The sequence below is a fragment of the Lygodium microphyllum genome, chromosome 24, assembly GCF_053477565.2.
Source record: "Lygodium microphyllum isolate KBCC chromosome 24, Lygodium_microphyllum_v1.1.10, whole genome shotgun sequence".
Lineage (NCBI taxonomy): Eukaryota > Viridiplantae > Streptophyta > Polypodiopsida > Schizaeales > Lygodiaceae > Lygodium > Lygodium microphyllum.
Window position 1 is genome coordinate 21,750,338 of NC_141158.1, and position 144,179 is coordinate 21,894,516.

A 144,179-nucleotide genomic window follows, 5' to 3' on the forward strand; every position below is an offset into this window, starting at 1 on the left:
CTTTCTCAAATTGAATTTATTTTTATTTTTGATAGAGATAGATCAGAATGTTGTATATATGTGACCTGATTGAACAAACAAGCACAATTGTTTATGGAAGTAAATGTATAAAATTTTCAAAGTACACAATCATTTTACTTAGAAAGGATTAAGCGGAGTGACCAAGAAGGCATCAAACTACTATAATTATCCATTAATAATTGAAGGATTAAGAACCATTCACAATGGGCAAGAGTGGCGAGTGAACCCCAAGGCTGCCTTGAATGCGGCGTGGTAGGTCCATAAGGTTTATGGAAACCTTTGAGATGAAGGATTTGGGACATGCAAATCACATTCTTGGCATGCATAAAATTAGAGATAGAAAAAAGAGATTGCTCTACTTGTCCCAAAAAAATCATGTTAACAAAGTATTGCAAAATTTCAATATGGAGGGGAGAAGGAAATTAGTGCTCCACTAGCTCTATATGTGAAACTTAGTGCTAATGATTATCCAAATTTAATGAGGAGAGGGCTAAAATAGACAATAAGCACTGGGAATAAGTGAAAGCTTGAGATACTTGAGCGGTACAAGAGATATGTGCATACACTTTAGGAGGAGGAGTAGTGGTACACTTGGGTACACAAATGTCGACTATGCAAGGAATGCAAACAATAGAAAGTTAATAATAAGATGTGTTTTTAACTTGCATGGTGATGTAATCTCATAGATGTGACGTATGAATTGCATTCCTATGAGAAAAATATATAGGGAAGTTTAGACTTAGTTGACTTACTCTCCCTCTTTTCATTGCAATCTAGGTGAATTTTGGTAATCAAATACTTTCAAAAACTTAGCTTATAGTCATACTTGGTGATGAGGTAAATATTTATATAAATAATAGCCAAAATTTTAGGTTTTGGACCTCTTTTATAGCCAAATTTGCAAAATTTTGCCACAAAAGTACGAGAGAGAGAGAGAGAGAGAGAGAGAGAGAGAGAGAGAGAGAGAGAGAGAGAGAGAGAGAGAGAGAGAGAGAGAGAGAGAGAGAGAGAGAGAGAGAGAGAGAGAGAGAGAGAGAGAGAGAGAGAGAGAGAGAGAGAGAGAGAGAGAGAGAGAGAGAGAGAGAGAGAGAGAGAGAGAGAGAGCCTGCTATACAATACAAAGAGAGCCCACACACAACAAAATAAAGGTGACCTTCTAGTGGTATTACCTACGTGGTAGCAATGTCTACCACCATGATCTATCTTGACAGCTTTGAAAGTTGATGGTGATTTTATAATCTAGTGAAAACATTTCTCAAATACACACATACATGCACATAGCATTTTTGAGGCATAGTAATTTGCAATCTCTTGGAAATTTTTTACATCTAAGAGGACTTGCATCTCCCATCTTACATTGGGAAAAATGTGTAATTACATGCCTTCTTTTAAGAGAGATTCACTTGGAAAACCTCACTTAGAAATATGGAGGACTCAAAGATTATTCCCAATACAACATATTCACAAATAGGTAGCAAGGCTCTTCATCCTATCTAGACACTCCAACTCATTCATCGCCATGTTTTATGGTGCAAAGAGTTAGAAGGGGTACAATTAGCATCCACTTATTGCCATGGATGATCTTCTAGTTCATGATTTTCACAAATTGTCTCTAAGGTGCACGGAGTTGCATGCTTGTAATTGTCAACTACCATAAGTTAGGCAAGCATGATATCCACTAATAAAAGGCCAAAATACTCCCCAAAACTTACATACTCCATGTGTCTCTTGATTTGACATTAAACTTCCTTTGCTATCCAAATGTAGATGCATCCATTGTCTCAACACTTTAGTATGTAAAATCTTTTCCACCAATGGGCATTAGTACACATTCATATTTTTTGGTTTGTTATTTCCTTGAGAAATGGCATTTCTTCACATACAACCACGACATGATATTATAAATTGGTCAAGACCGTAGGCCATGTAGAACATTTGGTGTAGTGTAAGGTGAATAATTTTACAACATTTTTCACACTAGGCCAAATTGCAAGTGGCAAAGCTAATGGGAAAATTCAAGTCACTCAATTCCTCATGTCATTTATGCCATGACCCAAGTGAAGCAATGGGATTATATCTAAACACATGCTTGATCCTTGAAATGACCTGAAAATGCTCCAACACTTTGCACGGCAATTCATGCACTTGAGTGTCTTGAGAAGTGTCACATTTGTTACATGTGACTGTTGTAGGCTAGTAATTCACTTAGTACAAGATACACATTCCACACATTTCCAATTTAATAGATGCTAAATCTGTTGTGCACTTCTTCCTCATCAACCATGCATCCAAAAGTGTTAGAACATACATTAATGTTAGGTTTGAGGTCCACACATAGACCCTCCTCCCTTTCAAGCCCTTCCTCATCATCTAGAGATACACACATGTCTTAGAATGATAAGAGTTTACATGCAAATATGGAACATAATAAAGTTAGGAACCTCATGCATGAGATCAACTTGCCATTTATGTCGCCCCAACGATTGCATAAAAATGTACCTATAACATGCATTTTTGGAAACAAGCAAAGCCATGCATAAGAGCAGCTTGTGAATGTGCCTCATCCATTCGGACTCAATGTATGCATAGACACGTTGGGGACTCAGAACACACATTGGTGGTGCACGGAAACCATATCCATTCTTTTAGCCACTCATTGCACAAACATGTTGGGGACTCAGAACACACGCTGGTGGTTGCAGCACGGAAACCGGATCCATTCTTTTAGCCACTCATTGCACCCCGTATCAACTTTCCCTATTCATTGGGACATAGGAGCTTTTGTTGCTCTCATGAGTTGTCCAAAAACTCCATGATAGGGTGATTCCACCAATTTCACTAAAGAGAAAAGTGTCTCAAGCATGTCTCAACAATGTGATCATGACATATCAATGAGTCATTGCCTAGTGGGCTGAAGTAAGTGTGTGACATTTGAACGGTCTTCGAATCGATTCCTACCATAGCCCATAGCTCCACAAGATCTGCCATCTCTTAGGATGGTTTTTAGGGCCTTCGAATCGATTCCTACCATATTCCACAGCTCCACAAGATCTGTCATCTCTTAGGATGGTTTTGAGGGCGATGTCCCAAACAACAGCCAACATGGCTCGCAGTTGGGGAAAAAAAAAGGTGATTGTGATGTAACAAAATTGTTCATAACATTGCGTGTAAAGGGCAATTGATATATGTAGTGCCAACATTCGTGCTCATAGAAGTACTAGTAACCACACATTGTGGGCAAACGACACCTTTGGGCTGTGTCCTGCTGTTCTACGCGAACGGTAATGTACCTGTGGGTTAGTTGACTGACAGCTGGCTGTAAGCGAGGCGACGGAGCCCGTCTGACTTGACACTTAAGATTCTTACGTCTGACTGAGTCGCAGTAATCAAGACCATTATCATCGTCATCATCATGGTAATAGCAGTGTACAAGACAAGGGCCTCTGGCTCTGATTCTCCCTTCTGCCCTTTCCATAGTTTCCTTCTTCGTCGTCGTCGTCATGTGGTTGGATATCGTCGTTCTAATGGCCGTGTGGCGGGCTTTCCAGCTTCTCTTTCGGCGGCGAAGGAACAACGCAATCGGCTCGGATGGCGCCCTTAAGCTCAAAGTCGCACGAACGTAAGTTCCTGTTTCGATTTGAGCTTTCGACTTGTGTCCTGTCTCTCTTCCCTCTGTTTGCCTGCGCCGCGCTGCAGAGAAGCATCGAGATTATGGCAAGCGAATCGGTTAACAGAGAGATCACAAACATCGAGATTATCTCCAGCAATTTGGTTAGCGGAGATCCGAGAAGCATTGTGATTGTTGTACATATTTCACAAAGTGTTTCTCGGCATTGAGATTGTTCCACAAAGCGTGAATGACCAGCACCAACATGCCTCCTAGATGACCTTAGGGTTTGCGGCGATCTCCTGTACCAGGCACCGAGTGCCAATGCCGTGTTTTTGATGAGATTGCTTTTCAATGGTTGCATTTGTAGAGGTACTTAGTCTCACAATGAAGGCAAGCACACAATTGGAGAGGAGAATAGCATCGACTCGGAGATGGTGTATACACATGATGTAGTGATTGATGCCACCCAAGGTTGGCGAGTAGTGCAATTTGGCCAAATTGGAGTCGTCACTCCCTCAACCCTTCAACGTTGGCCCAAATATAGGGCTTTGATGAACAGACTTGAAAATATAGGCCATCTCATGGGCTGCATGTTGATACCCTTTGATCCAAGATTGGGGCTCCTAGGCATTTAAAATGTCATCAAATGCAGTTGTTGTCCCTAGTGTCCTGTACACTCAGTAACACTAGGGTTACGGTTTTATTTAGGGTTTCCTACGACGGTTAAGCCATTTACGGGTACATTTTACTACTATAAAAAGATACTTTGTGCCACATTAGCAAATGAGTGTGGCATTATTCATTTTGATCACCTAGAGCATTGTACCCCTCTCTTATTCATTAATAAATCACTTCTTAGTTGTAATTGAGTATCATTGTGCATCAATTAATTCATTTATTATCTTTTATTCTCTATTGATTAATCGCACAATTACTCCACACTTGGGCCAATTGTGCTATCAAAGCCACATATCTCGATTGCCAACACCATCGCTTGTGACCATTCGCCAGCAGCCACATTGCCATTGAGCTCCTCTCGCTCGGCTGGCTGCCCATGAGCCATTGTCCTTGCGCTGGCTCTATTTTCTTTATTGGTTATTGCACATCTAGTGCTGCCACCTCAGCCTGCTCGTTGCTAGGTGCTGCCAATGTCTTCGGTCCGTGTGTCTATCTCATGTCGTAAGAATTCTGCAATCTGCCTCGATTGGCATGCCACATGCAACTTGTGCATAGACACTCTATGCCTTCAGTGTTTCAGATCGTTGCTCTTGCATGGCATGTAGACCTGCACCACTTCTGCTACCACCAAGTAGTAGAAATCTGCTCATCACACCTGCCACATTGCTGCAGAACTTGCCTCGACTCGTTGGTGCCTAAATCAATAGCTCATTTATAATTGACTTGCAGCCTGCCTTGTCGAGTCTCCAATTGACATGTCGCCTACATCACCTCCTGCTTGAAGCGCCGCCTGTTCACACTTGGTGTGCTGATAATCCATGGCCTTGGTCACTGCCTTGTTGAATGCATCTTGCCATGTGTGATGATTGTCCCGTTTTTGTCCACTGATCTTTCAACTCACATGCCGATTGCTTGAGGCTGTGTTCATGACGTGCTTTTTGTCACTTCCAATCCAACATCAAAATAATATGTTGCTTTTATCTTTTGTTAAATTCTAAAAGCCCCATTAAGTCTGCAAAGCTCCCTATTCTTACATGAGCCCCTAATTACCGATCACAAATTTTCCCAAATTTGGGGCTTTTACAAATTTTCTCAATTCAGTCCTAATTCATGCAAAAAATTTGGGGGTTTCCATTAATTTTCCTAAATTAACTCTTGAATTGAAGAAATTTGTTGCCGATCATTCACAATTTTGGGGCTTTTCATCGGATGCCTTCAATTTTGCTTGAGTTTCATTAGCAAATTTGGGGCTTTTCTAAAATTTGGCATTCTTCATCGAAATTAGGTCCAATTCATCAAGAGGCACAATGTTTGGCATCTTTTGGCATCTACTGGGTAAAAAATTCACAAAAATTCTTCAAATTTCTCTTTAAAATTTGGGGATTTTTGACATTCAAGCTCAATTTCACCCAAATTTCATAAACAAATTTGAGGCTTTTCTAAAATTCGACAAATTTCATCAAAATCAAGGGCTTAACTTAACTTGAGGCTCGGCACTGGGCATCAATTGGGTAATAATTTCATCCAATTTCTTCAAATTTTCTTCGATCTTTGGGTAGAATTTAGGGCTATTCCCCAATTTCACCTCCAAGGCACTTATAATTTGGGGCTTATGCCTCAAATCACTTTCTGCAACCTTGAGGTGTGCAAATAACATATTGTTTGGCATCCTGGTCCTGTTTTTCCTCGACGTTGAGAAAAAATTCTATTACTTGAGAGTATTTATTGAATGAATCTTCTCAAATTCTTATGTTCCCATTCTGGAGTATTCTCAATCATTAATCCTTGATTTCAGTATATCGCCAATTATTGCCTTGTTTAAATAATATTTTCTTTCAATAAAGATATTATTTTTAGCATATTTTCCTCTCTCCTAAATAGGAAAACAACAAGAGAATTTTTTTTTTCATATGCTAGGTATGCTTGGCGTCAATGACAAGCTTGATGGCACCAATTATTCTATGTGGGCATGTATGATGTGACATGTTTTGGTTGCAAAGAATTTACGCCATATTGTAAATGGCATCGAGTGAAGGTGGGTTTCTCCAAACATTGGCACTACCTCTAGCCTCCTATTGAGAGGTGGCTCTTATGATGCTGAATCATATTCCTTTTCCACATCGCCTCCCACTTAAGAGCAAATTCGATGGGATGGCCTTGATGCCCAAGTGTATGCCTTAGTCACTCTATCCATGAAGAGGTAAAATTCCACACTTCAATCAGGCAAGATGGCCAAGGATGCATAATATCAACTTGCTTCCTTATATCAAGTGTGCAATGGAGCGTGAGTTGCTTACTTGCATAAGCAACTAGAAGACACTATTATGGAAGGAGGTAATGTGGATGCTAATCTCACTGGCATCAAAGATTTTCAAGAGCAATGTTGAATATTGATGAAGTAGTCATAGATAAACAACTTGTTTCAATTACTCTTAATGGTCTACTTGAATCTTATCAAGGTTTTGCTACCACTTTATGATTGGTAACTATGGGCAGTTAATTTATGTTGCGAATAATGAACAAAAACTCATAACTCAGGTGCCAAAAAAAGAAATGCACAATAATAATGCGACCAGCCCACAGTATAAGCGCAGACTCACTCATGAGCTGGATAATCTGCTAACACCGATATCTAATCCAACTGAAGAACTTGGAGTACTCTGCCAATCTGGAAGAACATCTGCCTAATAGCCAAAACTGTTCCCAAATCTGTAGGTAAGAAATCTAGCATTTAACTGACTCCGTATTCTGTCCAAAAGATCTACTGGCAGGGCAATTCCAAATTAGACATTGAATTGGCTCTGTTGGCTGTGAGTATCTTAGACAATGAGGTGAGGCAATCGGCACTTCTCATTTTAGAGCATGTTGATGTTGTTCTTTTAAGAGAAATAATTACAGTATTTTGTTTAATAGGTGTCTTCTGATACTCTAATGTAGGAGACAAGTTAGCTTAGTGTGACCCTGATAATCTTTGCTTGCAAGTGCAATCTTTGATAATCAGAGCTTTGTTAACAGAGTACTTTTCCAACCAGGTTTCGGGCTGTTTATGGGGGAAACATTTGTCAGGCCTTGCGCATTCCTGATACTGGTCGGCGGGGCCATCAAGTCATTGATGCACTTCTTATAACAGATAGGCATGGATTTTGGGATCCAATGCCTTCTTGGACTTCTGTGTTTGTTTGTTGGACATGTCAATTTTCTTGCTGAAGATATTATTTTCTTGTAGCAGAGAACTATTCATTTTCGGGATTCAGAATTCATCAGGTGTTATAAGAGTTGCTAGTGATGATTGTTGGGTAGAGACGGACTCTGCAGGGAATTCGTCAACTCTTCCAAATGCAGTGAGTAATCAAATTTTCCTTGATATGTTTTGTGCTTTTGATCATTACTACTAATGTTATAGAATGCTCCTGAAGGAACAACACATGATTATTCTTAGTCAAGAGTTTGCTCAAGCTTTTTTATGGCAGAGGGCTGCAAAAAATGGGAAAGTTAATCAGGGTGAGTGCTTAAACCATGCAAAAGAAAATCAATATGTGACAATAGGACAGTGATGGCGTAGTTCTTCCTTTCTGTCCCTTGTGTCAAGGATGAAAATGTACTTCGTCAGGTGCCAAAGTGATTACTCTCCTCTGATGTGGCATACTTCATTCCAAGAAACTGAAGCCAGTCCCTTGCTTGTTTTGTTCTCATTTTCAGCTGTTGCTTTGATGTTTGAATTTTGGTCTTTTTCCCAGCTATACTTTTGAAGATCACTTGAATAATGCTTTTTACTTTGAACTTTTCTGGACTTCTGAAACCGATCTCCCAAAAAAGAGTTTTGAAGTCATGGGTGGATATTGTACTTCTGCAAAGCCTAAATAGAAACGCAGCCTATGCATCATGTTCCTGCTAGACCCATGCATCATTTCCTGCGAAATAGATCAAAATCTTGGGAGGATATTGTACTTTTGCAAAACCCAAACAGAACATTTAATTGAGGCCTATGCATGAACATGCTAATCTTGCAGCAATATGTCCATGTATCTCAAAAACAGGAATGAAGAAAAATGGTCAAGCACATATATAAATTCCATTTTATCATTGAGAACTTCCCCTTTAATATCTTGTCCTTGTCCCCAGTCCTTCATGGCTGTGAGTTAGATAGGATTTCCCCATAGCATTGTACCCTTGACACATATAGCTGTCAGAGTGCAGCGGTGCGGAAGCGTAGGACCGAGAGAGAGAGAACGCAGAGAGAAGAGAGAGAAAGAGACAGTGGAAGATGAAGATCTGCTGTATAAAGTGTGCTGAATACAAAGATTTGCAGATATATACACGGGCGCAGTGTGCTGGACTGCATGTCTCCACCTTGACGATGCAACCTGCTGTTCACCTCGAAGTCCGCTGCAGTCTGCACTGTCTCCTGTTTGAAATCTGCGAACAGAGACGGAATCTGCGCGTGCCAACAGTTTGTAATCTGCGGGCAGAGAAGTGTAGGAGACTGCTGAAGTCCTTGGCTATTTATAGCTAGAAAACAGGTCGAAAAACAGGGCAGGTCGGCTGGACTGCAGGCAGTCGGACTGCCACGTGGCAGTCCGACTGGACTGTGCAGTCCCGGTGAGGCACTGATCTCTAACACCCCCTCTCAGAGCCTGGGCGGGGCAGAAGCCTGAGGGATCTGGAATGTCTCCGAAGTAGAGCCTGGGGAAGTGCCTTCGTAAACAAATCTGCAAGATTGTCCTCCGTCTTGCAGTACTCCACAGTGATGGTCTCATCCAGAAGCTTCTCTCTGATGAAGTGGTACTGGATCTCTATGTGCTTCGTCCGGGCATGAAAAACAGGATTCCGTGCCAAGGCAATGCAACTCTCATTGTCACATTGCAGCAAAGTAGGACGAGTCTGGGGGTACCCAAGCTCCTCCAACAATCTCTGAAGCCACACAGCCTCACATGTGGTGGAAGACGCGGCCCGATACTCCTCAGTAGACGAAAGGGCTACCGTGGGCTGCTTCTTGCTACTCCATGAGATAACACTGGCGCCCAAGGTAAAACAGTAATCTGTAGTAGACCGCCTGTGGTCCACATCACCGGCCCAATCCGAGTCGCTCCAACCTGCAAGTACAAGATCTGAACCATCTGTCCCTGCGGGATAATGAATCCCTAAATCAGATGTCCCCTTAAATACCGAAGTATCCTCTGAGCAGCCTGCCAATGCACCGTCTGAGGTTCACTCATGAACCCTGCCAAGAGCCCAACAGCAAAACAAAGATCAACAGGAGTGTTGAGGAGCCAAATCAATGATCCAATCAATTGACGATAGCGGGAAGCATCCGCCATAGGAGAAGCTGAATGGGAAGTGGCCTTCCAGTTCGGATCCATAGGAGTAGAAAGGGGCCGACAATCCTCCATCGCAAAAGAAACCAAGAGCTCTTGTACATATCTCTGCTGAGAGATAAAGATCCCCCTCTGAGATTGATAAATCTCATGGCCCAAAAAGAAATGGAGTAGACCCAAGTCCGTCATCTCGAACGTCCGATGTAAAGCTGACTTCGTCTCTTGGACCTACTGTGCATGATCACCTGTGACAATCAAATCATCAACATACAACACAAAAAACTCACAACCATCCTCGGAAGTGTGAACATAAAGCTGTGGATCGGCCTTAGAACACCGATATCCCAATTGTGGTGATTGAAGGAACGAATCAATCTTCTCGTTTCATGCACACGGAGCCTGCTTGAGGCCATACAAGGCCTTCTTCAACCTGTAGACTTTCCCATGTGAAGATTCAAAGCCAGGAGGTTGCTCAACATAGATTTCCTCCTTCAAATCACCATTGAGGAAGGCCGACTTCACATCCAACTGGTAAACAGGCCATCTCCTATGGCCAGCCAAGGCAAAAACAGCTCTAATGGTCGCCATACGAGCAGTGGGGGCAAAAGTATCATGACAATCAATCCCTGGGCACTGTGCAAAACCTTTAGCAACAAGGCGAGCCTTGTGCTTATCCAAAGAACCATTGCTAAGGTATTTGGTCTTGAAGACCCATTTGACGCCAATCACCTTCTTATTCGGGGGGCGGGGCATGAGTGACCAAGTGGCATTCCTCTCAATAGCCTCCAACTCGGCTTCCATAGCTTTCTTCCATGGTGCGGACTGTAAAGCCTCCTTCGCGGAGGTGGGCTCTCGATCCTGCATAACACGGGTCATTAAACAATAGTTAGAGCAAACAAGCTTCGTAGAATGTGCCTGGTGCCTCCGTGACCGCTGCGGACCATCCTGCGGTCCCCACTCCTCAAGAACCCCCTCGATCCCTGAATTACAGAGTGTGTCATAGGCCCATCGAGGAGGAGGCCGAACCTCCCCTCGTCTCTCTCTATCAGCTGAAAACTTTGGAATATCCACCGGTGGTAACTTCTTAGGGGTGACCGGTGGAACAGTAGACTCTGTGTCAGAAACAGAATCATAATCAAAAGGCACGGGCTCCAATGGAACTGTAGCAGGAGCCCAACTCTCCCCTGGATCTCCAAGAACGGGATGCTCCTCACCTGTTGATATGGCTGGAGCCTCCACAAACCGCACATCTCGACTAGTGTACACATCCCGCTTGATGGGATCATACAATCGATAGCCTTGGGATTGGGAGTTGTAGCCAACAAATACCTGTCTTCGGGAAGCTGCTTCAAATTTATCACAGTGAGCCTTGGGAATGTGAACATAGGCATCACACCCAAAGACCCAAAGTAAGAAACATCGGGCTTAGTCCCAAAGTAAGCCTCAAAAGGGGTCATCCCATCAACGGCCAAAGTGGGGGATTGATTAAGGATGTGGACTGCAGTAGCCACAGCCTCGGCCCACAGAACCTGAGGGGTCTGTTGGTGCTCCATCATGGTGCGCGCCATCTCGATCACACTGCGGTTTTTCCGTTTAAGAATGCCATTTTCTTGAGGAGTGTTGGTATTGGCAAACTCCTGGTGAATACCTTTATTTGCACAAAACCGAGCAAACTCATTAGAAACAAATTCACCACCCTTGTCGGATCGCAAGGTTTTCAATTTCCGGCCTGATCGGTTCTCCTCAAAGAGAAGCCAATCCTTGAAGTGGGAGAAAGCTTCTGACTTCAATGCTAAGAAATAGGCCCATGTCATCCTCTGTAGTCATCTACGATCAGCATGAAGTACGAGCTCCCACGCAAGGACTCATTCCTCATAGGGCCACAGAGATCCGTAGATACAAGCTCCATCGGTGAAGTAGACCGCCGCGAAGCTGTGTGGGGAATGGCATCCCGATGCTGCTTCCCACGAATGCAGGAGACACATGGCTGCTGGCTCACCACTATATTCGGCAACCCTCGAACAAGCTGTTCACGTGACACCCTCTGAAGATAATCATAGTTGAGGTGACCAAACCGAGCATGCCATAACTCTGACTGTGTCTGAGAGGTAAGAAGAAGAGTAGAGAGGGCGGTGGAAGACTTCAATTTATAGATGCCGTTCTCCTCATATCCGGATGATAGAATCTTCCTTGACCCACGATTAAGGACTTGCATCGAATTACTGTCAAACTCCACCAAAATTCCAAGGGAGCAAATCTTATGAACTGACAGGAGATGATACCCTAATCGTGGTACATGCAAGACCTCTGAGGTATGGGTATCACCACGTCCATCTGGAATAAGCTGCATCTTACCCCGTCTTGCAATAGACATTGAAGAGCTATCTCCAATGAGAATCTGCCCACGCGAGGGTCGCAATTGGGCAACACCATCTAATGAAGGAGTCATGTGTCGGGAGGCACCACTATCAACGATCCACTCTCGAGCCTGGGGAGCCGTCATCGCAGCATCAGAAGCATTTGGTGAAGAGTCCTCAATGACAGCTAGATGAAGAAATGCAGCTGATGAGGGTGCAGCCACCGCTCCAGAATCCTTTGTGTCCTTCTTGTCTTTGTCAGGGCAATCCTTCTTCCAATGGTCAGTCTTTCCACAAATATGACATGTGGATTCTTTGTCCTTGTCCTTGTCCTTGTCCTTCTTTGACTTGTTATCCCCCTTCTTCTTCTTTTGGTCCTTCCCCTTCTTCTGAGAGGCTTGACCTGTTAGCGCCTCCGACTTGGAAGCATTCTGTCCCTTGAGCTGTTCCTCTTGGTCCAAGACCATAGGAACTAACTCTTCCCAACGAAGAGTAGACTCTCGCCCCGAAGCAATAAGGGCAGAGTAGAATGTACCGAATCGTGGCGGCAACTCGGACAAGAGTGTGATCTCCATGTCTTCGGAGGAAATCGGCTTCCCCGCATTCTGAACCTGCATCTGAAGCTGTCTTAGCTTGTTGATGTGCTCCCGTAGCGAAGAAGACTTGTTTACGGCCAAGGTCCGCATCTGAACCTCCAAAGAAACCCGCTTCATAAGGGTCATCCAGTTGTACATCTGATCAAGCTCCAGCCATATCTCTCGAGCCACCGTCAAGTGCTCGATGTGAGCTATCACGGCTATAGTACAAGATAGAAAAAGAAAGGAACGAATCCTGGCATTCAGTTTGTCCCAGTGAGACTGAGCCAACTCCGCACGAGCCTCGGAAGAGAGTTTGGACTCATCTCTTTTCGAGGGCCGGTCGATCTCCTCCTGTATAAGCTTCGCCAAATCATAGGACTCAAGGATGGCCAACATCATGACGCGTCAAATGCGGTAGTTGTCGCCATCGAGCTTCTGATCTGTGGGAAGAGCCGGTAAGACAGGCACCTTCCTGTCCATAATCGTTTGGAACTCCAAGTCAATCTCTGTAGACATCTTCACCTGTGTGAGAGTGCGCTGCGGAAGAGGAAATACGAACACAGAGGGAGAGAGAGAGAGAAAGCAGAAAATAAGGAAGAGAAATCAGCACTGACTGAAATGAATGCTGAATACAAATGGGAAGGCGGAAGGAGACTGATCAGTCCTTGCACGTAGCCCATAGCGTCAGTGAGAGCACCAAATCAGGCTGATGATGACGGCAGCACCACCATGGGGAAGGAGTGTCGGAATCTGCAAGAAGACAAGTGATCAAGTGGGGAGGGGGGCTGCCTATAAATAGGCAAAGGACAAACCCTAACCCTAACCCTAAAATGGGCGCAAACCTTAAAATGCCCTAAAATGGGCGCTCCACAACAGTGACAAAAAAAGTGGCCGGGCAGCCAGTGGCTGCCCACTAAAAGAGGCCAAAAAGAAATACACATCCTAAGATAGCCAATCAAGAGTGACTAGCCTCCCCCATCATAACACATGACAGACATGTCAGGGCCCTAATGTCCTCGTCTGACTCAGACTGAGGCTCACAGGCAGGAGATGACAAGGCATGACAAACATGACTGCTAACACCCCCTCTCAGATCCTGGATGTGGTTGAAGGCCAAGGGAGAAACGGATCCTGGGGTGGCAAGAGGAATGCCAAGGTCGATGAAGTCCGTCGATGTAGATTGCCCCACTGAAGGAGCTCCTCACGATCCTGGGAATCCCCCTCTAAAACACTAGGGACTAGGGAATCCACAGCCGCATCACCGAGATCGTCCCTCTCTGAAAGGGATGGGGGGTACGAGGGAACCATCAGAGGAGAAGGTGGGGGATGGGAAGGAACCTGTGGAATAGAAGGTGCACAAGCGGGAACGGGTGTAGCAATAGACTGCCGCGGAGGACCCTGCATCAAAGAAGGGGAATGGAGCCTGTAAAGCCCGCTCTCCTGCCAACCTGTAGATAAGACAACTCCTGTAAAAGAATCCTCAATAACAACGGCATGTTCGGTGAAGATCACTCGTGTGCCAAGCCTCGTAAGACCATAAACTGAGAGGAGGGGAAGGCCCAAATCCGGAACATGTAGGGCCTGTGAAAAGGAGCTCGAAGGTTGGTCGGTAAACAAAGGCAATGTGCCAACACCACTAATAGGCACCGATAAAATGTCACCAACAGTGACTGAACCCTCTAATGGACGGAGATCCTGTAACAAATCACCTCGGGGAGTCATATGACTCAAAGCACCACTGTCCTTTAACCAAGGCTGCGCAGAAGACACTGCAGCCACGGAAGAAGGATCCTCCTCCAAAGCATGGAGATGAAGGAACACTGACTCATGGGTAACAGTTGGTGTAGAGGTAGAAGAAGGCTCCGATGTAGATCCACCCTTCGCTCCCGGACGAAGGTGAGGGTACTTCTTCCAGCATTTCTCCTCGGGATGTGTCCCTTTCCCACAGTGTGGGCACTTCGGTCTCTCTGAATCTGAGTCAGAGCTTGAAGAACTGTCCTTCTTCTTAGCCTTTGACTTCTTCTTCTTCTTCTGTCCTCCCGAACCTGCAATAAAGGCTCTAGTGGAGTCGGATCCACTAGCACTGACCTCTCTGAGTCGCTCGTCATGCTCCAAGACAAGCGGGGATAGCTCCTCCCATAGAAGCTTCTCACGGGTCCTTGATGTAAGAAGGCTGGTGTAGAAGACATCAAACCGAGGCGATGGCAGCTGAGTCAAAAGAATCATAGCCATGTCTTCAGAAGATATCGTCCGACCGAGGGATGCAAGCTCATCCCTCATATCCTGTAATCTATTGATGTGGTCCTTCATGGAAGGACTATCATCAATAGCGAGCATCCGCAACTTCTTTTCGAGAGATATCCGGTGGGCAAACGTCTTCTGATGGTAGAGAGACGCGAGCTTTCTCCATACGTCTGTTGCAGTCTTCAACCTGTGAATATGAACAAGGACAGAATCTTGCAAACTCAGAAATAGGAAAGATCTGGCTCTAGAATTGAGCCGATCCCATAATGCTGCACGATCCATAGATCTCCCATCTGCGGGATCCACCTTAGGCCGGGGAATAGGAACAGAAACAAGCTCCCAAAGATCAAAGGAGTCCAAGATACACTCCACCTTGCAGGATCATAGAGAAAAGTTGGAGCCATCCAACCGGTCCTCTTTGGGCAGTTGAGGAAGTACGGGTACCTGTACAAGGGGTACCAAAGGCTGCATCTTCGGCCCACTGGAAGAGGCTCACCGAGATACATGAATAGAAGGGGGACGGGAAAGAGGAATAAACTCCGGACGACGGTCCTCGTGATAGAAATCACGCCTCCGTTCAGATGGGTGTCGAGACAAAAGCTCGTCATCTGAGTCATCAAAGCCCGTAAACTGATGAGAAGACATCTTCGATATCTGCAAACGTTAAAACACAACAAGGGAAGGTTGCCGGTGCCGAAACACAAACACCAGAAGCTCTTGAGCTGGCCGCCTTGCACAGAACGCAAGGATGATGTCAAACGCAAGTGCTAACGATGCAATCACCACAGAAAAACAGCCTCCTGCCTCAAAACGCCAGTAAGGAAGATGTCGCCCGGCTGTTGGGGAGGCCGCCTGGCTGAAAACACAAGCAGGAAGAGGTTGTTGATGACGTGGCAGCCATTGGAGAAGGCACCAGCAACAAACGCAAATATTTGGGACCTCTTGGAAGGGCCGCCTTGGCTGTTGGGGATGATGCCAGCAGCAAACGCAAAGATGTGACACCAAAACAGGCCGCCTTGATCAAGAAGATGGTGCAGAAGGTGACGCCTCAGCGGTTGAAGGATATGTCTTGACCAGCAAACGCAAGGTTGTGGGTGTTCTCCCGCGTAAAACTCAGCTCCGTGTACTCTCCTTCGGCTCTGATACCATGTGAGAGTGCGCTGCGGAAGAGGAAATACGAACACGGAGGGAGAGAGAGAGAGAAAGCAGAAAATAAGGAAGAGAAATCTGCACTGACTGAAATGAATGCTGAATACAAACGGGAAGGTAGAAGGAGACTGATCAGTCCCTGCACGCAGCCCACAGCGTCAGTGAGGGCACCAGATCAGGCTGATGATGATGGCAGCACCACCACGGGGGAGGAGTGTCGGAATCTGCAAGAAGACAAGTGATCAAGTGGGGAGGGGGGCTGCCTATAAATAGGCAAAGGACAAACCCTAACCCTAACCCTAAAATGGGTGCAAACCCTAAAAATGCCCTAAAATGGGCGCCCCACAACAGTGACCCAAAAAGTGGCCGGGCAGCCAGTGGCTGCCCACTAAAAGAGGCCAAAAAGAAATACACATCCTAAGATAGCCAGTCAAGAGTGACTAGCCTCCCCCATCATAACACATGACAGACATGTCAGGGCTCCTAATGTCCTCGTCTGACTCAGACTGAGGCTCACAGGCAGGAGATGACAAGGCATGACAAACATGACTGCTAACAGTAATGCCTTCACAAACGCAAAAGCAGCCCCCTCTGACTGTGAAAACTCAGCCTGCTAAGGCGCTTCCGCGTCCTGAAAGTTCTTCACCCGCCGGAGGCGATGAAAAAGCAAAACCTGCACTTGAAAGCTGAAAACTCAAACGTTCTCCTCGTCAAACAGCAGTAAACAGTAGTAAATCCACCACCTAGACTCCTTTCCTGCGCGCCCACGCTCACTTCAGCCTTGTTCCGAGGCGCAACCCTCCTGCCTGCCCTCAAACGCTGAAAACGCAACCTTGTGTCGCGATAGAAACTCCTCTTTAGGTTGGTTCTGCGCTCAGTCAGCCCTTTAACATTGCTCTGATACCATGTCAGAGTGCAGCGGTGCGGAAGCGTAGGACTGAGAGAGAGAGAACGCAGAGAGAGAAGAGAGAGAGAGACAGTGGAAGATGAAGATCTGCTGTATAAAGTGTGCTGAATACAAAGATATGCAGATATATACATGGGCGTAGTGCGCTAGACTGCGTGTCTCCACCTCGACGATGCAACCTGCTGTTCACCTCGAAGTCCGCTGCAGTCTGCACTGTCTCCTGTCTGAAATCTGCGAACAGAGACGGAATCTGCGCGTGCCAACAGTCTGTAATCTGCGAGCAGAGAAGTGTAGGAGATTGCTGAAGTCCTCGGCTATTTATAGCCAGAAAACAGGGCGAAAAACAGGGCAGGTCGGCTGCATTGCAGCCGACTGGACTGCAGGCAGTCGGACTGCCACGTGGCAGTCTGACTGTACAGTCCGACTGGACTGTGCAGTCCCGGTCAGGCACTGATCTCTAACAATAGCAGCCCATCATCTAGTCACGTAGCCAGTCATTTAGTGCTCATTCCACCCACTCCTTCCATCCCTACATTGACATTGGATTGTATATCACTCTGCACTTTGCTTTAGATGGGGTTACATGGAAAAATAGGGAATGGTGACCTAAAAGTTATTTGCCTTTTGGAGACAATTGAAATACTCTGTAAAGAATTTAAAAACTAAACAAATATCATATGTTTAACTCAAAAACCTTCTCAAAATGTCACATAAAATAGTACATGAGCCATGAAAGTTGAAACACAACTGAATACTCAAATCAAAGAGTAGAAGTAAGAATGACAGATGGTAATTTGGAAATGTCATATGACATAAAGTCCAGTAAGTAAACATTGAATACTCAGACTGAAGACTGAGAAATAGTAGTAACTGAGAAATGTAGAAAAATGGGTGGACTCTGGATGAAGGACTTCAAAATGGCACTAAGAGCATACATTGTACACTCAGCAGCTGACTCCATGTGCCCTGAAGGTTGAATGGAAATTGCTCATGCTTAATGGATAATCGTATCCTTTGATTTTCAAACCTACAGGAGAATGCTCTATTTCATGTATACCATAACCGTTATCCTCAGGATCTCCTTGCTCAGCTCGTTGCTCCTTCTTCTCTTGTTACTTCTCTCATACCACAAATGGATCTATGGATGTAATTATGCTCTTTCCCAACACTCACAAATTGGCACTAACAAATACCAAGTCATTTACTTTCTGCACACCCTAAATAATTCCTCTCTTTTGAAGCTATGTGAGAATAAGAGCTCCGTAATTGCTCTAAACAAGAGGAGCTCACAACCGAACTCTGAATCCGGATAACCAATGATTGTAGCTCAAGCCCATTGGATCCAAAATCCTCCCACCATGAGGAGGCAGCTCCAACTTCACATCTCTCATCTTGTGCATTGTGACAATCATACATGCCATGACGAGTTCTATATGGTGGAAGATTGTCTCTAACTTTTTGTCTCATATTTGAGTTGAGGACTAGCTTGTTTAAGATCATATTCCAACTAGCTACAACCTTATTATCTCTCAGCCATTGACATTCATGAAACTCAGCATCCAACACATATGCAGTTGCATATACAGGAGAATAGTAACCATTCTACCTTGTTAGGCATTATGCGCAATCTCTTCATATCTCTCTGCGATCAAACCATCATCATCATCATCATCATCATCATCGTCATCGTCGTCGTTGTTGTTGTCATCGTCACGTGGAAAGGAAGTTGCTTAATCGTTCTATCAATAGCCTCATAGACTTTACCAATGCATGGTTGCATGCTATGAGTAAGTCTCAGCAAATGCATAACAGGCTGCACCATGGCATCAATTTGATACACATCATTCAAAAAACAAGCATCTTTACATTTCTTTCCAGTTGTAGTGGAGGACAATGCATTTGTGCGATACTCATTGCTAATGTATACTTATCTCAAAAGCACAACTATATATGCTCAATTGACCAAGCATAAAAAAATTGTATGTGAAGCATGCATGTGAGTACTTTAAGAGAATGTCCTTGGATTGCTTGCCAAATTCAGTGTGTTTAAATTGATGGCTCAAGACTAATGTAACCATAGCGTTTACATTTTCATTTATAAGCTCAATCCATTTCAACTTTCCAATGTCTTTCAATAAATTGTTTAATCAATGTGCTATGCAATAAGAAGTTGTAATGTGTAGATATGAGTGCTAATAATATTACCTGCTGCCCTATTTTTGGGCTCACCATCCATCACAAGTCTAGTCTAGTGACCAGATCAAAGCCAATTATCTCAATACTACTAATCCATTCATATGCAATTATATCAGTAGACTTACCAGTTTCGATGACATTATGAAAGTTAATAAAATACATCTCACCTTGTGAATATGCAACCACATCATGAATGGATTGCTTGCATCCATTAGCAATCAAGGTCATCCCATTTGATTTCTATAAAATCTTAGTATTTTTGGATGCAACCTTTATTGTATGTCTCTCCTTCTCTAGGAGTAGTGTGTAAAGTCTTGGAATACAGTGGAACATACAATGGTCCTGCTTTGGTAACTTTTTTGCACATAATCTTGAAGTATTCATATTTGACTGCATGAAAAGCAATGTGATCACAACTAACAAATCTTGCAATGGCTATGTTTACATCTTTCTTTTTCTTGGCATCAATATGTGCATGAAGAGTAGTTTTGTTTAACATGTGCAATAGATCTGCAAGGTATGTCAAACGAATCACCAATTGTATCACTATCGGTGGGAGCTATGGTGGATGATGTTCTAGATGAACTTAGCTTGTACATCCATTGTTTATGATTCCCTTCTCTTTGTTGAAATGGCATTTTGCTCTGCAATCTTTTGTTGAAGAGATTGCTTCTTCTCTTGGCTGAGATTCTTGTAGAAAAGAATGTGATGGCTTGGCTCTCTCAAAACATAGGCTCTTACTTTGTGTATCCCACTTGTGCTTTTATAGCCACAGAGGGTGCATCACAATCCCCCTTCCAATGTTGGCCTTGTTGTCAAGGGACTCAAGAAGATGATGCCATGGCAAACTTGAAATTTGTTGCTTGGGGGGGAGAGAAAGAAAGAAAGAAATATTAATGTCTATTGAGGCCAAAGTCAGCCTATGAGACAAAACCATGTGTAATGATGATCATTACAGAATATAAAAGTGTGACATACTGTAATGTAATTAGTGATGGTGGTATACAGTCCAAAGAGAGTTGAATCACAAGAGAGGATAATGTCCATCCGAGGATACAATACAGTGATGATGGATAGATGGATGGGGCAGTGCGTGTCTAGTTGTATAGTTGAACATGGTTGAGATAGAATCATCACTAGCTTCACCTAGTTGAAATCGATGGGTAGAGTATGTCCTTTTCAAATAATCAATCAAAAATTATTGACATGTTGTCAAGAAAAGTGATGGGATGGTATGTACTCATACCATATCAAAGAGAGAATATGGTTTGCAGAAAGAAATAGAGAGTGCATGGCAAACATTGAGAGGAGACAAACTCAAAAGAACAGTGAAGAATATTGAATACTGAATCATGCTGAAGAAATCGCGTTGATACAATGGAGCAAAAATCAATGACAAAACCTGTAGGGATTGTGCACAATGAAGGGAGCAAAATGATGTCCTCCGAGCAGTAGGGTATTGAAGGTAAATGCTGAATGGTGAAGGATAGTTGTAGAGGGGGCAGAACAGAATCCTCGGATGTCATCATAGAGGAGAGAAAAGATCACAAGCAACCAATGCACTTCGGACTCTAAGGGATAGTAGGGCAGCCTTGGCTGAATCATAGTATAAGAGAGCCTACCAGCAACAAAATGCAGCATATTGGGGCAGTAGACAACATGTAGGAGTCGATGTGGATGTTGGGAAGATGCTAGGCTGCAAAATGCAAATCTTGGAAGGTTTGTAAGAATCACTAAGGCTGACTTTCAATTGGTAAGTCTTGCACTCAAGATCCCTTTTGCCTTTGCACTTGAAGGCTGATTTTCGTCCAACTTGAGGGAACCTTTGTGCGCCTCCGTTACCCTTTGGGAGGCCTATGCCCCATAGAAATTGTCTACCCAGGATTGTCCCTTGACGTGTAACTGACACAAGGTTAGAATTCTAGCTCTTCCAGAGTGGTATCTCACTGATGCTTTGAGCCCCCCGGAAAGGAGCCTTCTTTACCTTCCACCTAATCCTGTGCCCACCATTGCAATGAATCGAAAACACATTCTTTATGAGATTGATTTACCACTCAAAATATGGACGAATGAAACGTTTCTTAATTGAATGATCAAGAGAGATTTCGAGGGATGGAATGGGCCACTTCTTAACCACTTGAAATTTTGATTCGAGTAGTGCTTCTCGTCCTAGCCCTCGCTTGGTTAGAAAAGGATTGGGAAGTAACATAGTTATTCTGGCAAGATTCTCTTGGGATGTCACGATGCTCGTTGCAATCTTGTGATTGCTAGTCAATCTAAAGGTGTAGACTAGCTAGGCGGCAACATCTAGCCAATAAATGCAGCCTACAAAGGGTGGAATAGACTGTCTGACGGGCATCAGACATCTATGAGGGATGGTCCACAAACCAAGATACTCTTGGTAGGGTTGGAAACAACAGTGCAAGGCCGAGGTAGAGTGGATATGTAGAAATATCCTAACGCAAAAACATAAATGGAAGCATATGACAAAGCATAAACTCAACAAAACATAGTTAGGGTTAGGGTGACTCAGAGACAATAAATACAATGAAGATTTGAATGAATGAATAAATATAATACGATGCTCATGTAGCAAACAAACCATGCAGGGGATGAAAATTGTAATGTAGCAAGGGAGTCTCCAGGTGTTGGACAATAGCAAACACAGCAAATAGTGATGCCAGATTAGTGTCAGACATGCAGAAGAGTGGAATTTGTTAAACACAGCCTTTAAGAGATGGGCGACAAGTAGAAGATCATCAGGATGAGCCAAATGCAAGGAAGAGTGTAGGTGATAGCAGATTAGATCAAAGCACAGTCTTTCTGATACAAATGCAGTTTGTAGAGACAATCACCACCAGCTGAAGATGATCTAGGAGCAGCAAACACAGTCAAAAAGTGGTCGGCAGCTGTAAACGCAGCCTTTGGAGGGTTGGCAACAGCAACAAACATCAATAGGATGTGTGGAGTGTGCGATAGAGGCTAGAAACATGTAACGGATGGATGGAGAGAGTATCAGGCAGCCTCAGATGTACGAATGGGTTGTGGGTAGCAAAGCTAGAGGGCTTGAAACTTGCAAAAATGAGATTGGGATAACTGGAGGGCAGCTAGCCTATTTATAGATCGTTTTGGGACCTCAAATGTCTCCTTCTTTTAAACTCTCTCGAATGGCTTCTCGTTTTAGGGTTTTTCATTAATGAAGTATTGTTGGGACTGTTTAAGAGGTCTATTGGGCATGTAATGTATATTTTGGCTCAACATTTCCTCTTAGGCCTAAAAATTGAGTTAGAAAGGAAGGCCAATCCAAAGTTTTATGTGTTTTTGTTTTTACCCCAAGGCGTCCCATCCCAAAGCAACTAGGGCATGAAACTAAGGAGACACGTCGGCTGCCAAGTGGCCTACCAAGACTATAGAAGCAATGATTATCTTACCAAGGGAGTCCAAGTGGTTGCCCTAGAGAGACTAGGGCATCAGACAAAGGGTGCACGTCGGCTGCCTAGTAGTCTACCACAATGAGCTTTGTTGTTGTTGTTTTGAGTGTGTGTAAAAGAGGGATAGTGATCGATTAAGTAATTGACGAGAGACTAATGGTTAGATCCAAGACCTTCACAAGTAAGCAAGCCATCCCTACCACTGGTGGGAGTCGATGATGAGGGAATAGGCTAAGGATGTGTGACTCAAATATGGTGGGTGTGTGGAGAGGTAGAAAAGATGCGCGGAAAGCAAGCTAGCGAAGCTAGGCGAGCAAGGGAGATTACCTTGGAGACTGCCATGTGCAATGCCATAAATATGGCAGATCCAGAGTCCACCACTCCAAAAGATTGAAAAGGGATAAATGCGCACATGTTTACTAGAATAGAATGCCAATGCATTGGAGTTATGTAAGAGGCAATGCAGATGCGATCATGTTGATGCAAAATGCTATGCAATGGTGTCACTTGGAAAGTGCTCTTGTAGGGGAATTGTTCACTTGCTCAAGCATCCTTAATCATTTAATATTGATGATGTAAATGAAGATACAAAGTACAATATACATAATGTTTGAAAAAAAAAACTGTAAACAACATCTTGTCACCACAAGAGAAGAAACTCACCCCCTCTCAAACTATAAGGGAAAGCTGGAGAAAATCACTCTCTCCCCATCAATCTGAAGTAGGGAAGGGTATACCCAAGCTGACCTTGGGTAGCAAATACTGAAGCACTGGCCTATTGATTGCCTTGGTCAATATGTTTGCAAAGTCATCTAATGAAGGTACAAACTCTAGGTGGATGGTATTTGGCTCAAGTTGCTTTCTGGTGAAGTAAAAGTGAACTCCCATATGTTGCGTCCGTGGTGTAATGATTGGATTGTCTGCAAGGGCAATGACACTTCGGTTGTCGTAGTAGATGACAGTAGGAGAGTCACATGGAAATTGAAGTGCCACATGCAAGCGCAATGACACATGCAAGGGCAATGACAATTTGGTTGTCGTAGTAGATGACAACAGGAGAGTCACATGGAAATTGAAGTGCCACTAATAAGCTCCTCAAGTAGATAGTCTCCATGGTGCCATCAAAGAGAGTCCTATACTCAATCTTGGCCGTGGAAGCTGCCATTGCCTCCTACTTACAGCTAGCCTAAGAGATGGGTGCCGTGCCCAAGGTAAAGAGGTAGCTGCCATGGGAATGTCGTGTGTCAGGATCTCCTAACTAGTCAGAGTCGGTGTACCCTTTCAAACATAAACCAAAACTATAAGTCAAGCCATAATAATAGATTCACCGCAAATATACACCGCAAATATATCAAAACATGAAGATATGCGATCCAATGTGACATTCTAGGTGTAGTGAAATACTGACTAAGCAAACTAATTGAGTAAGCTAAATCTGGTCTCATGTGAATCAACCAAAGGAGTTTTCCTACTATAGATCTATAGTTGCTCATCAAACTAACCTAGGGTGTCCTTAGAAAGATAGACATTGAATCAAGAGGCGTGGGGATAGGCCGCACCTGATTTGTGTAAAACTGGTTGACTAATTGAAGATCGTACTTTTGTTTTAACACAAAAGTATTTCACCTATACAAACTACCTCCATCCCCAAAAAGTAAGATAACAAATGAAGGTTTGTCATCTCAAAAGTAGCACAAAGCTGAGCTTGAATCTCTTCTATGGCAGTAGAGTTTGAGCTAATGATAAGTAAATTATCTACGTGTTGTAAGATATAGCCCACCCTCTCTGAAGTGATACGTACATATAAGTTTGGATCATAAGGGGTAGAATGGTATTCTTTGAGTTCTAAGGAACACTTCCATCTTTTGGAACCAAGACCATGGTGCTTGCTTCAGCTCCTAAAGAGCTTTCCATAAGCAAAATACCTCATCTTTCCGATTAGCAGAAGAAAATCCAAGTGGATACCACACATAAACTTCCTTCTCTAAATAACCGTTCAGAAAGACACTTTTGATGTCCATTTGATAGATTGGCCAACTATAGTGAGCGGCGAATGCAACCAACAGATGAAATGATGTTTGCCATGCAATAGAAGCAAAGGTCTCTTCATAGTCGATGTCTGTTTCTGTCGAAATTCTTACACCACAAGATGAGCCTTGTACTTGTCTAAAGTCCCATCAGCCTTTAGCTTAGTCTTGAAAATCCACTTCGTTCGATGATTTTCTTGCGGCTCCGACAATTCACGAAGGTTTAAGTCTCGTTTTGGTCAATATACTCTCTAGCTCTTTCTCAATGGCCTCTCACCATTGGGATGTTGAAGAGCCTCTTGCAAACTATCCGGCTCAAAATGTGCTATGAATTAGCTGGAAATAGCGACACAAATGATATATGAGCTGCAAGCCAGGCAAATCTTCTAGGGCCATTCAGAGTGGAATTTGGTGGAAGGATCCTTGAATCTAGCATGGTTTGTTGGTACCAACAAGGTAACAGGTCTCACGGGGGGGGAGGGAGGGAGGGGGACCTGGGAGCTGAAGAATCTATGGATAGGTTAGGTGTGAGTAGTAGACGCGGCTCAAAAGGCACTATCTTCAAGGGAATAATGTGAGGAAAGAGCACGAAATCCGGTGGAAAAAACTACACAATTTTCCTCTCATCAAACACTACATCTCTCTTAACGATTACATTGTTTGTCTGAGGATCAAACAAATGATAGACTTTTGGCTTCGGAGGAGTATCCTACAAAGATCATGAGATTAGTTTGGGGAGTGAGCTTTCCTATCTTATCATCAGGGATGTGTGTATAGGTATGACTCCCAAGGACTCTGAAGTGGGAAACTATAGGTTGAGAGCGGCCCATAGTTGTCAGGTACGAAAGGTACGATACGGTACAGTACGATAAAACACGGTACTAAATGGTACCTTAATATTTTATAAGGTACGGTACGATATTAGTACGAAAAAAAAAACTTGATTATTTTGGACTAAAGATAATATAATAGATATTTCAAGTCTAAATAGCAATGCTATTAGAGTATATAAGATGAGTACTTGAGGGTAACATGCCAAAACCTAATGCAGAATGCGCAACATGCGCTGTTGCTACCTACAACTTATAACTACATAGATGGGAGTGGATACATCATACATGCATGATCATACAAATAAGAGAAGTGTGGGCTTGAGAGAGAGAAGGCTGAGAGAAATTGTTTGAATCTCAAATAACCTAATCTCATGGGAGAATCATATTAGTATAAGGAGCATTTAGCTTGTCCCAAAGTGTAGTTCAAATGGGAAAAATGCATCCATTAGGTTGGTACCTTATGGTACTAATACGTAAGGTACGGTACCTAAAGTATGGTATAGTATCAAACCTTTCGTACGTGGTACTAGTGCAACTAGAGAGAGGAAGAGGCTAGAGAGAGAAAGAAAGAAAGAAATAAAGTTATATTAACGTCTTCTAAAGACCAAAACTGGCCTATGAGACAAACTGTGATACAACTGATGAGGTCCAGCTATCCAAAATAAAAGTGCTGAATGAAAAGCTAAAAACTGGAAACTGAAAATACGGTGTTGTGAGTGTGATAAGTGTCGTATATGTGTATGTGCGTATGTAGCTCTGGTACTCCAGATAATGGCTACAAAAGGGGAACAAATGTCGGGTGTGATAGGGGAACAATTGTCGGCTGTGATAAAGTGGTGCGATGTGTATATGTAACAGATGCAGGGAGATATACTATCCTGGGATGTAGTAGCAGTCGTCGAAGTCGCTAATAGCAGGTGATCCCTCCTGGATGCAGAATGTGGTACATCGGCGGTGGAGAAAGAGCAAACTGGAGATCTGAGATCCAATGTGTCGGGTGTCGTCGGATCTCAGTCTGCTGTCGATGTAGATCAAGAATCCTCCGGATCTCCTGTCGGTGTGGCTGTGGGGTTCGAAACCCCCGGATCCTCGTGCGGTGTCGGGTACGCTGGTCCTCAGCCTGCTGTAGTGTGAGCCCGGAGGTCTGGTTGGAGGCTGGTACAGTAGCTCTCACTCTGTCTGTCTGAAAGAACTGTGTAATAGTCGTCTGGGTGGGCCCCTCTCTGACTGGGACCCGCTATGTGCTCTGCTCTCTGATGTGCCATGCCTCTCCCAGAAAACGGCCAAATGATCTCTGATCCATATCAGTCATACATCCCTGAAGTGAGCTGCTCAATGTGTATCTAGATCTCAACTCTGAGTATGCCGGGCATCTGAGAACAAAATGCTCCTCACTCTCCACCTCTGATCTGCAAAGGGGGCATATCCTCTCCTCCCGTGGGATGCCACTGGCTCTGCCACTCTCAATCATAAGCTGATGTGATGATACCCTGAGCTGTCCAATAAGAACTCTCAATTGATGTGGCATATAGATCTGCATATATCTCGGAATCTCTATGAATCCCTGCTCTGATATGCTCAAGAACTGTGTATAATAATGTGCCATCTTCGATGGCAGTGGCTGTGCAGGGCTGACCCATGTCCTCTGTATATAAATATGCCATATCTCCTGTCTGATGACTCTGTTCCTCTCAGAGAGAGAGAGGGTGTAAGTGGGAGCCTGAGTATCATATAGAAGAGGTGGGAGTCTATCAATGTCCAGCCCATGTCTGTCAAACCAAGCTCTAGTTTGTGCATACCATGATGTGGTATCCCCCGCTCGAGCCATCTCTTGAGATGCCATATATGCTCTATATGCAATGCGATCTCTGTCCATATCCTGAAATCTGTGTAGGAAGCAGACTGTCTGAAATAATGCCTCGACTAGCATGGGCGGTGTGGCAAGCTCTGCTCGCACAATGTCATGTGGAACTGAGGCCTTGCTGCGAATCAATCTAGATATCATGATCACTTGAGGTCTCTCCATCAATGTCCATACATAATCAGCAAGGCCTGGCCCCCATATAGCTGCTCCATACATCAGTGCTGGAGTGACTAGAGTATCAAAGAGCCACCCCTTGGTGCGGGGCTCCTGGAAGTGTGCCTGATAACACTGTCGCTCCATAAGAGCCAATGCTGAGTATCCTCTAGTGAGGCGGTCACGAGCTGCCTGTGTCATCGAGAAAGTCCCTGAAGCTGCTGTAAAGGTGACTCCCAAATATACATATGATCCAGTGACCTCAATACTCCCTCCTGCTACCATGAAAATACTCTGTCTGTGTATCTGAGCTGATGTATGGAATATAAGAACCTTGGTTTTACCAAGGTTCACTGTCATGCCTCTCTGTATGCAAAAATCATCCAATGCTAATAAATGCTGTTGTAATCCCTGAGCTGAGTCTGAGACCAACACAATGTCATCTGCATATAGTAAGATATGAACTGTGGCTCCAGTGAGATCTATACCTCCACCGGCTCGCTGTTGAATAAACTCTGCTATCTCATCAATGTATAGCCCAAATAGAGTCGGTGAGAGTGGGTATCCTTGTTTCACACCAATGGTGCTCACAAGGGGATCTGATATACCTCCCGGACATCTGACTCTGCCAGTAACCCGCTCATATAGTGCATAAATACCCCACATCATGTCATCATCCACCCCCAGATCAAGTAGGCGTCTGAAAAGCCCCTCTCTCGGAACCATGTCAAAGGCTTTGTGGAAATCCACAAAGCAACAGTACGATCTCTGTTTCTTCACTTGTGTCTGGTCGATCAGACAACGGAGAGTGAAGATGTGGTCTATGGTAGAAAATGCCCGTCTGAACCCTGCTTGTCCGGGTTTGCGCATGCACTCTCTCTCTGCTAGCGTGCTGAGCTCCTCCTCCATCACCGTGCCATAAAGTTTGGACAAAACTGGCCCAATCATGATGGTCCTATATGTGTTAGGATCCATAGGATCCCCTGACTTGTGGATAGGTACAATGGTGTGCTCTGTCCACGAGTCAGGGAACCCCTCCGACAATGCACGGTTGAAGAGGTGAGCAATGAGTGGAGCCAATGTGTCTCTGCCATATAGAGAGAGAGCGGTTGAGAGAGAGAGAGAGAGTGTGTGTGTGTGTGTGTGAGAAGCTTGAGAGACTGAGAGAGAGAGAGTTTTGGGGAAGAAATAAGAAAGAAAGAATAAAAAAAAAGAAAGGAGAGAAAAAAGAAAGAAAGTTGTAGACTTAAAGGAGAGTGGCCAAAAAGTGCCCATTTTTTCGTACTAAAGCGTACGGATACGTACCGTACCGTACGGATCAGTCCGTACTATGTACGGAGACAAGCCTGCTTGATCCAAAGGGCAATTAGGAAGCTCTACTACGAACAACATAGAGCGTGCCGTATTCAGGATGGTCTAATTCCTACGCTCTATGACTCTATTCTATGAAGGGAGTTAATAGAGGTAGGCTGGTGTGAAATACCATGCTCTAGAAGCTCGAAAGACTCGTTGGAGGTGAACTCGCTCCCACTATCACTCCTCATGCATCCTACATGACGACTAGTTTGGTTATACACCAACAGTACCCAAGCAAAAAAATATGTAAAGGCATCGGACTTATGCTTGAGAAAGTACTCCCATATGTATCTAGAATAATCATCCACAAAAAAGAAAAAGTATAGTGTACCCTTTAAGGTGAGGATGGATATTGGCCCACAATGATCAACATGAATCAATCCAAGAGGTGTCTCAGCTCTATGTGAAGACTGTTGATGGAATAGGATATGGGTGTTGCTTGTCGAGTTGACAAACCTTACAAATATCCCACAATAGCTTCAAGTGTGGAAGGCCATCAACCATCTGGCAATGGGACAATTCATAAAGAGAGTTGCATTTGAGATGTCCTAAGTGAAAATGCCGAAGATGCTTAGTGGTTATAGGCTTTCGTGCAGTGCTAATACTTGGAAGTGGTGGAACTTAGAGCCCTCGGTTGTTGGCTTGGAAAGAAATTGTCATGTGGTATAAGCCACTAGGTTGTGCCTCACCACGCAAGCAAACACTAAACTAGTCAAAGAGTCAAGGACCTCGATTGTGGTCGATGTGAAGAAGATTGCTCGACCCAATTAGCAAAGCTGTTGAATGAATAACAAGTTCGAAGCTAGGGGACATAGTATACATAATCCATTGTAGCTCGATTCGAGCCTTGTGGCTGGTGGCAAAACTAGCACGGCCATGAGCCTGAATCTTGATCGAGCAGTTGTTCCCAACTCGAACTCTCTTCGTTGTAGGGGCTCGAGAAATAAAAGTGTCCTCAATGGGGGTCATATGATGAGTAGCTCCACTATCCATCATCCAAGGTGCCATGAGGACATGTATTTTTGAAACCTCACTTAATATGTGGATTAATTTTTAATCACATGGTTAAGTAAATGTTGCACATGTGAGGTGTAACTGGGGTTAGAGTAAACTTACAAGCCCGGGACCCAAGGAAATCATGGGATGTCAAAAGCAAAAGTTGCTATAAGTTATGCCGCACAGGTATTTGGTGCTAGTTGTTGGCCTAGGTCATTTATTTGGCCATAAGTGTCAGTTGGTGACACTAGGAAAGTGATGTTTAATGGTACCTAATGTCAATCTGATGGTCAAAGATGGCGCAGAGACACTCAGGAATGGAAGTTGCCTAGCCAATTTAATCATTGCCCAGCCATATTATTTTTCAGGGAACCGAAATGATTAAAATTAATTTTTAATTATGGATAATGCTGGAAAAACCATTTGGAAAGGCTGCCACTTGTAAAAAAATGCCCATGCAAGACTAAAAAACGTCTTTAGAGTCTGGAGAGAGACATTTTTAGTGTATTTAGCTTGCAAGAGAGAGGGAGGAGATGCTGTTGGTCTAATTTGCTGCCATTGGAGAACCTTTTGAGGCAAGCAAGTTCAGGAGAAGACCAATCAACAACAGGTGACAGCATTTGCAGGCTGTTGAGACAGGGTAACAATAATAAATGACTGATTTTCTTCAGTTCTTTGCATCTACAAGCTGCTAAGACGACAGAGCAATAGCTGTAAATGATAGATTTTCTTTAGTTCTTCGTGAAGAAAGTCTGAATTTTCTCTCTCCTCAGCATTCTCTCTCGTCTCCTAACCTTTCTACAGCCTTGCTTCAAAGATTGCAGCATTGAGATCACTAGAGGCTAAGAAATTTCAGACTTCTCTATTGTAAACCTTAATCTACAACGCAGAAATTAGGGTTTAGCAGCAACCTTGGAAAGCGTGCCAGAAATTGGAAGCTCCAAGACTTGGATTCAATAGGGCTGAATTTGGTTTTAGCCTATTCAAGTGGAGGGACCAGTAAATAATTGAATTTGGGGCATTTTCCATCTCCATCAAAGCGGATGAAGGCCAATTGATTGCTAGAATTAAGGGGCAAATCAGATTAAAGACTTGGTGGTCATTTTGAACAGCAAGGGGAGTTGGAATACTGAAAGGGATTGGGAGAATCCCATTGTACATCTACTTCTTCTTCAATTAAGTTAAATAAATACCGAAAGGGGCACAAGTTTTGGTTCCAACAGGTGTCCAATGTCTAAGATTATATGGTAAAGTGTCCTTTTCAGTTTTGTGAATTTGTTAATTGCTGTAAATAGTGCTTAAATAGGTTATTTACCACCCTATTCGAGGAGGAAGGTTGGTTACACAAGGGGTAGTTGAAGTACTTGGTTGTGACTGGTGGGCCTTTGCAGTCACCTCGTTAGGAGGCAACTCGAAGATGTGGATGAGACTCGCATCCTTAAATGTCTCTACAGAGACAACGTGGGCCCGTACAGACCAGCCAAACAAGGCCTCTTGCATTGAGAACGTTGTTGATTGTGATGGTTGACTAGTGGCAACATGGGCCTATCTCACAATTGCTTCTACTGAGGGTTGCCACCACCCTGCCTTCCTTGTTGGGGGTTGCCCAATGGAGGGGTCTGAGTCGTAGCTTTTGGTGTTGTGCCTCTTGCCTTCGATCAACACTTGTCATCATCAAAGTAGCCCGCCTTTTGACAATATTGACAATGCATATTTTTCTTTGGCACATTTTGCCACTCGGGTTTTAGAAATGAGTGGGAGTTTCCTTGGGTCTCACTAGTGTTATTTTGATTTTGGTTTAGTTTTTAATTTTGATTTTGTTTATCCTTTCCCTTGTTGCCCTTTTGAGGAGAAGCTATGAGAGCCCCCTCTATAGAGGTCAAACTATGAAATCGATTGAATAGCCGAGCGTAACGTAGTAGTTGACACTCAATTTAATAGAATGTGGCCATAGTAGGTCCTGTGCACAAAATGGAAGTATTTCCTTGGCAGCTTGTTTAGAGACAATGTGACTTGATCGTCTGAGGACTTAGGAATCCCTGTGGTAGAGAACTTGGTGAGAAGGCGCTGATACTCAACAAACTTGACTTTCAAGTCATCCCGGTCAGTGATTTCAAAGTTTTGGAGCTCATGATCCAAACTGATGCGATGGGTCCTGTCCTAAGCTGCGTAGCAGTCAGTCAAGTGTGCCCAACGTTTGGATGTTTAATCAAAATGCTGAAGTTGTGAATGAAATTCAAGTAATAAACCTTGCATCAGCTTGACAATAGCAAATGTATGTTGGGGAGCTCAGCTGAGAGTGATAGAAGTTCGAGGAGGAGTGAGCGTGAGTGTGTGACGGCTGGAGAGAGAGAGAGAGCAGAGTCAAGTACGATTCGATAAGAGTGTACCAACAATGTGTTGGTACACAAAGAATAAAATGTATTTATACTTAGGGTACGTAAGGGTGCATTCACATGTATAATGTGCGTGTACTATACACAGAGGTTAAACCGGGCCTTTATCCTAACAACCTCCCACTTAAAGGTCTGATGTGAACCTCTAACCAACTCCCACTAGTCGTATGCAATGCTCATGCTAAGCTTGCTCAGACTTTTAGTGAGAACATTTGCAGGGTTGTCTTGTGTTTTGATCTTGGTCAATGTGATTTGACCATCTCCCAGAATCTGTTTGATGAAGTGATATCGCACATCTATATGCTTTGTGTGTGAATGATACATGGCATTCTTAGCCAGATACACAGCACTTTGGCTATTACATCCCAAAACTGTAGTACCCATAGACATGCTGAGATCCTCTGCAAGTCTGCTCAACCATATAGCTTCCTTAGAAGCTTCAGTAGTTGATATGTATTTAGCTTCAGTGGTACTGAGTGCAACGATGTTCTGTAACGTGGAGCACCAAGATAGCCCCACCAGCAACTGTGAAGACATACCTGCTGGTGGACCTACAAGTGTCCAAGTCACTTGGCATGTTTGCATCACAATAACCCTGCAAACTAAGTGCACCCTACCCATAGCAAATACACTTTCTTTGTGTACCCTTTAGGTATCGAAGAATACACTTGACAGCCTCCCAATGTGTTTTGCCAGGATTTAACATAAACTTGCTAACAACTCCCACTGCATGAGCAATGTCTGGACGAGTAGCAACCATAGCATACATAAGAGAGCCACAAGCTGATGCATAAGGGACTCCTTTCATAGCATTTGCTTCCACGTTATCTTTTGGGCTGTTGGCTTTGCTAAGCTTAAGGTAAGGGTATCCCAAAAGGCTTAGCTTCAACCATGTTAAATCTGTCCAATACCTTTTCAATGTACTTTTCTTGAGATAAGAACAACAATTTCTGCATTCTATCTCTAGAAATCCTCATGCCCAAAATATGCGCTGCATTCCCCAAATCTTTCATGGAGAAGGCTGATTTCAGCTGATTTTTGAGAGCATCCAAACTAGTCTTTCTTTTCCCAGCTAGCAATATATCATCCACATACAAAACAAGTATGATGGGGCTGCCATCTGTATCCTTTTTCATGTACAAGCAATGATCTGCATGGCTGCGTGTAAACTCATGAGATAGCATAAATGTGTCAAACTTTTTGTACCACTGCCGTGGTGCTTGCTTCAGCCCATATAGGCTGTGTTTTAGTTTACACACCATCTGCTCTTTTCCAGGAATTGCAAAGCCCTCGGGTTGTTTCATGTAGATTTCCTCATCAATGTCACCATGCAAGAAAGCTGTTTTTACATCCATTTGATACAGCTCGTAAGTCCAAGACAGCAGTGAGAGCAAAAAGCACACGTAGGGTGGTCATCTTCACAACAGGTGAGAAGACCTCTTGAAAGTCAATCCCTTCCTTTTGTGCATACCCTTTGGCAACCAGTCTTGCCTTGTACTTGGGTTTCCCATCAACTATCTTTATTTTGTACACCCATTTGTTTGCAAGTGGCTTCCTTCCCTTGGGGAATGACACAAGATCCCATGTATCATTTGCATATAGAGATTTAATCTCTTCCTGCATAGCTAGCTCCCACTTACTACTGAATTCATATGACTTGGCCTCTTTGTATGTAAGAGGCTCACCCTCATTTGTAAGCATCACATAATGCAAGGAGGGGTCAAACCTTTGTGGTTGCCTTCTTACGCGTGTAGACTTGCGTACCCAATGATCAACATTTTCAGGAATTGGGTCTACATCTGGAGGTAGATTATTTTCAGCATTTATTGGCTGCGTAAGCCATTTTCAGCATGCTGTTCATGCTGTACAACACCTTCATTTTCATTTCCAGCACCTGCATTTTCATAATCAGCAAGCCTATCTTGCTGTCTGTGACCTCCTTGTGCTCCTATTTGTTGTCCATCATCATTTGGCTCAAAAATAGCCGGCTGATCATTAGTTTCAGCCTGTGGTACAGCACCATGAGGCTCATTTTCTGAAGTAATAGGTGGCTGCAAACTCTAGAACTTCACATTTTTCAGATCTTCATTAGCGGCTAAAGTGCCTTTCAACAAATTTGCCTCATTAAACACAACATTACGGCTGCGAATAATTCTCTTGGACTAAGGTAACCACACTCTGTAGCCAAATTCACCCTCATCACCATAGCCCATGAAAATGCATTCGGTGGATTTTGGGTCGAGTTTGTTCCTCAACTCATTCCTAACATGCACAAAAGCATCACAGCCAAATATTTACGTAAATGGTCATATGAGGCCGATTTGCCAGACCAAACCTCCTCAAGGATACCATTATTTAAGGACCTGTTTGGAGAGCAGTTGTAAATGTGAACCACAGTTTTGAGTGGCTCTTTTCATGAGGGAGATTAGCAATGGACATCATGTACCTCACTCTTTCACATAGTCCTGCTATATCTATCAGCCACCCCATTTGAAGAAGGGCTGTAAGGGGCTGTAAGCTCCCTCTTAATACCATGCAAGTCACAAAAGGACTTGAATTCAGTCGACACACTAGAGGCCACATTGGCCTTTTCTTTGCTTTTGGTTGCCTCAGATGCATCTGTCTTATCTTCCTTCTTCTTTTTCTCTCTTGCATTCTTCTTTCTCTCTTATTCCTTCTTGTAATACCTGCAATCAGGTTTCTTGTGGCCCTTTTGACCACAATGATAGGAAGTAATGTCACTCTTTTCCTTTCCTTTGCTCTTGCTCCTGTTTCTCTGCCTTGCATTTTTATTTTTCTTTTTAGCCCTACCTTTTACATTATAAGTTGAGTTGTTGCCTTCTCCACTAGAGACACGTCTAATTTCTTCATTCAAGATAGAACCCCTTACCCCATCATATGAGAGACTGGGGTTATTGCTGAGTGAAACCACCAAGGTCTCCCAAGAGTTAGGTAGTGTCATGATAAAAAAGATCACCCTTAACTTATCATCAAAGTCCAAATTTGCATCTTTGAGCTAATTTAGAATCCCTATAAATGCACTCAAGTGCTCAGCTGCAGGCTTTGACTCGTCCAGTCGCACATTCACCAACTTGCGCATTAAGTGCATTTGATTAACATGTGTGGTGATCTCATAGGTAGTTTTCAGTCATATTGCATAATCTGTATCTAAACCCTTAATGACTGTCAAAATGTTATCAGTGGCACCCATCTTTATATAAGCCACAACCTTTTTATTTATTCTGGCCCAATCTACATCAGACATTAATGCGGGTTTATCTTCCTGCAAAGCATCCTCCCAATCCTTTAGAAACAAAATGCCCTGCATACGGTCTTTCCAAAGGTCAAAGCCATGACCATCAAACTGTTTGATTTCCATCAAACTCTTGATGTCTGAACTGGAAGAAGTTGCAGTCATTTTATCACGAACACAAGAGTAAATGCACTAAACTGCAGAAGCACAAGCTGAACCGGCAAAATACACTGCTGTTCTTTCTCAACCAAGAATAAATCTCTACTATTTGTATATGAACCAGCCACCACACGGGCAAAAATGCAAAAGGTTATTAAATTTTGCGCAAATCCCCAAAATTTCAAGTCCAAAATTGCATAAATGTTAGCCAATCTGACCCAGCTGAGCAAAACTTTGCCAATGCATGAAAAGCCCCAAAATTTTGGGATCCAATGTCAAGAAATTTTGCTCAAAGGAGCAAAATTCTGACTAATTTGGGAAAATCCCCAAATTAATTGAGGTCATCACATGCAATGTTTGCAATTCTTGACTTCAAAATCACTGGCAGGCATAAGCAATGTCAAATTTGAGAGAAGCCCCAAAATTTTTGGGCCAGATTTGCATAGATTTGGAAACTGTGCTTCCATGCGTGAAACCCCGTCATAGAGGGAAGGTGATAAAAGGGATTTTTAAAAGAAAAACGTGATTTTTATTAAAAATAAGATGGAGAGGGGGGTCCGTTGACCCGCCAGTTTGGGTCACGACTGTGCAGCTGGCGTCTCCTCGCCACGCGCTAGACCGTCTCGTCATGTGTGCTGTAGACGTCGTCTGCCAGTCGTCACTAGTCGTCGCTTGCAGCCCGCCATCGCCTGCTCATCGCCATCCCGTGACCAACACGCCTGGTTGCTCCCTGCACGCGTAGTCTTCTGCTTGCTGTCAGTCCAACATGCCACCAGTCACCTAAACTATTTGCTTGCAACTGCCTGACACACAGGTTGCCAAGAACTCCACTAGCTGTCTGTTGGTCGTCAACACTGTCAGCTGATCGCGTCAGATCTGGGGAAGCGCACGGAACTTGATGCTTTAATACTAGTAATTGGGGAGCTCAGTTGAGAGTGATAGAAGTTCGAGGAGTGAGCATGAGAGTGTGATGGCTGGAGGGAGAGAGAGAGCAAAGTCAAGTACGATTCGATAAGAGTGTACCAACAATGTGTTGGTACACAAAGAATAAAATGTATTTATACTTAGGGTATGTAAGGATGCATTTACATGTACAATGTGTGTGTACTATACATGGAGGTTAAACCGGGCCTTTATCCCAACAAGGTATTCGTAGCCTTCCATGAGTGGACAACCTCGTATGGAACAAGTGCGGGATTAGGTTGGGGTTTCAACCCGTGCACAATATCCTATAGGTTTTGTGAGTCAAGAACATATCTCATTAGGTTCGACCAAGTAGTGGAGTTCGACCCGTTAAAATGAGTCTTGTCATTAAAGGCATGTTTGGCTGATGAGGAGGAAGATCCATGAGGTGTCGGATAAGGAGAATAAGATGGATAAGAAGGAAGTGGTGGAGGAGATGGGTAGGCAGAAAAAGACTGAAAATGTCCAATGGTGTGTAGTGAGATCTGGTATGGTCTGTGGACTCCATGGTAGTCCGAAGACTCTTCGGCCATGTCGGAAGTTGGAGGAGCAAGATGTGGGGCCCACTCCATCTCATGTCTTGATATGCTAGGCTCGGAGCATCATGATGATGTGGTGAAGATGTGTTCGAATAAAGAAGCAAGTTGTGAGGTCCACTCCATCTCGTGTCTTGATGTGCTAGACTCGAGGGCATCACGATAATGTGGTGAAGATGCTGTTCGAAGTCATCTTGCCCTCCTGTTGTTCTTGCTTCTTGCGAAGGGCTTTTAGATCAAAGGCCAAGGTTTTGTAGAAGAGAATCTTGCTCTGATACCATGTAAAGAAATACCCTAACGAAGAAACATTAAGTAAAAGCGTACAACAAAGCATAAACTTAATAGAATACTATTAGGGTTAGGGCAACTCAAAGACAATGAACATAGTGAAGATTGGAATGAATGAATAAATATAATATGATGCTCATGCAACAAACAAACGATGCAAGGAATGAAAATTGCACCCTGAACTCGTCTCTCGAGGACCCATGTAGAGGTAATGAGTGGGAGAGTGTGTTGTACTCCTGACAGATCCCGAAACGCAGCAAGGCAGCCTCCAGGTGTTGGACAACAACAAACACATCAAATAGTGATGTCGCATTAGTGTCGTCGGATAGGTAGAGGAGTGTGGAATATGGCAAATGCAGCCTCCAAGAGATGAGAAGATCACCAGGATGAGCCAGATGCAAGGAAAAGTATAGGTGACAGCAGATTAGATCAAAACACAGCTTGTAGAGGCAGTTGCCACCAGCTGGAGATGACCCAGGAGCAGCAAACACAGTCCAAAAGTAGTCGCCAGCTGTGAACACAGCCTTTGGAGGGCTGCGACAGCAGCAAACAGCCATAGGGTGTGTGAAGTGCGTGATAGAGGCTGGAAACAAGCATTGTATGGATGGTAACCTTGTCAGACATTCTCAGTTGAGATGTCCTTTGTGAATGGTTGTGGACAGTGAAGTTAGAGGGCGAGAAACCTACAAAAATGAGATTGGGATGACTGGAGGACTGAAACCTCTCCCCATTTTAAACTCTCTTGAACTGCTCTCCGTTTTAGGGTTTTCCATTAATTAAGCATTTTTAGGGCTTTTTAAGAGGCTAATTCAGCATGTAATGCATATTTTAGCCCAACAATGGAGATTTATAGAATGGAGTGATCTAATGGAAAGAGTGAATGGATGAATGAATGATAATGTTTAGAATGAAGGGAGTGAGTGTCCTATTTATAGGCATTGGCAATCTCGAGTGGTGCCGCAAAATGTTGGCGCCCAGCCATTTTTGGTGCTGTAAGAGCGAAACCTAATTGAATTAATGAAAAGAAATGCACTTAATAACGAATGGGTTTTTCAACACATACATCCCTAAGGAGATAGTATGCGGTAGTATCTGGTTAGATCTCCTAGCTCTGTCAGGTAGTACTGGTCATGGAATTGGTGGATCTCCCTTATCGTTGTCTAGTGTAGCTATGTGGCATGCACTTTGTGTATAAAAGTGGTAGTTCGTAACATAACCTCAATATCATGGGGGTTGCAACAAATTGTGCTCTAATGATCCTATGTGGTACTAATGGGATACTAAGAATCATTTGTGAGAGCATGATGGTTTGTGGTGTCTCTACCTATGTCCATAAGTACGTAGCTCATGTGACTCTGTTAGATAGCTATAGTTCTAGCTATCATCATCCATGTGTGTGGTAATAAATAAGTCAGTCAAACTCATCAATCGCTGTTAGGTAGTATGGTCAGTTAGTGACCTAGTTCCTTCAGTCATGTGTGACTTAGACTTTAGTGTGTATTACACAGTATTAGAATCAAAATAGAGTCTAAAGAGTGTAGGAGAGAGAGGGCATCTCTTGTTCACTCCTATGCAGGGTTGTCAGGTACGCAAGGTATGATACGGTACGGTACGATAAAATACGGTACTAATTGGTACCTTATGATTTTATAAGGTACGGTACGATATTAGTACGAAAAAAAAAAACTTGGTTATTTTGGATTATAGATAATAGAATACATGTTTAGAGCTAAAATAGCAATGTTACTTGAGTTAATAGGATGAATATATGAGGATAACAGGGAAAAACCTCATGCACAACATGCGCAATGCGATACTAGAAGATAGACGGGAGTGTATATGTAATACATCAAAGAACAAAGCAAAGTTTAGGGTGGATGGACAAACAGGTTACAGGCTTTTCATTCTTTTGTAGAGAGAGAGAGAGAGAGAGAGAGAGAGAGAGAGAGAGAGAGAGAGGAGGGGGGTGTTGAGCTAAAATATGCATTACTTTGCTGATTAGCCTCTTAAACAACCCTAAAACACACAAAAAATGCTCTTTTAGAGTAAAATCCTAAAACGGGGAGCAGTTCGAGAGAGTTCAGTGGAAATCCTAAAATGGGGAGCGGTTCGAGAGAGTTTAGTGGAAACCCTAAATTTTGGGGCGCCCTTCCACATCTATAAATAGACAGGCTGCCCCCATTCAACCATCATCCTTGTTTGCAGGTTACACCAGCCCACACACCCTCTATTGCTGTTGGTGCCCAGATTCCAGCCTGCAGACCGCCTCCATCTGCTGTCTAGCCATCATCGACTGCAGCCACATTATCTTCAGTCTGTCCATTGCTATAGGCGATAGCTCTCAATTGCTGGCGACTGCTCCAGACTGTCCCAGACTGCTGTTCAGCCTCCTGTCTATCATTTCCAGGGTCAGCTTTTGTGTTTTTAGCATTGCAGGCCCTGATACTCTCAGACACTGTTTCAGCCTGCTGTTTACAGCAGACTGTGTACAGTTTCCAGCCTTCGATCGGTGGTACACTGCTGCGTTTTCCAGTTTTGAGCTTCCAGACTTATGCGTTTTGGTGACCAGCCTGCTGCCATTCACTATTCAGCACTCCTACACTCCGACTGGTGGTCACAGACTTGGAATCCGTCTTCGGTGGACATCACACTCCGACATTGCTCTGCCCTTGAGCACACTGTATACTCTTACATTCATTTACAGCATTCATTCACTTTAGAGTTGTGTTCTCTCTCTCCCTTGTTCTGTTTGTATTTGAGTTTCTGTGTTCGAGTTTTGAGTTTTGCGTTTAGGGTTTGAGTTTTGCCCTCTGTGTTTGTGTCTGTCTCTTTGTGTTTCTGGCGTGGTTGTACACTCTGTGTGTCCTTAGTGCAAACCCTAACAGTTTCCTTCACAGGGGGGAGGGATGCTCTTGGAGTTGCATACTCATCTTGGAAGTTGGGAGAGAGAGAGAGAGTGTGTGTGTGACTTGGAATTATGATAATAAACATAAGGCTTAGGAGTTGGAAGATATTGTATGGTCTAGTCTTCAGAGGCCAAAAATAGCTTTTTTTTTGGTACGAAATGGCACGAATACATACCGTTCGGTATGGTATGAACCGTACGGAACGAACTAGTCCGTACGTAGTACAAATGCAACTATGCTCCTATGGTACTAGAGACCACGTTTGAGATTCTTGGGCATCTCACTCGACCAGTCACCCTCTTATATAGTGCATAAATACCCTAGGTCATATCAGATGGGATCTTCGATGTTTGTAGTCTTTGCAGTATACCTCGTGGAATTGTGTTGAAGGCCTACGGAAATCCACAAAGTAGCAGGTAGAGCTTCTTCTTCCTCATCTTTGTCTGCTCAACCATAGCTCGTAGGGTGAAAATATGATCGATTGCAAAAAATCCTCATTCGAATCCACCTTGCCCTATTGCTCTTAGATCCCCTCTTTCTGCATATGCACTGAATTTTGTCTGTAGCATTGCTCCGTATATTTTGGCCAATGTATGGCCTACCATGATGGCCTCCTCTTTGACCCACATTTATCATGCCTCAAGGTCTCATGCTATGATACTAACTCTATCTTGTAACTCTTGTGTAATCAATATGTCCTTTTGATCCTTGAGTAGTGCATTGGTGTCTCATGTAGCTCCAGTAGAATCCCAAATATATCCATATACTCTAGGCAGCCCTCTCTCAAGGCTTTGGTGTGTCTCTATAATCATAATCAGGTCGTAGTTTTTCATCACCTCCTCCATCCTCCTTGGATGTGTCGGAAGTGAGTCATTATAGTTCCACATTGTCATTCGTATCTTCAAGGCATCCATCTCATAGGTTGCATGTCCCTATTTGACTACCTTGCCATCAATGACTATATGATTGTCTCTATATATTGCCTTCTTCCCCTCTTTGGCTTGGATTATTTTTGGCATATTTGCATGACTATGCTCTGTATAGAAATACTCTAACACAGAAACACAAATAACAATCATACGACAAAGCACAGACTGATAAAAGAACTCAGTTAGGGTTAGGATAACTCAGAGACAATGAACATAGAAAATAACTGAAGTGATATAACTGCTGAATATACAATGCTCATGCAGCAAACACACTATGCAATGAATGAATACTGAACCTTGAACTCCTGTATCTCAAGGATCAGGGTAGGGGTAATAAGCTGGAGAGTGTGTAGTACTCTGAACGGATCCCGAATTGCAGCAAGGTAGCCTTCGGATATCGAACACCAGCAAACGTAGCAGCGAGAAGCTGGATTTGATGTGGACGACAGTGAAGAGAGAGAAAAACTAAACACGCAGAAGGCAAGAGAGAAAGACTAAAAACGAAAAGTGCATGAGAGAGAAAAAATAAAAACGCAGGCAGGATAGCCTGCAGGAGAGAGAAATACTAAAACACAGGCAGGATAGCTTGCAGGAGAGAAAATTGCCAAACGCAGGCAAGACAGCTTGGCGACAGCGTGTAGGAGCTGGGCGAAAGCTAGAGGAGCGAAAGCTAGAGGAGAGAGAAAACTGCCAAACGATAGCTGCAGCAACCGGGCGACAGCCTGCAGGAAGCCAACGCAGGGCTGTGATGATGTGGCAGGCTATATGGCAGCAGGTCTGTGCAGGAATGACAGTCACCTGGTTGGGATCAGCTCCAAACTGCGTGAAGAGGGATGGAAATCAAGCGCCAACTGATGTAGACAGCAATGGACAACTTTGGTTGAGATGTCCTCCGCGAATGGGGTGTGGGCAGCAAGTTGAAACACCGGAAACTTGCAAAAATGGGATTATTGACTGAATGGAGGGTGGCATACATATTTATAGAAAGTTTGGGCCCTCCCAAGTGGGTTTGTGCTTATGGGACACAGAAACTCTCTAGGATCACGTTTCTTTTAAATAAACTAGGTTTCTTCATTAATTAATCAAGTTTTGGGGCTGTTTAAGTAAAGCTAATGCACTTTTAGCTAAACACCCCCTCTCAGGCCCAACAATGGTGCCACGAGAAAGATCTTTTATCCCAAGGTGCCCCACCCCAAAACAACTAGAGCATCGGACAAAGGGTGCACGTCGGTTGCCCAGTGGCCTACTAAGACTACAAAGGCGATGGTTATCTTACCAAGGGAGCCCAAGTGATCACCCCAGAGGGGATAGGACATTGGACAAAGGGTGCACATTGGCTGCCTAGTGGCCTACCAAGCCCTACAAAGGCGAATGGAATCGGCTATGGACTATTTTTTGTTTTTTTAAATTTGATAAATTTAGCATTAAGTGGGGGTCTAAATCAGTTTTCGTCCTTTTGAGTATGCGTGCCCCAAACGGAAGAAGGATAAAGAATGGTCAGACCCAAGACCTTCATAAAACAAGCATACTATCCCTACCATTATTGGGTGTCGGTGAAGAAGAATAAGGCTAAGGTGTGGATATAGCAAATATGTGAAGTAAGCAAGACAAGCAAAGCAGGCAAGCAAGCTAAGGAAAAATTGCCTTGGAGACTGCCATGGGGAATGCCACGAATATGGTGGATCCAAAGTCGACCACTCCAAAAGACTGAAAAGGGATAAATGTGCATAGATGCATGTTTACGTGAACAAAATGCCAATGCATGGGGTAATGCAAAGGGTGATGCAAGATGTCATGCCCACGCAAGATGCAATGCAACAGTGTCACTTGGATAGTGTCCTCGCATCTGTTGTTGGCTTTACGGATGCAAACTATGCTGGTCATGCAGATTGCAGAAAGTCCACTTCTGGGTATGTGTTTACCTTTACAGGAGGAGCAATCTCTTGGATCTCCACGCTACAAAAGTGTGTTGCATTGTCTACTACAGAGGCAGAGTATGTGGCTGTCACTGAGGCATGCAAGGAGGCTTTATGGCTTTCATGTCTAGTGGGAGAGCTTGTCATTACAGAGTTACTTGTTCTCCATTGTGATAGTCAGAGTGCTATCATGCTAGCACGGAATTCCGTCTTTTATGCAAAGACGAAGCACATATAGGTGAAGTAACACTTCATTAGAGATGTACTTGACAGCAAGAGCATTGAGCTTGTCAAAGTGCATACAGATGATAATCCTGCAGACCTTCTCACGAAGGGTCTTCTAACAGAGCGGTTTGCTCATTGCCAACAGATGATGGGAGTTGGATAGATATATGTACTTCATCCTTGTATATACCTAGACTTCGCTGATTCTTTTCTCCTCTTAAGGCACATTGCCTTTAGGTGGGAGGTTGTTGGGAATAAAGGGCCATCATGCCTTTTACATGTACATGGGTGTGAACACACCCTTACCACATTTGTTTTTTCATATATATAAACCTAAAGCGGTACACTCTCGATTGTACCCACAAGTCATGCTCACTCTCCTCACTACTGTGCATTCTCTCTCTCTCTCTCTCACTCTCTATCTTTCTGCTACTAACAATCATTGCATGTCTCGATCTCCACGCCCTCGAAGCTCAACATCCCTTATGACCCGAACTTATATGTTCGATCTACTGCAAAGGGGGTTAACTATATCCTGCTATACATTGACGACTTACTCATCACAAACTCAAATTTTGCTGCCCTAGCAGACATCAAGGCAAAGCTTGCAATCTTTACATCCATCTGTATGAGCTCCATATCTTCAGCTGCAACCAAGCCCAAAATGGTTCTCAATGTAGTCATCTTGACTACAGGAGAGAAGATCTCATCGAAGTCAACTCCATGTTCCTGCTTGTATCCCTTCGCAACCAATCTTGCTTTGTACTTTGGTGAGGAACCAAAATTGACCTTATCTGTAAACCCATTTTCATTGAAGGGTTTTCTGCCCTTTAGGCAACTGCACCAAGTCCCAAGTGCCATTTTTCTCAAGAGATTCCATCTCTGACAGTATGGCTTTATACTATTTCTTGCTGTCATGTATGTCCATTGCTTCCTTGAAGCAAAATGGTTCACCACAGTCTGTCAACATGATATAATCAGCCACATTGTTTAGACCAGGAATGAATCTATCAGGTTGTCTAGTAGCCCTAGACGATCTCCTAACCCAATGATCATTGTTTGCTGGTTGTTGAGGATTTTCAGCTTGCTGTCCTGGCATTTCAGCCTGCAAATCAGTATTAACAGCTTGTTGTCCTGGCTGTTCCTGCACATATAGTGGCTCATTATCATGGGCAATAGCTGGATGTTCATTTCCAACATTATTTTCTGCATTTGCAGGTTCATTTACAGCAGGTATTTGCTTCTGTATAGCGGGCACATTTTGCTGTCCAAAAGGTATTTCTTCCCGGAATACAACCCTACGGACCTCCTCAGTCTTTCCGGGCTGTTTATGCATGAGATCTTCATGGAAGATAACATCATTGCTGCGTACTACTTTCCTTTTCTCAGGACCCCTTAATCTATACCCCATTTCACCCTCATCACCATATCCTAGGAAAATGCATTTACGGGACTTTGGCTCGAGTTTACTGCGTTTTTCTTTACGAATGTGCACAGAAGCCTCGCAGCCAAACACTTTCAAGTGAGCATATGAAAGTGGCTTGCCCGACCACGCTTCTTGAGGAACATCATCCCCCCCCCCAAAAGACCTGTTTGGTGACCAATTAATCAAGTGTATGGCTGTCATAACAGCCTCTGCCCAAAAACCAAGGGGTAATGCAGCATGAGACAGCATCGTACGGACCTTATCTTGTATGGTCCGATTCATACGCTTTGCAACTCCATTTTGGGGTGGATTATGAGGGGCAGTGAGCTCCCTCTTGATCCCTTTGCTGTCACAAAATGCCTGAAAGGCCTTGGACACATATTCCCCACCATTGTTAGAGAGAAGATACTTAAGTGTCTTATCAGTGTGATTTTCAACCAATGCTAAGAATTTTTTAAACTTGTTAAGCACTTAATCCTTGCTACGAATAGGATAAACCCATACCTTTTTCCATGTAGCATCATCGACAAAGGTGACAAAATATTTCTTTCCTCCTAAAGATAATTGTGGCATTTGACATACATCTGAATGTACTAACTCTAGAGGAGAAGATTTCAGTGAAAGAGACTTTTTATGAGACGTCTGTGCATGTTTACCATAAACACAATGATCACAATGCTCAAAATCAGCATAACGAAGACTAGGCAAGTAACCCAAACGAGAAAGCACTTTCATTCTAATTTGACTCGTGTCCCAACTTGCCATGCCACAAAGCAACACTTGGCTGCTCGGCCACGACAACAACATGATCACTCACACTAGATACATGGAGAGGATACAAGGTATCACTTTTATACCCTCTGGCAATTACTCTAGATCCCTTATAGATCTTCCATTTCCCATCACCAAAAGTGGTATGAAATCCATTGTCATCTAGATGCCCTGCGCTAATCAAGCTCTTCTTGAGCTGAGGTACATGCCGTACATGCTGAAGTGTGAAGACAGAGCCATGTTGAAACTACAACTACACACTGCCAGTATCTTGGGGTCGACATGGTGTTGTCCCCAAGATGGACAACACCATGTCGACCCCTTGTATAGTCAGAGAACCACTCATGATGAGGGGTGACATGAAAGGAAGCACCTGAATCTAAAATCCAAGTATGCATGTCATCATCTGTATCTGCAAGTAAAGCATGTGCACAAAAGTGCGATGAGACAAAGAGTACGTCATTCCCACTGTCACTGTCATGAGTGACTACATTCACTTCTTCAATTTTGACACTGCTCTTCTTAGGCTGACTCTCTTTCTTCTCTTCCTTGCTATCATCTGTCTTCTTGCCATTTCCTTTCTCTTTCTTCCATGTATAGCAGTCACGTTTAAAGTGACCCTTCTTGCCACAATGATGGCATTCAATATCTTTGCCATGTGATTTACTGTGTCCCTTGCTATCAGATTTGCCTTTTTTTCAATGATCTGCCTCTAGTATGCAAAGCACTGGAAGACTAACTAAATGCATTTTTCTGCCGATTCATTTCTTCCATGAGTAGAGCACTCTCTACATCAGCATACAAAAGGATCGCATTAGAATTGCTCATAGCAGTCCTGAATGTATCCCAACTCTCAGGTAGAGTGCAAAGCAAGAACGTAGCCTTAAATTCTTTATCAATCAAGAAATTTAAGGCAACCAACTGGCTGAAAATGGAGTTAAACTCACTCAATTGAGTAGACATTGCTGTACCCTCTTTCATACGCAAATCCATAAGCTTTTTCAGCCAATACACTTTGCTTGCAGCAGTCTACTGTGCATACAATTCTTCCAATCTAGTCCAAATAGCATATGCAGAATCCAAACCTTCAATGTTAAACAACAAGGCATCAGAAATCGATAGCCTGATGTTTGAGCGTGCAAGCTCATTTAACTCATCTCAATCTTCTTGTTCCATGTCTGTGGGTTTTGCCCCTTTGGTCTTAATCGGCTTTGCCTATTCCTTTTGCAACAGGATATTGTAGCACTGTTTTCGCCAGACTGCAAAGTTATGTGCTCCAAGCTTCTTAATATGCATGAGATTACTGCTGTCACTACTACCAGCCATGATTTTCAGCCCAAAAGTGACCAAAAAATTCAGCAAATGCAGGCCCAAATTGTCACACAAGGGACCAAGGTACAAACAAGTACCAATCAGCAATAAATGACCATGTAGAAGCAGATATTTCAGATCTGTAAGTAAATTTTCAGAAGCACCAACCATGTGCTACAACATTCCACAACTGATTACAGCTGTTCCAAGGGCAAATACATCACATTACATGGGAAGTCCCAAATTTTAGCTGCAATTTATTTTGTACATGTACCCATGGGCTTTAAATTTGACATGCACGGTCAAAGAAGCCCAAAATTTTGTGCTCAAAGCATCAACCATACATTTGCATTGTCTCTGACATGTATAGAACAAGCCAATTTTGCCAAAATAGAGCAATTTCGGCAAAACCCCCAAATTTTTTCAAGTGCTAGGTGTCCAAATTGCATGGGATTAAACCTGCATGTACATAAGATGACCAAATGGCGGACAAATTTTGCCCAAACAGCGAAAGCCCCAAATTGCACAGGGTCCAATGTGCATCAATGTCGACAAATTTGGTAAATTTCAGCCCAATTCTTGCATGTACATGAAAAATCCCAAATGTTGGAGGCAAAGTCACAAAACCTTGCAATTTCTGAGACAGATATCACTGTTTTGTCTTGCTCGCACCAAATCTGATCAAATCCCTAAATTTCTGGGGTCCGGTGTGCATAAGTTTTAGTAAAACTGAAAAAATTTCACTAAAATGTGAAAAGCCCCAAAATTCCTAGGTAAATGTCTACCGATTTTGCAATTTTTGAGTTAGATTGTCCAGTTCTGTATTAAGGTCCCCAAATCCGAGAAAAGCCCTAAACTTTTAGGCCAAGATTGCACAGATCTGGAAGCTGTCTCTCCATGAGTGAAACCCCGTCAGAGGGAAAAGGAGATAAATAAGATTTTCTTTTTCCTTTAAAAAATCTGATTTTTAAAAGTTGTGATGGGAAGAGGGGGGTCCGTTTACCCCGTGCAGATCGCAGACTGATTGTCCCCCGTCTGTGGCGGGCCATGGAGTCGCGTGACACAGACGCTCGTCGTGTGGCCCTTGCTCGTTTGTTAGTACAGCCGTGGCGTTGTTCAACTGGCATGATGTTGTCAGCTCGTTTGACTTACCTGCCATGTGCAGTTGCCACGCTGATTGCGTGTCGTCAGCTGCTGTCTTGTTGGCAGCTTTGAACCAGTCCACTGCCTCTTTTGCACTTGTCGCCTGCCTCTCCTACACACGAACCTGCCTGCGACTCTTCTGCACCTGCCAACTGCTACTCGTTGAGCCCACTTGGGACTCCTGCAACACTTGCCGTCTGCTTCATCTCGAGAAACGTGCACTCCTTGCCGCTCTGGTACCAGTTTGTTGAGCTTTGGAGGTGCAGGGATCGAGACACGCAGTGATTGTTAGGAGCAGAAAGACAGAGAGTGAGAGAGAGAGAGAATGCAGAGTAGCGAGGAGAGTGAGCACGACTTGTGGGTACAATCGAGAGTGTACCGCTTTAGGTTTTTAGATAGATATATATATGAAAGTACAAATGTGCTAAGGATGTGTTCACACCCGTGCACATGTAAAAGGCACGATGGCCATGTATTCCCAACAAGGAGTAGAATGGTATTCATGAGTCCGTAATAACTCATCCATCCTATGGAAGCAAGATCGCGTTGCTTGCTTCAACCCATAAAGAGCTTTCTGCAAAGTGGAATACCTTATCCCTCGGGTTCCTTGAAGGAAAGCCCGGTGGCTGCTTCACATAGACTTTCTCCTCCAAATAACCATTCAGGAAGGCACTCTTGACGTCCATATGATATATCGGCCAACTGTAATGAGCGGCTAGTACGAGAAGCAACCGGAAAGATGTTAACCGCAGTCAACCGCACAGTAGGAGCAAAGGTCTCTTCATATTCAATGCCATGCTTTTGTCGAAACCCTTGCACGGCAAGCCTTGTACTTATCTAAAGTCCATCAGCTTTTAGCTTGGTTCTAAAAATCCACTTTGTCCCGATGACTTTCTTGTGGCTTGGACGATCCACCAATGTCTAAGTCTCATTTCTGTCAATACTCTCTAGCTCCTTCTCCATGGCCTCTCACCATTGAGGACGAGGGGTCCACTACAGAGGATATCTACAAAGTAACTTTGAATGAGCCAATGGAGGCTTAAGAGAGGATAGATATAGATGTATTTGAGTTAGACCTTGGTATGTTGAATGATTCACATCCAATAAAATTAGGATCCATGCTCAGTTTGGAAGAATGAAAGGACTATGTGTCCTTGGTTAAGAATGTGCTATATAACCGGGTGTAAACAACGATGCAAATGAAGCTTGAGGAGCAAACTGGGCAGATCTTCTAGGTCCCTCTGGAGTGGAATCCGGTGGTAGGGCCTAGGAGATGAAGAATCTACAGTAATGTCAGGAGTGGGAAGTAGACCAGGCTTAGTAGGCACGATCTCCGATGATGTGGAAGGAGAAATAGGATTTGAATCCAGTGCAAAGGATTGCACAATATCCCTCTCGTAAACAACGACGTCCCTCCTAATGATCACCTTGTTTGTTCGAGGATCGAAAAAATGATAGGCTTTCACTTTAGAGGAATATCCGACAAAAATAAGGAGATCAGCTCGGAGAGTGAGCTTTCCTATCTTCTCATCAGGTGTGTATGTGTAGGCACGATACCCAAAGACTCTGAAGTGGGAAACGATAAGTCAAGAGCCAAAAAATGCCTCGTACGGGGTCTTCTGAAGAAGAGCCACAGTCAGGCATTGATTGAGGATGTACACCGAAGTGTTAATATCCTCGATCCAAAGGCGCTTAGGAAGCTCTGTTGCGAACACCATAGAGCGTGCCATTTCTATGACTGTCTGGTTCCTTCGCTCTACGAATCTATTCTGAGAGGGGAAGTTAGTAGAGGTGAGCTGGCGAGAGATGCCATGCTTTAGTAGAAACTTAGAAAACTCATGGGAGATACACTCACCACCGCTATCACTCCTCATGCAACCAACACGACGACCAGTCTGGTTATGAACCAGCAGCACCTAAGCATAAAAATATGTGAAAGCATCTGACTTATGCTTGGGGAAGTACACCCACATGTATCTAGAATGATAATCCACTATCAAAAAGAAGTACGGTGTGCCATTTAAGGCGGCATTGGATGTCGGCCCACAAAGATCAACATGAATTAATTTGAGAGGCTCCTCATCACGATGTGTGGATTGCTGAGGGAATGGGGTACGGTGATGCTTTCAGAGCTGACAAGCTTTACAGACATTGCGAGCTAGTTTTAGGCAGGGAAGACCCTCAACCAACTGACGGCGGGATAACTCATAAAGAGAGTCATAACCAAGATGCCCTAAGCGAAAGTGCAAAAAATGCTCATTGTTTGTAGGCTCTCGAGATGTTGCTAATGCTTGGAAGTTATGGAACACGGAGCCCTCGGCTGTCGGCTCGGTCAGAAAGTGTGTCATGTAGTAAAGGCCATTAGGTTGTGCCTCATTGTGAGCAATAACTAAACCAATTTGAGAGTCAAGGATCTCGACTGTGGTCGCTGTAAAGAAAACTGCTCGCCCCAACCGGCAAACCTGCTGAACAGATAACAAGTTCACCCCAAGCTGGGGGACATGGTATACATTGTCCAGCGAAGCAAGATTTGGACTCTTGTCAGTGGCAAAACTGATGCTACCTTGAGCCTGAATCTTGACCGAGGAGTTGTTTCCTACGCGGACCTGCTCGGTTGTAGGGGCTTGTGTATGGAAAATGTCCTCTATAGGAGCCATATGGTGTGTAGCTCTACTGTCCACAATCCAAACAGGAGTTAAAGTGCTTGGTTGTGATGAGTGGGCCTCTGCGGTAACCTCGTCTCGAGAGGCAACTCACGAATATGGACGAGACTCGCATCTGATATCTCTATGGAGACAATGTGAGCTTCTGTAGACCAGTCAGACAATCCCTCTGGAGTTGAGAATGTTGTCGACGGAGATGGTTGAGCGGTGGTAGTATGAGTTTGACCTTTAAACTGCCCCTTGCCATCACCTTGCCTCCCTTGTTGGGGGTTGCCCGACTGAGGGGCGGGGGTCTGAGACTTAGATTTGGGTGCTATGCCTTTGGCCTTTGAGCGACACTCGTTGTTAAAATGACCAGACTTTCGACAATGTTGACAATACCTATTCTTTTTAGGTACATTCTGCCACCCTTGTTTGAGTTGTGACTAGGAGTTTCCTTGTGATTCCTTGGACTGATTTTGTTTTTGATTTTGAGTGGAGGTTGGATTTTGTTTGCCCTTCCCTTGTTACCCCTTCTGTGAATGAGCAACAAGAGTCCCCTCTGAGGAAGATTTCATATGAAATTGATTGACCAACCGTGTGTAACGCAACAACTGATACTCAAATTCATAGAAAGCAGGCACGGTAGGCTTTGAAACTATACCTTCCACAAAATTGGAGTATTTCCTAAGGAGTTTGTTCAAAAACATTGTGACTTGATCGTCAAAGGACTTGGGAGTTCCCATAGTGGAGAATTCGGCAAGAAGTTGCCAATACTCAGCCAACTTGACTTTCAAGTCATCCCAGTCAGTGATTTTAAAGAGTTGGAGCTCATGGCCAAGATTTATACGACGGGTCCTATCTCGAGCCGCATAGCGGTTAGTCAAGTGTGCCCATTGCTCTGACGCTAAGTCAAAATGCTGAAGCTGAGAATGAAACTGAGGCAATAAGCCTTGCATCAACTTGACAATAGTGAAGGCATTCCTAGCCTTCTATGAGCAGACAACCTCATATGGAACAAGTGCGGGATCGGGTTGGGGTTGCAACCCTTGCATAAGATCCCATAGGTTCTGAGAGTCAAGGACATGTCTCATCAAGTTCGACCAAGTGGTAAAGTTTGACACGTGAAAACAAGTTTTATCATTGAAAGTATGCTTGGCAGAAGATGAGGTGGAACCATGAGGTGTCACGAAAGTGGGATAGGATGGATGGGGAGGGTAAGAGGGTGGTAATGGAGTGGGTTGATAGGAAGGAGGAAGGGAAAAAGGTGGGTAGGCAGAAATAGACTAGGAGTGTCCAGTGAGCGGCAATTGATGCAGAGACATTGGAACATGAATGTTTCCATAAGGTGCCGATGGAGGTGGAGGCATTGGGACACAAAAGCCCTGTCCAAAGCTTGGTTGGGGCACAACAGAATGACTAGGAGGTCCGCTAGTTAATGCTATAGAGGCAAGCTGTGGTACCAACTGATCCACACTTGGGAGAGACTGAGGGGGATACCTAGGTTGCAATGATCCCAAAAGTGTGTGAGAAGTAGGCGGAACACCACCCGATGGAGAAAAGGATGAGGTCCTAAAGGCAATGCCTATGTTTCCATAACCCCCTGATGCGGTGTGATGTACAACATGAGGTGTTTGATAGGGGAATATAAATGGTGTGAAGGGAAGTGGGGAAGCAATGGAAAAATGTGGTGGGATGGGTGGGTTTTGAATTTGTGGTGTGAAAGGTGCAGATGCATTTTGTTCATTTTTACCATTTAATGATTGACAATGAAATGATGATGATGATGATGATGATGATGCACCATGCAATGTAGAAATAGGAACACCAAATTCATTCTGATTTTGAGAAGTAAACTGAAAAGAAGAAAGGTTAGAAAAAGAGGTACATGACTTTTTCTTATAATCCCCACGACGTGTGTTAACATACAAGAATTGGTCCTCAAGAGAACCTTTTCCGTAGTCAACTGATTGTACTCTATCTTCCTCATGATTTCTATCAGTATATTGCAAAGTAGAAGAGGTAAAAGACGAATCTAAAGTACCTTGCACTGGAGTGGATGGAAGAGGATGAAAGAATGGAAGATACTCCGGATCTCTTTCTCCAATGGCCTATCCTTGAGGGAGGTCTCGACGGCCCTGCAATATTATCAGATTTATGCACAACATCTGAAGAGAGAAATTCATGTATACCTTCATTGAGTAGCTTCTTCTGAAGGGCAATCCTTCGATTGAGCTTCTTAATTTTTTTTCGTCTAAAGTCCATGATCACACGATATTCTTCAGTGGAAAGCTTGTATAGCCTTTCTTCCATGTTGTCAGAAGTGTCTTCCACCATGTCGGAACTTTGTGGAGCAAGCTATTCTACCCAACTCTTGCTCGGTTCTTGGCATAGGTTGTTCTGGAGGCTGAATTGGTGTTGACGTGTTCGAAGTCATTTGAACCTACTATTGTTCTTGCCTCTTGCGGAGAGTTTTTAGATCAAAGGCCTAGGTTTCTCAGATAGTATCACACTCTGATACCATGTAAAGAAATACTCTGACACAGAAACACAAATAACAATCGTACGACAAAGCACAGACTGATAAAAGAACTCAATTAGGGTTAGGGTAACTCAGAGGCATGAATACAAAAAATAATTGGAGTTATATAACTACTGAATATACGATGCTCATGCAGCAAACCACTAAGCAGTGAATGAATACTGAACCTCGAACTCCTATATCTCAAGGATCAGGGCAGGGGTAATGAGTTGGAGAGTGTGTCGTACTATGAACGGATCCCAAATCCCAGCAAGGCAGCCTCAGAATGTCAAACATCAGCAAACACAGCAGTGAGAACCTGGATTTGATCTTGACGGTAGTGAGGAGAGAGAAAAACTAAAAACACAGAATGCAGGAGAGAGAAGAAATGAAAACGTAGGCAGGACAGCTTCCAGGAGAGAAAACTGCCAAATGCAGGCAGGACAGCCTGGCGACAGCCTGTAGGAGCTGGGTGACAGCTGGAGGAGAGAGAAAACTGCCAAACGACAGCTGCAGCAGCTGGGCAACAGCCTGCATGAAGCAAACGCAGGGCTGTGATAATGTGGCAGGCTGTACGGCAGCAGGTCTGCGCAGGAACAGCAGCTGCCTGGCTGGGATCAGCTCCAAACTGCATGAAGAGGGCTGGAAATTAGGCGCCAACTGATGTAGATAACAATGGACAGCTTCGGCGTGTGGGCAGCAAGCTGAAACTCGTGAAATTTGCAAAAATGGGATTATTGACTAAATGGAGGATAGCATACATATTTATAGAAAGTTTGGGCCCTCCCAAGTGGGTTTGTGCTTATGGGACATAGAAACTCTCTAGGATCGTGTTTCTTTTAAATTAACTAGGTTTCTTCATTAATTAATCAAGTTTTGGGGCTGTTTAAGTAAAGCTAATGCATTTTTAGCTCGACATGCTCCACCTGTATCTTGGTCAAAATCATCATCTATATAAATGGGGCCCCTTGAGAGTCCACTTAGTATGGTTTTCTTCTTCATGAAGGTCATCGTTGTTGTCTCATCTTGGAGCCTCAATACATGCGTGTAGTTTTGTGGTTCTTTCTTGGCCCTCTAGGCCTTGGCAAAGGGAAGTGGGTCTCCTTCTTTATATCCCAAGTGTATGCATAGGTTTTTGCTATCCTCTTCAAATGATGAATCCTCTTTCTTTGGTATACTGTTTACCCTCACATTTATTTTTCTTGCTTGCCTCATCTTCTCGTCTTGAAGAGTGGTGTTGATGATGTGCACCTCTTCTAACCTCCTTTATGTTTCTCTTCACCATCTCAACCCACCCTTAGAAAGAAAGAAAAAAAAGAAAATTTATTGATGTCTACTAAAGACCAAATTGGTCAGAGAGAGAGAGAGAGAGAGAGAGAGAGAGAGAGAGAGAGAGAGAGAGAAGGGGGGCGGAGGGACTGGCAGCTTGCTGATGATCTGGTTGGGACAACTTGCACAATAGCCTATAGCGAGTTGAAACCTGGTGGAGTTGGGCAGAGAGTTTGCACTGAGCAGAAATTTGGGGAGAGCAAGTGTAGTTGGGTGCAGGGTGTAGACTAGAGAAGCAGCTGAAATGCAGTCTGCTTTGTGGTGCTTTGTATGAGCAAATGCCAAAGATTGGCAATGTTGGTGCAAGGCGGTGGTGGAGCAGCTAGGAAGCTTCATCGCCTGCTGCTGTGGTGATCCTTAGCTGCCACTTGCAATGATCAGGTGACAGCTCCATGGACAGACCAGCATCAGGCGACGGCATTGCTAGGCCTTGGGACATCAGGCGATTGCATTTATTGCAGTCTACAGCAGGTGGCAGCAGCTCGATCTCCTATTTAGCACCTGATCGAAGAAATTTCTCTCTCCTCAGCATATCTTCTCTCTCTCCTGTAAAATTCTCAGTCATATCTGCAGATATGAGATGGATAATGGTGCATTTGCTGTTTGAAACCCTAATGTCTGCAGAAATTAGGGTTTCTCAGCCACATCGGAAAGCATGCTCATAATGGGTGTGACTCACTGTTGTTTCTGTATTGTCTCGTCTTGGCGTATGGATTTTCCCCAAGCATTCTTCTTCTAGGTTATTTTACAGTGTTCTTGTTTCTTCACAGTGTTTTTCTTCTCTATTGTGTTTGTTGTGCGGTCTATTATAGCAGGTTCTCAAGCTTCCATTGCTGAACCCACCTCTGACATGATCTGAGACGTCCATGTTAGATCCTGTAGTGTTTCTACTATCTGTCATTGATCTACCCCTTTCAGGTCAGCTGTGACTATTTTTCAGACTGGGCGACCCTTCAACAGCCAAAGTGGCCTGTTATACCAACTTTTGCTCAGAAATCTGTGTTTTGTGTTTGCAGGGCTGAGACGACCTGTTTTACTGCAGGATGACTGCATTTAATGCTGCCTCTGCCTGCATTTTGGGCATCAACATCTGCATTTTCTATTTCTGCTCCTGTGCAGGGCTGGGTGACAGTGTTTTCAGGCTGGTATTTGTCTCTTGTGGCTGCAAACTTTGTGTTTTGCACTTTCCTGCCTGTGTTTTTGTGGCTTTTCACCTATTGATCTGATTTTTCTCTCTCTGTGCCTCAGTCATCTTGTGTTGTGATCACTGCTGAACTTTAGAGAGGGTTCTCAAGTATTCAGTTGTCTTGTTTCCATACACCACACTCTATGTACTATTGATCTATTCTCTATGTGCTTCTTTAGTACTTGAACTCTTGAACCAGTGTGAGTTTGACATCTTGGCACACATCTATTCCTCACTATCCATTGGTTCATTTTATCTTCTCTGTATCTCCATCATCACGGCTCCTCTGGATTCTACTACTAGTGATCAGCATGCCAGGATTATTTACTCATCTATCAATGTTCTATTGGAGACTTGCTATGTTCAGATTTAGGTTTCGGTAAGGATGTTTCTCTAGCTACTCTCATTGTTCGAGCTTTAGAGAGGGGTGATGTATGGCAGAAGAAGCATTAGTGGTATCATTGTGGCAAGAAGAGACATCTCTGGATGGATTGCAAGACATCAGCTGCATTGTGAAAGGGGAAGGGACAAACAAAGCAAAAGGGTAAGGACTTTATATCGATGAGTCCTCATCATCTACAACACTAGGTTCAGGCTTCAGCCACAAGGATCCCAGATTTTTTGAGAGATCAGCCTATATCTTAGTGTACTATAGATTTGAGCAATACAAGGTAAAGAAATACCAAAAGGGGCACCAGTTCTGGGCCCAAGTGGGTGTTGGATATCCATGTTCTAACTGGTAAAGTATTGATTTCAGAATTTGAATTTATTGCGTGTTGTAATTGCTGCTAAATCAGGTTAATTACCACCCTATCCGAGAAGGAAGGGTGGTTTCATCCTCTCTCTGGAGCTCAAGCATTGAGCCATCCTATTTCTCTATGGCTCCTCTCTTCTTTGATTTTGTTACTACAAACTCTTGCCAAATAGCTTGCATGGCCAAACTGAGATTACACAACTGCCCAGTAGGTCCATTAATATCAGCTGCCAACTCTGCTCAAGGCCCTTTAATGGGTGCTTCACTCCTAACCTGCACCTGCATCTTCTGATCCTCCATATGTACCTGCAATGGGGCGGGAACCTCTCTCTTGGAGCTGTATACACTCATCTCTTTCTCCTTGGTTTCAATGTTTTTGTCTTCTCTTCTTCCACTTTCCTATAGCAGTTCTTTTGGCAACCTCATAATAGCTGGATCCTTGGTCATGAGCTTCCTTCTAATTCTTGGGTGAAATGAAGCCACAAACTTATCCTTCTTGATGTTTACACTGAGCAGACTTGCCAGTCTTTCTAATTTCCTTCAAAGACTTTAAATTTGGTAGCATGCTGCTGCACATCCACTAGATTTTCTTGCTCTAACCTATCCACTTCCTCCCATGTGTGTTCCACCCATTCTCTTCTTGCAAACTGATTCTGCAAGGCCACAATCAATGTAGGCTAACTACCCTTGGTAGCATCATCCAACATCTCCTCATACCAATCTCTGGCTTCCTGTTCCAACAACAAACCCATCAACCTTGCCTTACACTCACCTATATCTGTGTTAGAATTCACAGCATAAACTCAATCCTTCTCAACTACTAGACAATATTCTTCATTCTCAGACTTCTTAAACTGGATCACATCTCCCATACCTACCTTGAAGCTTGAGCCGAAATCCAAATGGGGCTTTAATCTTGACTTCAAGGACCCAAAAGCACTGATCCCTGGATCCCTCCTCAATAGGGGCACCAAATGCTGTGAGTAATTGGGAACTAGCCTCTAGTGCAAACACACTGGCAGATAACAAGAGGATAGAGTAGGCTAGAGCTCTCTCTACCCCCTTCAACCAACCACCAATGACACCACCTCTACATCCTCCTACGCTACAAATCTAGAACCTCACTTTTATGCTTAGAGAGCTGTCCCCCAACAAGAGGAGTCCACTACTCCACCTAAAAGATCTTGTCAAGAAAGATCAAGGCTACGGATGCTAGATGACTAACCAAAGTAGACCAACCATGAAACTGAATTTACACCTTGGCTAATCACTTGTGACTACCCATTATATAACTTTGTAGCTCTAGAGCGTCTCAATCCTACTTATTGACTGCAACCAACATTAGATCCTCTATTTTGATATTTCATATGACCTTCTAAGTTGAAACAATTCTATTTTTATGTGCCACTTGAGAGATATCTTGCTCCAGGATTTACTGCAGTCAGTCGTGGAATGTATAAACCTGCATCTTTGTCTTATTGATCCAAACAAAACCATGGATCATTGATATACATGACAAAATTTCACTATTAGGAGCATGAGATACACCAGACTGATCAAAGAGAACAAAAGTCTCAGTTCAGAAAGAGAGCATCTAATATGCTTGCAAGTGCATATACTACTGCATCTATAAGAGATGTCAGACAAAATGTCTCAAGCTCTAATAGACATAAAAGCTCTCATCGTCATGAGCTTAAAGAACACAAGCTGGATCAGACAATACAGAATAGGATCCCCCAGAGGGAATCGTAGGCAGATCAACTGTCATTGAATATACCATCAGAAGTATAATAATTGATCAGAGGTACAACTGAATTGAACTGATCCAAGAAGATGAAATTAGAGATAAAGATGCAAGATGGATTCTGCCACACACAAAAAACTCAACTCAATCATCCACCACACAAGTTTCAACTCCTGGTACACGCACCATACATCCATTTCTTAAGCATCCATATCTTTGCTCATCTGTTGACCATGCAGTCCATGCATGATGTTAAACTTCTCCTTTTTCTCTCTTAGCCTCGAGATTGGTGTTTCCTTACTGTAGCCTCTCTTTTTTCCTCTGCATGCAATTGATTTTTCTCTACCTGCCTTTTTGTTCACTGCAATCATATGCTATCTTATCTCATGCATGAAGTCTAAACCTCACTTATTCTCTTAACCCCTTGTTTAGTCCTTAGGTTGGCCATGTCCCTGACTCCCCTAGCATATTAGACACCTATTCCTAGCATCTCTTACATTTATGATGTGCCTCCTCGTCCTTCATGAGATGTATTTAGTACTTTGTATTTTAGCTTGAGGGTTTTTGTTGAGATGTTTCTTTGCATTGGAAGAAAAGGCAGTATGAGATATCAGTGGTCAATAGTATTGCTTGGAGGAGAGGCGGCTTGGATGTCAAAAGCTTTAGTCTTGAAAACACAGAATAGCTATATTTACAGAGTGATGAACAATGTTGTGGGGGAAAAAGTAATTTGTGCTTTGAAAATTTATGAATCTTTCCAAATCTATTGAGACCAAAAAGAGCTGCTAGATAGACCTTTTCTCGTGTGCTGTAGTCGATCCTTTCACATCATAGTATCTATTTATTTGATCAGGTGATACAGCTTCATGAAAAAGCCAACACTCTCATTGAGTACATATCTAGAAGAGGTGTCACCTTGCCAAAGGATTTCATTAAATTGCGAGTGGTATTTGTCAATGCTTTGGTCAGGTATGTGTCTTTACCTTCTCTTTTCCCTCCTCTTTTATTTTCATTTGTACGGAGATCTAGTGGCAACTCCTGGTGCCATTTTACATTGATTAGCAGGGTAGTATAAGGCGTAACCATTATCAACCATACGTGCAACTAAATGCTCTTCGTTTACCAGAAGCAACTAAAAGTTGATTTCCTATTTAAACATAGGCGCAATTAGATGCTCTTTGTTGTCTCTTATGGGTTTCTGAAGCTTTTCAAAGAGCTCCAATTTAGTTTATGGTTGGCGGGCTATTTTAGATTTAAAACCACGAGCCAATTATACCCTTTCATGTCAAGTGTTCTAAGACTAAGAACCAATTATGTTTCATCTCAAGTGTTCTTTTCACTTTAGGAACCTTTAAAATTGTATGTCCTTTTATCTTACTACTATGATGTGATAGAAGATGTAATTAGTATCTATTTTAGATCTAAAAGCAAGAGCCAATTATACCCTTTCATGTCAATTGTTCTAAGACTAAGAACCGATTATGTTTCATCTCAATTGTTCTTTTCACCTAAGGAACCTTGTAATAGTTGTATGTGCTTTTATCTCATACTGCGATGTAATAGAAGATGTAATTAGTATTGTTGTGGTCACCACCTTCCCTTACAACATGGAGTACTGAAGGACCTCACATGGCCACAAACACTTATCCTACAATACGAAGATGACAGGAAGAGAGTTCTCTTCTTCAAGAAGAAGCTCATCTTGTGGAGATTGGATGGCAGTCCCATTTGTTAAGCTAGAAATGTGCATTTCACATTAAACCTTAATTAGATCATTTAAACAGCCCCAAAACTTAAACTGTAATCCTGGAGAGTGTTTCTATGTCCCATAAGCAAAGTCCTAGAGTTTGGTTGGTTCCTCATCTATAAATATATGGTGTGCTCCGTCACACGGCATCTTGGTCATGCAGTTTGATCACCCCACTCAGTCTTCACCTTCTAGTGGCTGTCAGCTCCTTCATTGACTGCTGCCACCTCCCATCTACAGCAAAGTGCTCTCATCACTAGCTGTTGCCCAACTTTTTGCAGGTCCACACATGCTGCAATCTTCTTCAGATTGCGGATGTCAGCATCCAGCCTGCCTACTCGTCCAGCCAGCTCCTGGGTTTGGCTGTTTTCAGCTGCTGCCTGGCTGCTGGTTATCATTTCTATCTGGCTGATTGCTTCCTTGATTGTCTCCAGCACTTGACACCCTGCTCTCAGCTGCCACCTTGTTTTCCAGCCAAGTGGATAACTTCTCTTACAGATTTAATCAGTTGCCCAATTGTTAGGCTGCTTGTCATGAGGGCATGAAATTTTAATGCTTGCTTAGCATTTATTGAAAAGTTAATCAAATGTGCAAATGTGACTTGCACATGTGAGGTGCAAGTTAATTATTTCATAATGTGGGACGCAAGGCCCCAAGATATTAGTTGGTGCCAAAGGCAAAAGTGTGAAGATATGCTTAGGGTTTGCAGAGAGAGAACACAAAATGTATGAACATGTGTCATGGCTGAAACACTAACTCAGATAGTTACGCAATACATGCAAACCCTAAAACCAAAACACAAAAACACAAACACAAACAAAGAAGAAAAAGAACTGTGAAGTTATGAATCTATGTTGTAAATGAATGGGAGAATATACAAAATGCTCAAAGGTAGAGCTATTCAATAGTAGTTGGTGGCTCTCGTAGGAGTAGGCAAAGGGACATGTCAATGTGTGTTGTCCACTAGAGACGGATCTTGAGTGTAGTAACCACCAAATGAAGCAAAGGCTGATGAAGAAAAGTGTTGAAAACACAAAAACGACTTGCTATAGATGCAAATACAAATTAGGTTGATGTTGGAAATTGAAGGGCAGCAGGCTAAAAACTAGTCGGAGAAGAGGTTGATGAAGAAAAGTGCTGAAAACACAAAAAACGACCTTCTATAGATGCAAACGTAAATTAGGTCGATGCTAGAAATGGAAGGGCAACCGGCTGGAAACCAGAACAAAATAGTCTTTGGGACTAGAACTAGTAAACACAACAATGTAATCGCTTGAAGATGACGGCATCTAATCATCGGCAATAGTGGGAGAGTGGGCGACATTTGTAGACCACATAGCAACAATCATTGGGGCCCGGACAGCTTGTGGAAGAGGGCTGATCGTTGAAACCTACAAGACAAGGATATGTGTGAATGGTAGACAGCCTATCTATTTATAGATGCATAAGGATCCTTCCAAATTAGGGTTTTTCATGTGGGACATAGAAGCTCTCTAGAACCGCTCCTCGTTTAATGACACTTTTGTTAATTTACATGTTTTGGGGTCGTTTTAAAGAGCTAATTAGTATGAAATGAATTTTTAGTTCAACATCCCCTCTCTAGCCTAAAACTTGTACTAGAAAGGAACGGAATGAAAAGTTCAAGCCCATTTTCACCCCAAGGCGTCCCACCCCAAAGCAACCAAGGCATCAGACAAAGGGTGTATGTCGGTTGTCTAGTGGTCTACCAAGACTACAAAGGTGATGGTTATCTTACCAAGGGAGTCCAAGTGATCACCCTAGAAAGACCAAGGCATTGAACGAAGGGTGCTCATTGGCTACCTAGTGGCTACCAAGACGTGCGGAGGTGGAGAAACCACATTGAACTTTTTTTAAGGTGAGAATGGATATGGTTTGCAGCCTGTCAGGTAATTGTGCCTTGTGGGGAGAAGAAAAAGAGATGGTGAGATCCAACACATCCCAAAATAAACAAACTGATCCAACCACACGAGGGTGTTGATGACGAGGGAAAGAGTGATGAAGAATGGGGAGGTGGTGATAAGTTGGTGTAGAACCGCTAGTGGAGACAACTCAGGATTTGCCCAAGGGTGCTTTATGGAATGAGATGCATAGAGTAGTATGCTACATGATGAGAATGTACATGCTACACCCTTGTATAAAGATAATAATGATTATGCAATGCAAAGGGGAGGTACAACAGAAAGGGAGGCCGATGTCGAAGATAAGTGTTGAATCCTGTAGAATACCAAGAAAGGGTAAGAAGCTCCTCTCAACCCTGGATGTTAAGGTTGAAGGAGGAAGAGGAGCCTGATGTTGGTCTTTATGTGGTGTCGAGAACCATAAAGATAGATGAAAATGAGAATGAAGCACCCTGACTGGAAGAGCAAGGTAGAAGTCACCTTCATGATAGCATCAAGAGAGATGCTACATGATTCGCCTTGGGAGGGGAAGCCTGCATGTTGGTAGAAGAGCAAATCTTCTAGGAAGATGAAACCAAGAAAGGAAGGGTGCACATCCCATGTCTCCAACCTTGGAAGGACTGATGCAAACTTGCATGTTAGCCTTGCACTAAAATACAAAACCCTACAAAAGAGATCAGAATCTATAAAAGTAGGGTTAGTAGTGATATGCTTTAAAGCAAAACAAAATCGGAAAGTAAAGCTAAATGAAAGATGTGCAATGTGAGGGATGCATTGTAACCAAGATCAACTAAATTCAATTCAAAACTCACAGTGTGCTTCTCTTTATTTTGTTTACTCTTTTTTTTTTGGGTGAATAAGTGCATATTAATGTATGCAAATATTATTTTGTTCTCTCTCTCTCTCTCTCTCTCTCTCTCTAAGTCCACTTGTTGACAAAATTGGGGCTTCTGACGTACCTAGTGTCAGTGCTTGGAGAGTGGGGAAAGAGAACTCTAAGTCCAAGGCTCTAATTCTTTGCTTTGGAGACATAGAGAAAAAAAAGGCCTTCCTCTCCAAGAGGAGAGCCCTCAAGGGTGAGAAGATTTATTTGGATGAGGACCTTATCCCAACACAAATAGCGCATCGCAGAGAATACATGCCCAAGGTATTGGAGGCTTGCAAAGAGGGAAAGTGGGCTGTTTATAGGGATGGACGAGTCATCATCATTGACAAAAGGACTTCATGGCGGTACGAGGCCTATGAGACACTTCAGATGCCAATATGGAATTGTAATGGAGCCCTACACTTGGATGTTGGTTACTTTGAAGATAGCTTCCGAAACATAGATATAGCAATGCACACAGAAACACACCAATGTAAAGGCAGCCGACTACCAGACATGCGGGGATACAGGTGGGAAAGTGCATTTCATCTAGCAGGTAGAAAACCAGGAAGCACTAGGGGTTTTGGAGGTGTGGCCATACTATATCGGGAAGACCTCAAAGGGATAGTGCAAGTAATGAAAAGAGATGATAATGCATGATATTTATGGATTAGGATACATGCAGGAAGACCACGGGATATATTCATCGCAATATGCTACTTTCCTCCTGCAAATTCTACCTATGCCACACGAGATGGATTTTCCTTTGATGTACTTTATGAGGATATCATGAGATATGCTAGCATTGGGGACATATTATTAGTAGGAGATTTCAATGCACGCACCGGAGATAGACAGAGTGACTTTTATATGCATGATAATGCCATGTTCAAAGAGATAGACATAGATGAAATAGGCCTACGTAGGAGAGCCCAGGATAAAGAAGTGAGTACCTATGGAACACTCCTATTGACTTTGGGAAGTGCACATAGACTAGCCATCTTTAATGGTCTGCCACAATGGCCAGGATCTGACAATTTGACATGTTGGAATCACAAAGGAGGGGCAAGTACTGTGGACTACTTGATAGGCTCACCAGCATTGATACCAGACATCCAAAACTTTAAGATATCTAAGAGACCAATTGGCATAGCAGCAGATCATGCTATTTTGACATTCATGCTCTCTTGTGTACATATGAAACATGAAACGCCATGCCTCCCTAAACATCCCAAAATACTACTTTACAGAAGACACCTCACACATCTACAATGGTTCTTTGCAGACCAGTTTATATACATTGGACTTGAGTAGATTGTTGGAAGAATGTACAAGGGATTTAGCAGAGGCCATACATGGATCAGCCATGTATGCATTCCCACACACCTTGCCTCGATGTAGACCCACACAATCTACTGCTCCCCAAAATAGCTGGTATGACGATGAGTGTAGAGTCACACGAGCTCGCCTACAAAGGGAAGTGGAGCTAGGCACTCAGACACATTGTCAAGCAAAGGCGTTCTTCAAACGCCTTGTGCGGAAGAAGAAACGAGACTACTTAGCGAAAGCAGAAGCAGATGTTCCATGAAAGACAACCCCCCATACAGATTACATCACCAAATGCGTGGCTTGACTATGGGAGACAGCTGTATAACTTGCCAGGTTAGCCACCTATGCAGCCCCCAAAAGCTTGTAGGCCAACACAGTGGTCATTCTTCACATGGAAAATGGTTAGGGATGCAATTTATAGATTACAAAATGGGAGGGCACAAGATGAAGATGGACTAGTAGCAGAACATTTTTCACATGCTTGTGACATATTAGCACCCATATTAGCACATATGTTCAATAGAGCAGTATGTGAACGTTTCCCTATGAGTTGGTGAGATAATACTATAATCCCGCTATTTAAAAATGGTGATCCCCTGATTCCTAGCAACTACAGGATATCATATCGGTCATACTTTGGTCAAGATATATGGATCTATATTGGAGCATGAACTCAGTGAGTGGGCTGAAATGCAAGGCAAGAGAGCACAAGGACAGGCAGGTTCCAGACGAGGATATACCACGCTGGACCATATTCTCACACTTAGAGCCATTATTGAGGAGGGCCGAAACCGAGACAAGAGGATTTATTATTGCTTTGTAGACTTTCGCAAAGCTTTTGATACAGTGCCTCGTACACGCATCATCAGAGATTGCAGGACATTGGAGTACCAGAGGGTATATGATGGGGTGTCTATGCATTGTATGAGGCAATGATAGGTCATGTACGAGCACTTGGGGGGCTATCAAAGAGGATTGACAGTACCATAGGAGTGAAACAAGGATGTCCACTTTCACCCACATTGTTTGGTCTATACATAGATGAAGTGTCTGATTACATAGACCAAGGAGGAGGAGCTGGAGCCAGCCTGGCAGGGGTGCTGATACCGATATTACTTTATACAGATGATATTGTTCTCATTTTAGATTCACTGGAGGGATTGCAGTGCCATCTAGATGCTTTGCACATCTTCTGTAGAGATAAAGACCTCATAGTGAACCTTGGGAAGACCAAAACCATGGTTTTCAATACTTTAGCAGCATGGGTGACTAGATCTATCTACCAATTCACACTTGGGGGAGACATACTGGAGCATGTGAGGGAAGATGTCTATTTGGGAGTCACCTTCTGTGGCCCACGGTTTTCGTTGAGAGGGGCATCAGAGGCACGTCTGGCATGTGGATATGCAGCACTAGGGGCACTCGAGAGTCAATGTGCTCACATACAGTTCCAGGAGCCCCGCACCAAACTCTGGTTGTTTGACGACCTAGTCACACCTACATTACTATATGGAGCATAAGTATGGGGTTGCAGCTTGTACCACAGGCGTCTTAGCCCACTCATTGATCAGACTGGAATAGAGAGGGATTATTATGATGGTTGGGATAGCGTGGAAAGGCCATTGATCATGATGATAGCATGCATGATTAGGAGTAAGCCCTCCACCCCATATCCCATTGTCAGTGCAGAGCTAGGGGCAACACCTATAGTTACGGAGACACTCTTCAGGGCAGTGACCTTTTGGCATAGACTATGGAAACTTCCACGCCATAGATACTCTAGATTGGCACTAACCTCATCTAGACAACTAGCAGCTGGAGGCAAGAACTGTCGGTTTTCACAGATGACTATTTGGATGAGCCTACATGGTTTGGATACTTCCACCTTTGGATTATAGCCTTGATTGCCCTACACTTTCTCTCAGCCGATCAGAGTTGAACCAGGTGATCAGAGCTGATATCTTGAGGATTGAGACAGCAACAAGGACATGGATCCATCCACCACTCCCTCTAGGATCGAGGATGGAGTTCTACAGGAGTCATTTCTTGTGTCTCTCTGATGATGGTTTCACTATTCGGCCAACATATATGGACACCCATCTCTCCCATAGCGTACGGGTTGCTATCGGACAGATTTGCACCTCCTCACATAGGCTTCAAATGGAGACAGGCAGATGGAAAAATACCCTAGCAGAGGATAGGACTTGCCAGCTATGTGGTCGAGAGCCTGAGACGGAGGAGCACTACATATGCAGATGCACAGTATACTATGACATACAAGGATGGTACCACTGCCTCTTCCGTGATGGATTTGGACCCCTTCGTCGCGTCATGGAGTACGAGGATCAGAGATGCCTAGGTCTTTTCCTCCTGGAGCTTGAGAGGCGTCGAATTGCCCTACTGCGAGACAGGAGGCCAGCTCACCCAAAGGGACACACACAGAGAGCAGTGACAAACTTCTTCTACAGAGCTGACCCTACTGACACTACCAACCTAGCAGAGACAGAGCCACCCCGCCAGACACCTTACAGGCCACACTGTGGTGTCACATTGGATAGAGCCACTTCCCTTCGTCGAGCACGACGACCCTGTCTACTAGGACCACGTCCGAGGAGGCCACTCCAGAATCGGATTAGAGCCATTATCACGAGACACCGCAGACTCACCACTAGGCATATCAGTGAAGCAGCTAGGGACTGCATCATAGCTGAGATCATGGGCAGATCTTGAGATCAGCTACAGCCCATAGTCCCCACCACACTTTTGTACATGGTTCTATCAAATCTGGTTCTTTTTTCCTTTCCTTTTCTTTCCTATCGATGGAATAACACTATACATGGTTCAACCCTAGTATAGTCCCATCATATAGTTATTTTCAGTATTGTTTCATAGGCCACCCACTTATTTGTAATGTTATCTTTACCTTACTAATGAGATGACATTAGACATGGATGTACTCTGGATTTTGTCTTATAGGCCACATTGGCCTTATGTAGATGTTGATATATCTTTCTTTCTTTCTTTCTCTCTCTCTCTCTCTCTCTCTCTCTCTCTCTCTCTCTCTCTTCCCCCACATAATGGATAGTTATATTATATTGAATCAGAAATACAAAAGTTATGGCAAAGGAGCAGAAGAAATTGTTGTATGCCAAGAAAGCAAGTCTTCCCCTAGGGAGGATGTTAGCATGCTGAATGAGATCTAACTACCAACGCAGAAGACCCTTGAACCTAACTATGTGTCCCTGAATAATAGAGGCTGAATTAAAAAATAAACGTTTTCTAGATGACCTAGCTATGCCAACAATCCCCAAATATGACCTAGCTGCACAAGTGTGGAAAATTTTACCTAAGCAAAGACCTAGTCAAAGGGATACAAAGATGGCCCAACTACAACTCTCCAAATATCAAACAAGAAAGACCAGTTTTTTTGCCATGGGGCAAGAAATAAATCTGTGACGAGAGGACTCTACTTTGGTATTGCAAAAGAGACAATTGTCGTTCAAGATTTGGCGCTTGGAAAGAGCTAAGGCAAGGGGAAGTCCACCAATCACATTGGAATGGACTCTTACTGAGTGAGCCTTCCATCATAGTCATTCTCCATGAGGCCTTAGTTATATGTAGGCCCCAAACAACATTGACTTTTGTGACCAGCCAATGGTGATCTTTGATCATGAGATGATACACTTGATTAGTCGAAGCTTTTTCAAGATTGAGGTTCCCCACAAGGTGCCAATTCTGCCAAGGAAAATCAATATCAAGCGCAGGAAAGGGTTGCCCATGCTACAACACCATTAGAATTTGGCCCCATAAGTGACAATGTCCTCGAGGGATGTGAAAGAGCCTCCTACCTATGTAGAAAGACATCAACACATTGCAGCTTGCCAAGATGGGATCAACAATAGAAGTTAAACCAAGACATGCCATGCGATTATATTTGGATCAGTCCTCATGTTTCCCATCCTAAGAGATTAGCCTTGACACCCTAATATTTCCATCTAGAAGAGTTAGTAGCCAAATGATCCTCCGTTGGGTGCCATTGAACTTTCTATAGAATTGGCTTCCATGAACATACCAATTGCATGTGCATGGCTCAAAGGCTGATCAAAAGCCAGCATGGCTTAGAGGTACTAGGCACATTACTAGAGGCCAAAATACATGGGCATAGTTTTTGGAATCAACTTAGAGGTCATGTTGTAAGTGGTTACAATCCCCTTTGAAATATAGCTCCTAATAGAATCATAAAAGGAAAGTACAAATCTTTTTGGATAAAAATCCATCCAAGTAGAGTATCCCACACAGTGAATGGACGTGTTTGAAAAGGTCATAACACATGCATTGGCATGGTTAGTGTCTAATTCCAAAACATTTTATTTATTTATTTATGATCTAACTCAAAATGCATATCGATAGGGTTCAATATTGTCAAGAGAGATCATTTTTTCATATTTTAGCTCTTGGGCCACCTTGAAAGTTGTAGTATGAGTTGGATCCTCGTCTTCTAGATGGAGAACTTGATGCCCGAGAATTTCTTTGCCTTGCTCTTGTATCACATAGCTTGTACAATTGTCCGCTGCATCCTCAGTGTCAAATCTTTCATTGTTTATGCACTGGTCACCATGCCAAGAGCTGGGAATATTGTGAGAGTTGAGAGAATGCACAGAGATCGAAGCTTAGCTGAGAGGACAATTGACAATGAAGAGAGTGTGTGAGAGTGAAGACAAATTATCAAACACTGTAATGTGCAAGTACAAAGTACAACCCTTAAACCTTAGGGTTGTTGAAGTGTGTTGACACTCGAAAGGTGTAAAGCACGATAAGTGCCCAAACTATGTAACATATGCACATAAAATAAAAGAGAATACATCTAGGGGAAAAAACCTCTTGTAGGGAGAGTAAAAAGCAATGTCCTACCAAGGATCACTGACACTCCTCTGTGAGCGTAGGCATAAGTCAAACCCAACAAATCCCCCTGAAGTGAAGAGTGATCAATATATAAGGATCATCCACCAAAGGAGATCAAATTTAAAGCATTGCGGAATGCTTCAAATTTTTCGTGAGAAAGAGCTTTGGTGAAGATGTCTGCCACATTACTTGTGATAGGACAATAGACAAGGCTGATATCTCTTGCATGTAGCCTCTCTCTGACAAAGTGATAATGGATCTCTATGTAATCTGTGCATGCATGAAACACTAGGTTCCGTGCCACTGCAATGGCACACTGACTGTTAGCAAACAAGGGAGTAGACTCCGTGATAGATACATCTAAATCGGCCAACGAATGTCTTAGGCATACACATTCAACTGTGGTAGTAAAAGCCGCCTTGTATTCAGCTTCACATGACGATGTGGGAACAGTGGATTGTTTCTTGCTAAGCCAAGAGATGCAAGATGAGCCAAGAAAGAAACAACTACCACTAGTAGAGTGACATGAATCGAAATCACCAGCCCAATTTGAATCATTGTAAGCATGTAGTTGCAATGATCCTCCCTCGGCATAAAGCAATCAAAGAGTCCTAGTACCCTGCAAGTAACAAAAAACATGCTTGAAAGGAAATGGGCAGCAGCCCTTCAAATACATCATTGGCAACCTAATATGTATCAAAACCAGCAAGGGATAATTCTGATTTTTCATAAAAAAAGCCACATCCCTATTAGCAAATACATTCTTAGAGACAGGACCATATAATCTTTGCTACCCTTCAAACACATCATTGGCAGCCTGATATGTATCAAAACCAACAAGGGATAATTCTGATTTTTCATAAAAAAACCACATCCCTATTGAGAAATACCTTCTTAGAGACAGGATCATATAATCTGTATCCTTTGCTCTCACTATTGTATCCCACAAAAATGCATTTAACAGTCTTATTGTCCGATTTCTTTCTTAGTACCTTGGGAATGTGAGCATACTCAAGACACCCAAAAGTAAAAGAATGTCCAATAGAAGGTTTCCTGCTGTTCCAAGCCTCAAAAGGTGTGACATTCTTTAATGCCTTGATAGGGCACCTGTTCAAAACATGGCAAATACACATAACTGCTTTCATCTAAAAACTATGTGGCAAACTATTTGTTTTCAGCATACATCTAGCCATCTCCATGAGCGACCGATTCTTCCTCTTTGCAACCCCATTCTATTGTGGAGTATAAGTTGTAGTGTACTGATGGGCAATGCCTTTCTGCTTCAAAAAATTATTCAGCATAGAAGACATGTATTCTCCCCCTTGGTCTGAGTGTGAAAGGTGAGAAGGATCGAAGCTTGCACGCGAGAGCAAGAGCAAGAAAGAGAGAGACAAGAAATGGGAACTCCAACAGTCACAATGTGTGACCGGGCCTTCCTTTATTCAAACTGTCACTAAAAGAATAAAGAATAAAGTGACGTGACGGGCGCCCGCCACCTGCAGTGTGCAGTGGCGGGTACTGTCAGTGTAGTAATACACGAGGCGGCACGGCGGAGGCGCATTTACTCCCAACAACCTCCCACTTAAAGGCGAATCTGCCCTAGTGAGAGAGAAAAGAAAAAGAAAAGACAGTACAAATGTACATAGGTACAAGGGATGAGGAAAGGCGACATCTCATCCAACGCCCATCAACCTCCTGAGGAAGGCAAAGCGCTCAGTAGTGAGGCTCTTCGTGAGCAGATCTGCAGGATTCTCGTCAGTGGAGATCTTGACAAGGTCAACAGACCTGTCCTCCACGACACCACGTATGTAGTGATACCTCACCTCAATGTGTTTCGTCTTCGCATGGAAGACCGGATTCTTAGCCAACTGAATGGCACTCATAGAATCCGAATGCAGTGTAGGTGTAGCATCAATCCCAAGGTCAGCAACTAGACGGCCTAACCATATGGCCTCCTTGCAAGCCTCAGTGGCTGCAACATACTCGGCCTCAGTGGTAGACAAAGCCGTACACTTCTGAACCCTGGACATCCAAGAGACATCCCCTCCAGCATAGGTGAATACATAGCCAGAAGTGGACTTCCTACTATCTGCATGTCCTGCATAATCCGAGTCAGTGTATCCCACGACCCCTGTATCCTGGCTGCCATAGCAAATACACATATCTGCTGTGCCCTTCAGGTACCTCATGATACCCTTCACGGCATCCCAATGTCTGCTGCCAGGTGTAGCCATATAGCGTGCCACAACACCAACTGCATGCGCAATATCTGGACGAGTGGCTATCATGGCATACATCAAACTGCCCACGGCTGAAGCATAAGGGATCTTGGCCATCTCAGCCCTCTGCTCATCTGTCTGCGGACAATCGACCTGTGATACCTTCACATAAGAAGGTAATGGACAGCCAATAGGCTTTACGTTCTGCATGCGGAAGCGCTCAAGGACTTTATGAATGTACTCCCGCTGTGAGAGATACAAAAGTCCCTGATGCCTATCGCGCTTAATGCGCATCCCAAGTATATGTGAGGCCTGTCCCAAATCCTTCATCTCAAAGCTCTTCTTCAGCTGAGATTTAAGAGCATCTAGCTCATCATGAGCTTTCCCTACTATCAGCATATCATCAACATAGAGTACCAAGATAAGCAAACTGCCATCACGGGCTTTCTTCTGTAAAGACACGGATCCATAGCACTCCTGCTGTAGCCCTGTGACTGCATAAAGGCATCAAACTTATGATACCATTCTCTAGGTGCCTGCTTCAAGCCATACAAGCTCTTCTTCAACTTGCACACTAGGTGCTCCCTGCCAGGTTCTGCAAAGCCCTTAGGCTGATCCATATAGATCTCATCATGCAAGTCCCCATGTAGAAAAGCCGTCTTGACATCCATCTGATATAGATCTAAGTCAAGCTGTGCAACCAAAGCCAAGACTAAGCGCAGGGTGGTCATCTTAACCACAGGAGAGAAGACCTCATCAAAGTCCACACCATGTTCCTGCTTAAAACCCTTTGCTACCAATCTAGCCTTGTATGCCGGCTTGGGGTGTCCAGGGGTACTTTTCAGCTTGTACACCCACTTGCATGGCAAAGCCTTCTTGCCCTTAGGCAAGGCAACTAAATCCCAAGTCTCATTCTTATGCAGGGAGTCTATCTCAGACTGCATAGCCTTCTCCCAGGAGTGACTGTCACCCCTGCGCATAGCCTCATCATAAGTGAAAGGCTCTCCTGCATCTGTAACCAAAACATAATGCATAGAGGGCTGAAATCTATCAGGTGGACGTCTGTCTCTAGCAGACCGTCTCATCGCAGGCTCTGCTGCCTGTCTAACTGCCTGTCCAACACCCTGGCCCTGTGGAGGAACTGCTGCAGGCTGTACTACTGGCTGTGCTGGAGCTCTAGGCTCCTCCTGAAAGATCACTCTGCGGATCTCAACCACCTTCTCAGGCTGCATGTGCATCTTGTCTTCATGGAAGACGACATCATGGCTGCGTACTACTTTCCGCGCCTGCGGATCCCATAGGCGATAGCCCATCTCTCCTGACTCACCATAGCCAAGGAATATGCATTTAATGCTCTTTGGATCCAATTTACTCCTCTTGTCCTTGGGCACATGGCAGAATGCCTCACATCCAAAGACACGGAGATGCGCATAAGAGGGTGGCTTACCAGCCCAAACTTTCTCTGCAACCTGGAAATCCAATCCACTGGAAGGCGATCGGTTTATGACATGCACTGCCGTACTAACTGCCTCAGCTCAAAAACTCTGTGGAAGGCCTGCATGGCTAAGCATAGAGCGGACACGCTCCTGAATAGTCCTGTTCATGCGCTCAGCCAAACCATTCTGGGCGGGGGTGTAAGGGGTGGTCAACTGACGCTTAATACCCCTGTCATCACAAAATTGCTCAAAAGCACGTGAGACATATTCTTCCCCATTGTCAGTCCTAAGGCATTTCAGCCTATACCCAGTCTGGTTCTCAACAAGAGCAAGCCAACGCTGAAAGACTGCCAAGACATCGGACTTTTGCTTTATGGGATAAGCCCGCACTTTCCTAGAAAAATCATCAATGAAGATAACAAAGTACTTCGCGCCACCCATAGACATGCAAGGCATAGGCCCACAAACATCGGAATGCACCAATGCTAAGGGCTCACTCATGCGTGGCCTATCCGATTTCTTATGCGTAGACCTATTCTGCTTACCATAAAGACAATGATCACACGAGTCAAAACGTGCATAGTCCAAAGGCGGAAGATACTGCAAACCAGATAACATTTTCATTCCCTTCAAAGACATATGCCCCAAACGGGCATGCCAAAGTGATACATGTGGGATAGAGCCCACTGCCAAAACATGGTCTACAGAAGACCCAGATACAACAAGAGGATAGAGGCTGCCAGCCTTGGTGCCTCTAGCAAGCACAAGTCTGCCTTTGGTGATCTTCCAGGCAGAATCCCCAAAACAGACATGAAACCCTGCATCATCCAACTGTCCTGCAGACATAAGACTGCGCGTAAGCGCAGGTACATGACGTACATTCCTGAGCAAAAAAGAATTGCCGGTGGAAAACTGCAACTGAATATCTCCACAGCTCACAATATCAAGAGACTTGTCATCTCCAAGTCTGACTGATCCAGATACAGTACGGTAAGAGTGAAACCACTCACGGTAAGGCGTCACATGGAAGGACGCACCTGAATCCAATAACCAGCACTGTGCATACATACTAGGTGTCTCAGTCAAGTGTGAAGCATTAGAAGAACTAGCTGCAAGTATAAACTCATCACCACCATCGGACTCCTCAGTCTGCGTGACATTAATTTCCTCAATCTTGACGCTGGACTTCGCAGGTACTATGTTGCGATCAGAGGACTTCTCCTGCACTTTATCTTTCCCCTTATCCTTGCGCTTCTCATTGCGCAACTCATGACACTGTGGTCTAATATGGCCCTTTTTCCCACAATGATGACAAGTGACATTTGCATTGCGCCCACGCTACTTACGACGCGACTTGCCACTACGAGATTTAGACCGACCCTTTTGCGAGTCATGGCCTCGGCCATTACCACGGTCATACCTGTCATTCCTTCCTCTAACTGTCAAAGCATGACTACCACGAGAGGCATCCAAGTTTTTGCGATTCACCTCTTCCTGAAGAAGAGCACTCTCAACATCTGCCAATTTTAGAGTAGCACTAGAGGCACAAAGAGCAGTACGGAAAACATCCCATGACTCATTCAGAGTCCCAAGCAAGAAAAGAGGAGTTACTTCCTCTCCAAAGGTGATATCCTGCGAAGTCAGGTTCTTCAGTATAGCATGGAACTGGCTTAAGTGAGCAGACATAGTTGCATTATCCTTCATGCGCAGATCCATAAGCTGCTTCAACCAGTACATCTGACTTGCCGGACTTTTCTTATCATAAAGATTCTTGATCTTATTCCATAGATCCCATGCACTCTGTGCTTCCTCAAATACATTATAATGTACCTGTTCAGTGAGAGACAATACAATGGTGGACTTGCATAGCTCATCAAGTTCAAGCCAGTCGTCAATGTCCATAGTTTCAGGCTGCTCCCCACTCAACCGAAGTGGCTTAATTTGAGATTTCTGCACCAAGACCTGCCAAATTTGACTCTTCCAGTAAGAGTAGTTGGTACCATCCAACTTTGTAATGTTAAAGATGGCACTATCATGCGAAGATGACGCCATTATGCAGGCTGGAAATGCCCAAACAGTCCAAAACTGCTTGCTTTTATACTGCAGAAACTGCCCAAAAATGACCAAAACGGGGTCCAAAGGGTGAGCAAAGTGTGCCAAAAGTTGCTGCCCACTTAGTACTAGGTGCGGTACACCAAATCAGGATATTTCAGCATGAAAAGTACACCTCAGTCCACCAATAACTGCTTGCTGTAATAAATTGCAGGTATGCAGTCTAGAGAGCAAACTGTCCCAAAATAGGATCCAATGTCAAGCAAACAATGCTAGGTCCAAAGCCGGCATGAAACAGACATAAGCAAGGCCAATGACAATGAAAAGAACATGAGCTCAACACCGAAGCATGTCAAAATAACATCTGCCAATGAAAGGCACACCCCCAGACACTCTAGGCAAAGTGTTCCTGTAACTGCTAAAACCTGACACAAATAGGTGTCTGCTCAAAGAGAAAGATCCAAATATGAGACTCAGCTCATAAGCATCTTGTGAACCAAGAGTACATCAATGCATATCCATAAAGATCGGAGTATGATCCCAAAGTCTCAATGCGTATGTAGCTGCTCAAGACATAAACTGCTCCAAATACATGTAAGTGCTCCAATAGCATGCAACTGTCAAAGGTCAAGCAAGCATGTAAAATGCTCCCACTGGCACAAAAGGCGTACAAAGCAAGCTCAGAAGCTCAAACAACCCAAGAGAAAGCACCAGTGATAAGTGACCATGTCAATGCATCAAGCGCATCCAAGAGAGCATGACATACATGAAGCACCGGTCGTATTAACCATGAAGCAATACATAAGCCCAAATAAGCTCTCGGTCAACTCAATGACATCCAAATAGCAACCAAGATCAGTGATCAAGTAAGCCGGGAATGCTCAAATACATCCAAATCCAAGCTCCAAATGTCGGTATGGCATACACGAACCAAATAGTATATGTCACGAACCAAAGCATGTAATGCAAAAGCCTAACTGTCAAGCAGAGACATGAGGCATAGGCGGTCCACGAGCATGCCAAGTCGGTCCAAATGCCAGTGAAGACGGAGCTAATGCGAAGCTCAAAAGCATCCCATAATCTCATACATATGCTCCAAGTCGTCCCCAAATGCCAGAGACATCATGCCAAAGCTCAAAGCATACATCCGGTATCGGTAGGTAAGTGCCAAAGCATGTAAAGTACCTTCAGCCCACTGTCATTCCAGCATGTATTTACTGTTCTAAACAGTAGATTTCAGCCCCAAATTCAAGCCAAAATCATGGTCAAACCAAATGCATACATCCCCAATACATCCGGGTAGGAAGTAGACCGCATACGGGCATCAAATAAGGTAACCGGAGTAGAGTATAAGCATCAAATGCCAATGCCAAGTGTGGCTGCCCTGTTTCCAGCACTGTATAACAGTGAATAACAGTCCCAAATTAGCCAATATTTTAGGCCAAAATCATGGCATAATCATGTGCATACATTCCCAAGGCACTAGGCATCATGTAGACCGCATACGGGCATCAAATAGCACAACCGGAATGGAGTATAAGCAACAAATGCTAATGCCAATGGTGCTGCCCTGTTTTCAGCCTGTTATGACAGTTTATGACAGTCCCAAATCTGAAGAGATCAGCCCCGAATGATCAAGACCAATGCCCAAAGCTTGAATGACATCAAATATGAAGTCTATAGCCCTCTTGATCAAGGTAGAGAGCAAGAAGCAATGGCCAAGTGTGGAGCTAAAGTAGATGAGTGCTCACAGCCTGGAAAAAAATGATGCAATCTGCCCTGTTGGTGCTGAACTTGCTGCTGCTCCACATGGGTTGAAAAGGGGGTAATGGGGGGCTCAAGAAGGGCCTATCAAAGGCCTATGACAACCCTCTTTGAGCCTTGATAGGTGTAAGGCACAATATGAGGAGAATAAGCTTCAAGGGTTTGAAGCCATGGCTGCCCTTACTGTTTACAACCTGTTTCAAACTAAGAATATACTCAAATGCCTGCAAATGCTGAAGCAATACCTCAAGGGCAAGGCCCTGATGAAGCTCAAGAAGGCCGGGATGGAGCTCGGGAAGCCGGGGAGAGTCGGGAGCTCGAGAGGTCGGCTATGGCTGCCGGGATGGAGACCCAATGCGTGAAGCGAGTCGATGCGAAGGTTGGGAAGCACCGAGTCGAGCTCGAGCAAGAGAATGCCAAGCTCTGATACCAGTTGAAAGGTGAGAAGGATCGAAGCTTGCACGCGAGCTATGGCGGGAGAGCAAGAGCAAGAAAGAGAGAGACAAGAAATGGGAACTCCAACAGTCACAATGTGTGACCGGGCCTTCCTTTATTCAAACTGTCACTAAAAGAATAAAGAATAAAGTGACGTGACGGGCGCCCGCCACCTGCAGTGTGCAGTGGCGGGTACTGTCAGTGTAGTAATACACGGGGCGGCACGGCGGAGGCGCCTTTACCCCCTACAGAGTGGAGAGTCTTAATAGTGTAGCTAGATCAATTTTTAGCAAGTGCTACAAAAGCCAAAAAGACATCACACACTTCTAACTTTTTCACCAATGAATAGACCCAACAAAAATGAGTAAAGTCATCAATGAAGGTGACAAAATAGTAATAGCCACCCAATGACTTTGTCTATATAGGGCCACATACATTTGAATGCACAATCTGTAATCTAGCAATTACTCTAAAAGCAACATCACAAGGAAATGAAAAATGATACATTTTTTCCAAAATGCATCCCTCACATATATGCTCAGGAGGTTTCTCTAAGAGAGGTAAGTCATCAAGCACCTATGTACGCTACATAAGCATCAAGCTGCCATAGTTTGCATGCCTCATGCGAGCATGCCATAACTCTACCTGTGACATAGCAAGAGTGAGAGTAGACGCTAGATAGACCGACTCGACTGATCAATTGAATAAGCATCTAACTCATATAACCCTTGATATAAAGTGCCAGTCAAAACCAAAGTCATGTGTTCTTTATCTCTGACTATATATTTGTCATCATCAAAGATGACTTGCAAACCACACTTTGCCAAAGAAGAAATAGACAACAAATTCTTCTTTATGCCTAGCACAAATAGTGCATCCTACAAACGGAGAATAGAGCCATCAATGGCTGTCAACACAATCTCCCCAATACCTCTAATAGGGTATGATGCATTGTTGGTACACTATACAAACTTGTCAATAAGAGCTACAACAATGGAGAAAAACAAGTCCCTGCGGGATGTAATATTCCTAGAAGCACCACTGTCAAAGAACCATGTGCTCGCATTCTCAGTAGAGCTAAATGCTCTATCAGCCCAAGAAGAGTCATAACTGCATGTATAAAAACAATCGTCACAGTCTGCAACAAAAGACGCGGACTCTGTAGTAGTATAAGTGTATCAGAAACAGACATCCTTGACTCCTCCTCCTCCTCCTCCTTGGTTATGTGTTTCCTCCATTTTGTGATGTAGTGTCTTGGCTTCTTGCAATAGTGGCACTTGTCCTTCTTGGCTTGCATGCCCCCTTGTTTCTTGCGGCTCTGTGAAGTACTTGAAGTCCCAAAGCTTTGCAAAGTATTTTTAGCTTGGCTGCCCTTGCCCTTTTGCCTTGCCATAAAAGCTTGCTCAGAGGCTATAACATCCACCCTGCTGTTCTTTCTTCTTTGCTCTTCCTCTAAGAGCAAACTAACCAACTAAAGGAAAGTAAGTGGCTGTGGGGATATCCTCATAGTGAGATTCAAGACCGTATGAAAGGCCAAATACAAGGGCGGAAATGAATTCAAAGTAAGAGAGATGTACGTTCTGAATTTTATTGAGATGATCTTGCATAGAATCACCTTCATCCATCTTCACAGTTTCAAGCTCTTTCTTCAAGAAAGAGATGCATGTCTCATTTGTTTGAACAAACATTTGCTCTAGGGTCAGCCATGCTTCTCGTGGAGGAGCTGCAGACCGAATGTGGAGGATGATAGACTGCTGAATTGCTAATGCAATCAGTGAGAATGCTTAAGCATCCCGTGTGTCCTAAGCCTTTTGTGCTATTGATCTTTGGGGAAGTGGCAGGAGCCACAACTCCAAGCCGAACTTCTTCACTGCCGCCGACATCATCCCAAAGATTCTTTGCAATCAGCACATTTTTCATCATAAAAGACCATAGAGAATAGTTATTGCCATCCAATCTATCCTCCTTGGCCACATGTGTGAATACATCACCTCCCGGATTGGCCATGGTAAATGTCACTGATCAAGGAGCACAAGAGCAATACTTCAAGCTGGACTAACCTGGAAATGTGAGAATTTCCAGAAAATACAGCAAACACCTTGCTGTAATTAGCAAATCTAATTACACTCTTTCAAAAACTGTCTGATGTACACGCTGTCCAAGGTACAAACAATGCTCAGCAGCACAGAAATTGCAAAAGACCCTAAATTTCTTGTCCCAAAATGCACAAATTCAGTCTATTACAGATTGCCACTGATGTACGCTGACATCAAAGGCCCGAAATTTCTGATTCAAAATTCACAAAATCTCTGCGATTAATGTGTCCCAGTCACTTGCAAGAACAGAGATACGTTGCTCCTTCCATCAGATCAAACCTGAATTAAAAAATTGACAAAATATTTCTCTTTTACCTCTTTAAATTGAGCAGTGGTGGGCAGTTCAGTGGTGGCTGAGTTGGAGGCGGCCTCCCAGGGCCAGGCGCTGGTGGGCAGTTCTGTGGTGGGCAGTTCAGTGGTAGCTGAGCTGGAGGCGGGCTCCCAGGGCCAGGCACTGTGGTGGCAATCGCACAGGCAGCTAGCGGGCATCGGCTCAGGTGGTGGACGCTGGCGGCATGCTGCTGGAAGGAGCGCAGGGAGCAGGTCGACATGTGCTGGGGTGGGCAGGGAGCTGGAATGCAGATCAGGGCTGGTGGGTGCTTGTGGTTGGCATGAAGTCTATCCTCCTCGTCCATTTTTGACTTAAGAGTTAATAAACATTGGTCTCACAAAAAAATGTGTTTGTGTTTCTTTTCATGAGATGGATGAGCAATGGTATTTACTCTTTTCTCCATGGTATTTGCTCTTTTCTCAATGCTTTTGATATGTGTCATACTTGCATTGAAGATAATACCTCTTGTAATTAATATAATTTATTTGCCTCATTTTGTGAAAGCTTTAAATTAAAAAAGTGTATATTTGTGTGTATTGTAGGAGGATAAGGATGGCCACAATTGCTATCTTTAAACTTATCTATGTGAAAAAACAAACATTCTTGATTTTAAAAATAAAATTTGCAGACCTCAACAAGAGATTTTGTTGCTACCAGAAGTGGTGTCATATGATGCATGGGAAGACATTTTGAAAAAAGCATCAATGTCCAATATTTTCGGGATAGAAACTTACAATATGATAGGCTCTACTAGCAAAAGCTATTTCCATCCTATCTACCCACAACTCCCTTTCATTCTCAACACTGCTCCAACTTGGGACAGGTTAGTTTCAGTGCCAATTGAGTTGGATCTTGTTTTTGTTTTTTGAGCAATGTGCAGAGGAATAAAAACTTTGTGTATGAGTGCTTAACTAAAAGAAAGTATAATTGTTGAACTTCAATTGTCACAAGCTATGGTGCTCCCTTGCAACTTGGAATCATAGTAGTCTTATAGAAGAATTTACTCCTCACTTTTTGGTGATATTTGAGAGAAGCCAAAATACTTTGAGAGTGTTGGAGAATCTAACTAAACAAGTTGATGCTGCAATATTTGCTTAGCAAAGCAAAATGATATATGCAATAACTTTTTCATTGTGACATACTGAAAAACTATTTTGGTATATACATTAACTCATAAATAAAACCATACATGTTTGTGAAAATCATTCCTGAAGAGGCTTTAAAAGTTTGTTATCTACCAGCAGTTTGCTTTAGGTCTTTTAATAAGCAATCTACTCATATGGCATTTTTATATTAGTTAATTTTGTGAGATGATCTTGAGCTGTATCCATTTGTCATAGACTAGAAAAAGGCACCAATAGATCACTGGCTTGACTTGTCTTACTCTTTGAGGTATTCACATGCTATAGAGATAGTCCCACATCTCATTTGGAATTTCCCCACCACTAGTATGTTGTTGGCTCTTTGCAATTGCATGTCAGATTTCCTCCACAGACATTTGGCAAACACTACTGGTTATCGGGCAGATTCCCATCCTGACTATCAAAATACCCAATTGTTTCTAGATTTATCGCTCGGGAAAATGCCTTTTACTGCCCCCTTCAATGCCGCTTCACAACTTCTTAATTAGTGAGATTTTGGGCTTATTGACCATTTTGGCAGAAAAGAGCCATCCGTTCATGGAAAAACTTTGGTATAATTCCCACAACTACTCTAGATGCTTAGTGGCAGCAATTCTTATATGATAGATTGGTGATATATGTGTTTTCTATATCAGGAAAAACATTTTCATGAAGTTGATTTTGCTTGCATATCAATAATGTTTTCAACCAAAAACAAAAATTTGTGCGCATGCATGCGTGCATGTGTGTATGTGTGTTTCCAGAATCCAACGCACAAGTATATAGCAAGACCATATGGTAAAAATGTTTTCAACCAAAAACAAAACATGTGTCACGCATGCATGTGTGTGTGTGTATGTGTGTTTCCAGAATTCAAGGCACAAGTATATAGCAAGACCATATGGTAAAAATGCCAGTGGCAATGACATAAATTAATCAATTCTACAAGCAGCCTCTTGGGCTAAAGGATTCTACAGCTTTCATTAGAATAGTATTGATCCAAACTTAGTAAACTAATTTATAGGGAACGGCATCAATTGTTACCTGCACTGAACAGGGAGAATATTAGTAACGACCAAAGATTCTATCCTACATTGCAGGTGTCTTAGACAGTGCCCAGTTTTGCTATCCAAGTCACCCAAAATGAACAAGGTTACCTTGTTTGTATCCATGATACTATTCAGCAGGATATTACCCAGAGTCTTGAGCAAATGGAGAAGAGTAGGGCATACATTTAAGTGCGTTCAGCTCAATTGCTTAAAAAGGTTGAGCTGTGTGGCCAATAGGGCAGCAGGGTTTTAGCCCTTTATCAAGAAAAAAAGGATAGAAATGGTGTCAAGAGGCTTATTAATTTAAACTTAAACACTTACAAGATAAGAAAATGGAGAGGGGGTTTGTTCAGTGAGATAGACCAGACCAGATGCACTATTGAGCTCTGCTTGCTAGTTTGCAGTATTGCCCTAAAAGGGCATGTTCAAATTAGCAGAGTCTTTACCTTGTGATCTGTTACATATGTGAGGTAGTCTCACTTCAGTAATATAACATCAACTTTCAAGCTAATGGACCTCAGCTTGGGTGATTCCATAAGTCTGGAATACCTGTCATTGCATCCTGGTTGAGTATCAAGACAGGGTATAATTATAGGCTGATCGTATATTTTAACCAGAAAATACAAAGGGGAGTGTATGCTGATTATTATAGCAGATTTCTTACCATAAAAATTACATCAGTTTTTCAGGGAGGATCAACTACATTCATATGCTAGATCATCTCCATATTTTTAAAAAATATTAAAACAGCTGACTATTATGTATCAGATTACACTACTTGTACCAAGGTAATGATGTTTCAACTTAAATCATGACATCCTAGAATTAACAAATTTATCATGCTCACAAAAGTCCATATAATTCATCACAACCAGAGTTTTGTCATGAAGTATAGATTACCATGGAAAGGGAAATTAACATATTTAATTTGCATAAAATGAAAGGAGACAGTATCTTGGTCGCATATAGGCTGCTGTTGTTCCCCTATCAAAATATCTTAAAACATAGATTACCACATCTACAGCAGGAAAAATTCAATTTGTATCAGAGAAAAGCAAGCCAAGTTTAGGACCAAGCCAGAGAATGGTCTAGAGAGCTTGGAACAATACCAAACGATAAATACATTTCTAAAAGTTGAAAGAAATGAACTGAGAAACTGCAGAAAATCTGAGAGAATGAAGCCATCCAGCTGAATTTTTTAGCTCTTCCCACATTTGACCTTGTGGAGGATCCTACTTTGTTCCAACGTTGCCCGTCCAGGAAGGAACACCAAGTCATTAAGAAGGCAAGACGAAATTAACTTGTTCTTGGCTCATGTATCTTCATTAGCATGCTCATCAGGAATGAGAATTGGAGCAAGAACAGGAACAAGAACCAAAGGAAGAGGTGGTGGCAAAGGTTGGGTGATTGGAGCAAGAGCTAAGGCCCATAGATAATGTTGCTGGGGTCGATTCAGAGTAGGTAAGTGCTGGGAATGACGGATAATCGAAGTGATAGGCATTCACATGTGCACTTGAGCCTGTTGCCGCTTCAACTGTGTTAATCACTCCATAGTCTGTGTAAACTTGGACTACAACACATGATTTTGCCAATCTAGGTGTAGTTTTGTTGTAGACAAGCTAGCTCTGGTTGAGGCTCTCAAATTCTAGCTTAGCAGTCAAATATAAATCATGAATTTCTTGGTTAAGAAAATTTACCCCTTCTTGCAATGTTGAATTGGATGTCCCCAATGCTGTAGCGTGCTCTCGGTAAAGCTGAAGTGTAGTGTCGGAAGTACTACTACTTGGGGCATCCATGTAAATGCCTTGCATTTGGAGGGCGGTTGGCAAAGGTTTTTCATCACTGTCCAAAATGACTGTCTCCATGAGCATTCGCTTCCTAAATCGCTTTTCACCAGGCTTAGTAGGAAGATGAGGTATGGCTTGAGAAGGGACAACATCAATAACACCATCAACAATCCAAACAGATCCAAAAGGGCCAAGGCTGCAGGACAAGAAGCAAGAGTGACATATACCTGTGCTCTGGGAACCTAGCAGCACCATGGTTTTTTGAAGCCTCCAAATGAGTATTAGAGTCAACATCTTGATCTTGAAACATGGCTTGTTTGGCAAGTGTCCTGCATGGTTGGTTTGAACTTTTCAATCCTGCCATAGTCTCCACATTCTACACGAGTGAATCTCAGAGAACATGCAAATTAGCCAAGCTGAGAGGGATGGCATCCTTGTGTGGGGATTGCAAGGTATGCAATGGATTTCTCAAGGCACTCTTCCATCCTACAGCCTGCCATCTGCTGTTGCACTTTTTGTGGAAGTATAGTTTGTGTTGCCAACACCTTGGCTACCTGTTGCCTTTTGGAAAAGACTAGGGCTTTTGTAGCTGCCTGCCACTGCTCCATGTCTACAGTGCAAGCTTGGAGTTGGTCATTTTGCAACTGCAAGTGCCAAGGAGCTGGCCTTACTAGATAGTGCTGAGGTGTCACCTAGGGATGATCAACTCCTTAGAATTTGCCAATTGGACATGGATCACTGTTGTTCTGGACCATTGTGGGCCACCGAGGACGTGCATTTGGGTCTCCAGGAGTAACCATAGCAAGGTCAGGGCAAAGTTTTTTGTGGGCATGACTTTCTTGCTTCAGATTTTTCAAACAAGACTTAAAGTTTGTTTGCCCAAGGAAGTATGGGTAGCAACAAGCTAGGGTCTAGGAGTTGAGGTAGATGCAGTTGCAGTTGGAGCATCGGGCTCAACTTGAACTAATGGCTCAGAATTAGATGGGAACTGAAATCAGATCAGTGTGAAGGAGGCAATATCAAAGGGAACATGCTTCTGAACAGGGAGAAAAGTCATTGTACATATGGGAGTCAGAGCAATAGGGCATGGAACTTGGGTTGGAGATAGAGAAAAATCATAAGAAGCAGCCAACCGAAAATCAATATCCTCAATACCATCCAGATCGGCCTCTTGGTCAGTGTGGGGGTTGCTAAAACCCACTCTGCTGCTCACATCTCTTCACATCAAACCACCAACTCACTTTACATCCTTGCTGCATCACTCTCCTTGCAACTAGCCTCTCAATATCTTTGTCTGCTTCTTACAACTAATGTGCGGGCCTTCTACTATTCGCTCCAACATCAGTGTATGATTGTGATCACGGTGCAACCATTCATTGTCGCATCATCTTTCAGCTTCATAAATCAGCGAACACACAACCAGCTTATACCCACACAATATCTGCACTTTGAAGGTCACCCATATCATCATGCCACCACGTGACAACCTCTAGAGGGTATACCCACACACTATCTGCACTTTGAAAGTCACCCATATCATCATACCACCATGTGACAACCTCTAGAGGGTATGGGAATGACACGTGCTATCCAATCCTTGTCTGCACCTTTGGAGACTAAGAAGTGATGCTATTTACCTTGGCCCACTTATGCATAAGGAAAAGAGAATTCCAATTTCATTGCTCCTCATGGGCATTCGTAAATAGGCTTGCTACTTGCCTCAAAGTGTTGAAAGATTAAGACTACCTAGTATAGGGGCTCCATTAGGAAGTGTAGAATATCTAGCATCTTAGGATCAGTAATGCTATACAAACTTTACTTATTGGCACTTGGAGTGCCAGACAGTTGTTGCATCTAGGTTGTAGACAACACGCGAGGCAACTTCGAGTTGTTCTCGTCATGAAGGTAGAGGGTGTGAGCAATAGGTGATGACATCAAGATGGTAGGTCTTACGACAAAGCATAACATTGTTACCTTTTTGCAATTGATCAATAATGGAAAGAGCTTGTGGAGGAACAAATGTAGGCTCCATGGCAGGGCAAAACAATCAAGGCTAGCTTGCACCTACCATGAACATTGCGTGGAGGTCTAGTGGGGCAATCTTGGGTATATGCTTGATAGTAACCACCTATTAGCAGAATGAGAAATGTGAGAATTTTGAACAATTTAACTAAACTTCACCTAATTTTTACTTAAAATGACTTCTAATTTTGGTACCCCTAGCTTTGGGCATGGTGATCACTACAATGGCATTGAAGTATTCAACTCTAGGTATGTGCTAGGCAAGTGTACGGGATATGGGGCACAAGGGCAGGGCAAAAGAGACCATGCAAAATATGAAACTTCCATTAGTTTGGCCCTTAGAATTAAGTTACGTTGAAAAGTTTTGCCCAGTGAGCAATTATCAAATGCCAAGTAGTCCCCTCATGTTTTAATGTGGTTTCTAGAGCTGAGAACGTGTTTAGAAAGGCATGTATTGCCATTTGTAGTTGAGAATGCACGCAATGGTAATGATCAAATAGATTTCTATGATACAAAAGACCCCATGTATCATGAGTTGTCAATTGAGGATGTTGGGATACAAAGGTCAAGCTTGGATAAAGGAGAAGTGATAGAATATGGGACACTTTTTCTTGGATTGGGAAGTGCTCGTGGACTAGCTATATATAATGGTTTGTGTCATTGTCCAGGGTTGGATGCACTCATGTATTGGAATAGTAGGGTTCTAGCACATTGGATTACTTGATGGGATCACTAACATTGATACCAAATATACATAACTTTACCATATCTAGCATACCAATTGGAATAGTAACAAACCATGCATAGCTGACCTTCTTTATAGCTTGTGGCTATATGAACGACAAACCATACCCACTGAACTCCCAGCATCCCAAGTGTCTAAGACACCACTTTGAACGAGACACAAAGAAGGTATATAGCAATGGAGTAGCTGAGGGATTATGGAACATGGATTTGTGCAATTCTGTAGAAGAGCTCACGAGAATCTTAGCAAATACATTGCATACCTTAGCAACATATGCATTCTCATACAGTAAGGTAGCTCAATGCAGGCCTCCATATGGTATGGTCCCTCAAAGCAGCTAGTATGACGAAAAGTGAAGTGTTGAGATACACAAGCCATATTAGATTGGGAGGTCTCACTTGGAATTTGCACACATAGAAAGGAAGAACAATGTTCCAATGCCTAGTGTTTAAGAAGTGCAACAGACCGGCAAAAGTAGCACTTTTTCCACACGTAGAATGGTCACAGTTACCAGTGATAGATTGCAAACGGGGATGTGTAATAGAGCCTTATGTGAGGGATTCCCAAAGAGTTGGACAGATCACACCATTGTACCACTTTTTAAGAGTGGGGACCCCATTGTACCTAGCAAGAACTATAATGATTGGTTACAATCCAGCCAAGATCTATGGGCAGTTTTAGAAGGGGATACACAACATTGGATCGTATACTCAAATTTGGTCTATTGTCAAGCAGAGACATGCACGAGGAAGGAGGATATATTGCTTCTTTCAAGACTTCTATAAAGCCTTTGACACTATCCCATGAGTGAGGGCCAAGGCTTATGAGAGGCTACATGACATTGGTGTGGCAATGGGGGATTTGTGTATTGAATGAGTTAGTGATAGGTAGAATACACAAAACCAAGCAGACTGTCAAATAGAGTTACCAGCATTGTTGGAGTGAAGGATACCCATGGTCACCTACTCTAGTTGGTATTTATATTGATAAGGTAGCAAACCATATAGATGAATCAGTATGCTTGGTGCATAGTTGGTGGAGGTGATGATGCCCCATTCTATTGTATGTAGATGATCTTGTGCGTATCTTTGACTTCCGCTGCTTACAACAACCTTTGGATGTATTATAGACCTTTCGTATAGACAAAGAACTCTCAATGAACATTGGAAAAACCTGAGAGACGATGTGCACATGTACAATTCCAGGAGCCACATACCAAACTATGACCTTTTGATACATTGGTCACAACACCACTGTCATGGAGCATAGATCTGTCTTTGTCACATGAGGAGAGAGCCACTCGCAAGAAGGGACAAAGAGAGACTTTTATGATGGATGGCAACCCATGGAGAGACCATTGGTGATTATGATAGCATGTATAGAGTAAGCCGCGAGTACCTCATGAGATCATCAGAGCAGAGGTAGGTGTTGCGCCTACATTGGGAGAGGCCCTCTTCAAGGTGGTGACACTCCTTTAGAGTTTGTGAGAGCTCCTGCGTGTGAGATACCCCCACTTAGCACTCTGTCCTCCAATCAATTAGCAACATAGGGAGATACAAGTTGCTGGTATGTCCAGGTGTGCACTTGGCTAAGCTTGCATGGGATGAGGATGAATGACTCCCACCTTTTGACTATAGTCTTGATTGCCTACACTTGGACTCAATCACTTAGAGCCAAACCAAGTGATCAGAATGGACATTGTGAGATTGGGCATTGAGAGGACCTGGGTAAGCCCTGTGCGTTAGTTAAGCACAAATATAGGCACTCTACCAAATGCACTTCTTGCATTTCTCTCAGGATGGATTTGTCACACCCCCATCGTACATGGGTACACATCTCTCACATAGCCTTTGATGCGCCATTGGTTAGAGTGTCACAAGACTGTGACAACTATTACTTTTTTTTTGCTGATTTTTTAATTATATATTTTATTTGGTTTTTCTTTTTGGAAGGATCCCTCTTGAAATCTAAAACGCCTGAGTTGCATGGCCAGTATGTGAAACTGACAGGAATGTCTAGTGAGTCAAGACTGGACAGTTAAGGTCCAGTACAAGTCTGGAAGAGACTAATGGCACTGTAGATTGACAAGCCTAGAAGAGACTTGTGAAAGTGTATATGGACAAGTGTGTTGAAGAACTAGCCTGGAAGAGACTAGTTCAAAGTGAAGATGGACAAATCTCCAAGAGATTAGTCCATGTGGGGTCATTAGTGGAAATTCACTTTCAGTTGAGCTACATTGTAAATTTGGATGTGGCCATAGTCAGCAAAGATAGTCAGAAGACTAGTGGGGATGCAATGGAAGCAATTTCTAAAATTTAGGGAGTTACTATTTTTGGACCCCAGAATCTGTTCGCGTCATTATCTTCATTTTTGTACGAGGATTAATCCTCTGGTCTGTGCCGAGGTCAAATTTTGAACCGAGAATGGAGAATTTTAGACCGAAAGGTTTAAATAGGAAAATTGCTACATGTATGCCATGTGTCACAATTTGGGCATAAATTCTCAAAAGAGAGAGAGAGAGGGCAGCACAAAAACGAGTTTCAATGCATTGGGGGCTCATTTTGTAAAAGGGAGATGGATTGCTGCAGATGAAGAGCTCTTGAGAGCTGGTCTACCTTGTCTATGATGCACAGAGGCTTGAGCTTGCTTCCTACTCTCTCTCTTTCTCTCCCTGACAGTATGGTTATGCTGCAGAATCAAGGGCCTTTCTTTTGATTCAGGTATAGCTGTGTGGAATATGCTGTTTTTGCATGAGGCAAGAGCCTCCTTTCTCCAGGAACAGGAGCAGTTGTATGCTGTCCCAGCAGGGACAGGTGAGGGTGGTAACCTCACCAAGCAAGTGTCTGAAACAACACTAAACCAGAACTGATTCTGGACTGTTCAGAGGGTATTTCAGAGCCCAATTGACGTCAGAATCAAGGGGCACTTGGCCCAGATGAGGCAGGACAGTGCAGGGAACAGTATGAGCTGAAAACAGGTCTCAGAACAGGTCTGAACCAGTAATTACAGTGGGCAGAACAGTACAGGGAACAATATGTGTTGTAAACAGGTCTCAGAACAGGTCTGAACCAGTAATTACAGCAGACTGAAATGGTCAAATCTGCACTCCAACCAGAAGTTTCAGACTTGGGCAGAGTTTCCCCTCCTGGTCAACTTGATTTGGGTCAGTAATTGTACTGTTATGTTGTCAAATTTCACCCAAAATAGGTGAAAGATAGCCCATTGTACTCTCTCTTTTTAAAAATAAAGAAATACCGCAAGGGGCGCCTAACTTAGGGGCCAACAGGGTGTCTGTGTTGCAACGGGAGCATTTTAGCTTCCTGTTTTTCTTCTTGATTCTGTGTCTTTAAGTTCAGGTAAAGTGGGTGACTGTTAAATTGGGTGAAAGCATTTATTTATTTTGGTTGTACACTACCGCCCTTCCCATTGAACAGGCCGGTTTCACAGAGTATCATGCTAGAGGATTGGATCTAGTTGTTCTATGGGATAGAGGTAGAGTTGGAGGAGCATTACATATGCCAGTTCATTGTCTACTATGAGATCAAAGGAAGGTACCATTGCATGTTTCTAGAGGGTTTTGGGCCATTATGTAGAGTCATGGAGTATGAGAACCAAAGGTGCCTCGGGTTGTTCTTGCTTGAGCTCCAATCCCAAAGGGAGACCCTTTTGAGAGACAGGAGACGAGTACACCCAGATCTGACTAGACAGTGAGTGCTCACACCAGTAATCACCAGGGCTCCTTCTCCACGGGCATCCACCACCTCAGCACTAAGGAGTTCATCCTCATGAGGGATCACCCTCTAGTGAGCCATATCTCTATGCTGAGTGAGACGTTCATGACCTCTAGGCCAGCATTTCAACTGTCCCACTATTGGCACATGAGCCATCATTGCGTGCCATAAGAGACACCCACTGAGACACCTCAGTCCCCTTATGCTGGAGCAGCTGTTACAGTATCCAATGAGGGAGATCTGGGCATGAGCAGATACTACATCATCTTCAATTTTCTAGATTTACCACTTCTAATTTTCTAGATCTTTACATTTGATTCACTTGTTAGATATTCTTTGATTATACTGTTCGATGAGACATCAGTGCAGCTGCATGCTATGAGGGAGATCTAAGGACGAGCAGAGACTACATCCATGGTAACCAAAAAACCTGTTTTGCCCTGATGAGACATGTAACTTAATGAAACATACAAAACAAAACAGAAAAAAGGTTTTTAGGGTTCCCTAAAAAAGAGAACATGCAGCTCGCACTGCTTTCACACCCTCCTTGTGCACATTACTGCCTTCTCCTCCTTGTACCCCTCCTCCATCTCTTCCCGCTCCACCTCTTGCTCCTCCATCCTCCTCATCTCTTCCTCTCCCTTCTCCTCCTCCACCTCTTCTACACACTTCTTCACCACCTCTTCCTTTGCCTTGGGCCTCCACCTCCTTGAGCGACAAATGCCCCCCCACAAGGATTTCACATGGAATATTCTCTACATGACATGGCATTCAAGAGAATGAATCTCATGTTTGAAGCTGAGCCTCAGATATCTCAGCATGTCAATGCATTATGGCATTGTACAGATTCTATAATTCAATGGTGTCGAAGACACTAGAAAATTCAGGCCAGCGCTGTCACTCGAGGAGTGTTTTTCCGTTTGGAGATGTACGACTGGTATTGTTCTTTCGGGTTCCCCAGAAGGATTGCTCCTGATACTTGTTATAGATGTGGTGCTTAGTATTAGACTCTCCATACATTTTTTGGCATTGTCCTCAGTTGCAGGAGCTTATTTAGTGTCTGCTTCTCTCGGATTCCGCTTTTGTTCTTTTGCATTTGGCAGGCTTTTCGGGCTCTTTCTATCCTTTCCCAAACCTTATTATTCAGGCTTTCAGTGAGTGCTTCTGAACTTCTTAAGCTGCATTTTGTTTATCGGATTTAGTCTATTTGTATATTCATTGTTAATAGAAGATTCTTCCACAAGGAAATGGAAAAAGCTTGGAGCAACTTTTGTCATCAGCTGGCCTACCTATGAATTGGGCTTTATTACTATTTTAATGTCCTCATAGTCAGTGATCAGCTCTTTCTGCAACTTGCTAAGTGTGTTGGAAGGGGCATGTGTTGGAATCACAAATCTTGTATTACTAAATTGTGGAATTCTCTCTGATATACATATCATATAACAGACTAGATTTGCGAAATGGAGGTATATTGTTTGGTGACTTTATACGCTTCAAGGGGCCGGCTAATGATTTGGAAGCTTTAGCTGTGGGAAAGAGATCAAAGATAAGTCACTACGAGGCATTTCATCCATGGTCCTTTTTGAGCTTCTTGGGTACGTAACTCCATGTTGGTTGATCTTCAGGTCTCCTCTTCATATTTTTCTCTGGAAGCACAGCAATGAGCTGCACGTGCAGCATGTGTGAGCCTAGTTAGAGAAAATGTCTGGAGCCACATATATTCTACTTCTGTTGATTTCATGCTTTGAAATGAATTTGATGTTGTTTAGCGTGAAATTCAAGGTCTTTCTGTCCTTGCAACTCATCAAGCCAAGAAAGGAATTGGTGGTGGTGGTGGTGTTTTCTTGCCTGCTGCATTGGCACGCATGTCTTGTATGCAAAATTCTTAATACGGCACTTAACGATTTTGAGATTATCATGTGCGATGGCAGGTGTTCATACAAACGCAGACGTCAAAATAGTTTGCACTCTACGAGATTATCGGCAGGGATCCAACGTCAAACCGAAGACTGTGGAGGTGCATGCTAGAACAGACGTCGAAGTTCTCTTTCAAGTAGAAGGCACTTCCAAACCTGGTGCATATTTGCTACGAGATGTCTTAGTCCTGGCACTGCGGGCCTGACAGTCTCTCGTCTATACCACACCCGTCTGGGAACCAGGGCCATCATTTTCATCAGCGTTCTTATGCAAATGTATACTCACAACCAGTATTGCAAATCATAATATATGGAACTGTATCCACACACTACTAATATATGGAACTGTCATCATGCCTTTTATGGTGGCTGTGGCTGGATAGAGCTCTACCTACCTTTCATGGAGAGGCAACTGGGCACAGTGTATAAATGAAGAGCATAGATATAGCTTGGGTACAGTAGAGCGATCGTGTTCAAATCATAATCCTGCCACATACCTGTCCAAATTTTACTTGTTCCTGAGACGTAGAACTCGGTGTCGGAAGGTTCTTCATCGGCATGATTTCAAGCTCTCGGCTAATTTTGTTGGTTCAGCTGCTTAGCAAGTTCTCGTTCCCAACGAGAAACGGAAATAGTTAGTAATTATTGATTATTAGTAATTGTGTGTGTGGGGGGGAGAGGATTGGGACGAGGCACCACGCGTGTCCCCCACACACACAATTCCTAATAATTAATCATTGCTAACTATTTATTAATTAGTAATTAATAACTATTAATTAGATAGTAACAATTAATTTAGTTAGTTACTAATTAAATTAGTTAGTAATTAGATAGTAGTAACAATTAATTATATAATTAAATAACAATTACGAATAATTAAAATAATAATAATAATAATATATTATTACCTAGAATTAAATAATGCCAATGTTTTTTATTAATACTAATAGTAATTATATAGTATTAATAATTAATAATATAATTAAATGATTATTATACAAAACTAAAATTAAATAACAATTACTAATAATTAAAATAAAATAGTATTTAATAATAATAACTAACAATTAAATAAAGAATATTAACATCTAAAATTAAATAATTAGTTAATTTTAATAGTTATTAGAACTAATTAATTAATATTAATAAATGCTAATAATTAATACTAATAGTTGGATACACTATATATATAGAAATAGAGAGATCCACAAAGAGCAAGCAATGTTTTTTTTTTTTGCTAGGAAGGGATTGTCAACAGTCGCTTCTTTGACAAATAATGATTCTAGGAGTCCTCTCTCTCGAACAAAGGAGGTTACATGGAATTATTTTTCACCGAACAAGAAGCTGTTAGCATCTCTTTCTTAGTAGAAAGAATTTCCATGGCTCCTTCAAGAGTAGAAGCATGGGACTTGTGGAATTTCTCTTTGCTCTGAAGGGGGTTGTCGGCGTCCCCCACCCAGGTTGGGGTTGTCAAACGATCCCTTCTTGGGTAAGAAAAAAAGCCAGAAGTTCTCGGTGATCCTATCTTAGCGAGAAAATAGTACATATTGCATGCCCTCTTTCTCCCTCCCTCTCATCACTATTTTACTCTCTTCCCTCATTTTCTCTATTCTCAGACTTGTGGTTTTATTTTTCACCCAAGGAGGGTTACCAAGACTCCCTTTTTGAGCGAAACGTAAAACCACAAGTGAACTTGAGACTTTTTTCTCCGCTCGAGAAAGGGCTATTGATGATTATCCCTTCTTGGGCATTCTTGGCAAGAGAATGCGGCCCCTTCATGGAGAGAGAGAGAGAGAGAGAGAGAGAGAGAGAGAGAGAGAGAGAGAGAGCATGCAATATATGCAATTTACTCTCACCAAGAATGGGTTGCTAGAAGCCCCTTATCGGGCTTAGGACTTATGACTTTAAGTTTCACCCAATAAGGGGTTGTTGATGACCCCTTCTTAGTGAGAAAAATTGCACATCTCGTATGTTTTTTTTCTCTCTTTCCCCTCTCGTCACTCTTCTCTCCTTCCCATTCTCTCTCCTTTTGCTATAAAAGGACCCATCCTCCCCTTATTCACATTGCGAATCGTTTCCACAACTCAATATATGGCTCTCTCTCTCTCTCGCTTCCTTACTCTCTCTCCTTTGTCTATAAACTTGGACCTTTTCCCCTTGCAATTTAAGTTCGTAATTTCTATTCCCTACCCTTGGTATGGTTCTCTCTCTCTCTCTCTCTCTCTCCCCTAGGCTTTCCTCCCCTCTCTCTCTCATCTCCTCTCCTTGTATCTCTTGTCTTTTTTATCCCAATATGTCCTCTCTCTCTCTAACATGTATGTACTTGGACTTTGATGATAGAAAATCAAGGAATCAATATATATGCAAGAAGTGAATATAAAACCCTCCACCATGGCTAGATTGGACTTCAAAAGACAAGATCATGTCACCCTTTTTGAGAGTGATGAAAGCATAGGAGAAGGTTTAGTCCATTTGACGTTTCCCTCATTGAGCTTGCTTACTCAACAAGTGGAAGTTCTTGTTACCATTATATATTAGCAGAGAGGTGTGAAGGCCCGTGGCATAGGTAGTACTTAGATTGACTTCAAGGAAAACACAATTGTGCAATGGCCAATGGAATTGACAATAGCAACCCCTCTCTTGATTTTTGTTATGGTTGCTTTATCTCCCCCTGTTACCTTATTTTGGATCATTGTTTATAGAAAAGAGGGCAAACAACCTAATGAATCTCTCAAGGACTCTGACTTGCCTCCTCGACCTAGAGTAAGACAAGTTGTTGTCACCAGTAGCATGCAATCGCAAAGGGGGGTCACCCTCCAAGAGTGAGGGGGAGAGCAACACAAACACAATCATTAACATCCACACCGAGAGCTGTAGGTAGCCATTGCACGTGCATAAGGGGAAGAAGTGACATCAGGAGAAGGTGGGCATCGATGATGCAAATGAGAAAGAGCAAAAGAAAGCTCATAGTATTAGAGTGATACTGACGAGGAGAGCGATGACCATCAAAGCATCGAGTCCTTTAGTACACAACAAGGGCATGGCCAACATGGATGGGGATAGTGGTGGTGGAAGTAGTGGAGGAGATGGTGGTGGAGGTGGTAGTGACAACAGTGGTGGATGTAGTGGTAGAGGTGGTGGATGTAGCGGTAGAGGTGGTGGTGGAGATGGTGGTGGCAATGGGGGGACAATAGTAGTGTTGGATATATACCCAAGGAGAAGAGAAGGAATAAGTGGACTATGTGGAACAAGAAATGGAAGTTGCCCAAAAAAACTCACTCAAAAAGCTTGCCTTTCACATGCACTCCATGTTACACATTGTTGAAAATTTGTTTGTGTGTAACACAATATTGATTAGAAAAGTGAATTTTAATTGAGTATGAGTTGCAACTAGGGAGCTGAAACTATAACCCAAATGACTTGATTAAGAATAATGGAAACCCTTTTCGTACACACACAATTATCATAAGAATCGAAAAAGAAAGAACTCAAATGCCACATGTATCACAAAAGAAAGCATATTAATGGGCACAAAGAAAACAACCTATCGTAGATCAAACAAAACAAGCAAGGAAAAATAGGAGCCACAACTACAAAACAACAAGGGATAACGAGCCATAGTGAAGCCCATATAGTTGTAAGGGAGACTAAGGTAATATCAAGAACATGCAAGCAAAATGCCAAATAAGATAACTCCGATCGGCTAGGTTGGGAAGAGAGATAGGTCTAAGAGCTTAGACAAAACACAAAAGGCCAATGAGCATTCTAATACAAGAAAGCCTACACATAATGGCTAAAAAGAGAGGAAATGAAACTCAAAGGTGCCACGCTAGTCATCAAGGAAAACTAGGCCACATAAAAATACCTACACACTTCAAATTGCACTCAATCTGAATAGAAGGTGACACCATTGGAAGACCAATACAAAGATTAATCAACTCAACAACTTTAACCTTGAATGCGATAACAATAGCATTGCATAAAGGAGCCATAATTCTAATACACAATCTACTTCTAATAGTGTACTTAGAAGTAAGAATCTACATTTGAAAGGTTGGGGTTATAGACTTTGACCTACAAGATAAGGAGATAATATCTCCTACTTATCTTAGGGGCAAACTTACAACAAAAAGAGAGCATGTTATTGATGCTCTTATCAACAAGGGAGTGGACTTCAATATTCTAACATATGAATCATGGAAGAGTAGGCCAACCAAAGCTTACACTGACCAATGTAATCCTCAATCCCTATGGGGGAAACCCATATTCTCTCCTAGAAAAATGTAGAATCCTTACAACTATCAAAATTGACAACTTTCCCATCTTATTCAATGTGCTCCCAAATCATGAGGATACGAGAAAGTAAGTACCTCTTAGTAGAGATTTCGAGCAAGCAACAAAACACAAGGTTGATTATGCAGTACACGGATAATGCGAGAATACTTACAACTTTTAGAAAGGGTAATCTTGCCAGTCCTCAAGGGAAAGGCAAGAAGCAAATCTCTAACTCAAAAGAAATAAGAACTTATGAGAGAAGCAAGAAAACATTGGAGGAGTTACTTTAAGCACACAACAAAGAGCAAGAACTTGTCAAACCCTTACAAAACTGCAAAAGAGGCCTAAACCTCATTGGAAAAGACATCACATAGAGGTAGTACACATCGATGGGCTCCTTGATCCCTCATGCTTGCTTAAGGGTACTATGCAAGAAACCATTGGTTGTGGTTGTCCAGTCCACGTGGAAGACCACCTCCATTGCACCACATATATGTTGTTGAGAAGTAAGCATGGGAACTCTCCTTATACTAGAGAGGATAAGGGTAGCTAGGTGTAAATGGATTGGAGGACAGGGGAAACCCTAACCTTAACTCCTTTAGAGACTATATAAACAGCGTAAAGTACACACTCACAGTTGAGGAGAGTGTACTAGTTGTACCTTGAACAACTAACTAAACAAGATCTTGTTCTTGTACTCTCTCTCTCTCTCTCTCTCTCTCTCTCTCATGCTTCCAACTCTAATTTGCAACATGGTATTAGAGCTATCTCTGATCCTTCAACTTCCCTCGGTCTCCCTACATCACTAAGTGCACAAGAAGTTCTTTTGCCATCTCAATTACCTTCTTTTCCACCATAGCTAGCTAGACCCCCTGACATTGGAGGAGTTGGTGTGTGCAAAGGAGACAATATTAGCTCTTGATTTACTCTAGAGACTTCATCCTCAGCTTAGGGTGCTCCAACATGGCACATCTCTCGTTGACATTGGATGATGTGGAGGGCAGCATTGCAACAAAAATGCAAAAATCGATGCAGTTTTGACAGCGTGAAGTCCCAGAGCTTGGCGTGACTTATAGACGGCGCAATCCTCCTGGCTATCACAGGGCTTTCATAGCCCTTCTAGTGGGTCAACTCCCTCTAAGAGGGTTTAAGGAAATTCCTTCTTTGCTGACAGTTGTGAGCAAAACCGTAACTATGCGTTTCTGGCAGCCATAGCCAAAAAGCTTCAAGCTTTTCCATTTTACAAAATTTTTCAATTTATAAGCATTAACAATGATTCTAATCACTGAAGCATATGCTCTCAAGTGTATTTCCGATCTGTGAGTAGCTCCAACACTCAAGGGACATCATAAGTTCACTGAGAAGCGTGACTTCAATATTGGAAATAATTCAAGTGTCACCAAGCTTGACAAGGTAATACCTTAACACCTCAATCTTGAGATGAATGCTTCTAAGCACTGAAAAGGCATTTAATGACATCAGTACTATTGCCCTATGAATACTTATGTGATTGAAATCTCCTCAGACTCTCAATCTTGAGATGAATGCTTCTAAGCACTGAAAAGGCATTTAATGACATCAGTACTATTGCCCTATGAATACTTATGTGATTGAAATCTCCTCAGACTCTTCATCAAGTGGCAAGGTCATTAATCGACCTTGCTCAACCAAATGCTCGTATACTAAACCGCAAGGAGGGGAAGAGCCAAAAGTCCAATCAAAGTTCACCTCATTGAAACCTAGAAAAGCAGTTAACTTAAATCATGGGTTGTTCGAAGAACACGACCTCCAAAATCCTATCTTGAGATATTACATATGTATGACTTCCAACCTTTTTCATCTCTACAACTTTAAAGTTGGTTATCATTTGTAGAGCTATCAATTCTGTTATTTGGTTTGTACTTGGCCACCTGTAAAGGACTAGACACTGCCATTGCTCAAGGAAATTGGTAAGACCTTCCTATAATGGCCATGACCTACGCAGATGTAAGGCCCTAAATTTGCAAGTTCAATGGAAAAGATTTCCATTCCTGGCAAATCTTGGTAAAATATAAAATGATGGAACGAGGCTACTGGCCCTTCATAAAAGGGACCAAAGTTATTGATCCATCCAGTCCTCTTGATGTAGAAGATGATGAAAGGACTCAGGCCATCATCATGCTTCATTTGGATGAATCATTAATTCATCATATTGACCAACTCTCCACTGCCAAGGAGAAGTAGGATGAGCTTGAAAGACTCTATGGGGCTACAAGGAAGAACTCTAAGATCTTTTTAAAGATTGAGTTTTTTAGCTTGGAGTACAAACAGGGAGAAGATCTAAGCAAGTTTATTTCACATATGAAGGGGCTCATGGCACAACTGGCCTCCATTCAAGCTCCAATTCATGATGAAGATGCTATTGCCATCCTTTTGAAGTTTGTGAAGAAGGTCTTTCCGACTCTTGTGACTACCCTAACTAATATCCCGAACCCAACCTTGGAAAGAACCATTCAATCATGTCTGGATGAAGAGAAGAGAAATCATACTGAAGGGGCTTGAGCATTTACTTCTCGCTAGCGTATTAGTCCATATACAGCTTCTACTAAGTGCTCCTTCTGTCACAAAAAAGGGCATATTGTAAGCAATTGTTGGAAGAAATACCTTGACAAAATGAAGTGTAATAAATGCAAAAAGACCGGGCAGATCACCAATAAGTGTCCTAGTGTTCCAGAAGCACCTAAGGAATGGGAGGCCAACTTTGCCTTCCAATCCACAGATGATTGACTCTTTTGAGTCTTGTAACACTCTCTACCTATAACCTTCTTTTGTAGCCTGATTTATAAAGGCATCTCATTGTGGATTAAGGGGGGGCATCCTATCATGCTTTATCCAATGCCACTTGGCATTGAGGGGGGTGTTGAGAAGTAAGCATGAGAACTCTCCTTATACTAGAGAGGATAAGGGTAGCTAGGTGTAAATGGACCGGAGGACAGGGAAAACCCTAACCCTAACTCCTCCATAGGCTAAATAAATGGCCTAAAGTACACACTCACAGTTGAGGAGAGTATACTAGTTGTACCTTGATACCTTGAACAATTGACTAAACAAGATATTGTACTTGAGCTCTCTCTCTCCCTCTTGTGCACACTCTCTCATGCTTCCAACTCTAATTTGCATGTGCCTCTTCAACAAAAGAAAAACAAATCTAAATGTAAAATCAAGTGTAAGAATAAACAATTAAGGGAGGCAACATTGATTATCTCTAAAGACAAGCCATCTACAATTGGACAGAATAAAGCCCTAGAGATGGTAAGTAAGTAAGAATAACCACCCATGATTGATATGCCTAATGAAGAAGAGACCATTGAAAGACTTAACTCTTAAGAAATAGACAATCAACCCCTTTGTAGTCTAGCAATATCGCTCAACATCCCCCCTAGGGAAGTTCCATGGCAAGACAAAAGGAAAAGATACCCCTAATGAGTAGTCCCATGATATAGTTGCCAAACCAACTAAGAGCATAGAATCTCCTATGTCTGCACCCTTATTATCCAAGAGAAAGAAAAGTAAGCTAAATAAACAATAGCACAACAACAAGTAATTGTAGAAGCCACAAAAAAGGAGTTCACAAATTTGAGTGAGAAGCAAATAGCCTTGACAAAAAATCAATCCATATATATCTCCATGGCTACTTCTCCCAAAAGCACTAAGCTAATGAATGCTTTCGGAGGTTCCAAGGATTCCAAGGAAACAATCACAACCATTAGTTGTGACTATACCTGTCACATTCGATAAAGTAACAAGATAGGGTGACAATATATATAATAAGCATGATGGGAAATAGAAAAACTGACAATGCTATCAAAGTACCTCATGAGCTATGCAATTCATGAGGCGCATGAGAATCGGTCATAGACATCACATGAGCCTGTTGTTGACCATGTTGCTCATGTGAAGAGAATGGGACTACATTAATCTCATGGATTTAATTAGAAGTAAGTTCTCTAATCTTCACTTGCTTTTTGATATCCAGCAAGACTTCATTTATATAAGACTTCATTCATTAAGATCGGTTGATTGAACTTTAGCCTTGTTTTATGAGGCTTCATACCTTGCCATCTTGAAAACATAACCATCAATTTGTCATATTCACTTTGCGGTGCATCCAATATTTCCTTTAGGGGATCCTTCTCATGGACCAAAGCCTCCAAAATTTTTAATATAAAACCATGTTGTAATAATCCATAAGGCCGAGATATACCTTTGGACATCCTTCCTACTATAGCAATCCAGTGATCATATGTATCTTTACCAAGACATTCTTCATGGCATTCAAGTCCTTCTGTATGAACACTGAGCCTTCCAAATCCACTTCTAAATCATGCAAAAGTTTATTTTCCACCTCTAATAAAGGTTCCATTATTGCATCCAAAGCCGTCCTTTCCACTTTGACTTAGCATTCTCTTGTGCTACCAAGTCAATTTTCTGCTGAAATTTATCGTCCATGATTGATGTCAATTCTCTGAAAATTGATGAAGAAATTTTACACATTTGTAGAATCATGCCATATTCATCCACTTGTCTCCTCAATTCTTTCACCTCACTCTCATGCAATTCCTTTATTTATGCATTTCAAACATAATAATCTCTTTTTATCTTCTCACAAAGTAAGCTGCTACTACAAGATGTGAACTTGTCCTACTTTACTACTCCACTAACATGCATGTCAAGCAAGAATTCATGTAAACTTGTCATCGTGGAACATGCCTCCTCAAGGCTCTATGATACATGACCTGCAACTATTAGTTACTTTTTAGCATGCACAGTATATTCCTCATGCATCAAGTTTTGCTTTTTCTACATTGACTCTATCTTGACCTTAGAAAATTTCACTTCCTTCTACATTCCCAAAACCACAACATCCTCATTATGCATATTCGGCTTGCTATCATCATTGAGCCAATCCGAGAAGTCTGAAGGCATAGTTTATCCGAGTGCATCATCATGCTTGGCATCATGCATACCAAATCCCATACTCAAAGGAGTAAGTTTCTTGCATACATTATCATTCTCATTGTCAACCAATGCATTTAGAGGACCTACATCCTTGTCATAAACATCAATGAGTATGCCATCAACCATCTTTTGCCTCTTCAAAGCATGAGACTTTTCCCCTTTTGGTGTATCCCGCATGGATGACTTGATAGTAGGGAAAACTACCAACAATTGTGCATAAAGGGCTCCAAGCATAGAGCCAGCTCTACTCTTTTGCTGTTGCTTTCTAATCATAGGCACATACACCTCTTGCATCACCTTTTCATGTAGTGTTCCAGTCCACTTAGGCACTACTATATTTTTTGCATACCACAAAATACCAAATGTCTCTCTAGTAATAGTTTTGATGAAGAAAAGGAATGTCTCCACAAACCACTCAATGTAGTGTGTCCTTTCAGGATCAACATTATGTAACACATTGGTTCCTACTACCTGTTGCATTTCCAAACTCCTCTTGCATAGCCTCTTTGGTGCACCAACAATGCTCCACATGATCATTCAACTCTAAAGCAAAGACTCTAGGTAATAGAGATGGAGTAATATCAAGTTTACCCCCTATCTTGCTTGTGTCATGAATATGGCCAATTGTTGCCCAGCATGAGGATTGTTTGTCCAAGACTCCCAAGGTAATTCAACAAATTTTAACATTCCTATTTGCATTAACTACCCTCTTGTTTACTGCAAAGCGAAGGAAGCAAAAAACGAGGCATCAAGAGGAAAAACGCAAGGCAGAAAAAAGAAAAAGGCGCCCTACAAGAGAGTGGACCCGAAAGAAATCTAAAAGCATGGGAACAACCACTAGGAGTACAAGACACAACCATGGAAGCCGCAAGAAGCCAAAAGCAAGAAGGTGCACCTTTAAACATAAAGGCATAGCCAAAACCTCTGTAAAAGAGCGCCAGGGTCCCTCCTATGCAATTTGTAAGAAAAAGGGCTGTGTAAGAAAAGGGGGATAAAGGGATGACCGCCCAAAAGGGATTTAGGGTTTTGTATACAAAGTTCAAAAAGTGAATGAGAGATCATTCTTTGGTGTGTGGCAAAGTGTACTCTTCTTCTTCTCTTCTTCTCTTCTCTTTCTTGCTTGTGAGTGCTTGAGGGAGGAAGTGTGAGTGAGTGAGGGAGTGAGTGTGTGAGAGTGAGGGATCTTGGAGGTGAAGCCCTCCTCCATCTCCTCTCTTCTTCTTCTCTTCTCTTCTCTCGTCTCGCGCATGGCTATGGAGGATGGAGCTTGGAGGAAGAGGCTTGAGGATGCTTGAGCGTGCATCATGAATCCTGGAGCTATCAGAGTGCCTGAGAGAGGAAGCAACTCAATCGGGCATTAAGGTAAGCTCACTACACCCGTAGAGAGGGATAGCACGTCAACTATGTGAGAGTTAACCATTAGTGCTTAGTTGAAACACTTGAACAATAAGCGGTCCATGGGTCTTGGTGGTTGCCGCCTCTACATTTTGGCTCCATTGCCAGGACCAACGGATTCAAGCTTGAGTGCTTGTGCACTTCAAATCGAGCATCGAAGTAAGGGTTTCATCCTCAAACCGGAGCTTGAGATAGATAGGAGGTTTTGGGTTTTTAATCTGTGCTACAAATATTTTTGGTTTTTGATTATTAGTTGAGTAGCAGAAATCAATTCAGTACATTGCTTTTGATTTTTATCGCATTTAGAGTAGAATAGGAGGGAGAAATCAGAGTGGGAAGCTTAAGGTTTACTGATGTAAAACAATCATGAACATGACAATAACATGAAAAAATTAAAAAAAAGTGCTCAGATATCTCGGGGTCGCAAGTGGAGTGATCGTAAAGGCTAAGGTGCTGGCCAGCAAGGGTTTAAGGTCTTCGATGACCAGGGAAAACCTCATTTGCACTCTTGGCTTTGAGAGATAGAGAGAGAGAGAGAGAGAGAGAGAGAGAGAGAGAGAGAGTTACATCAGATCAATCAAAGCATATCGAAGCTTTAAGCGAGATTCAGGTATAGAATGCCCTTTGCCTACACCCTTGCTTGATTCCTGGAGGTTTTTGGAGGTAGTGGCAACATTAGAGTGAAGATTTTTGGCAAAACACAATTGGCATGCATTTTCGATCGGTGGAATTGGACATTTTTCACAGTGTCCGATTCCTAGAATCAAACCCGGTAACCAGTTTGATTCCCAAAATTGGACTCGGACAAGCCCATCCAGTCCGATTGAACATACGCGCCTGATTTTGAAAATTGGACCAACTCCAAATCTAACACACCACCTCCATTCAATTATGAGAATGTGATGAGAACGGACACACCACCCCCTCGTTTGATCATAGAAATCAGACCACAAAATCGAACGCAGTATCTTGTCCAATTGGACATACATTCTGATTGGACCAAGCACCCTTGTTCGATTCTGAGGATCGGACATATCCCAATCAGACCAAGTCAAGCCGTCCGATCAAACATACCATGTCTGATTGTGACAATCAGACCCGACCATGTCCGATTTCTAGAATCATACACTGGTAAATCAAACACAGCCTGAGAAAGAAAATCTAAAAATTTGACAAACCCTAGCCAACGAGAAGCGTGATCTGCACCGGAAGAACCCACCGAACGCCTCACAGGTAGACCTAGAAATCCTAACCGAACAGTCTGGAATTGTGTCTGTTGTTGTGGGCTGATTGTAAGGCCCTGACTTGACCCTAATCGAGTTGAATAGAACACCGCATTGAAAAACCCTAGAAGCCGATGAGGACAACTAGAAATGAACACACAACCCTATCAAGCCAACCCATAGACAAGAGTGTTAGAGTTGCATACACTTTGTTTCTCACTCACACTGACTTCCAGCACTTGAAACACACTTAAGGAAAGCAAAGAGCCTGGTTGCGCACAATGCACTAAAAAGAATATGCCCGGACGCACACGCAGGAAGTGAGGGTAAGTTGAGGACTGGTTGCAATTAACAAGGAACTCACTCAAACATAAAACCTTAAAGGAACCCACCAGCAGGAGAAGATCCTAGGACATAGAAGGGCGATCAAATCCCCGAAAGTAGGACCAAGTGAATAATGCAACCGAAGAGCCAGACATAGCAAGGATTGACTCCATTGGGGAAGTGGATCTACGCAACCTCATTCTCCTGATCGACAACTTGGTGTAATAAGAATCCCTAGACATGAAAGAGGGCAGCTCATGCCGAAGAAGCTACAAGGAGCTTGACTTAGGAGACCTTCCTGAAGTTGTCCACTAGTTGGTGAACAAATAGGATGCTCAAACCCGGCTAGAACACTACGGTAGACCTATAGAGGACCTCATAGCAGACCTCGAGGAAAAGAGGATGCTGGCTCGAAGGGCTCTGCAAGGCCTAGCTGCGTACAACCAGGACCAACAAACTAAGAGCTTATGCCAAAGCTTGGTAATGTGAGAGATTCAGAGATTGCTAGCCTTAGCAGGTAGGAATCAATCGGAGAGTGAGAGAGCGTTAGAAGGGGACCTCACACTGAGCGAGCTTCTGATGAAGCAACTACTAGATAATATGGCAGCAGAGCAAAGCATTGCAATCTTAGCAACCTTGCTATTAGCAGGGTTAGGGGTTAACTAAGGCTCTAAGAGCCAATCAAAAATTTGTATGTGGTGGCGAAGTAGCTGGACAAATACCAAGCAAATGACAACCCGTACAGCTTAGTGGAACAGTTCGAGAAGGTATGCGAGGCCAACGACCTTACCAATCCTACTCAAGGCTCCCAAGCTTTTGGACTATGGTTAGGTGTGACAAGGGCCGAACTTGGTATACGAGTTTGGATGCTGCATAGCGTGCCAATTTCAATGGCTTGAAAATTCTCTTCATTAAGAGATTTTCCAAACCTGGGTACTCCGATAACCTACTAGTGCAACTCATGAACGTCAAACAAAGAGAGAAAGAAGATATTCGAGATTATGTAGTCCCCATGTGAGGATTCTCTTCAAGAGAATCCCCATGGGCGAGAGACCAACCAAAAGAGTGGTATCCACAATATTCATTAACAAAATACGAAGTGAAGAGCTCTACAAACTGGCAACTCAAGCTTATAGCGAGATGCACTGGCAAGGGTCTTTGAAGAAGCTATTAGAGTGGACAACCAACTCAAGGAAAGAGGCTCGGATCGATAAGAGTCTAGTGCCAGAGTTCCGAGAGGGTCCCAATGCTGAGTGAGAGAGCAGACCCAAGCACATAGGACAAAGGGAAGGGCAGTAATTCCGGACAAGAGCTAGCAGAGATTAGAATGGACATAGCCAAACTATAGGAGATGATGAGACAGTCAACATGCCCACACATCCAATGTGTGCATTGTGGCGGAAACCACTTGTTAGCTGAGTATCAGGACCCTAGGTCACGACCTTGCACTAATTGTGGTAGGCTCAACCAAGACACCATGCATTGTCAATTACCTTGTAGGCTCCCATACCCATAGCCTTACAGTCAACCCTACCTTGCAACGAATAGACCACCGAAATTCTTTGGAAGGGGATCCCCATTGGCTCTCCCAGTACCTAACAATGCCAAGCCATCCATCCCTAGGATTGAAATAAATCCTACAAATATCCCTAGACCACTGAGACCCTATGTGACCCACCCATCGAGTGACGCTCTAGCCCACTATGTGGACGAGAGCCTAGCAGCAACGAGCCTTATATAAACCCATACGTGTCATACGATGAGGAAGGCAATGCAATCCTTATGGACTACCGACCAGTATTGGTGATGGCGTTATGAAGAGGGAGAGGCAGAGGTCTAGGAGCATAGACCCAAGAGCCAATCGTGTGTTGGACTTGCGGTCACCCAGGATAGATTTCTTCGCGCTGCCCTGAGAGGGAGCAAGCAAATAGAGATAATAAGGCTAACCTGAGAAGCGTTGACTATGGAATCACTCATCTCTTTGTCGATTGCCCTAGGCGGAGGCCATCTTCTGGTTTAGCAAACCAACTATCAGCTCGATTGGGGTTGTTCGGTGTCGAGACACTCGATGGGAAGGCCATGCCTATCCCATTACATGTCATGACCCACGTGCAGACAAAGCAGGCTAGCATATCATTTCCAGGGTCTAGCAACCTTGATGCAACCTCAATTGGAAAGAATAGCCATAGACGAAGGAAGAAAAGACCAAACTCTAAGGTCACCCTCAAAATCGAAAGTGTCACAACATTGTTAGTTGGAAGGAAAGTCATTGACGCAGAGGAAGAAATGTCGGCCCCACAAACGATTGAAATGGGAAGCGCTAAAGTCAAGGAGTACCCCAAAGCGAAGCGCCAACTCGAAGCCATCAAGAAGGTGAAAGAGCGGGTGAATGAGGCCCAAGAGCACCTAAAGGACACTGATCCTATACTAGAAGATGAGATTGATGATCTCTCAAGCATAAGCACACCAATCTCTCTCCCACGACCAAGATCGAGGGAGGCGATGGCACCACAAGCTGGGCCGCCTAGACAAAGTCTAAATGCTCCGGGCCAGCAAACTAGTCAAGGCCATTGGCCAAGAACTGCAGAATTAGGAGAGAGGTAAGTGACTAGCAACCTCCTCAATACACTAGTGACCACCCGTGTAACTCTAAGCTTAGGCGACCTGCTTAGGCAACATCCAATGCTATGCCTAGAGCTAAAACAGTGGGTTGAAGAACCAAATGAACCAATTACCACAGACTTGCTTGAGTGCAATGCAGAAACTTAAATACCCAATCTAACGTTGCACTCCATACCTAAATCCTTGCATGTTAATGCCTTTTGGGAAGGCACAAAAATGCATGCAGTAGTCTTGCCACAGTCTTAGCCTTGGGGATGTCACCAGAAAGGGAATCATAGACATAGGGACAAGAGTGAGTGTGCTAAGCCATGCAGTACTCCAAACTTGAGATAACCCACCAATCGAGACTACTAGGTTCAATGTCACACTAGCTAATGGAATGAAGGTGAAACCATTTGGAGTATTAAAAAATTGGCCACTAAAGATTGAAGGAATCCAATTCTCTATTGAGTTTATAGTCATGAAGGGAGTGGACTACGACATCCTGTTAGGCCAACCCTGGATGCGTAACGCGAGGGTCATAGAGGACTAGGGCAACAATCTTATATTCCTGTGCAATTGAATGGAGGCCGTAAGAGTGGAGATGGAAACATGGAAGACTATGCCTGTCAACTTGGATGCCATCTCCACCATGCTGAAGGGCGACACACCAGACTAGGGGATCCTATATGGTTCTTACCAAGTATATCCCATGCCCGGAGGAGGAGCAAGATTGGATGCATGTTCTTGCTACCATTGACCTACCGTTCTCAGACACTGAGGAATACGAACTGGAAAACTCGAGGACACACCCTCAATGCCAGTCTTCATGATGACCGAAAGCCTATACGGAAGAACAAATCTGGTCATGTTCAAGGTCCCGAACAATAGACGAGAGCTCATGGAGATCTTAGGAGATCTGACGGACAAATTGAATGGCAATCCAGCCACAAACCTCAAGCCACTCCAAGACCTCTTAGACGAGCCTGACTGGCAATGGTCCAAGGTGCACGATTTAAACTTGAGGTATAATTGGGCCTTAATCCTCGACCAGCAAAAAGAGAAATGTCAGAACGTGAAGAATGATGAGCAACCGAACAAAGACAGCTCTGATGACGAATATGAGGACTATTATTTCTTCAATGATGAGAGCAAAAGGGAAATCGATACCATAGAATACGACACTGGGGGATGTATAATTGAACAAATACAAGTAGACTCCAGACCACGCAAGCAGAATGTCCTTAGAGGAGAGAAAGGAATCAAACATAAGGACTGTGATCGAACTTGGTTGGAGTACACAGGTACAATCGACTACAAGCAAGCTGTTAACCCCAACATGAAGAAAGCAAAAGAAAGTGGGAAAGATGTAGGGCAAAGGCGGAAAAAAGGTAGCCCGACTGAAGAAAGAAGAGGAAAGAAGACCAAAAGCGCAAGGGCAACCTTAAAAGTCCAAGGCAAATGCAAAAGGGGAAGAAAGTGCATTTTAAAATGAAAAGGCGCACCCTGAAATCTTGTAAAAGGGCGCCGGGCTCTCACCCGTGCAATTTGTAAATGTAGATAGGCGGTGGAAAGGAAGCTAGGAAGATAGAAGGACAATGAGAAAAGGGGCCTAGGCTAATGGCCAGCCATGTAAAAAAGGGGGATGACCGCTCGTGGAAATTAGGGCATGTATATAAAGTTGAAAAGTGAATGAGAAGCTCATTCTTTGGTGTGTGGCAAAAAGAGTCTTCTTCTTCCTCTCTTCTTCTCTCCTCCTTGCTTGTGTGTGCTCTTGAGAGAGGGAGTGTGAGGGTGTGAGTGTGTGTGAGAGTGAGGGATCAAGAGGGTGAAGCTCTTCACCATCTCCTCTCCTCTTCTTCTCTTCTCTTCTCTCTTTTTCTCCTGCGCGTGTGGCTATGGAGGATGGAGCTTGGAGATGGAGGAGGCTTGAGGATGCTTGAGCTAGCATCAAGAGTCGTGGAGCTACCGGAGTGCAAGAGAGAGGAGGGTACTCGATCGGGCATCAAGGTAAACTCGCAACACTTGTAGGATCGATAGCATCGGCTAGGTGAGAGATAGCCATTAGAGCTCGCTTGGAACACTTGAAACAATAGGCGGTACGTGGGTCTTGGCGGTTGAGCGAAAGCTCCCACACAAGCAGGCCTAACCCAACCGAATGACACACCATTGCTGCGAACGGACTCACCTTCTGAGCTACAACCACCAAGAGAGAGCCCCTCTTCTAGCAAAGACAGAGAGCTCAAATAGTGACCTTAAAATACCTTGACCTCCCAAGACTAGACGCACCAAGGGGGACCTAACCATCCACCTTAGACGTCAACGATTAAGGGAGGAATGACGGAAGCTACCTAAAGAAACGTAGACTGAAGAACAACAAAAGCCAGAAGACCTGCCAAAAAATTTCACGAAGTTCAAAAAGGGAGATAGGGTGGTAATCTTGCTAGGAGCCTAACAACAGGGGCAAGCAAGTGAACCAATCGAGGGACCTGCCAAGATCAAGGAGGTCAATTTAGCCAAGGAAGGGGAGACCCCACAACCTGTCTTTATAGCCAATGACTTGACTAAGAAAGAGAAAGCAGGTCTCATTGCTCTCTTGCGAGAGTACATACACGTATTTGCTTGGTCCCTAGAAGAGCTGAAAGGGGTAGACCCGAGTGTGGTGACTCATAACATACGCATGACACTTGACGCAACACTGGTCAAAGTAGTGACCATATCCCATGAATCCAAAGTATGCCCATGATGTCAAGGAAGAAATCAACAAGATAATGAGAGCAGGATTCATCTACGAATTTGAACACACGGACTGGGTTTCCCCCATAGTCATCATATTAAAGAAGAATGGAAAGATTAGAGTGTGTGTCAATTACAAGATGATAAACACAGCTAGAAAGAGAGATAATTACCCATTGCCGTACATCGAGCACATGCTCGAGAGAGTAGCTAGCAAAGAGGCCTACAGTTTCTTGGATGGCTTTTTTGGATACAATAAGGTGCAAGTACGTCCTAATGATAGGCATAAAACCGCATTCACCACAGAATGGGGCATCTTTGCCTACATAGTCATGCCTTTTGGGTTGACTAATGCGCCAACCACCTTCCAATGACTAATGTGTACAATATTCAAAGACATACTGAGGAAGGAGTTAGAGGTCTTCACGGAGGACTTGTGTGTTCACTCTACTTATGAGAACACTCTAGACAGACTCTGAGTGATCTTTGAACGATGTCGACTATACAATCTCTCATTGAACCCCTTGAAGTGCCAATTTTGGGTGAAGCATGGATGTATCTTGGAACACATGGTACCAAAGAATGCCACCATAGATTTCTCGAAGATCAAGGTCATTGTCGATCTTTCACCCCCAACTAATTTCAAGGGTGTTTAGTGCTTCTTAGGACACACAGGGTATTATCGACGGTTTGTGTTGAGCTATGCATTGATTGCTAGACCTCTATACAAGATATTGATCATATTTGAATGGACTGAGGAATGCCAACGTGCATATGAGAAACTAAAAAAGGATCTGACCATAGCACCAATTCTACGAGCCCCAAATTGGACACTCATGTTTCATGTGCACATCGATGCTTCAAAATTCACCGTAGGAGCTGTGTTATGCCAAATTGGTGAACACAACCTGGATTACACAGTGAGCTTTGCTACTAGACAACTCATTGAGACCGAAATAAATTACTCAAACAGAGAGAGAGGGATTGGCCATGGTGTTTACCGTAAATAAATTTCAACATTATCTTTTGGCTACGCCTTTTACTTTCTTTGTTGACCATCAAGCCTTGTTGTATCTTGTTAACAAACCATACACTATAGGACACATCACTAGATGGCTTCTTCTAATTTTGGATTTTGACTTCTCCGTTGTGGTGGTCCGTAAAGGGAAGTAGCATTACATGACTGACCATCTATCTCATATCCCTACCCCAAGGGAGAAGCGATTGGACAAGGCATTGTGAATGAACTGCCAGACACACATCTATTCCACTTATCCAGCAAAAAAGATTTGTTTAGAGCTGACATGACATCGTATTGGTCAAATGACATAGTTCAAGTGCTTGAGCAGCACAGACTACCGGAACGATCAATAGAAAAAGCCTGCCTACGACTTAGGCGGCTCATCTTGAAGATCCAACCTATCAGTTGATAATAGGCCAAATTTACAGGCTAGGGTAAGACGGGTTATTGTGCAGATGCATGTGTGAGAATAAGATGCATGAGTATTGACAAAAGCACACGGCAGAATTGCAAGAGGGCATTTCAATGAAGATGCGACAACCTGCAAAGTGCTGCAGTCCCAGCTGTGGTGGCCTACCCTCTTTCGAGATGCGGCATGATTTGTGAAGCATTGTGATGAATGCCAACGGACTAAAGTCCTAATTTGTAAGGATCACATGGAGCTAACCCTAATTATCTCACATGACAACCCTTCGAGAAATGGGGGATCAACTTCATCGGACCTATTAGTCCTATGGCACAGTATTCACAAGCCAAATATATCATTGTGGCCACTGACTATCTGACAAAATGGACAGAAGCACGAGCTACAAAAAAGAATGGCACTAGGACCACTACTAAGTTCCTATGGGAGCAAGTGATCTCACATTTCGACTGTCCCATCGAACTAGTTAGCGACCAAGGCACACACTTCATCAACAAAGTGATAGCTCACCTCATGTCCTCCTTCCTAATCATCCATCGAAAATCCTTGCCTTATTACCCTCACACAAACAGTCAAGCTGAATTCACAAATAAAATCTTAGTAAATGTCCTAACCAAAGTCATCTCTACTTCACGTAGTGATTGGGATAACAAGCTGATGGTGGCCTTGTGGGCCTAGCGCACAACTTACAAGATGACTGTAGAACAGACCCCCTTTAGATTGACATATGGTATAGAGGCAATCCTTCCCTTGGAATTCTTCGTACCAAGCCTCAGGATAGCCCTTCAAGAGAGATGGGATGGGAAGGAGCCATGGACAGAACGCTTCATTGAACTCGAATTCTTATCAGAAACCCGGCCTCTCGCCATGCGCTAATATGCAAAAAGGGAAGATGCAAACATTGGTTTGACAAGCATGTCAAGCAGTGCAACTTTGAACAGGATCACTTAGTACTGTTGTACTCAGTCAAAGGACATAAGAAAAAGCTAAAGTTTTGGGGGCTAGAACCTTTTAAGGTTGTCCGAACCATCAGGCAAACTGGCAACGTAGAACTCAAAACCCTAGAAGGTGAGGGCATATGCTTCTTCAATGGCAGTCGCATAAAGAAGTACTTCCCTCCCACACACCCATTACATGAGCCCCCAATGCTAGCACCCCCTATCCACGTACAAGAGCCACTATCACTGAGATGGATGGTGAGGATGAGGAAGCAGTAGCACCAACTTACCTAAGCATGACGATCACTGCTAAGCACACATGTACCATCAACGCATTGATCGATGAGGGAGATGATTTTAATATCTTAAACCATGACCATTGGACCCAAATTGGCAAACCGTAGTTGCAGCCCACTAACGCTAAGCTCAACCCTTATGGAGGCCAACCTTATACACTTTTGGGAAAGTGCAACGTTTTCATTTCTATCAAGTTTGAAAGCATGCCAATAATCTTCTATGTGTTGCCCAACATTAAGAATGCAAGCACAAAATCATTGTTAAGACGAGAAGCAAGCTTGTTGTACTGTCGACTATGAGTTGCAACGTATCCGCCTAGCCATAGGCAATGTCCAAATAGTTGCATCTTTCAGCAAGGGCAGTGTCACTCCTTCTAAGTCCACAAAGCCACCGGTAGAGAACCCCACCATCAAGCTTAAGGAGGGGGGTCGTGACTCGTCACAACCCGCCAAACCTCAAAGCCGACAACCCGCTGAAACCCAACACTGATGCCAAGAAACCCCAGTTCAAATGGGTACCTAAGCGTCAAGGAGTACCATCTCGAGGCAGACACCCATGCCCTCACAGCACTAAGGTCCCACAGTCAAAAACTAGGAAGCCAAGACGGAACTGTGAATAGCAATGCACGGTCAAATCGTGATGGATCCTCAAAATCTTGTTGCAAGCGCAAGGCTACTATGAGGGTAATCCTTGGATTTGGCTAGCTAAAGCCAATATAACCAAAACTGCTACTCAAACGAAACCCTTGAGCTTGGCCACACAAAATTATGAGTTGGAGACACTCAGACCACAAGAGAAGTGGGCCACCAAGTCCATAGAATTGCTAAAACCTAGGTCAGCAATTCCTAAACCACTCTATCACCCAAAATCGTAGCCTGTTACTAATACAATGCCCAAATCTCGTGCTGATGATACTCCTCAACTATCACACGCATCTAGTAGCATGACAACTGCAACTACAACCCAACCCATCGAACATGAGGCTAAGCTATAAGGTAAGGAGCAAACCTAGTTGTGACAATTAGCTGTTGAACTCTCTAGTGTTGTCAAACCTCAACCACCTGCTGCTGGGCTTAGACCCTCTTATGAGCAACGATCAATTCTAACCTTGGCCGCAGACTTAGCTGAAAATACTAGGGACGACTTGGCTGATTGCCTAAGACGCTTGGATGCTACTTTCATGGCATTGGCTAAAAGCTACAATCAACTAGACTTAGGTCTCTTTGAAGAACCTATAGCAATGGAAGTACGAACACTCCCTTGCTCTTGGGAGGAGTGGGAATTTGCATTCGTTAAGGCTTTCGAAGCAGGGATGAGTTAATCGCAATTGAGATATCCAAGGAACAAGCAATCAAACTATGTCTCATTACATCATATAGCAAGAACACGATCATGGCCACAAACCAAGAACTCAAGAGGTTGAAACAGCTTACTAACACAGACTCCTTCTTCTTGCGGAAATAATACACTCTACGACTGCAATGGGAGCTAGAGGGATGCCAAATAATGACCACCACTGAGCAATGATGCGCAATCAAGGCATCGGAATATGACCCAACCTATGTAGCTCCAAATTCATATAGGGTGTTGAATACCCTCCACAATCCACCCCTCAAAGAACACATTAAGGGACATCCTTATTTAGATTGCATCCTCATTGAGGAGGAGTTACATGTTGCTAGTCGAGTGGACTCCGGTGACTTCTAGCTCGATGTCCTCACTTACATTACACATGTAGGCATCCGCCCTTTCGATATGGATAACTATGCTAATTTAGAATATAATCCAAATTTCTACGCCTGGCTCATGCGAAAGTAAAACACTAAGATTATGTGCTGAAGACCCTTCATCCTCTAACCCTTTAATCCTAGAAAGGATTCTTCTCATTTCAGAAGGGGGAGGGGGTAAGGTGAATCAAACCAAACACATAAGGAAAAAAATAAAGGAAAAGCACACATTGCAAGGGTAGGATGCAACAACTTGTGATTGAGGAAAATGTCAATAAAATTTGAAATCAATAGACTAATGGGAGGAAAAAGTCTACTTCTGCACTCAAGCATTTCAGTTCAGCAAGTATGTAGCCATTTCCTGTTGCTTGTAATTATTATGAAAAACACTAATGGTGAATATGGCTTCATGACAGGCACCCATCATGGCATGCCAAGAAAAGGCCGGCAAATTTCCTTTTTCAAAAAAAGAACAAGAAAAATACGGAGTTCCAGTGGAAACATGAGCCTTCAACCAGTTCAAGTTCCTCAACCTAGAAGACATGGCCATTGAAGAACGGGTTGTGAGAGGCAGATCATCCACCAGCAATGCAATCTGCAGAAATACATGGAAGCAGTAAGCCAGGGGGTTGGACTACTTCCACTGTGCAAAGTTCCCTAAGGACTTTCCACATGAACCATGGCACCGTAACTATGCATGAGGGAGAGGAAACTCGTCAGGTGAAGATTGAATTGACCCCAAAGCTGGTGGAAAAGGCATTGGGCTTGGTAAACAAAGTAGAGAGGAGGCTGAAGAGAGATGTATATGCCTTGCTAGGAATGGACAAGGTAAAGGTCCACACCAACGATGGCATCAGCTTGGCAAATATTCTGAATCTCGAAGTCCAACTCCAAGCCAAGATGGTGCACACGTTGTTCTCTAGTTAGAGGTACAACACCATCATGAGTTGCATCAACGTCCCTAGAGCCCCAAGAAGAACACCAAGGAAAAGGGAATTCTCTTGCAAGAAAATCTATCTTGTAACATCAACAAGCTTTTATTTCATTCTTTTGATCATCAAAACAAAGAAAACAACAATTCTTCACGCAGCATCATAGTAGATTTCTCCCACGGATTTGATAGAATCAATCATACTCTCTAACATCTTCACAAAATCCATCAATATAACAAATAACACAAAGAAATACACCATCTTTGAATGGAAATCAATCACATAGTATTCATCTTCAATATCTTCATAGTTCTCTTTCTCAATCTCTCACATACAATCACACTGTTTTGATATAATTGACTATCTCTGACTCTCTCTCTCTCTCTCTCTCTCTCTCTCCATCAATAATACATCATATCCTCACTAAAATACTCAATAATCACTCTCAATAATCCTCATTAGGTCGTGGATACACCTCCCAAAAGGTATGTCTGATATGAAGGGTCACCAGAGACATCATAGTGTCATGTGAGATCTGTCTTCTATCACTGTCTTCTATAACCTTCTGTGAATCTTCATCAGCTACTTCTTCACTTCTTTTGACTTGAATAGAGCTTCCATTCATCCTTTTCCTAAGACAAGAACACTTCTCAAAACATCCATACATTCATCATAACACTCAATAGAAACAAACAGAACAGACCACAGAACAACAGAGCAACAGGACTACAGAGTTACAGAAGCACAGAAGCTATAGAACTTTACAGAAGATCAACAAAACCCATAAAAATCATAAAAACCAAAACAAAACCAATTCAATCTCTCATAAACCTTTTAACACATTTCAGTCATCTCTCAAAACATCCATTCAACCATCTCAACTACCAAAACAGAAACAAAATAGAACAAAACAGAAGAAAACAGAAGAAAATCAGGCCTTACAGAACCATACAGAGAGAATTACAGAACTCTTCAGAACAACATATTTCATCAAAAACCAACATAAACCCTTTCAAACATACTCAAACCACTCCAAACACTTCAAAACATCTTCAAACTCAAACAATCAACCACCAAAAACAACCATTCAACAACAAAAACAACAAAAAATCAACCCAAAAACCAATCATTTCCACACTCAACATATCCCCACACTTAATAAGGAAGCGTCCTTGCAACCTAAGAAAATGGAAGAATAAAAGCTTTATGATCAGCTAAAAAGAATCTTCAATTCAGCATAAATCACCCACTTTGATCACAACCCCAATATATCAGCTTCATAACCTGGATCTGAAACACATATGAAAGGAAAACCAATAACACAAAAAAAAAACCATTCCAATATTATAAAAACCAAAATAACTCAAACTATTAAAGGATATAAGAGTTCTGCATCCTGCAACCATGTGATAACCAACTGCATCAATCTTCACAGCTTCATCTTCATCAGCTCCACACAATTGAAAAAAAAACATCACCCAATACAAAAAATACCCATATACAAATATAATCTGAATGGCATGGATCCCCAAAAAGTGGAGAGCAAAAAGAAAATTTCCATTAATAAAGGAGGAATGATACAATGAGGAAAAATCTCCATTGCTAAGTAGGATGAAGGTATTTCTTCTTAAACTGCATACTAAGCTTTAAACGCTCCAAAGCTTTACTCTCATCAACAAAATGCTGAGGCACATTCTGGAGGAACTGTACGCAACACATCCTTTCCAATAAAATGAGGAACCTGGTAGGGAAGGCCTATGCAAAGTAGTACAGAACATCCATCTGAGCAATAGTCACGTCTACATTTGGATTGATGAGCAACTAAGGGATACTCTTTCGAGTATTCAGCTTTGATTGCTGATGCATGAAAGCAAGATACCAACAAAAATGAGCTGCAAGGCGAACAGTGGTATCCTCAGAAGTAGCATGCACTTTGGCAAAATGAAGGTAAGAGTTCGAACATGCTGCAGATGTATCCCGACCCTGGAATGACAGGCCAGTTAAATACCGGTCCTATCACACAATCATGTAGCATCCATTGTCTTCGACGGAGTATGTCACTGTCATATCCTGGAGTATCCAGCACTGACTGGGGAGGAAGATTGATATAATCAGATGAAGGGGGCAATGGAATAAGAGGAGAACATTGTAAAGGAGGATAAGATAAATCATAAAAGGAAGGCAAATGAAGGGATAAGGAAGATGGCAAAGATGGAGAATTCAACAAAAAGGTACGAAGGGAATCCACTGAGAAAACAGAAGGAATAGGAGGAACAGAAGGTGGAGGGTCAGAAGGGGTAGGTGATGATGTAGGATCAGCAATAAAAGGACAGATAGTAAAAACAGGGATATGAGGAAATCCAAAAGGAGTAAAAGATAAAAGCGGAATGGTATCAGGACTTGAGGAAAGAAGAGAAATATAAAAAGGGAAACAATACGCCATAAGAGAATAAGAAAGGAGATCACCAGGATCCAAAGGATAGATAGAACAACGGAAATTAAGGTCCTAGAAAAAGGAATCGGTAAATAACGGATGATCAGCACAATAAAGCTCAACAATTGAGATTGTAATGACTGGATATCAGATTTATGGAAGACACTCCGAAGACGACGAGGTTCCAAAGCGTCAGCCTCCAAAGGTGGATGCCAAGCATGTCCCTTACACCAAGACGTTTGCTCATGATAATACTTCAAACTATCTGCTATAGCAGGAGCTCAACTGAGTGCACATACATGACTGTCTGTAAGATGGCATCCCCCACATAAACATTCAAGTCCTCTTCATCAGGAATTTGCAGATGTCCGACAAGATACATGAAAGATAATAACTGAACCTCATGGGAAACCAACTCATCCACAAATCCATCAAAAACTGCTCTCAAGAGACCCACAGACCAAAGATTTAACACCCATCCTCTGGAGGTTCCAAATCCACATTGCTTAAGGAGATGTACAGGGCAAACCTCTGCTAATTATATTTGATCCAAAAGGACGTGCTGCAACTGACCTTCACTAGTACCAAGTTTACTAACCAAAGTGACCATTTTCTCAAGGGCAGAATTTTTCTCAAGCTGCAAGGATGCATTCTCCACTTCCAACTTAGCAACCTTAAATTCTAACTCTTGGATAGTTGCCTTCTAGGAATCCATTAAGGATGTGGCAGCAGTCATTTGAGTATTAATATCACCGAGTGTAGCCCTTTCTACAGACAAATCCTCCAATGCCTTAGTCAACTGACTAGTCAAGGAATCCACCTTGTCTTGCAAGGAAGTACAAACACTGGTATACATTGACTGAAGACAAGAGGTAAGGGAGGTTTCTAGAGTAGACTGGACATTTGAAACTAGCTGTGAAAGCATAGGTCCAGATAATATAGTATGTAAGGATGAAGGCATCTGCTGATCAATTTGTCCTTCCTTTTGGGCTGAAAATAAATTAGGACAGGAGAGGAAAGAAGGAAGGGCACTACTAGACACAGTAGGAACAGGTGCGGGTACAGGGGAAGCAAGTACAAGAGGACTGGAAGGTCCCTTTGTACGAAGGCGTTTCTTGCGAGAAAATATAACAGGGGACTCCTCATCTTCTGAATTTGGTTGCATAGGTGGAGGGGAAGGGACTAATGGTGGAGGTTGCAATGGTAAAGGAACAGAATCAGGCACTGGCACACCACCAGGAGGAGGTGCAAAAGTGATAATGCGATGTAAGAAAGCACCATAGGAAACATTAATGATCTGACCCTTCCGTACACGCTGGAAATGTTGATCCATCTTGGAGAGTAAGAAGCTTGCCCAGTTAAACTTAACACCCTCTAGGATTTTCACAAAAGTTGTGAACAGTTCCTTGGAAAGATACTTAGAAGCTGACTTACTCGGGTCCTGGAGGAACTGACATAACTGCTTCCATACTGGAGAAGAGATAGGAGCAATAGAGACCCCTGAACTGTTAATAAGTTGATTGAGAAGCAAGGGGGTAGAAGTTTCCTTCTTCAAGAGCGTAACTATCTCTTCAGCAGTAAGTAACTGGTTACCGCTGGGCACAAAGAAAGCAGAATGGGGCAAGCATAGCGCTTCATGGATATTAGCTATAGATAAGCAGAAGGTACGGTTATAAACCAGGCCAGACTGGTTTTTATAAGAAGCCAAGAAGGAGTAACAAAGTTTCTCATCTACCGACGGCAATGTGAGGGCAACAAATGGTTTGAGGCCTGCACGTCGGATGCAATCCACCTCTAGACGGAGAGAATAATCATGGACTGCGAGGGGAACATGCTGTACCACAATCGGAGGGGAAGAAGAAGATGATGATGCAATTCAGACTATAGCAAAAACCACACTCACAAACCAGGAATCAAAGAGAAAACCTGCAAAACCCACAAACAAAACCACCACTGAGACCATCGACAAGAGAAAGATTTAGGACAAGACTGACTGGACTAAACCACCCCAAGCAAACCACATCCTACCGAAAATTCAACATGACCTACGCACATATGCGGCCGAAAGCTTGGTGAATATGTAGTACAAACATGCACCCAAAACGCCGTTAATCAAGCACACAAAATAAAACAAAAGTGTCACACATACCGTAACCCAGACACTGACCAAACTCCAAACATAATCACAGACTCAGACTAGTAAAATAGACATGAATAGATATGACCGACATCTTTGACCAAGAAAACCCAATCCCTGTAAACGTTCAGGGTCCTACAGTGTGGTGAAGTGGATGGGTGAAACTAACGACTCATTTTGTTTAAATAATCAATTAAGCATAGTTCATTATTAATGTTTAATCCGTTAATGCATGGTGAGTCGGAAACGTAGCCCAGCCCCTCTCAGACTTGACATGACTTTACTTGACTGGGTCTCTACTAATGCAGTTCATTGTTATAATTACATGATCTGTGGCACTTGAGTACATGTATGCGTGACTTCGGGGGGGTTCATTTTATTACAAGTGAAAGGTGTCTGTAACGCGTGTGCATGTGCATTGGTGAATGGGTTTTAATTTACAAAAATTAAGTGGGTTATGGTGCAAAGGTGCTCGTGCAACGGCGAGGTTCCTTTTACAATTAACGTTCAGATTCGTTTTATTACAATTTTATGAAGTGCAGTCTATTAATTTTGTGTATGTGCAACGGTCAATGGATTTTAATTACAATTTAAATGTGTGTTATGGTGCAACGTGAGAGAGGGAAAAATAGAAAAAACCTGGCAATGTGTGCGTCTGTCTGCAAAGTCTGAGACGACGGCCTCGAAAAGGGAGAGATGCAATCCACCGATAATCCACAAAATTGACAAAAGGCCGACTAAGACTAGTCGTCCTGTCGTACAGGAAAACGGAAAAAACAACTAACACATTGACAAAAAAGAAATAATAAAACAAATGCGACGTATGACCAAAGAAAAAAAAATGGAGATATTGGGGGTTTGGATTGATTGGGATTTAAGATTATGATTGTTTAGTTTTGTGGGTTGTTTTTGTTTTTTTAAATAGTTTGGTTTGGTTGTATTGTTTGTTTTTTTTTTTTTTAAAGCATGTTTTGATGTGTTTGTTTGTTTGTTTGTTTTTTTTAAAAGTGATGTGGACATGAAATTTCAGCAAACCAATCATGAGCATCAAGTGTAAAGAAGATGATCCGATTTAATTCATTTTTTTCAGCTCATTTGTGGGATTAAAAACGATTTTTTCAATTGAATTTTGTTTTTTTTTAAAGGGTTTTGGCTCCAATTAATACTTTTGCCAATTAAGAAAAGCATTTTCAATGAGAAAATATTGGCAAAATGTACAAAAGAATTTTTAAAATTTTCAAAAAAAAAGGATATTATTTTGGCATTTTTATGAATTTTTAAGGAATTTTGTTTCTTTTTTTTCATGGGTTTAAAAAAAATTCAATTTTCGAATTTTTGGTAATTTTTTAAAAACTATTTTTGTTTGGAAAAATATGTCAATTATTTACATAAATATTGGAAAATTTTTAGGAATGTTTGTGTAATTTTTTTATTTTTAATTGTTTTTTAAGGAATTTTTAAAATTTTAAATGTATTTTTAGGGATTTTCGGGATTTTAAATTAAAAGGGCAGTACCCAGCTGCATGTGAATAGTTGATAAGGACTGCGTGTGAACGGCTGGCTGCAGCACACCACCACACGGACAAGGCGGAAGCGCGTCCTCGCGCGTGAACACGCAGAAATGGTGTGGCAGACCCACATGCGAACAATCACCACGAGCAGACCTTGCGTGTGATAGGGTGCCTAGAAGGGGGTGCGGGTGTTTGTGTTGTTTTTAAAATTAAGGGTGCGGGTTCTGTGCTGCAGGGGGGATGGGTGGGAAAAGGGGCTTAGGAGGGGGGTTTGTGTGTGTGTGTGGGAATGGGGGCTTAGAGGGGGGGTTTGTGTGTGCTTACTAGTGTGCCTGGGGGGCAGGGGGGGGGGGGGGGGGGGGGGGGGGGGGGGGGGGGGGGTGTGGGAGTGGGAGTGGGAATGGGGGGCTAAGGGGGGGGTGGGGGTTGGAGGTTGTATGGCGGCGGGGCCCAGGGAAGGCAGCGCAGGCGGCGGAGGCGGAGGCGGACGTCGAGGAGGGAGGGCGCAGGGTGGAGGCAGCACCAGGCGGCGGGCTGAGAGCCCAGGTGGCAGCGAACAGTGTGCGCGGGCCGGGGGCAATGCCTTGGCGGAGGGTGGAGGGGGGGGAGGAGGAAGGGAGAAGAAGGAGGGGAAGCAAAAGGAGGGGAGAGAGAGAGAGGGGGTTATGGGGAGAGAGAAAGAAGAAGAAGAAGAAAAAGAAGAAGAGAGAGAGGGGGAAGAGAGAGAAGAGGGAAGGGGGGGAGGTGGTTGCAATGGACGCGGGAGAGGAGGTAAAGTTAACTTTTTTAAAAAAAATATTATTATTTTTTGAAAAATAATAAAGATTTGTGTTTTTTTTTGTGTTAAAATAAGAAATAAATGAAGTAAAAGAAAGGTGTGCCCCCGGCGCGGGATGGGGTAAAAACATTTGCAGTGGCGGGATTGGAATGGCGTCGGGACGTCGGCACAGGGTGCGCGTACGCGATCGGGCGTGGCAAGTCGCGTAATACCACAAATGCGGGCGTTCATGCGCGAGACGAGTTGCGCGAAACACGTAAAAATAAGGAAATTTTAATATCTCACATCCAATCGTCGAAACGAAATGGTGTAAAAACAAAAAATGTACTAGACGGCAGGGGGAAGATAGGGGAAAAGGGCAACGGGTGTTCCGGGGGGAATAAAGGGCGTGCACATGCAAAAAACACCAAAAACGGCCCTGAAAACACATACGGGGATTAATTTCGGAAAATCCGCTCGCTGGAATGCAGGGCGGAAAGAAGGACAAGTGTGCAGAAGAATGCGCCCAACAACTTATCACGTCAAAACACAGTTTCGACCGCAAGAGGATACGTTCGCATGGGAAAAACGTAAAAATGACACACGAAAACGAGGTCGAAAATTAATAACAGAAGATCGGTTCACTGAAACAGGGGGCAGCAAAAATGACAATTGTGCGGGGGACAGAGTTTCACAGGCATGTCACTTTAAAATGCAATTCCGATAGGGTTAGGAGGCGTTCACATGCAAAAAACACAAAAAAGACACTAAAAATTACTTGTAAAAATTAATAATTAAAAATCCGAAAGCCAAAATAGGGGGAGAAAGAAGAAAAAATGTAGGAAAAGTCACGTGGACATGGCTGTCAAGTCAAATTGGAATTCTGATGCAAACAAGGCAGGTTCACATGGAAAAATGTCAAAAAGGCACATGAAAAGGTCTCGAAAAATCGCAAAAATTAATATTGGACAAACAGTGCATCGAAACAGGGGTAGGTAAAAAGGAAAATTGGATAGTTCAAAGGGACAAACAGGGCTATAAGTTTAGATTGGAATTTGGGAGAATGTAGGGTGCGTTCATATGGAAACACAACAAAATAAAGGAGAAAGGAAAATGAAGGAGGAACATCCCCAAGGGAGGGGTGACAGTGGACGGCTGGGTGGGGAAGGGACCTAGGAGTGTAACAGAAAGTCATGGTATACATGCATGATCAAAGTGAGACATATGCAGGGCGGTATGCAAGGTAGACGCGCAGGGACGTGTCCCCACACTTAAAACCTTAACGGATAGGGTTGACTGAGCAACTAGGACCTAATACCACATGACAAACCATCCGCTAACGTCCCCACACTTAAAACATGAACATCACTGACAACAAAAAGTGAAGGGTTAGTAAAACTTGGCCCATGTTGTCAAGAATCAAGGTTGGCTGTCGATGGCACGTCCTGTGTCGTTGTCGGCTGCAGGAGGTACCAATGTATCTTCACAACACACGTCCGTCGTGGTAGGGACCATGCGGCAACACCCAGGGAGGTAGCTAGTGGATGAATCGTGTCGAGTCGATGTCGCTGATGAATGAGAGTCACTCAGCTTACAGCACTCAGATGGGATGAGAGAACAGGCACTCGCCCCATTACGGACATCACTCGATGAATAATGATTGAAACCCATATCTCACACCCGCTTTAGGAATTGACAAAGGAATGGTACAGTTGATGGTGCATCAGTGCATCCAACCTGTCTGGCATAGGTGCAAGCAGGAAGGCAAGGGAGCCTTACAGTGCAGTGTACAGAACAGGGTGACGTGTCCTGTGATGACGGCAGAGGCCCACCCCATGGGTGCATAGGGAAAAGATAACATACCTGACTCCAAAGGTCGTAACATCCCTCAATCCTCACCTCTCGGTAATTGATTGAAGAAACTCCAGTCACACTCTACCCACCCTCTGTCTCACGCTCTGTTGATAGGTACAGGAGGGCAGCCCATTCCTAAAACCCATTGATGTAATCCTCACGGTCACTTGTGCAAAGGTTGTATGCCGTGTGCACATTTGATGGTGCAACTGTGCATCCCACCCTGTGCCAGCATATGGTGCGAGAAGGAAGGCCAGGAGCCTTATAGTGCAGTGCACAGAAACAGATCGTGCTTTGTGCATTGAGAGACTCATCCTGTGCGTGCAACACTTCATTCACACATCTCACCTCTCATTTGATTTGAAGGGAAAAGACTGATCACTCACCCCTACCCTCTGTCTCACACTCGGTTGATAGTTAGAGGGCAACCCATACTCACTTCCCCATCCAGCTAGGATGAAAGCTCGCATCACTCAATTGTTTTTCGATGAAGGTCGCATCGTCAGTTGTTGAAGAGGCATACCCAGGGAGGTAGCCATCAGATCAAACGTTGTATTAGATAGGAACATGGTGTCTGCTAGAGGACTGTCAAATGCTCTGCAGAAAAACACAAGACACAGCGTACCAAGGGAGGCAGCTTCGGAACTGGATCCTGGGGATGTCAATTGATAAATCCACTTTCTGGACTGCTGAGTGTTGCCACCTTTTCCACAGCTAGCTTCCCGCCCAAGGGTGTTAACCACCTTTTCTTGGAACGAGGCCTACTATGACAGGGAATTTCTTCCTTTTCTCTTATAACAGTTTTGCTTTTCTTTTTTTTCTTTGTTTTTTTTTCTTTTATTTTTTCTTGTTTTGTTGTTGTTTTTTTTTTCTCATATTCCCGAGGGTGTCTCCACCTTTTCTCGAAGAATAGATCATGTCAAGATTGTGGGAGAGAAGGAAGGAGTCTCACTTGTAGCTTTCTTGCTTGCACAATGGGGGAATACACACAAGGGTGGAGGCTGAAAACAGTTTTCCTATTCTTAGTTGTGTAAGCCAAAAGAACTCTCTTACAAAGAAATAGAAGAACCCTATATATGGGTCTTAAAACCAAACTCAACTAACTAAGGTGGCATACTAACTGAGCCAGTAGATAAGGATAGCTATCATGTAGCTATTATTCATGGGCGGTGTACCAACCGCGTCTGCAACTGACAAGTCGGTGACATAAATACACAACGGTCACCTTGGCGTATCACGAGTGGAGCTCGATATCTCAACACTCCCCCTCGAGCTCAATCCCAATTCCTGCACACCAAGCAGGTCTCTGAACTTGCGCAGCTTCTCTGCGCCCAATGCCTTCGTGAATATGTCAGCTACTTGATCCTCTGTGCTGACATAAACTAGATCAATAAGACCTAGGCAAACCCTCTCTCACACATAGTGATAATGCACCTCAATGTGCTTTGTTCTAGCATGATAGACTGGGTTATTTGCCAAGTGTATACTACTCATGTTGTCACAATAAATGACAATTGGCCCATCTGTAGACTGATGCATATCATAAAGTAGCTTATGCAACCAAGCTACCTCACATGCAGCCATTGCTGCACCCCTGTACTCAGCCTCTGTGCTCGACAAGGAAACTGTAGGCTGTTTCTTGCTGCTCCAAGTGATTGCAGCACTCCCAAAAGAGAACACATATCCACTGGTAGATCGTCTATCAGAAATACTACCAGCCCAATCAGCATCAGTGTATCCATGCAACTGTATCTGAACCCCAGTCTCATAAAATAGTCCATACTGCAATGTGGACTTCACATACATGAGTATGCGTCTAGCCGCATCCAAATGTGGTTTCCTTGGAGCCTGCATAAACTGACTTACCAATCCAACAGCATAGCTCAAATCTGGCTTGGTAATAGTCATATAAATCAAACTTTCTAGTATGCGTCTATACATAGTAGGGTCTTCTAGAAGCTCACCTGCATCTGTGCTCAGCTTCACATTCTGCTCCAAAGGAACTGAAATAGGCTTACAGCCTGTCATCCCATATTTGGACAGCATGTCCAATCCATACTGCCTCTGCAAGAGCTGTATCCCACTTGGTGATCTAATCACCTCAATGCCCAAGAAATAACGCAACTCTCCCAAATCCTTCATCTCAAACTTTTGCTTCAATAGCATTTTCACATGAAGGATATCTTCATCAATGTTACCTGTCATAATCAAATCATCAACATAAATGACAAGTAGCATAATACCTTTCTCTGTTTTTCTCACATAAAGTGAGAAATCTGCCTTGGAAATCTGAAAGCCAATAGTGATAAGATATTGTCATATCTTGTCAGACCATGCTCTAGGTGCTTGCTTCAAGCCATACAAGGCTTTCTTCAACATGCAAACAAACTCAGGATGAACAGCATGCACATAATCTGGTGGCTGCTCCATATAGACCTCTTCTTGCATATCACCATGCAAGAAGGCATTCTTTACATCCATTTGATGTAAAGACCATCCCTTTGATGCAGCCATAGCAATGACTGCTCTTACGGTTGCCATCCTTGCAACCGGATTGAATGTTTCTTCATAGTCAATGCCATATGTTTGTGCATACCCCTTGACTACTAATCTTGCCTTGTATCTGTTCACAGAACCATCTACATTGTGCTTCACCTTATAGACCCACTTACAGCCAATTACATTTTTACCTTTAGGCAAAGGTACCAATTCCCATGTAGCATTTGCTTCCAAGGCATCCATTTCTTCATCCATGGCTTTCTCCCATTTTTCTTTTCCCATGGCTTGCTCAAAAGAAGTGGGTTTTGGTTCCTGTATCACTTTGACCATATATGCATAGTGAATGGCTGTAAATCCATCATATTTCAGCCTATCCACAGGATACCTAGCTCTCGTAGACCTGCGCAAAGTAGGTTCACTCCCAGGTGCTCTCAAAACATCCCTGGTCTTCCTTACTCCAGGGGTAACAATAGAAGGAATACCCAACTCATCATCAATGCTCTGTTCTGAGCCACTGGATTCACCATCCACATAAGAGTGACCTGCATTCACATCAAACATGGGCTGATCAACCTTCTCTTTTCCTTTTCGTGATACCTGCATACCACTATCTGCATTGCTTTGAGAGGATTCTCCTGATCTCAATCTGCCTGTCCATGGCGAAGAATGTGAACCACTGCAAGAGGACGCTCCAGGTCCACTAATATTTTGTGACTGTTGCTGTGAATTCTGTGCAGTATTACCATTTTGTGCATCTACATCATCAATCACATTTACTGGTTTATACCAGCTACTCATCTCATCAAAAACAACATCTCTGCTCACTGTAAACTTACGAGTAGAAGGGTTATAGCATCTATACCCTTTTTGCTGCAGAGAGTAACCAATAAAGATGCACTTCTCAACTTTTGGATCCAACTTGGATCTCAACTCATCTGGCACATGTACATAGGCAATGCAACAAAAAATTTTCAAATGAGAAATATCTGGTTTCCTACCAGTATACCTCTCCTCTGGAGTCATTCCATGTATTGCTGCAGTGGGAGTCATGTTTATTATGTAGACTGCTGTAGCAACTGCTTCAGCCCAATAAAAATCTGGCAAGTCTTTTTCATTGAGCATGGCACGAGATACCTCTCCAATATGCATGTTTTTCCTTTCTGCAATTTCATTTTGTTGTGGGGTATGACTGCATGAATATTGCTGCTTTATGTCATGCTCCTGCAGGAACCTTGCAAACTCATTTGAGAGGTACTCTCCCCCTCCATCTGACCTTAGGCATTTTATCTGCAGGCCTGTTTCTTTTTCAACCATCGCTTTAAGAGTTTTGAAATGCCCAAAAACTTCACTTTTCTCTTTCATAAAATACACCCAAACTTTTCTGCTATAGTCATCAATAAAACTGACAAAATAATGACAGCCTCCAAGAGATGCAGCTTTAGTTGTCCACACATCAGAGTGGATTAATTCCAATGGCTTCTTACTCTCTTGAACATATCTAGGAAATGGTTTCCTTGCCTGTTTTCCAAACTGACAGGCTTCACATACCTTATGCATTTCTGCAACCTTGAATTTCGGCAAACCTGCAATAATATTTTGGGCCTGCATTGATTTAAGTCGTTGTACATTAACATGACCAATGCTTTTATGCCAGATATCAATATCTGCAACTACACCGGTCCCATGTGCAAACATTGCTGCACTCAATTCAAACATGTCTGCATCCAATGTAAACATTCTGCCATTCTTCTTTCCTTTTGCTATCAAGCAACCTTTATTTTTCATATCCTCAACAAAGCATCCATGAGGATTAAATCTGACCTGGAAGCCCTGCTCAACCATTTGACCAACAGAAACCAGATTCTTGGTGATATTGGGAACATGAAATACATCGGACGGATATTTCTTTTTCCCATCCTGCATAGACAAAGGACTTTTTCCAATCTGCACAATAGGATGTGGAGTATCATCACTAGTCTCCACAAATCCTGGTTTTTCCATTTTCCTTGCATCCTCCATCCATTCTGCATGACCTGTCATGTGGTTTGATGCACCTGAGTCAACATGCCATACATCATTGCTTTCTTCTGCACTTGTCACAGAATTGTTCATGTGCTGCACCATAAACAAGTGCTCATTTCTGTCATCACCCTGTCTACTAGAAGATGCATAATTTCCTTGTTGCAGTTTTCCATTTATGATGTCATTTTGCTTTTTATAGCAGTCTTTAGCCATATGACCCATTTTACCACAGTAGTAGAATTTAACATTACTATTTGCATTTTGGCCTCTTTGCCATCCACCATGACCTCTTTGGCTCCCCCTGCCTCTAGAGTTACCATGTCCTCCTTCATAGGACTGGTGTTCTTGAGTTTGCTGCATATTCTGATTTCTACTACGGCCTCCAAATCGGCCTCCTCTACCTCTGCCTCTACCTCTTCCAGCATTTGAGTAGAAGACAGCTTCTTTTGAAGTTCCTCCTGAAGAAGATGCACCACCATTTCTTTGCTCCTCAGAAATTAGAAGAGCAATCAACTCCTCAAAATCAGAAAATCTTTCACGAACTGAAATGGATGTCCGAAACTGTGCATAATCCTTTCCTAGACCATTCAAGGTCACAGAAACTAAATCATCATCTTCCACTGGCGACCCGATGGAAGCAAGTGCATCTGCAATCTTCTTCACCTTCATGTGGTAGTCATTGATGCTCATATTTTCTCTTTGCACATTATGCAACTCTTGCTTGAGCTGCATTTTCCTGGCTTGCGTATTTGTGCTATACATTTTTGACAAAGTATCCTATGCCTCCTTTGGCGTACTTGCATCCTCAATATTCACAATTATAGAGTCTGAAATGCTGATAGACAGCCAATACATAACTTTCTTGGCTCTCTCATGCCATGCTTTAAATGCCTGCATTTGCTGTTGATTGGGAACATCAGGAAGAACTGGTTCTTCTTCATTTCCTGCAACAAATTCCCAATATCCTTTCCCATGAGGAAATTCGTCATTCTAAACTTCCATGCTTGGAAGTTGTTCTTGTCAAGCTTTTCAGTGACAATCTGTGAAAGAGAATCAGACGCCATTACAGAACACTGCAAAAAATTCTGTCACTGCAAAAAACACAGCTTCACCCTCACAAGGGCAAATCTGCAAAACTGGCGAAAGTGGTATTTGACCACACAGTCACTTCCTAGTGACGATTTTGCATAAACAGGAACCAAGGATGATTCTGTAACTCCCAATGTCTCTGAGCACAAGCATACGATGCAATTTCTACAGTAATTTTTCACCGACCTGTAGAATAGTGGCTGCACAGCATAAAACTGGGCCTTTTCCTGAGTGCGTGTAGAAAACTTCCGCCTCCAAAACAGGCCCCGAAATGCCCTCAAATAAAAAAAACAAGGTCGCCAAGGGCTAAAGCCTTATCCCGCAGCATATACTGCCCTCTTGCTTCACCGCGAAGGGCGTCTCAACCTGAGACAATGCACTCCTGCACTGTCCGGCTGTGCTACCTGCAGAGATATGCTCCCAAAACAGAAAATGAAAGCAACACTGCTCCTCTTACCAGAACACCGCGAGCTTGGCTTGCTTTCTTGAGCTCCTTACCACGAACAAGGCTCTGATACCATGTCAAGATTGTGGGAGAGAAGGAAGGAGTCTCACTTGTAGCTTTCTTGCTTGCACAATGGGGGAATACACACAAGGGTGGAGGCTGAAAACAGTTTTCCTCTTCTTAGTTGTGTAAGCCAAAAGAACTCTCTTACAAAGAAATAGAAGAACCCTATATATGGGTCTCAAAACCAAACTCAACTAACTAAGGTGGCATACTAACTGAGCCACGAACTAGAGTAGATAAGGATAGCTATCATGTAGCTATTATTCATGGGCGATGTACCAACCGCGTCTACAACTGACAAGTCGGTGACATAAATACACAACGATCACCCTGGTGTATCACGAGTGGAGCTCGATATCTCAACAGATCGGCATGACAGGGTCTGAAGTCATTTTCTCCCATGACCGATATGTATATTTTTTTCCTTTTTTTCCAATTAAGCAAGGGAATGGTAGAAATACCAATTGTCAAAACCATCCTCGCCACTGTCGCTAGTGGAAAATAGAGGATAAGAGATCAGGGGCGGGAGGTTGGGCAGAAGGAACAGAGGGTTGCGTCCACCTCATCAGGAGTGGCTGAAGAACGGCTATCAGAAGTAGCATCATAAGAATTACAGTGCCACGCCAACAGGGGAAAGGATCAGGTGTCCGTGATTGTCAAGATCCCCAAGGAGGGAATTACTTCTTCAGGCGATATCCATTGATCAGGAAGGGATCATCAGAGGCATCAACGGTCTGCACTTGGACGGAGCCATTAGGATTGACAGCAAGTACCTTATATTGGCCCATCTACCGCTGTTGAAGCTTGCCAGAAAACTTGCCAAATCGTGAATCATAGGCTAGGACTAAATCACCTTCTTTGAACTCCTTGTGCTTGATGAAGCTGTCATGGTAAGCCTTACGTTGAGCTTGCATGGCTTCCATGCACTGTAGAGCCATCCTGCGAGTTTCGTCCAAACATTCCAAGTGCAGGAGACGGCGTTGTAGTGAATCATCGTCCCCCAAATGCTCTTTGATAGCCACTCGCAAAGAGGGCAATTCCAGTTCAACAGGGAAAACAACTTCTATACCATACACCAGCTGGAAGGGTGTCTGTCCTGTAGCTGCTTTATGGGAGGTTCTGTACGCCCAGAGGGCCTCTGTAAGTCGATCATCCCAATCATGACGATGTGCGGCAACTGTTCTTGTCAGGATTGAGCAGAGGATGCAATTGATGACTTCGACTTGGCCGTTGGCTCTGGGGTAATAAGGAGTGGACTTGCGATGGCGGATCTTATACAGCTCTGTTAACTCTTCCATGACTTTATTAATGAAATGAGTGCCTCTGTCACTTACTAGCTCTAGGGGACTGCCAAAACGGGTGATGATATTCTCGTACATGAACAGGGCCACGCTATTACCATCGTCACTTTAGGACTTTAGCTTCACACCACTTTGTGACATAATCCGTACATACCAAGATGTATCTGTTCTGTTTCCTTCTGGTGGGAGGATCGATTGGGCCGACGAAGTCGATGCCCCACTTCTCAAACGGCTTCAAAGGAAGGATAGGTTGCAATGGCATAGCGCTGGTCTTGGTGGGTTTCCCCATCCTCTGACAGGCATCACATCTTTTACAGTAATCATATGCATCCTTATGAATGGTCGGCCACCAGTAACCTGCGATCAGAGCTTTCCTGGCTGTAGCTTCTCCTGCAAAGTGGCCCCCACATGGCTCGTCATGGCAAGCCTTCAAAACAATCCCAATCTCATCTCCTGCAACACATCTTCTGAGCACTTCATCTTTGCCTTTCTTGTATAGTGCACCGCCTAACAGGGTGTAGGGGGCTGATTCTAACATAAGCTTCTTCCTTTCCCGACTAGAGATGCTAGGAGGGTACTGTTGGGTTGCCAGCAGGTTGACGATGTCTGCATACCAGGGAGTTACAGTGTCTACCGGAAATAGTGAAGCATCAAGGAGGTCTGGATCATCCTGCTACTCGTCTGCAGTCTGTGGGATACGCGACAAATGATCAGCCAGCACATGGGAACGACCAGGTTTGGTAATTACCTCAAAATCGAACTCCTGAAATAGAAGGAGCCATCTCATCATTCGTCCTTTTACGTCTGCTTTGTTCATCAGGAAGGACAAGGCCTCATGATTCACATAAAATTTAAAGTGGATAGACAGTAGGTAGTGGCGAAACTTCTCTAGGGCAAACACCATTGCCAAGCACTCAAGCTCTGTCACTGCGTAGTTCCGCTCTCTATCAGTGACTTTTCGGCTTGCGTAATAGATCGGTTAATCTAATTTCGAGGGGGCCTTTTGACATAGGACAGCACCTAGCCCTTCAACTGATGCATCAGTGTGTACATGAAAATCCTTCGTCCAATCAAGAGGTTGCAGAATGGGTGCCTCAATCAAACACTGCTTCAGAGTGTTGAAGACTTTGTCACATTCTTCTGTCCAAATAAACTCTGCATCTTTCCTCAGAAGCTTGTGCAAGGAGGTTGCCTTTGTTGCAAAATGGGCTATGAACCTTCTATAGTAACCTACATGGCCTAGGAATCCCCTCAACTGTTTGAGGTTGGTGGGTGCTGTTAGGGCTGCGATCTTCTCGATCTTTGAAGGGTCTGTTGATATCCCTTGTGCAGAGACAATGTGGCCCAACAGAACTCTAGAAGAGACCCCAAAGATGCATTTGTCGAGGTTGAGGGAGATCCCATACTCCCGGCATCAGTCAAAGCATTGTTCCAAATGTCCCCAATGTTCAGGGGTCAAACTATAGACACAGAGTCATCCAAATATACCTCAATAAAGTCGTGCAGATGATTTTGAAATGCAGCCATCATGATTAGCTGAAAAGTAGCAGGGGCATTGCAGAGTCCAAACGGCATCACTCGGTAAGCGTAGGTCCCCCATTTTCTAGTGAAGGTTGTTTTGGACTGATCTTTTTCTGCTATCTGCACTTGGTTGTATCCACTGAATCCATCCAAAAGGGAATAAAGCTCATGTCCTGCCACTGTGTCCAACAGTTGGTCTGTGAAAGGGATAGGAAAGTGATCCTTCTTCGTCTTGGAATTCAACTTGTGGAAATCCACACATATACAAAGCTTGACATTCTTCTTGGGTACAACCATGATGGGTGAAACCCATTCACTATTTGCTATTGGATAGATGAATTCCGCTTCCAAAAGCTTCAGCAGCTCTGCTTTCACCAGTGTGGAATAATTTGGGTTCATTTGCCTCTGTCATTGCCGTACTGGCTTGGCATCAGGCTCCAAATCAATATGATGTTGACATATTGTGGGATCAATCCCCTTTAGGTCTTTGTAGGACCAAGCAAACACATCCAAATTCTCTTTCAACAAGTTGTACAAGGTTGACAACTCCTCTTCTGGTAGGCTGCTACCCATCTTCAAATGGCATTTAGAGCCATCTGCATCCACAAAGGTTAACTGTCTTTCACCTTCTACTTCACGGATAAAGGTCCCATGGACTGCTTTTGGATACAAATCCGACTCCTTCAAGGTAGTGGTGTCCTCATTTGATGTTTCACTAGAACCGACTTCTTCTTTTGGTGGAGACTTAGGTTGCTCCTTGAGATGTTGAAATGGGATCATCGTTGTCTCGATTTTGGTTTGAATGTTAATTACCTTAGAGCTTGAGGACTCCTCTTCAAAGGATGCATCCAGGAATGTTACAAAACAGGGGCTCTCGGAATTCTATTGTGGCCTTGGGACTGGTACTTGTTGACAAGGAGCATCATCATCATCCTTTCTTGACAAGTGTGGATGGGTGCGACAAGAACCACTGATAAAAGACGGCTTATTTTGATTGATCCACTGCTTATATAGGCTTTGCATATATAAAGATCCATTTACCAATCCAAAGGGTACCATTGCCATTCTATCCCATAGCATGGAGTCTTCTGCTTCTGAAGCTTTTGGAACTCCCTCCCCATCTATGCCTTCTGTGGGTGGAGTGGTTTCTTATGTCTTGCTTTCAAAGTCTTCTTCTTCAGATTCATCATCATCTTCTTCAGACTCCGGCTATGCCTCTGTAGGCGCTCTATAAGAGAAGAACAGGTCCTCTGCTTGGCCTTCTGCCTCTATCATTGGCTCTGCTACGGCCATGTAACAGGGAGAGCAATACATCCATGCTTCTATCTCACTGTCAGAAGTGATTTCGGAGGGAGTTCCTGGTTCAGGTAGGAAGTATTCGCCCATTGACAAGGACTTTGCATCTTGAGGAAGTTGGCTTACAGTGCCCATTGTTAAGGAACGTGCCTCTATTTTCTTGGGAAGGATCTGTTTGACAGCATCTTCTTCTGCTGATGTTCCATCTGTAGCCTCATTGGGGGAGTCAGAAGATAATTCCAAGGAGGTGGATCCATGTCCTTTTTGAGCACCATATAGCTTCAGCACCACTTTATTGGGTCCTCTACCCAATGTCAAGGTTCCTTTGAACCAATCCGTCCTTGCTCTGGCTTCAAAAAGCCATGGTTTGCCCAGTAACAGGGGATAGGATGTACTATAAGAGTTTGGCTTCACCACCAGATAGGTTAGCCAATAATCTTTTCCAGCCACTGTAGTCTTCACATATGGGAGAATGCCCAAAGGCTTGATTCTGCTCTGATCCGCCAGTCTGATGAGCCATTGGGTTGGTTGCACACCTTATAGGCTTAGATCCTTCATTGTCACATCCGTCATAATGTTCACTGATGAGACATCATCAATCAGTGCATTTGCAATAAAGCAGCCTTCTATCCACACACCAGTCTCTGGGGTACCAGGATCTAGAAAGGCGTTAGCCACATCCACTTCTTTTATAAGCTCTGGAGCTTTGTTGGACTTGGTTGTTGTTGAGGGAGCAATCCTTAATCCACTTCTTCTTGTCAGTATACTTTTGAACCTTTTTCGGCAATTGGGAGACAACATAAAAAATTGTCGGAATGTGAGGTTTGGTTTAAAGGTATCTAGATCTCTAACCAAATCGTATTCCTTAATAGGATCCACTGGCTTCTCTAACCGGTTAGAGAAATGGGGCAACACCCATTTTCATTTTCCCCTTTCCTTCCAACAGGGCATCATGGGGCCTTCTTCTGCCACTTGTGGCACTTCCTCCTCTTCTATCTCCTAGACCTCTGGTCCTGTCTCTGGAACTATCTCTGTGACTCTCTGTGGCACTGTAGTGCTCTGTACGGCATTGTAAGGCTCTGTTCTGTTATGTTCTTCTGTTGGAAGATTGAACTTCATTGTTCTAGCAGGAGGATTATTTTCTTTCTGGACAGGTGGTTCCTTCTTCTTTGCACGCGTGATGGCAGAACTTCCAATTCCACTAAATTGGAGGTAGGCTCTTGGGCCTTGGACGGATTATCAGTAGCACTGTTTTTCACTGGGGCTAGGCTTGGACAGTCTTTTGCAGTGTGGCCTTCTCCTTTGCATCGATTGCATAAGGGCTTGTAATCCACTGACCTTCTGGGATTTGGACAATTTGGTGAAATGTGTCACTTTTCTCCGCATCTGTAACACTCCACTTCTAATCTCTGACCACCGCCATACTGTCTTCCTCTGTAACTTTGGGATGGAAATCTTCTGGGTCCGAAATTAGGACCAAACTCCCTAGGCTTTGGTCCAATATCCTGTGTTGTCATTTTGGATTCCGGCAAGTTGAATCTTGCGTCTTCTTCCTTCCTTCTCTTATCATGCATCTCCTTCAGAGAGCAAATATCCTCTGTATGGTTCTTCCACAAATAGTAGGAATAGAAGGCTCCAAGAATGGTTGGTTTTCGTGTACATTCAGTGGCTAAATGGCGTGCTTGATGGCACTTACCACACCAAGTATTTGACCACATCACATCTCTTCCTGCTCCTGCAACGTTGGATATGCTAGCGGTATTCACTTTCAGCATCTGTAGCTGCTCTGTAATCACATCCATCAACTCATTTTTTATATTTGCTGAGTTGGATAAATAATCCTTCAAGCTTTCTCCTCTTGAGGCACTGGCAGTAGGGTTTTGAGGAGTCTCTGTAATCACTACATAAACAGGTTGGGCTGTTGCAGAGGGGTCTCTGTTCTGATTCTGATTCAGAGCTCCTGTTTGAACTGTTGGCTGTTGGCTCCAGTAGGTAGGGTTCCATTGTTGCTGCTGATTTGGCATTGGGAAAATTGTTTGGGACCATTGTTGTTGTGGTTGAACCATCATTTGAGGCATTGATTGTGGCCACTGTGGATTTGGTGCACTGTACTGTGATACTGGGGGCATCTGTTGGTAGGGATAGGGGACAGTCCCTGGGATTGCATTTGGTGGGTACATCATTCCTGACATCAGAGGAGGTAGGACTCTTCTTCCTGGATTCATCGCCAATCTAGCTTCCACTTCATCGTACAGTCTTGCACCTTCTGTTGCAGCTTGCAGTGTGGCTGGTCTTTGCAGCTCCACAAACGTACGGACTTCTGGTTGTAATCCTCTGAGAAACACTCCCTTCTGAATGCCATCATCTAGATTATGGTTAGTCCATCTCTTCAGGATGGATTCCATTCATGAGACATAAGCTTCTACTCTTTCTCTAGAGGATTGACTTAAATTCATAAATTCCTCTCGCATCCGCTCTTCAAAACCTTCACGCCTGAATTTAGTGAGAAAGGCCAACTTTAGGTCGTCCCGTGTGCCAAAAGTTCCTGCTGCTTGTCTCTCATACCACTAAAACGCCATGCCCTTGAAAGTGGCATGGAATATTGCTAACCAATGCTCAGGGGTTCTGGCATTGTTAGCCACACATGCTGCCATAAACTTTGCTACATGAAGATCGGGGTCTTCATTGTACTCTCCCTTAAAAATTGGCAATGGGACTACATTCGCTAGCCTGTCATCAATATTTCCAGGACAGATCTGGCTTGGAAGTGGACCTCCAGCAGGAGGAGGAAGGGCTTGATGTGCCATTGGGACTTTTGTAAAGAGTTCCGCAAGGGCGTCAAAGGCGGCTTCTCTTGCTAGCACGTTCTCGGCTTTGATTTTTGCTTTCTCTCTTCTCACGTACCTCTAGACTCGTTCTAACGCTTGCCTCTTTATTGCGCCATTCATCAGGGGGTTGGCTCCACTATGTTGTTAGTGCTCCAGAGAGGGATAACAGAAGGCTTTAGTCTCTGGAGGATTCTCTTGCCAACATTTCTTCTACTTCTTCCTTTTCAACATCTCTGAATTCTGCTTTCATGCCACTACACAGAGAAAGGTATTCGGTTCTGAAGGTGTCAAAATGCATACGTCTAAGCATTGTGGTGGTACCATCATCATAGTAATGCCAGCTTTTGATGGTTTCAATAGTGTATGTTGTGAAGAACACTCTGTCTACCAACTTCTAGTGGGTTGTCAATTGAACAAACAGAAGATTATCAGTGCACCAAGCATCCCATGTATCTTGCTGTTGAGCATCCACGAACAAATTCCAACTTTTTTCCTTCTTGTCTTCATGAACCTCTACAGACCAAGACTCCTGAAGCTTCTTCACAATCTCCCATTTGATGATGTCTGGAAACTTCTCAATGAATGTCAAATCTTCCATGGATGGTCATTCTCTCTATTTCTGCTCTTCAGTTTGTTCCCAAACAGTTTGCCACCAAGATGCAAGTTTCTGCTGCTTCAATAGGAAGAGGAAACAATCCACCACATAGAGCATGCATCATGATGGTGATATGTTTTCGCCATTGTGGGATGAACTTCTTGTGGAAAGTGGCTTTGATACTGAGAAATTCCAACTCTTCAGTGGAAGAAGAAACTTTACAAACATCCATTGAATTCTTCTCTTCTTGGCAATGCCATTTCCTTCATTTTCAGCCTCTTCTGGTGCTTGTTGATGGCAAGTTTCCTCGGTTGCGCACCAAAAGCATGGAGCCCCAAGAAGAACACCAAGGAAAAGGGAATTCTCTTGCAAGAAAATCTATCTTGTAACATCAACAAGCTTTTATTTCATTCTTTTGATCATCAAAACAAAGAAAACAACAATTCTTCACGCATCATCATAATAGATTTCTCCCACGGATTTGATAGAATCAATCATACTCTCTAACATCTTCACAAAATCCATAAATATAACAAAGAATATAAAGAAATACACCATCTTTGAATGGAAATCAATCACATAGTATTCATCTTCAATATCTTCATAGTTCTCTTCCTCAATCTCTCACATACAATCACACTGTTTTGATATAATTGACTATCTCTGACTCTCTCTCTCGCTCTCTCTCTCTCTCTCTCTCTCTCTCTCTCTCTCTCTCTCTCTCTCTCTCTCTCTCTCTCTCTCTCCATCAATAATACATCATAAAATACTCAATAATCACTCTCAATAATCCTCATTAGGTCATGGATACACCTCCCAAAAGATATGTCTGATATGAAGGGTCACCAGAGACATCATAATGTCCTGTGAGATCTGTCTTCTATCACTGTCTTCTATAACCTTCTGTGAATCTTCATCAGCTACTTCTTCACTTCTTTTGACTTGAATAGAGCTTCCATTCATCCTTTTCCTAAGACAAGAACACTTCCCAAAACATCCATACATTCATCATAACACTCAATAGAAACAAAAAGAACAGACCACAGAACAACAGAGCAACAGGACTACAGAGTTACAGAAGCACAGAAGCTATAGAACTTTACAGAAGATCAACAAAACCCATAAAAATCATAAAAACCAAAATAAAACCAATTCAATCTCTCATAAACCTTTTAACACATTTCAATCATCTCTCAAAACATCCATTCAACCATCTCAACTACCAAAACAAAACAAAACAGAAGAAAATCAGGCCTTACAGAACCATACAGAGAGAATTACAGAACTCTTCAGAACAACATATTTCATCAAAAACCAACATAAACCCTTTCAAACATACTCAAACCACTCCAAACACTTCAAAACATCTTCAAACTCAAACAATCAACCACTAAAAACAACCATTCAACAACAAAAACAACAAAAAATGGGCCGAGTAGAAGAAGGAAACCCGCTGGTAGGAACCAAAAGGCTGACTACGGCAACAGATGCTAAGTCGAGGCAAGACCCTAAGAGGCAAAAGGTGGCAAGGTCCACAACCTTCGTCCCCACAACAGAGAGGCCATTCGAAGAATACGACAAGTATGTCAAGGAGCTCCTCTCTCAACTAGAGAAAGCCGAGGAGAAAAAAATCATGGTAGCAAAGATCGAAGCTGAAAAAGAGGCCATGGATGCATCCCAGTTGGCGAAAACACGCCAAATAGCCATGGCCCAAAGGGAAGTTCATGAGCTAAAGGAGTAGTTACAAGCTAAGGAAGAGATTGTGGCATGCTACGAATATTTGCAAGCTCAAATGGAGAAAAACATTAAAGCCATAGAAGAACTGGAGGAGTTGAGGGAGGAAAGAGCTCGCAGGTATGAAAGAGAGGTGGAGAAACTAACACAAGAGGCTGCCTCAGCACAAGAAGAGCAGCAAAAGCTAAGGACAAAAATGGAAGATCGAGACCGAAAGCTGACAGTGCTAGCTCAGAGGTAGGGGGAAAGCCTCGAAGTTATGAATAAGAGGGCCGAGGAATAGGCTAACCAAAATGAAAAAAGAGTCAAAGCTTTGGCATGCCGTCTCGCTCAAGTCAAAAAAGAAAAAATACTTGTTGAAAGCATAGCGAAAGCTGCCCAAGTGGGCTTCCAAACCCAGCAATGTGCCTTCTTGGATACCCTATTGGACGTCACCCATGAAGAGGAGGGAGAGTCCGTAGAGACTTTAAATTCCAATTCCCCACCACCTTGTGTAGGACTTTTCCCATCAAGGTGGTGGAGGAAGTGACTAACATCGAAAGCAGACTCTAATGGAAATGGCTGGAGGAGAGAGAAAAATCCCACCTTATGGGCCACTAAAGATGTTGAATTTTGGCAAGAATAAGGTTTTTGAAGTGCCAAGGTTGATGGCCACCTACGAATGTCAACCTAAATGGAGAAGAAGGGTCTACGAATCCAACCTGGACACTTGGATGGCCTTTTGCAACACTCAACCCTTCGAGCGAAATGACCCAACCTTTATGCCTTACCTTCGAAGGGTGGGAGTGGATTTTGACTCCAGTGTCCATGGCTGCTACGACTTTCCTATAATCTATAATCCTCATTGTACTACATATGAAGAGGCCCTCGTCTTCACATCAAAGAACTTGTATGATACCGTAATCCAATTCACTAACGAATTCTCTTCATGCCCTAACCCCGCCTTTATTACTACTTGTAATTAGCTTAGACTACTTAGGATACTCCTCAGGCAAGACCCCACCCTGCAGGAGCGCGGCCTTTCAATACTCCATTTTGATCCTAACGATATAGATAATTGCACGATGGCTCAACTAATGATGCGGGTTGCTCTATTACCTTCATTTTTCTTAGCCCTTCTAGAGGACATGAATGATAGCCACTTCACCCGCTGCAATCATCCATTCCTCTCCACCACCACCCTTCATGCCCGCCTAAACCTCAAGGGGTATCTCCAAAGCCACCAGTTTCTTAACAAATCTATTAAGCCCCCTTCTCCACCTCACTCCAATGACGAAGGAACAACCACCAAGAGTACAAGACGCAACCATGGAAGCTGGAAGAAGCCAAAAGCAAGAAGCGCGCCTTTAAATATAAAGGCGTAGCCAAAACCTCTGTAAAAGAGCACCAGGCTCCCTCCTATGCAATCAAGAGAGTGGGCTCGAAAGAAATCTAAAATCATGGGAACAACCACTAGGAGTACAAGATGCAACCAATGAAGCCGCAAGAAGCCAAAAGCAAGAAGGTGCACCTTTAAATATAAAGGTGTAGCCAAAACCTCTGTAAAAGAGCGCAATGCTCCCTCCTATGCAATTTGTAACCATGAACGGGTAGTAGGACTAAGCTAGGAAGAGAGGAGGACAATGGAAAAAAGGGCCTAGGCCGGCCATGTAAGAAAAGGGGGATAAAAGGGATTTAGGGTTTTGTATATAAGTTCAAAAAGTGAATGAGAGCTCATTCTTTGGTGTGTGGCAAAGTGAACTCTTCTTCTTCTCTTCTCTTGCTTGCTTGTGAGAGTGCTTGAGGGAGGGAATGTGAGTGAGTGAGGGAGTGAGTGAGGGAGTGAGTGTGTGAGAGTGAGGGATCTTGGAGGTGAAGCCCTCCTCAATCTCCTCTCTTCTTCTCTTCTCTTCTCTTGTCTCGCATGTGGATATGGCGGATGGAGCTTGGAGGAAGAGGCTTGAGGATGCTTGAGTGTGCATCACGAATCGTGGAGCTACTAGAGTGCTTGAGAGAGGGAGCAACTCAATCGGGCATTCAGGTAAGCTCACTACACTTGTAGAGAGGGATAGAGTGTCGGCTATGTGAGAGGTAGCCATTAGTTCGCTTGAAACACTTGAACAATAAGTGGTGTGTGGGTCTTGGCAATTGAGCTTGTGCTCGCCTCTACACCTCTAGAATTGAGCTTAGAGGTATCCATGTAGAGCATAGAGTCAGCTAATGGTGTGGACAACTCATGATCAGCATCACTGGATGCATACTAGGTAGCTTTAGGAGTTGTCTCTCTTCTCCTTGCATATGTCATCTTGGGTGGGCTATTACTCCAATCATCTTCCTCCACAACATCATTCTTACACTATTGTTGCTTCCCTTTGACATGCAAATTTTGGGCCTTCTTATCTCTTGTCTTCACCATGGGCTCTACAACAAAAATCGATTGGAAATGTACTTGTGAATCAAGCTGAGAATGAGTGGACAAATGAAGATGATGGTGGAGGGAGAGAGTAGGCTAATTAGCAGGGCCTACAAACAATGGTATAAGGCATCGTTTTGTCCTCCTTGCCATATTCCCCTCCTTTTCACTCGTGTAGTACTACAGGACTTGAAGCAAGTTAACTACTATTGCTTCCTTTTCCTATAACTCAAGTCATCATATTTAGGTTGTACCAATCTCCATAGCTTGAATCCATTGATTTTTTACTTAATAATTTCACCTTGCAATGTGGCTAAGACAAAGGTTCCTTGACTGACATCCTTGACAATTCCATATGGACATGTATAGTGAAGGCTAAGCTTACCTTGATGCTTGTCCAACTTTAAATTATATGCAATCACTAGGTCCCCTTAAAAATTTTTATTTTTAATATGCTAGTTTACCCAAGGTTTCCATCTTAACTTCACTACCACTCAACTTCACTAATAGGTAGTGAGCAGTGATCCTATCCTCTTCAAGTTGCATCAACTTCTATAGGCTATTATGAATTGATTCTTCATGGGATAATTGATGAGTCCTTGCAACTCTTTACACTAGAAACTAAAAGCTCTAATCGAACCAATGCTTCAAGTCCATATACCAGTTTAAAGAGAGTTAGACATGTAGTGACTCTATAAGTAGTTCTAAAAGACCATAACATTGAGCCTAATTTAGTATCCCAATCTTTCTAGTTATCAATCATTAGAACATTTTTCAAAATCCACAACAAAATCTTATTCGAACTCTCAGCCTGCCCATTTTCTTGAGGATGATTATTATGCAATATCATATGTTTGGAAGTCAACTCCCTAATAAATTCATTTAGAAAATCCTTACCTTGATCATTGAAAATCTCAATAGGACATCCAAATCTAGTCATTATGTTAGAATAGAGAAACTAAGCCACACTTGTTTGTTGCTTTATTATCATGTAATGTTGTAGCTCCAACCCATTTAGAGCAATAGTTGTGCATGCCAAAATATATTGATTTATTCTCTGATGTGTTGTTGGCTTAATAGAGCCCACAAAGTCATTACCCCATTTCGAAAAGGGCTCTAAGGGTAGAACCAGATGATCTTGCATCTTGTCCCAAGGGGGGCTGAGGTTGCCTTTCTTGCATACATGTAATATAATGCAAACGATTCCATAGCGATTATGCTCAAGCAGGATATTTACTTTTCAATTCAATGCAAAGACAAATATTGACCACAATTAGTATATTCTTAGTGATCCAATCCTTTGTGAATACTTTTGAGGGCCATCTAAGGTATTGCTAAGTCCTCTTGTGGTTGGTTGTTTCCTCCCTAGGTATAATCAAGCCCGCAACTAGGACTATTGCTCTTAGCGTTCTCGTCACCAAAGGTTTAAGATTTTTTTTGTTTCTTTTAGTTCACTCCCCAGTCAAGATGCTTTCACCACACGGCATGTCTCTAGACACTCTCCTAATGATTGCATTCTTCAATCTCGATCGATACCCTCTTCGAGCTGTGTTTGCTAGATGGGGTCTCATTGTAACTTGAAAAGCCATCTAAAAAGCTATAGATTGCATGACCCGCTATGTCATCCAACAAGGAATTTGTAAATAGAAGAGGGAATGGATCAATGATGGTTGCTATATTCAATTTCCTGTAATCAACATAGACCCGTATTTTTCCATTCTTCTTGGATACTATTACAATATGTGACAGCCATGCGACTTTATTCACAAGCTTGATAAATCCCACTCTAAGTAGTTTTTCAATTTCTTCCTTCACTTTTTTAACATCCATCTTTAAATTTTTTCTATGCTAACACACATGTCGATTAGAACCCTTCATATTTGTATATTCCCAAGCAAAAATATCCTAAAACTCCTTGCATAACTAAACCAATTGCTACTTAAACTCTTCTTCCACAAAGATACTCGTTTTAATGGGTTTTAGTACTTGTATTATTGTCCAATTGATCTCCTGAACATCATCTTCTAAGGATCTTACTGATTTGTTCATGGTATGCTCATACTTCAATTTTGCACCAATAATAGCCTGTTGATTGGCTTTATCTAAGGCCTCTTTTATCTCCATTGAAGTATTATGCTTGCTTCCTGTAGTATAATCAATGCTTACTTCACCCAATTTGTTGCTTGCTTGTATTAGGTCATTGTTTTCCTAAAGCAAGATAGACAGTAGAGTGCCTGATGTTTGCAACGATAAAATTGTTTCTTGCAAACTAACCATGTTCCTTGTAGTAATAACCCTGTTTCATACAACTGTGTTACTACAAATACATTATATTTTGACAAAATATTTTCAACATCCACCTCAAAAAGTAGGACCATGACAAGATTAGCTTGTAAGAACAATTCCTCTTCATCATCTTCTATTTTGAGTGTGACATTTATTGTTTGACCCACCAATGGACGGTATTTAGGCTTCACTACCACTTGATTAGCTGTTGAGAATTTTACCTCCTTGCCTCCATGAGGGATGATCAATGTATCAACTCCACAATCTTGCTTCAACTTTGATGATCTAGGGTCTTTCTAATAGCATATTGTAAGACTCTCCCAATCCTTCCATCAAAAGGATGACAAAACTGATCTTAAACTTCAAACCTGTGACCCTTATGAGTTGATTCTTGAGAATTCCCAAAGGCTTAACTCTCCACTGGTCTACCATTTTCACTTGAAAGAGTGCAAATACTAATCCGTAAAACTTATGAGAGGTACAATTCCTCAAGAATGATATGTACCCCCAATCCTTTGTCCAACAAAACATGATCAAACTTACTACCCAAATACTTCAGTTGAATTGTGGGCACTTTGTAATCCACTGCTTTCGATTGCATTGGGATTATTGCTTGACAATCTGGAACATTCTTTTGATCTTCAACATGTTGTTTCCACGCTTTCCTTGACTAAGCATGATTGTAGACAAAAGATGCTCCTTAGATCCTAGAATCAAGGTAATGATTTGTTCAAAAGTTAATTGTAATGGAAATTTAGCTAATGCTTTAAATAATTCATGTGAGTCTTGGCCATGCTCATTGGAATCCAAATTTATTTACAAACCATTTTGTTGCTACGATGACTGCTGGAGGACTTGTTGCCATATGGTGCTTTGCTCTTGACTTTCTAATAATCCCTGGAACAACAAATCTACGAGATTGATCTATGGTATATACTTTTTTTT

General features: G+C 43.0%; 1 protein-coding gene across 2 annotated transcripts; it reads left to right on the forward strand.

Moving 5' to 3' along the window:
• The first annotated feature begins 3,287 nt into the window (after window positions 1-3,287).
• On the forward strand, window positions 3,288-92,172 carry LOC148014908 (plasma protein). Of its 2 annotated transcripts, XM_087665731.1 has the most exons (8): window positions 3,288-3,436; window positions 3,570-3,640; window positions 7,342-7,443; window positions 7,539-7,650; window positions 58,967-59,082; window positions 79,837-80,031; window positions 91,110-91,258; window positions 91,595-92,172. In XM_087665731.1, the coding sequence occupies exons 1-8, from the start codon at window positions 3,434-3,436 to the stop codon at window positions 91,783-91,785; spliced, it is 939 nt and encodes a 312-aa protein (XP_087521857.1). In that variant the 5' UTR covers window positions 3,288-3,433; the 3' UTR covers window positions 91,786-92,172. The 2 variants fall into 2 exon arrangements, with proteins under 2 accessions (XP_087521857.1, XP_087521856.1); XM_087665730.1 differs by lacking the exon at window positions 3,288-3,436 and having other exon boundaries at window positions 3,443-3,640.
• The last annotated feature ends 52,007 nt before the right edge of the window (window positions 92,173-144,179 follow it).

Excerpts from the sequence above, each read along its gene's own strand:
- LOC148014908 (XM_087665730.1), top strand. The coding sequence starts at position 3,522 with ATGTGGTTGGATATCGTCGTTCTAATGGCCGTGTGGCGGGCTTTCCAG. Across the intron at positions 59,083-79,836 it reads TTTGTCAATGCTTTGGTCAG|ACCTCAACAAGAGATTTTGT; the intron begins GTATGTGTCTTT and ends TAAAATTTGCAG. Across the intron at positions 91,259-91,594 it reads GTCCTTTTTGAGCTTCTTGG|GTGTTCATACAAACGCAGAC; the intron begins GTACGTAACTCC and ends GTGCGATGGCAG.